Below are 126797 nucleotides of genomic sequence, written 5' to 3'. Positions count from 1 at the left end.
ATTTTTCAACCAACTATCCATCTATCTACCCGTCTAATCATCTATTCTTTGACCCTCCATCCATTCAACTTTGCAATTCAGTTCAGTACAATTCAATTCAATTCAATTCAATTCACCTTTATTCAATTCATAAGATTATTAGGCCTTGCTGTGTGCCAAGCAAGTGATAAGTGAGTCATGTCTCTGTTGTCAAGGAGCCCATGGGAAAAATCCTCCTCATCCTCTATGGCCACTTTTGAGTCTCGCTTCTGTTAACCCTTTGCCAGTGTCTCCAGCAGAAGCAGTTGACTCTAAAGGGCTGTTTCTTAGAAGATGGTTTAGTGTGGTTTTTGCATGCTTCACAGGACAGAGCTAAGACAAGAAGAGAGGCAAGGTGAGGGAAGGAGGTGAGAGTGAGGCGAGCCAGTGGGACAGGAGTTTTGGCTCCATGCAAGGTGCTCCCATTCAGTGGCGGGTGCTCGGACTGAGTGGGTGTGTACTGGGGGTGAAGATGAAGAGACAGGGGCAACGGGGTTCTGGTGGAGAAGTGCGTTAGTACAGGTGAAGATGTGAGCGCTGGAACCAATAGGCTGCCTGGCTGACCGCCCTGCTCCACCACATTCTTGCTGTGTGACCTTGACCATGTATGGTAATCTCCCTGAGCCTCATTTCCTCATTTGTAAAACGGGGATAACAATAGGATCTATCTCATAATGTTGCTGCTAGCATTAAAATGTAAAGTGCTTAACTAATGCCTGGCACAAGGGGAAGCTCAGTGGACCTTAGCTATGACCCTTGTTGTTCTCCACTGGGCTCCAGCTCCTGGAGGCTCCATGCTGGGAGCTTTCACAGCCAGCATCTCCTCAGCACCACAACCGTGAACCTCATGCAGGGGGCCATCTAGCCCATGGCACCCAGCTGGCGAAGGGTGAAGCTGGGCCTCAGACTCGGCCTCTCTAACTGCACCACCCGTGGTCTCCACCCTGCGCCGCCTGCCGCCTCCCCTAGGGCAGGTGCTCTGAGAGGTGGGGTCTGAGACCGCATCTCAGTTCCTGTCTGGTGCTCTTCCGGCCTTCCTGAGGCGTAGCTTTGAGCTGCTAACCACCATTCCATGTGTGTTTTCTCTCTTTTCCAGAGAGCGTGAGAGCCAGGACAAATTTTCTTTTCTACAGCAACTGAAGTATCGACTTCAAAGGTGCAAGCGGCAGAATTTATGATGTTTCCCTTTATGCCTTGCTTGCCAGAAAGCTTGTATTTTTTGTCATATTGCTTCCTCCTTTCCATGGCTGTGGTTTTCTACCTTTAATATTCTTTTTTATTTATGTGTCTTTTTACTGTAAGCTGTTTCACTCATAGAAAGAGCTGCATAAATAGAGGTTCACTGAATGGAAAAGGGCCAATTGCAAATCACAGGTAAATCAAATAAAACCATGAGTGTCAGGGAAGAGGCTGCCTTACTTGTGCCTGTTCCCCCACCGAGTCGAGCCCTGGCTCTGGCTTAGTGAATTTTGCGTGGAGAGCTCAGGGGTGATTTTCCCCGTCATGTCTGGGTCAGGGGGCTCTCTTGGCACTTAGAATGAAATCCAAAGGCCCGCCCCATGAGGACCCACCTCTGCCCACCTTTCTATTTCATCCTGTGCTACTCGTCCTTTGCTCACCTGGGTCATCTTTTAGATCTACTCATAGGCCAGTTCCTTTCCTGCCTCAGGAAAAGAGGCTTTGCACATGCTGTTCCCTCTGCCTGAAGCCTTGCCTTCCCTTCCATCTCATTTTTGTCTGGCTTACCCTCCTTACCCTTCGAATTGTAGCCGAAAGTCAGCATCTTCGAGAGGCCTCCAGCTGGCTGCTCTATTGCTCTAAAACAGGGGTGTCAAACTCATTTTCATCGCGGGTCACATCAGCCTCACAGTTGCCTTCAAAGGGCTAAAATAGTTTTAGGACTGTATAAATGTAACTACTTCTTAAATGTTAAGGAGTTGAAATTACATTCAGCCCTTTGAAGGCAACTGCGAGGCTGATGTGGCCCCTGGTAAAAATGAATTTGACACCCCTGCTCTAAAGGGTTGTGGTAGCTAGCCTTCAGAGATATGCCCCTGGCATTTCCTCATTGCTCACGTGTGTGCTGCTCCTCCATCAGGAGGTGTCCTCTCCCCAAACTGGCCTTGGGACTTGCTTTGGCCAACAGAATATGGTGGAGGCGACTGGCCAACACTTCCATGGCCCATTTTAAGGGCCATGACGGGTCACCCCACACTTCCTGGCTTGATGGATGGGAAGGGATGTTCTCCTCCTCCCCCTCGTGCCTGGAATTCTCGCTTGGGTTGGTCTCATGGCCGAGGCCAAAGCTAGGCCTTCGATGACCGGCAGCTTTCAGTCTGTGCCACTTGGAACCCAGCTGCTATGCTGAGAGACGCCCAAGACACACAGAGAGGCCACAGCGCGCAGAAATGAGGACGTCAGGCCAGCAGCCCCCGCTGAGCCCCCAGCCGACAGTGAGCATTGACTGCAGCATCCGAGTGAGCCAATTTGGTTGCTCCAGCCCAGCCGGGCCCAGAATGCCTGCAGCCTCAGTCACCACCATGTGGAGCAAGAGTGCCCAGCTGAGCAGATAAGAAAATGCTTTTTGTTGTTTTAAGCCACTAGGTTTTTGATAACCAAAGGAAGAAAAATCAATCTACATTTTACTTTTTCAGATGAATTTACTTCATAGCACTCGTGACAATTTGTGATTATAAAATTATTTGATTCTTAACTTGCTAATGTTCCCTCTTCCCCTCTGGAACGTGATTTATAGGAGGCTAGCGTGGTGGCTGTCTGGATAGCTGCCACTCCCAGTGCTGAGCACAGAGCAGCACGTAATGGGAGCTGGGTGGATGCACGAGTGAACGCGTGAATGAATGAGCGAAGGAAAGGCATCAGAGCTGTCTCGAGTGTTCCTGAGAACCGGGCTGGGGCAGTGCCAGGAGGGAGGTGGGTACGGCCTAAGCCTCAGCCCTCAAGGGCTTTTACAGCCCAGAAGGGTGAAGCCTCTCCCGGCACTGCCTTTGCACCCCAAGCCCCCCAGCCCCTGCCAGGGAGAATGTCCCTTCCCTTCTCCGTGCCCCTGTGTGCCCTGTGCAGCCTCCACTAGTGCCCTGGTGACCCTGCATGTGGTCGTGCAGGTAGATGACGGAGGCAGGACAGCGTGGTGGGTGTGAATGGGGACTCTGGACGCAGCTCTGCCGCATTCGGAGTGTGTCTTGGTGCCATGCCACGTTTTTGAGTGTTCGCTTATATAGCAGTTGTGGTAAACTGTTATTATATATATATCAGGCTTAATGCTGTCATATCACTCATGTACTCCACATAGCCACATAATACAGGCGAGGACACGGAGGCGTAGTAAGTGGCTAGAGCCAGGGCCGAACACTGACAACATGACTGCAGAGCCCCCCTCTCAACGCCCACATCTTTCTGCCTTTCTGAGCCTCAGTTTCCTTGTCTGAAAAGGGAGTGATAGTATCGGTTTAACGTAAATGCTCTGTGACAGTGTGTGATCTGACAGTGTCTGGCACATTGTGGGCTCTCAGTGAACCCCAGTTTGCTGTGGGAAGACAGCCAGGGCCCGGTGGGGCGGAGCAGCGAGACTTTACTGTGAGGCCCTGCGGAGCCGCTGAAGGTTCGAGTGAGAGAAATAGTGCTTTCCTTCCAGTCCCACCCATTCCCTCCCCTGGCCACCCTCTCCCTTCCCGGAGTCACCCTCTGACAGCCGATGACATCCTTTCTGATGTCGGGGTCCGAGTTTCATATCCCACAAGGTTTTGAACATTTTAAGGGCCATGACGGGTCACCCCACACTTCCTGGCTTGATGGATGGGAAGGGATGTTCTCCTCCTCCCCCTCGTGCCTGGAGTTCTCGCTTGGGTTGGTCTCATGGCCGAGGCCTGCCTCAGAGAGCCCATGCACAGCTCTCTGTCCTTCCCGGATGGCGCGCTAGCGGCTGAGAGGTGCCTGGGCTGTCTCACCCTTTACTTGCTATCCTTCCTGGAGTCCTTTGCACAGCAGTGTGGGTGAGGTGGGACTGAGCCTGGTAATGGGGGGGTGGAGGAGGAGGGAGAGGAACCAGGGGAGAAAGTGGGGAGAAGGAGAGGCAGAGGGAGAGAGGGAGGGGGAAGGGGGAGACTGAGAGAGAGGGAGGGGGAGAGAGTGGTCTCAGTGCTTCGGGCCAAGCTTGCATGCAACAAACACGGGCCATCTCCTCACGAGCAGTGTTCCTTCATTCTGACCGGCGTTCAGGGCATATATAGGTGCACAGACGTGCACAGGTGCTCGCTCCTGTGTCCGCACGGGTGTGAGCATCTTTGACATAGTACATGTACCTGCATGCTTACCTGCGCATGCAAGCGCACAAATGGGTCTGTGAGTGCATGTGATTATGTAGGGAAGTGTGCGTGGTCGGTGTGCATGACCTCACTGAAGCTTTGCCCCTCCGTGAGCCTGCCCTGTGTTAGTGCGCTCTCCTCCCCACGCCTTCGCGTGGCTTTGTCATCTTTCTCTGAAACTTTCTGTCTCCCTGCCAGCGGCTCTGTCTCTACTGAGAGCACCCTGAGGGAAAGTCCATGTGCTGGTCGTGTGCGTACACTAGGGACCAAGATCAAGGCCTGGTAGAGAGGCCGTGGTCAGCAAATGCCGGCAGACAGAATGAATACGTTGGGTGAGTGGGTCTCATTCCGGAAGTGTGTGTGTGTGTGTGTGTGTGTGTGCACACGCACAGGTGTGTGTGCACATAAGAATATGTACATGGACATGCACACATGCACCATGCTGTAGAGGTGTGTGTGCACAGGTGTGTGTGCACATAAGAATATGTACATGGACATGCACACATGCACCATGCAGTAGAGGTTATGGATGTGTCTCAGAGGTGTGCACAGGTGAACCTGTGTTACACACCATGCCTACAGATTTATGCAGTGGGATGCTGGTAAATGTTTGACAATCACAGGTGACAATCACCGTTCATTTAAAAAAAAACACCCTGATTTGTAGCATTTTTCCATTTCTGTGCTGCAGACTCTCCCACCATAGCCAGTTTCAAGGTGCCAGCATGTCCTTGCTGAATGCAGTTGCGGAGAGCTGCTTGTAGGAGGCAGCCCCAGCACACCACTGGATTTGTGTCTGCCACAGCCCACTGTGGGGCGGGAGGCCGGCAGGCAGAGCTCTTCCAGCCTGGGAGAAGTCTGCAAACGGGCTCAGCAACATTCCAGAGCCTGGGCACCAGGGGAGCAGGCGGTGGATGGCTAGCAGCCAGCTGTCTCCGTGGAAGCCAGTCCACACTGATGCTCCTTGTTAGGCAGGTCTAGACACTCACTGAGACAGTCACCCTCCTCACCCCCGCAGATCACGCTCTTGGGGCTTTTGGAGTTTGGTGAGGTCAGCGCTTCTGTGAGGGGGAAACTTTAAGCCTGGATTGTGAACAGAGGATGGAGAGAGAATGCTTCAAAGCTGTGTCAGAAGGGGTGGCTGGGGACAGTGGAGGGGTCAGGAGGCTGTGGCCTGGAGCCTTCTTGAGGCCAATTCACAGTGCAAATCTGGACACATTGCTTGTCCTCTCTGGTTCTAATCATGTCTTTTAAAAATTTTTCTGAGAAAGTATAGGTCTTCTGAGTGCTATGGCCCCCTACCTGACCTCTGAGAGTCAGAGCCCTTGGGCTGGGCCCTGAGTGTTGAAATCTGCAATCAAAAGCCAGAGAGAGGCTGTGCTGTGGACATGTGCTGCAGGGGGCCTGCCTTGGGCCTGGGGGGACCCTGCTTTGGCCCTCCTCTGACCAAGCTCCTGGTCATGGGGGAAAGAGTCCAGATGCCAACAGGGTATGGTCACCCTGAGCCCACACCCCCCTTGTCCACCTCTGTTTTGAATTTTTGCCCAAAGGGACCTGAAGCAGATCCCAGGGTTGGCTACCACCTGTCTTGAGGTTGGTCTGGCCTGAGGGAGTGGCCAAGGAGTGGCTGTTTTGGGTGGCTGCAGCTGCACATTGGATGTGTAGACTGGGATGGGCACCCCTTTGTGGGAAAGGTCCTGTGCAGGCTGAGTACAGCTGGAGGTGGGAAGTGGGGGCTGGGCTGTGTACCAGGTGTCAGGGTCAAAGGCCCAGGGCGGGCTTTCCTCATGCTGCCACATTGGGTACAGAAATCAGGGAGGCTGAGATTTCTAAACTCAAACTATCAGGATAGAATGATAGAGCATTATTTTAAAGTCTGATTTTTAGTTGTTAAATATTTAGATTTATGGTACGCGGGCCTCCATTTGTATTCTTGTCCTGGGATTATAAATATTAGGGGTGAACCTGGAGGGAGAGATGCTTGTTAGCCCCTGGGAACTGGGCTGAGCTGAGTGGGAGCTCTAAACATGGGCCAATTTAGAGCACAGGTTTCCAGGGTCCCATAGTGCAGGGCCAGCCTTCTCAATGGTCTGTGTGGCTCAGCACACGCCCCCGTCTCCTTTCTCTTGAACCCCAAGGACAGCCTGCAATGCCTAAGCTTCCTTCCGGAATCTAGGACAGTGTCGGCCCTCCCAGAGACCCTATGTCCCAGAGTGCACGAAGAAGCCTTGGTCTGTGCCAGGACTTGGGTCGTGACTTCTGGGACTCTCCCCTGTCCCTGTCACTGTGTGTGGTTATGGCTGTTTCGAAGGTGACCTGGATGGGGCCCATAGATCACCTTCTGCCTCTCCACATGAAAATATGAAAATACCTGGGCCCTGTGACTTCCAGCCACTGCAGTCTATGATGAGAGATGTCAGTAGGACAAAACGAAGCTTTTTTCCTCCTTTCAGAGCAATGTATCGTGGTAGTTTCCTTTTAAACATGCATCCGTCAGCTCTTCTTTTTCCTGCTTGTCCTGGCTTTGGTTGGGAGTTTGTACCTGCTCTCTGAGTCAAGGATAATTCAGTCAGGATGGCGACTGAAATGTGGGCACAGGAGATGTTAGGAGGAGAAGAAATATTTCACTGTTGCCAGTAGATGGATACTTTTCTGTTTGCTTTTTAAATCTTAATTTGATTTTGAAATACCTTCCTCCCATGCCATCTGGTAGGACAGTTTTTTTTTTTAAGTTAAAATGAACTAAATTAAATGTATTTAATACATTTTTGGGGGCATGTACAACCCTCCTTCAAATAGCTGACCCTGGCAGTTAGACCAGACCAGGGCTGGACATTGGGGAGCTGGCTCTTTAGCTGCCCTGAAATGGGGACTTTCGTCACTGTCCAGGGTCAGATTCTGTTAGTATCCTGGTGTGGACTGACCTTGTATGTATGTTGAAGCTCTAATGACCAGTGCAATAGCATTTGGCAGGGAGGACTCCGGGAGGCAGAGTTAACTGATGTCACAGGGGCAGGGCTCCCATGACAGGGTCAGTGTTCTTGTAAGAAGAGAGAGAAAGACCAGAACTCCTCTCCCCGAGAGAAGGCAACATCTGCAAGCCAGCAAGAATTCTCACCTGTCTTCTGGCATCTTGATCTTGGACTTCCCAGTGTCCAGAACTGCGGAAGTGAAAGTGTGTTGTCTAAGCCATCCATTCTGTGGTATTTTGTTACAGCAGCCTGAATTGACTAGAACGCATCTCGTCTTGCCTTTCCTATCTCTTCAAGTCAGGAGAGTCCAGGGCCCCTTCCCAGGTCCTCCCCATTCGATCCACCGTCCCCTCCACGGAGCAGCCCTGCACGGGGAGCCCTTGAGTGCTGGGTCCATCCCAGCCTGCCCACTTTCCTGGGGAAGGTGAAACCCTGGACTGTCGTGTTGTTGCGTGGGGCTGATTTATTTCAAGACAGGGACATCCTACTCACGATCTTCTGAGGAACTGCTGAAAAGGGAACAAATTCATTCAGTGTTACTTGATTTGAAGGAGAGTGGGTTGAAATTCTTGTGCAGAGGAGGCTTCTACCACTGAGTGCTGCCCAGTATAGGCTGGGGTGAGCCCCCTGCCACCGGAGGAGTGCAAGTCTCAGTAAGGGACATTTATGAGAGGACTCATGACCAGATACTCCAGTGGGACTCTGTCGCATGGCTTCACAAGCTCCCGTCCCTCAACTTGGAGAACCTGAGGCTTTGTGGTGGTTTTAAATGGGATGCCAGAAACTGGGAAAGCAATTAAAGAAATCCATGGAAGTGAGGACCAAGCTATAAAAAAAATCTTTATTTCATGTACCAGGATTTTTTTCTTTTTTTCTTTTTTTAGTTTTCTGCTTTTTAAAATTTTATCTGTTAACAGTCTGAAAAAAAAAAAAAAAGGACCCACCAAGAAAATAAAATGGAGGTTGGTTTCTTGAACTGGTTGGAGCTGGACATGAGCAATCGTCCATCCTGGCAAGCAGTGCCCTGGCTGCCCCAAGCCCAGCTTCTTCCTGCCGGGCCCCCAGCCCTTTCTCAGCCAAGCTGGTTTCTCCCACACCCGATAGCCTTCTTCAGGAGGACCCAGGACCCAGGCTTCATGACCTGGAAAGAAACACTGATTTCCATCCCAAACAATCTGCCAGCACTCAGAGAACTGGGGCCAGTTTTTGTCTTTGGACAGTACCTGCTGGTTGCTTTCTTGGGGCCTCACTATTCTGTCTGATCCTGGGCCCTTTCGGGTTTGGAATCTGATGCGATGGAGGGTCTGGGTGAGGAAGGGGAGGGAGAGGGCGTGACTTCTGCCCAGACTGAGAAACCCTGGGTCGTTGCCACACCTGGCGTCGGGCCCCACTGCTCTGCCCTGGGCACCTGTGGCCTGCTGTGAACTTCCTGGCTGGGCTGCCAAGTGTTCTGCCTTGTAGTTCAGGCTGAATCGAGGGTTCCAGCTGCTGCTGGCCTGGAAACAGAGCTTTCTTTCCCGAGACAAAAGATGGGAATGGCAGCTGGGAGTGTGCAAACTCCCCAAACCTTACTAGCCACTCCCCACAATTCCCCAGAGCTGAAGAAACTTCAGGCCAGGGCAGTGTCATGAAGGAGGGTGGCAAGGCGCCCCACCTTCGGCAGAGTGGCTGGCAGGTTGGGCTGAAATTCAGGCTTTGGAAAGCTTTGGGGTTTCTCTCAGCCTGAACTGGCCCTCATCCCTCTGGAGAGAAAGGGGCGCCGCATGGGGTGCCCCAGGCCTCAGTCTGTGGAGTATGTTAGACTTTTGAGGTTAGTCCTCACCCTGGGACCAGACTCCATAAAGCTCTCCTGTCATGCCCTGGCCTTGACCACTCTCAGCAAACCTCAGGATCCTCTTTGTCTTTGAACCCAAAGACAGTGGGGAAGTGTGGTAGATGATCTCTTCTATTAAGGAAGCCCCCTTCCTTCTAGGTGACGGGGTTATGGCATTAAAGAAAGGGGACACACGTGCAGAGCGGCTGTGGGGGCCTCTGGTGCCTTTTTCCTCTGTCGGAACGGCAGGATGCATTTGCTCATGTGTGTGTGATTTTTGCTTTGACATCGGATGTGGGGGCAGGGGGTTGGGAGCACAGTGAGGAGGCATATGGTGTGTGTGTGAGTGTGAGTGTGTGTCTGAACGGCTGACCAAAAATATGACAATGTTCTCAGTGTCTGGGGGCTGGATGGCAGCTATTTTGGTTGTCTCTGGCATCTTTCTCTGGGCAGGTGGCATATCTTAAAAGTCATTGGCGTCAAGAATAAGAATGGGCCTTTGGAGCTCTTCTGGGTCAATCCACATGCTTACTCAGGGGGAACAGAGGCCTAGAGAGGCCACACAGCAAGGGATTCCAGAATTCAAAGCTGGATTTCAGACTGGTGCCCTTCCCATGCATGCAAGTGGTGAGCATGTGGGCGGTGGGCGGGCACGTGAGCAGAAAAGCCAGTACGGAGCTGCTGTCGCCCATGGCTTTGTATGGGGATGGAAGGGCTCAGATGGCATGTGCGTCCCTGTGAGTGACTCTAGCTCTGGGCTTCGAGGACTCCGTGTGTGTGTGTGCGAGTGCACGTGCGCACGCACGCGTGCTATCTCCGTGAAGACTGGATCCTCCATCGCGATCCTCTCCCTCCCCGGCGTTAGCAGCTCCTTCCTGGCGTGAGGAAGGGCTTTCATCACGGGAACTCTGAGCAGCTCCCTAGGGCCTTTCGTCTCTCCCTCCTGCTTTAAACCCAGCTCTAATCTCTTACAACAGTATTTTAAAAAATGGATTTGTATATTTGTTTTCTGTTTTCTCTTTACAAGTTCCCTGCTAAATTTTAAGTCCCCCACCCCACCCTATTTTTTGTTTTCACAGTTTAAAGCTGGAAAAGAATTAAAAGAAAAATACTATTTGATTTTCTTGCGAGTAAATCCACTTATATATTTACATTTATTTATAGTTTGTGGTTTTTTTTATTAAAAAAAAATCACCACTTTTTTCCTTTTTCTTTTGTAAAAAGAAACCTTTTTGCAATGTCATTGTTGGACCCACAGAACCCCAAGGGGGCTTCAGTGAGTCCAAGGACCCCCAAAGGGTCAGTGAGCCCCCTTCCCAGGGGGCAGGGGGGCCTATGAGTCTGGGGGTCCACCATCGCCTCAGGGTCATCTAGTGGCCCTGAGGTGAGGGGTGAGGAGGGAGAGCTGCTTTATATCCCCCGGGGGGTGGGATCTCCTGCCCCCAAGGACGGGAGCTTGGGGTGGTGACCCCAAGAGGCTCACCCTGAGGATTCCGGGGTTTCTGGGCATCTCAGCAAGCCACCGGCGGCCATCCCCTCTCCTTCCTTTCCCTCAAGGCCTAGGAAGTCATCACAGTGGGTTAAGGACCATTAAGGACTGGGAACCTGGGGACTGGGCAAGCCCCAAGTGCACCCCCTCCAGGCACCTTTCGGACAGGAGGGACCAAGGACTCTTGGGTCACCTGGAGGCCTATAATTGCCCCATTGATGCTGGGTGGAGTGGGCTTGCAAGCCAGGAGCTGGCCCAGCATTCCTGGGGCACCCATCCAGAGGCTCCAGGGACCTGGCAGTGACCAAGAGGCTCACCTGGCCCCGGGGGCCTCTGAGTCTCCACCCCCCACTCACCCAGGGAGGCAGAGCCCGCTTGGGGTTAAAGGGAACAGAAAAGTAACTCTCCCGAGTTTAAAAAAACAAACAAGTAACATAAAGTCCTGATTAAATGCAAAGAACATCCCCTTTCCTTTCTGTTCCTTCTCATTTTTTTGCTTTAATGTTATCTTGGTTCCCTTTTATTTTTCATTTAAATTGGTTTTTATTAAATGTTAAAATAATGGTACATGGGAAATCATGCATTTTCTTTTAGATTTATTTTCTATTTTAAATTTTTATCCTCTCTTGCTTTTTTTTTTTTTTAAAGTTTGTTTTTCCTTTCCTCTTTTATGTGTTTTTCACGTTTTCTGTTGTTTGGCTTCTTTGTTCCTCTTATATTTTGTTCTTTTTTTTAAATTTACTTATGTTTTTCTCTTTTTTTGTTTTTTTGCTTTTGGAAGGTTTTCCCCGTGGATGGTTGTTTCCCCCACCCGCCCCCCACCCCCCCGGCCCACCCCGCGGGCTGCACCCCCACTCCGGGCTCTGCCTGGGACCCGGCAGGCGGCGCTTGCGAGGCCCCCGTAGCTTCATACGGGGGTGGTCCGGCGGTTGGCTGTGTTGGAGTGGAGAGAGTCTTTGTTCTCCTTCTGGATACAGTTGTGAACTTGGAGGAAGCTGTTATCCCTGTCGGAGTTGTAGGTGGCGGTGGGCGTGGTGGCGGCCTTCAGGGGGTCCCTGCTGAGGGTGTACATGGAGATCTCTGTGGACGGCAGGGTGTTGAAGCCCTTGAGGCCCACGGGGGAGGCGTCCCTGGAGTGTGAGGGCTCGGTGGAGCGGGAGCTGGAGCGGCTGCGGCGCTGGTAGCGGTAGCGGTAGCTGGGGATGCGGGTGATGGCGGAGGCCTGGAGGTAGTCCGTGGCGCGGGCTGTGGCCCGCAGCTGTTTGTGCCGGTCGATAAACATGTGCACGGCCAGCACGCCGACCATCTCGGCGATGATGAAGGACAGGGCCCCAAAGTAGAAGGACCAGCCGTACGAGTAACTATTCTTTTTGGAGTCACTCTTGGAGGGGTCTCCGGCATTGGCAGATATGTACACTATGATGCCAATGATGTTACTCAGACCTGTGGGGCACAGGATGGAAACGGAGGTGGGCGGGGCAGAATCAGAGAGAAGGACATTAATTTCCAAGCCAAACGCCAGGCACCGGGCAGGATTCAAGGATGGGGCAGTTGGATGGGCTGTGGTTTCCGCAGTGCATGGGTAGGTGAGTATATAGGGATGTTGGCAAGCATCACTTTAATGGTTTATGATTGTATTTGGAGAGAGTTACAAAGGGAAGAACTAAGGGAAACAGATACGGAAGAGGGGAGAGAGGCATTCATTCTACAACTGTTGCGTAACAATAATATATATTGTGTATTGGGCATATACCACCTGCCTTCACTGCTAAGTGCTTTTCAAGGGGTTTGCAGATGAGGAAGTGGATCACAGAGAGGTTAAGTAACTTGCTCAAGGCTGCACAGGGATTTGAAGCTGATGTAGTGGGGTGTTAAGATCGCCTGGATTCAAAGCCTTTGGCGAGGTAGCCTGGGTCCGAATGCCCAGAGCTGGGGAGGGGCGAGGCAGGCCTTGCTCCTGTGGGCCAGCAGAGCACTGAGCGAACGGGCACGTGTGGGCGCTGCTGGGGTCCGGGACTCGGGGACTGCCACCTGACTGTCGTCCTTACTAAATGGCTCGTGCTGCAGCCCATGTTCTTTTTCTGTATTTGGAAGCACATGTGATTTGTCATATAACTGAGCTGAGAAAGTGGTTCTGGGTCCCTGCCTGCTTCCACCTGGGTGGGGTGGTACGGGAAGAGGGCAAGTGAGGGTAGGCCCAGTACCCAGAGAGGGACCTGGCATCCGGGTCCTTTTCTAAGAGGTAGGAGGAAGGTAGGCCACTGGGCTGAGGGACAGGGTCTGGGATGTTTCTGGAGGACTCGGTGGGCAGGGGGAGGGCGCTCAGGGTTGCACAGTCTCCTTCCCCTCAATACAACCTGTTGCAAGGCCCAGAGATTCCTCTCCCCTGCCCCCCTCTCTGCCAGGTCCTCCCAGCCAGTGAGCACCCAAATGTCAGCCTTCTCCCCATTGGCGGGCCTGGGCTCTGGCCTGCCTGACTTAGTGGCCATTACCTGCAGACACGAAGAAGATGCCGGCACTCAGGATGATGTTGTGTCGAGTCTTATAGAACTCGCTGGCTGCGATGCAGAGTCCACCCATGAAAAGCAGAATCACACTCAGGATTGGGAAAATGCTCGAGGCCCTCACGGCCCCTGTGGAACATGGAGGGTCAGGGAGAGAAAGAACGTGGCTGTGAGACTGAGGTATGCAGGGGGCACAGAAGGGCAGCACACAGGTTTTCTGGACGTAGGACCAGAGCCGAGGTTGCTTAGCAATACCAGGGAGGAGGGAGAGGGAGCAAGCCACCCTCTGGCTCACAGCCCTTCAGGGGCTCATCTCTGCCTGAAGGCACAAACTTCATGCCTCCTAAGGCCTACAAGGTCCTGTGTGACTTGACTTCCCCAGCTCCAGCCTCGTACCTATGTTCCTCTTGTCCAGCCACAGCAAACTTCCCAGATCATGTCATCGCATGTTTCTGACTTTGATATACTGAGCTTTTTTACTAGAATGTTTTTTCTGCTTTTTTTCACTCAGCAAACTTCTATTCACCCATGAAAACCCCACTGGAAGTTCCCTTGTCCATGAAGCCTTCACTGACATCCTTAGGCAAAGTTTTTAGCTCTTGCTCCTGCTCTATGCAGTACTTTGGGAACGTAGAGAGGCAGTGCATTATAGTGGTTAGGGACTCACATGGCCTGGATTTGGGAGTTCAGTGTGGCTTAGGGATTTATTAGCTGTATAAGTTTGGATATATTATCTTAATTCTCCGTGCCTCAATTTCCTCATTTGTAAAGTGGGGTGGAGATGGTAACAGTGCCTGCCTCCTAAGATTGTTACGATGATTAACTGAGTTGATTTTGATCTGCACCTAGACAGGTCTGCGAGGGCACACAGTAAACTTTGAGGACCGATAGTATCTAGGTGGCATGCGTGGGGTGAACCCTAGCTGTGTGAGTGGATGAGGGCATGGGGTGGGGGGCAGTAGGGTTACTCTGCATCCTCAGCACTCCCTCCCCTCCAGGCAAGGATGGCGGTGCCCCCTCCTCAGACCTGAATGGCTGTTCTCTCCCTGTGAGTCATTTCTAAGAGAAGATGCTGTATGCCCAACCTGAGCCCTCTGCCCACACACACCTGCACACACATGCATGCCTGGATGTGCACAGTTAAAGCTATCCATGTTCTCATCTTCATGAGCATGCAGGGATGGTGAGAACTTACTGAAGAACCAGGAGAGAGGGAATATTTGTCAAGCACCCACTCTGCGTCAGGTGTTAAGTGGGTACCTAACAAACATTATATAACTTAATCCTCATAAGAGCCCTTCAGGGTGTGTTTTTTTAGCTCCAACTGACATGTGAGAAAACTAAAGTTCAGAGAGGTGAAGTAACTTGCCCAAGGCTGTCCAGCAGGTGAAGCAGAATGGGGATTTTGCAGTTAGTCTCCCCTGAGTTCAAATCCTGGCTTTGTCACTTACTCCCTCTGTGACCTTGGGCAAGAGTCTTACCTCTCTGAATCTCAGTCTCCCATCCCCTAGAGTGGGAGGGGCAGGAGTAGCACCCAGCTGACCGGAGTGGTGGGGGGTCCTGCTGCTCAAAGGGCGGTCTGAGCACCGGCAGCACAGGCATCACGGGGCAGTGGGATGGAAATGCAGGTTCCCAGGCCCCATCTGGCCCTACTTGCTGAGTCGGAACATACATGTTAACAAGAGCCTCATAATAAGATTTGTGCCCTGTCTGGTGTGGCTCAGTGGATTTGGTCGGCCTGCGAACTGAAATGTCGCTGGTTCCATTCCCAGTCAGTGCACATGGCCTGGGTTGTGGGCCAGGTCACTAGCTGTGGGCGTGTTAGAGGCAGCCAGCAGATGTTTTTCTTCCTCTCTTCTCCCTCCCTCCCCACTCTCTAAAAATAAATAAATAAATAAGCAAACTTAAAAAATGATTTGTTGGTGCCTGAAACTTTGTAAGGATTAAAGTGGATAACGTCTGAATTGTTTCTATAAGGAGTACAGTAAAAGGTACAATTTTTGTGATTTTTGATGTCCCTCTGCCTTCAGTCCAGACACAATTTCCCCTCAAATTGTCCTGACTTCCCACTGGGGCTGGTGTGGTCTTGGTGCTAAAATCTATCACAAGAAGCAGAAAATAGCTGATTTGTTTCCTGAACGAGTACTTATTGACCTATGAGTAAGCATACAGAACTACACAGTACCCACTAATACTCATGGAGCTCTTCCTGTGTGCCAGGTTCTCCTCTAAGTGCCTTCCATGGGTTAACCCATTTAGCCCTCACACCCACCCCATGACCATGGGCTTTGGCTTCCAGGAGATCACACACACCTAAAGCAGGTGTTGGCAAGCTTTTTCTATAAAGGGACAGAAGATAAGTATTTCTGGCCATACAGTCTCTGTTGCAGCTGCTTAGCTTTGCCATGATAGCACGAAAACAGCCATAGGCAATATGTAAACAAATGAGTGTGCTTGTGTTCTAATAAAACTTTCTTTGTAAAAAGTCATTGGGCCAGATTTGGCCTGCTGGTCACAGTTTGGCTGCCCCTGGCTGAGAGCATAATGCACAATACTGGGGAAAGGCCACATGGTCTGGAGCGGGGAGATACTTTGCTCCTGATAACTGGGAGTCTAGTGAATAAATACAGGCTGAGTGCCAGCCACTGTGCCAAGTCCAGGCTGGGCATGGAAGACAGTGGGAATGCAACAACAGGCCTGGTCTGTGTCTTTATAAAAAGCCTACATTCTCATGAAGAAGATAAATGTCATCAGATGATCACACAGATAAATAATTATCAACCGGGATAGTGTTATGAAAGAAAGATACCGTGAAGGAAGGTATCTTTGAGTGCTTAGTGTGTGCTGGGACCTTCTAACCACTGGACATGTTAGTACTCATTGCAACCCCAGGAAGCACTTTATTTACCCCTATTATATGCAAGCTAAAACTGGGGCACAGAAAGGTCCAGTCATTTGTCTAAGGCCACCCAGCGAAGGCAGGGCAGGGCTCAGCTTGTGAGCCCAGGTAGTTTGGCTCTATGCTCTGTGTGCCTCACTGCTGCACTGCCCTATGCTTCCTGCCGCTCAGAGGCTCTTCCAAGCTCTAGTGGGCATCAGGGAGGGCTTCCCAGAGGCAGTGCTGTTGGAGCTGACCCCCGATGGAGGAGGAGAGGCTAACTGGGCAGAATAGAGGCAGGGTGTGGAGAGTGTTCCAGGGAGAGGAAGCAGCATGAGCTGGGGCTGGAGGAAGCAGGGCTCACTCTGGGGGTTGACACAGCTGGATAGTGAGGAGATGGTGGAGGGGGCTGAGGAACACGGAGGGAGACGAGGTGGGCTGCAGCCAGGCCACGCAGGGGCCCATGGGTCACCGAGGACCTGTGGGTCATGCTCCAGAGCTTACCTTTATCCCCAGAGCAATGGGAAACATTAAAGGGCTTCAAGTGGGCAGGGCTGTCACAGTCTGCTTTGCATCTTTAAAAACACATGGATTAAGAAGGAGCCAAGGGCGGCTGCAGGAACCAGTGAGAAGGCCGGTGAAGGTGCTTGGCCCAGGGTAGGTTCAGAGGGTATGGGCAGAGGTGGTTGGGTTTGAGGGTTGCTGGAGAGGTGAATTAAGACTTGGCAATGGTGGGTAGTGGCGGAGAAGACAGTGACGTTGAAGACAACTTCTAGGTCTCAGATTTGCTGGCTGGCTGGATAAAACCTCTTGTGAGACTGAGAGGATCAAGCCTAGGGAGTGAGGGTGTGGTTTGGGACAGGCCGAGTTCAAGGTGCTTGGAATGTGCGTGTGCAGCATGGAGGGGACTTGGACGTGCAGGTCTGGGCTGGCCTGGACCTGTAAATGGGGGGTCACAGAGCTGAGCACAGAGGGGCATCCCAGTGGAGGAAGGTGTTTACTGACAGGCTTGGGAAGACTGTGGGCAAACCTCACTGTGTGCCTGGGCTTCTACGTCCTCATCTGTGAAATAGGGATGGAAATGTGAAGTCGGTCTATCTTACAGGGTCACAGCGATTCAATAGGAAAAAGACGAGTGGAAGGCTTTGTAAATGTAGAATGTTGGTAAATTATAACAATTTATTATTTTCTATGTTTGTGACAGAAATGAAAAGTGTCATAAGTACCCAGGAGGGAATGACATCTTACCTTCTGGACAGGGTGGTCTAAGCTGTAAATTCCACGCTAACCCTCTCGTTTGGCAAAATGCTGTAGACAAATCATTTCACCCTCTAGAGTCCACTGGGCCTGGCACCTGTGGCCATCCTTTTGTGAAACCCTTCTTCACAGTGGCCACAGCTGGCGGATGGGGCAGATGCCTGACTGTGAAGGCCGGACGGTTTCCTCACTCAGTCAGGCAGAGGGGGAGGGGTGCCCTGTGGGGGTGGGGTGGCGCGAGGTCAGCAGATCCCAGTCCGGTCCTCACTCTGTTCCTGGCCTTCTCAGAACCCAAGTGTGTGCTTTTACTTCTGTGGGTCCAGGTCTGCACTCTGGGGGGTTGGACTACGTGGTCTTCAAAGTCCTGTGTCCCCCACTCAGCCAGGCCAGGCTTCCATCACACCTTTTCCCCGGGCCAGTCGTGGCCTTCACTCAACTCACCGTCATTGTCAGGGTTAGGGAGGGCGGGCTCCTGATTTTCTGGCACGGAGATAAGCTCTTCAAGCCTGTTATCACATCTGGGATTTGATCCATTGGAACGGGATGGATCGGAGATGCGCTGGGTTAGGAGGAGCGTCCAGGCTCCTGGGCATCTCTCCCTCTCTCCTCCTTCCTCCACTGTGACTGTGAGGGGGATGGGCTACAGAAATGTGTTCGTGAGCATTTGTGTATGAGGGGGTGTGTGAGTGTGCGATTATGAGAATGTGTATGTGACCGAGAGTGTGAGTGTGTGAATGTGTATGTGACTGAGAGTGAGTGTGAGTGAGACTAAGTGTGTGAGTGTGTGGGAGAGATGAGAGAGGAGAGAAAAGAAGGGAGAAGGAGACGGGGGAGGGAGAGAGAGAAGGTGTGGCTGGAGGGAGAGGGACCTCAGAGAAAGCGGAGGGGAAACGATGCTGGGTGTCTGGGCTCCAGGTGTGAGCTGCTTGGGGTCCCACCCTGGCCCTCCCACTGTCTCCGTGGCCTCTGTGCCTCCTCTTTCTCATCCGTGTGATGGGGACACCAGCAGTACCTTTCTCTTAGGGGGTTGTGCGGATGAATGGAGATAATGTGTAAGGTGTCAGGCCCAGCCCAGACACAATCGGGTGTCCAGCGAACATTTGCTAGATATGATGACATGTGGAAGGGAGGTGGAAGCCCAGCGAGCATCCTCCCGGGGGCGCCATCTGTGCGGGTCCCGGGTGCATTCCCAGTTTCTGTTGTCTCTGGGGTTAGGGACCTGCTGCAGGAACTCAGGGGGCCGGGAGGCTGCCTGGAGCATCTCACTCGCTGTCCCCAGAGCCTCAGTTTCTTCTGGTGCCATAGAGAGAGGGTCAGACACCCAGCCTAGAGGGCTGCAGTGAGGAGTCATGAGCAAGCACATTTCAAACAATTAGAACAGTGCCTGGTACCCGAGAGTAGCAGGAAATGTCGCTTTTCCCCACAGCAGAGCATGCTGTTGCTGTTTCTCCCAGGCCTGTTGTTGCCTGGGTTGGTGTTGGTTAAAGCATAGGTTGTGACTCATGATTAGCTCATGAAGTCAGCATGGCGGCTGCAGCCAGCCCTTAAATGAATGAGCCAGGACAGAAGAGAAACTGCCGGCGTGCGCAGAGCTGGTGAAGGGCAGGCCGTTTTGTGAATGCCGGCTCCATTTGCTTGGATGTGAGTGGGCACCAGTTACAGCTTCCAAGGTTTCCTAACTGCAAGGCTGGGTCACAGCAGTTTTAGCCACGCTGACCATGGTGACCTCTGGTGGGAATGTCTCTCAAAACAGTTTTGCTAGAAGGGGCTGCAGGGCTGGGATAGTGGACAGATGTACTTGGCCCTGGATAACGTTCTGGGAGGCAGGTGGCATCCCAGAAGGTATACTGGGCTGGGGTAAGTCCTCAAACTTCTCTGGGCCTCTGTCCAATGGGAAGAGGGGCTGTGTGAATAGCTCCAGCATTTCAGGAGCTGGGAGGGTGTATTGCTGTGCTTCTGAAATCTAACTTGAAGGAGGGGTGGTGGACTTCTCCCATGTGTTCCCTGGGGCAGCTGGGGAGCCCTGATGAAGCACCACCCTAGCCCTTGTCTCATGGCACCTTCAGAGTCCCCCAGGGGACTGGTATTCACCTAGACTCAGAGAAGTTGTGTGACTTGCCCAAGGCCACAGAGCAGACCTGACTTTGAAATCTGGTCTTTTCACTGTAAATCCCGAGCTCAGACCTTGGCATCTGGTATTCCCCACACCTCCCACATTTGGTACATAGGGAGCCCCCCAGTGCCTGGTGGGAATGGTAGAAGGGGATGTGATGGGGGAGTGGCCAGGGGGTGTTCTCTGAGGCTGGGAAGGGTGGCTTAGGCTCGGCTTGAGACCTAGCATCCACCTCTGTCCTCATTCTGGGAAGAGGGTGAACATGCCAGGGGGCCCTGGGAAGGGTGGGTCCTCATTTATTCATTTAGCAAACATCTCCTGGGCCTGACCTGGGACAGGCCTTCTGCTGGGCTAGGTGAAGGGTGGGAGAGTTCTCTGTCTGCAGCTGCTCAGAGGATAGCTGTTCAGGGTCCAGAGGAAGGGAGAAGAGTCCACAGCAGGAATCACAACATACAGGCTAGAAAACACAGTGGTCAGCTCTGGGCGGCCCAGCCTCCTGTGGCATTCCTGGCCCCAAAGAAGGGCGGCGCTACTCACTGCCTCCCAGCCAGGAGTCCTCTCCTACTCTCACTCTTCCCACCCAGGCTGTCAGCAAATGCGCTACCTTCAGCTATACCCAGAATCAGACTCCTTCCCAATCCCCTTCCCAACTCCCACCCAGGTCTCCCCCACCTGCATTTCTAGCTGGTATGGCCATCATCTCCATCTGGTCTCCCTGCTCCTGCTCAGATGCCAGCCAGTCCTCTGGCAGAAGCAGAGTGATGCTGATGGCATGGGTGATAGTTCTCCCCTCCCCTTGCTCAGAACCTTTCCACAGCCCCATCTCAGAGTAAAACTGAGGCCTGCAAATCCTGGCCTCCCACCTGCCTGCTCACGCCTGCTGCCTAACCACGTGGCCTCCTGGCTGTCCCCAAGCCAGCCGGCCTCAGATGCCATAGTGGCTGTTCCCTCTGCCTGGGATGTTCTTCATACCTGCAGGACCAGACGAGCTCTCTCCCCTGCTTTCGGTCTCCTTCCTGGTGAGCACCTCTCTGACCAGCCCCCTGAAACCTGGAGCCCTCTTCTTGGTGCTTCCTCGCCCTTCCCTGCTCAGTCTATACCCCTTGTCCTCTCCGCAGTGTAATATATGCAGCAATAATGGCTGATGCCTACCGAGGGCTGATGTCTACTCTGATCTAGGCTGGTGTGAAGCTTTCTTATACTGACTCACTTAAGACTCATTACAGCCCTAGGAAGGTGCTGAGGACCATCATTCCCACTGAGAGAAGTCTGAGGCCCAGGGAGGTTAACCGAGTGGCAGAGCCAGATTTGAACCCAGGCAGCGTGCGCTATAGCCTGCTGTTATGTTCTCCTGCCTCCGAAGGTGGCCGTGTTCTGTAAATTCGTCCTCCACGTAACCCTGATGCCAGTCCTCCCTGCTTTGGCTGCTCTGCACCTGCCCTTGCTTACAGGTTTCGTTCCTGGTCTAGAGCTGCTTCGGGAACTTTTCTCCTGCTTGAGCGGCCGGTGACTTGGGTGGTCAGTAAATCTCTGGGAAGGTGTCAGCTCTTAGTTCAAGTGTAATCAAAAGAGATCTCTCTTGGTGGGGAGGGAGGGCTTTGGGCATGGAGACCTCACTTGGTGGGGAGCAATAGGCCCTGCCCAGAGCCTTCCCTCTCTTCCCCTTCTGTTCACTTGTGGCTCTGGAAAAAGTAAACTCTGTTGAGTGTGTGTGTGCACGTGTGACCTCTGGGTGTCATCCCCTCCACTCCCCCTGGACATAGTGTGTCAGGGACAGCAGCTGACCCTTGACCCATCGCCTCCAGCCCCAGGCTCTTCCCCCTGGAAAGCCTGATCCCACCTTGCAGTCCTGAGCTACAAGTGGCCTCAAAACAGGATTTGGAGGTCTGGCATATGGTAGCTGCTTAATGCGTGACTGGAAGGAAACTCATTTCCTCTGATCTTCTTCCCCAGCTTTAAGTCACATCGGGACAGCTGGTGAACACCACTCCCATTTCCTGGACACAACACACACACACAAACACATTTACCCTGCGGGAACCCACGTGCACACAAGCACATATGTGCAAACACATAGGCACTTACACATTCAGACAGACAGACACTCAGACTCATGGACACGTAGACACAGAAAGACACAGAACATAGCACTGACTCTTGTCTTCATGCATAAAGACAGACACGCAGGCACATCAACAGTCACAGGAAGTCACACCCCCGTCACCACCACCTCTGTTCTTCACCACGCTCCTCAAGCTTTGGTAAGGAGGGATAAGGATAGGGGCGCCACAGCAGACACATCCGACGGACCCACAGAGCTGGTTGGGAAAACAGTGCTGGTCACCGCGGGTTCCTGGGTAAGCTGGCGGTACTGAAGCTCACACATGAGCCACAGCTTTGCAGGCCCAGATGTGGGGAGGCCCAGGGTGGTAACCAGGGCCAGTGAGAGCTGTTCTTCCCTGACACGAGGGAGCCCCTGCACTCAGTGTCCAGGAGAAGCTGTGGAACTCCTCAGATATTTATGGGGACTGGGAAATAAGGGCATTTATTCATTCATTCACCCATCCTGTCACATGTTAACTGGGTACCTTCCATATGCCAGGCCCTTCAGGAGGTGCTGAACAAAGCTTGAAGCTCAGACTGCTGGCTTGAGAACCAGTGAGCCCCGCCTTCTTTGCCACCCAGGAGATGAGCTCTGCACTCCTGCCCTGTCAAGCCAGCCAGCATTCTCTCCCTTTCCTCTCTAGATCCTCACTCCAGCTGCCGGACCAAGGACGGCAGCACTTACCAGGCCACCTCACTGGCCACCCCTCCTCAGCCTCCTTGTCTTGCCGTGAAGTCCTTTCATTAGAGCACAGATTTGGTCTGTTTTGTTCACTCTTTAATCTTCAGTACCTAGAACAGTGCCTGACACCTAGTATGGGCCCCATAAATATGTGTCAAATGAATGAATGAATGAATACATGTGAATCTCCAGGGAGATACGTGTGTGTGTGTATATAATCTGCTTCTAAGTGGTCTTTCAAACTTGATATCATATGCAGAAGTAGGGGAAGAAGGGAGGCCTAGGGCAGGAGCAAGGAAAAGTAGGTATTTCAGATCCTTGGCCAACTGCATCTCCTTGTTTTCATAATGCTACTGTTTGGTGGGCGATTTCCAGTTTTTACAGATGGGGAGACTAGGGTCTTGGAGGTGAAAGCACAGGCAGAGCAAGGGCTGAGCTGTTGCTTGAATGCAGGTCTGTTGGATGCTAGGAAGGAGCTGCGCTCCTGGGAAGCCAAGGCCCAAGGAAGAGCCACTGGGAGAGCTCCTGGAGGCCATGGCTCTGCCCAGCAAGGCCTGTAGTCCCACAGCAACCACACGCTCGGGCCTCCGTCTGTTTCAGGTGTGTGGCCCTGTGCCAGGCCCCCTGCTGGGCACTGGGAGTCAGAGATGGTTCAGAACAGATCCTGCCCCCAAGGCAAGCAGAGTCCGGCGGACTCCTTTCTGGAGTCTACTCTGCTTGTGTCCTGTGCCCCCCCGAGTCTGAGGCAGGCTAAGTGTGAATGGTCAGAGCCAGAGATGCCTGGTCTCAGCACACAGGGCTCTGTGCGTCTCTCTTTGCTGAGCCCCTTTCCACCTCCCTGGATCCCCCACCTCTGAGACCCCTGTCTCTCCTCACAGTCCTCTGCTGTCCTCTGGAAACTCAGCAGTGTCCTGTCCCACTGCCCACTCATAGTCCTGCCATCTCTGCCTCCCAAACAGCACCTCACTTCTCACTGCCACAGCCACAGCTGGTCCAACCACCATTGCCCCCTGGGATCTAGCCTCCTGGCCTTGACTGTTGTCCTTTAACGATCCCCTGCCTCCCTGCAGCAGCCAGAACTGACCCTTCACATCAGTGCCCCATCTCATGGTTCCCATCATGGAGCGAGGTCCACTTTCTTCCCAGGAGGACTGGGCTCCTCTGCTCATGGATACCCTCCATTCATGCCCTGGGCTCTAATCTGCAAACACACTGCCTTCTTCCTGCCTTAACAAGGCCTTTGCTCTTGCCATTCCCTCCACAGGTACCTGCTTCCCCAAACTACTCTTAGCTCCCTTTTCATTTAGAGGAACTGTCCTAACCACCTGTCTAGGTAACACCCCTCCCTGCACTTTGCCCAACTCTCTACCTTTCATCCGAAGGGTGAAACTATCCGCTCTGAAACTATTTCACAGTGCTCTGAAACTATCCAGGGGGTGTTTATGCACTTGATTATTGCTTGTTTTACCCACTGAAATGTAACCATTCAAAGGCCCCAGCTTTCTCTGGATCCCCCATACCGAAAACAGTGCCTGGAACATAGTGAGTACTTAGTGAATGGGTCATAAGTGAATGAGTGAATGAATGAGTGAATGAATGAGTGAATGAATGAGTGCTTCTAGAGTCCAAGTCTCAGCTTTGGTGCTACCTGCTCTAGGGACTCCTTCTGGAATGACCTCCTCCATGCTGGGTGAGGAGCCATGCTCCCTTGCACCCCACACTTTCTGCTAGCCTGTGTCATGTCATACCCCTCATACTCATGGGTCTGTTTCCAGACAGCAAGCGCTTAGGGACGGGGCTGCTTCCCTGTCTCTCACGGCCTGCCATGTGGCAGCAGCATCCTGCAGATAGTTGACTCGGGCTCCACCCCCTCAGGTGCAGCCCTGCCCACCTCAGGAGAAGTCCTGTAAACCTCCTGGGGCCCCAGCTCTGCCCACCTTGTAAGGCAGAGGATCCTTCAAGAATGAGCCTTGTCTTCAAGCTTCTCTAGCCTACCAGGTTAGAGCTAACAGAGAATGATAGGAACTCACATCTTCTAGCTTTAAAAAGTTACTTTTATTGTCTAGTCCAAGATTAGCACATTCTAGATTGGGGCCAGCAAACTGTGCTAAATGTGGCCTGCTGCCTGTTTTTGTAAATAAAGTTTCGTTGGAGCACGGCCACCCTAATTGGCTTTCGTTATTTTCTGTGTCACTTTCGTGCTGCAGGGTAGCTTGGACAGACTGTACAGCCTGCAAAGCCTAAAATACTTGCTATTTGTTATTTTACAGAAAAGGTTGCTGACCTCCTATTAGAGATGCTAAAAAATATTGTTGGATTAAGTCTACTCAGACTCTTGGATCCCCCTGCACTGCTAGTATACGTTCAAGTCTTTTGTCCAGGGACCCCAGAATAACCAAACGCTCTAAGCTCTTCTCTTTAAGAATAAGGAAATGGAGGTCCAAAATAGTAGGAACAGTCACCGAAGAGGCCTCTATGCTTTCTTACTTAACAAACAGCACCTCCTGTGTTCCAGGAGCTGTTTTAGGCACAGTGAAGAATGAGGCAGGTCCTGCTGCAAGCACTTGGCATTGAGCTGACAAAGTACTAACTACACAGTTGCTATGTTCCACCAGCGTGGCTCTGGGTGTGGGGCTCAGCTCTGCGCCCCCTTCCGCCCTGATGTGCGGGCTGCATCTCTGCCATGTGGGTCTCCCAGTCCAGCAGTTTCCCTGAGGGTCCTGCCCACCAGGCTCTGCACCACGTGGTCTCCCTGGGGCCACAGCCTGTGTCTCATTCATTCATCTCTATCTCAGCTGTGAGCACAGGGTCTACCATCCAGAAGGCGCTCAATCTGCCTTCACACCACTGCCAAACTCCTCCGGGAGCCCCAGACACGGTAACAGGGAACACAACCAAACGGCCCTTTAGGAATTCCATTTAAGAGTGGCATATTGCAAGAATTGATTTAAAAAAAAAAAGGTGAGCATTGTAAGATATTTTCTCGCCTTTAAAAAGAAATCTATAAATTGCATCATGTTCCCTTCTCTTCTCTTCCCGGTTGCCTGGCTGACCTCGTGTTTTATGGGCTTTTCAGGCTGACCTGAAATTGGGTTTGATGTGAAGAATAATTATTGAAAGAGACGAGTGATCCATATAATAAAATGCCTCCTACATTTTTCATAGAAGTGATCTGAGAGTAATGCTAACCACTCTGCCGTGGGGGAGGGGAGGCTCAGAGGAGGGATGCTTCTGGGAGGAGCCGGAGGAGCGGGAGGAGCGCAGGTCTCAGGGAGAGTGGGTCTGAGAGCCTGGAGCCCAGCCCGCAGCCACTTCTGCTGGGGCGGCTTTGCTGTCCCAGGCGTCAAGGACCCTCAGCCCCTCTCCTGGAAATCCTTTCCTCGGGGAACATTTCATCATGTTAGTTTCTGTGAATTCTTGAGACATTCTCTTTGGGACTCAAATGCTTTCTCTTGAAAATATGTCTCAAGTGGGTTTAAGATAGCACCTGTTACATCAGGATTTATCTTAGACTTGACTTGTGGGGGAAGAAAAGAATCTCATTTATTGTTTCAGTAGAAGTTCTAATCTGGCACTGCCTGATGAGTTTCTTCATTCAGTTATTCAAGACATATTTACTGAGGGCACTGAGCTGAAAATACAGTGCAGCCAAGATAGGAAGAGCCCTTGGTCTGGCAGTGTGGGTGGGGCTGTGAGGGAGACAAGGATCCCACAGCACATTGAAAGTGGTGTGCACTGGGAATCTGTTCAGGAGCATGGAGGACTTCCTGGAAGAGGTGATGTTTTGGCTGAGACCTGGAGGATGAGTAGGAGTTTGCCAGACAAAGAAGAGAGGGAAAGGTGTCGGGGGCAGAGGGCACAGCACGTATGAAGGTTTGGCCCCTGGACAGAAGGAAAGGAGAGAGGCTCAGCTTTTTGCCTGCCCTCTGCTGAGACAGGGGACTCTAGAGAGTCCTGGTGCTTGGCACTCAGCACATTGGTGGGCAGGCCCATCACTGGGAAGGAGGTAAGGAACTCTGCACTCACGGAGGAAGTATTCTGCTGTGTCAGCCTCGTAATCTGCATCCTCCGGGAAGTGATCGATCTGCTTGCAGAGACCTTTGAAGTTCCCTGGAAAACAAGGGCAGAAAGGATGCATGAGATGTTATAGTTTCTGGGGTTCAGTGCCCACTGGCCTCTTCCTGACCTCTCACTCTCCTGAAGCTGGCTCAGTCCCCTTCCTCTCCCTTGACAGAAGGTCTTGCTTTGTCTGTTTGCACATCCTCCTAGTGAATCAAAACACACACCCTTCCCCCCCACCAGTGCTGAGAGGAGACTCCGAAACCCAGCCTTTAACTCCTGCACGGAAGCTTCTGAGCTGGGGACTGCCACCAAGGCTAGACTGAGGCTAGAGGCTGATGAACCATGAACCTAGGGTGTGAGGCCATCTCTGTGTCTCAGCTCAGCTGGGAGTCACTGCAGTTTGCACGAGAGAACGCTTTCCAGAGAAGGCAGGCCCCAGACTGATGCTGACAAACATTCCCGCAGCTCTTCAGACAAGCTTGCAAAGCACCTCTCCTCTGCAGTGGCATAGAGTTCACGGCCCCAGCCCCCAACAGCCCTGAAATCCAGGGTGGCGAGCCCCCACTGGGGCTGGGCCCTCTGCCAGGATCTTAGACTAGACATGTTCTGGCTCTGCCAGAGGCCTGTGAGGGGTAGTTTCTCCGTTTTACAGATGAAGAAACAGGCTCAGGGAGGCTGAATGACTGAATAAGCCCTCGTGCCAGGAAGTGATGGAATCAGGGCTTTTGACACTTAAGTATTTGCTCAGTGAGAAGGTGGGAACCGGCTCAGGTGAAAACCCCAGCTCAGTGCCACAGCAGGCCCCACCGCGGCTGCTAAGTGAATGAGTGAACTGCGCAGTGCACCCTCTGTGAACACAGACCTGCGCAGCAGAACTGAGAGCCATGTCCGCTTCATGACAGTAGGGACTTTTGTGTCCCCAGCACCAGCATAGGTGCAACAAATGTCGGCTGACTTTCCCTGAACAAATGAACCATCGGACCTGGGCTGGGTGACGGGGTGTAGAGAGTGACAGGCAGGTTTGGGAGCTGCAGGCCTCACTGAGTGCCTCAGTTTCCTCACCTGAAAGTGGAGGTCTGTGCCCAGGTTGTCGTGGGGAATAGATGAGCTGACATAGGTAAAGTGCTCAGAGCCAGGCCTTGCATGCTAGTGAGCGTGCCCGAGGGCACTGCCGTGAGGGCCAGATGGACTTGACTACATTCAGCCGCTGACGCTTGGGGTTTTTCTGTGACAGTAGCTGATATAACCTAATTAATACAGTCCTCAGTTCATGATGGCAGTTTATTTTCCTGTAGAATTCTGAGCCATATAGCCCACAGAGAGAGTTTTACTATGTACTACAGAAAGTATTTAGGAATTTTAAAAGATTATAACATAAACCTATATATATTATATACACCTGCATATATAGGGCACATGAAGATAATTACATGAAAATAAGTAATTTAGGTGTTTCTAGTTATTATTATATGCTGCATGTTACAGAAAAGATGGTTGACCCCCCCATCACCTCCCATCCACTGTCTCTGTCCCAATTTCTGCAAGAGAAATTTCCCAGAGCATTTTGGGACTTCTGGTCACTTCATGGAAGTTTTGTAGGGTCCCAAGGGCACAGTGTTTCACCAAAATGTTCCCACAGGGCCGGTCTCTTCTCTGAGTGTTCTGGACATCCCGCTTCTTGCTCCCCCATGCCCTGACCTTGTTGTCTCCCCACTTCTCTGGAGTCCCAAGCACTTTTCCCCTCTGCCCTCATTGCATCCTGGTCCATTAACGGAAGGCTGCAACCTCCCCCTAGTAGCTTCACACACCCCTCTCCCCTGACAAGTGTCTTCATACTGGCTGCTAGGAGGATATAATATCCTCCCTATTGTTAAAATGATCAATTAGTGTGTTTGGAAGTTCTTTGCAAAGCACTCTCACTTTCTCTCAATTCAATCTGACAAATGTTTGGTTGGCGCCTACCCTATCCAGGCATCTTTGTAAGGAGCCCACAGGAGGTGAGGTGAGAACAGTCCTGACGTGCCCCAAGTCCCCTGACCAATCAGGGACAGTGTTCAACCCCAAACCGAGGCCTCACAGGCAGAGCCACCGCATCCCTCTGCTCAGTGCTGCACACCAACGCCTGCTCTGCACGCGGCCTGGCTGTCCCTCTGCGCGAGCCTGTGCTTCGGACATCCTTGGGCTGACCGTTGGCTCCTAGTGCGGTGCCCAGCACAGAAGGGTGAAGAGATGCTTGTTGAGAGGCTGTGCAAAATAATCATACCTCTCCTGTGAGGCTCAACCAGGTGATCAACTGCCTATTTGACATTGCATGGTGGATATCTGAAAGGCACCATGCACTCTGCAGGTCCACCCCTGAACTCATGATCTTTCATTTCCCTCAAGACTTGTCTTCCAGAGGCAGCAGCCAGGTCAGCGAATGCCTCGCCACGGCTCCCCTGTGCCAGTCTCAGCCCGGTCATTGTCACTGACATCCCCTCCTCGGTGCAGGTCTCATCCATCGTGACATCCCACTGTATTAGTTTCTCAGTGCCCCTCAAAAGCACCTCTTCATCTCTGTTGACAGCACCACCCACTGCCAGGCCATTGTTCTTGCTTTCCTGGAAGACTGCAATAGCTTCCCCGCTGGTCATTTTACACCCACTCTTATCCCTCACTGCAGTTATCATAGTGATCCTTTGAAAATGCCAATCTGATCAAGCCGCCTCCACCTTAACACACTCACCAGCTTCCCCATGCTCTTAGGGAAAAGTTCAACATCTTTAAGAGGGCCTGACCCAGCCTCTGCCTGGCCTCACTCCCCCCCACTTCCCTCTTTGTGCATATGCCAGCTGGGCCTTCCTTCCTGCATGCTCCTTCCTACCACAGGATCTTTGCACATGCTGGGCTGGCTGTCTGAGCCCCTGCCACATCTTGGATTGTTTCCTTCCTTCTACCTCCCTCTGCTGCCCTGCGTTGTGCTAGTGGGATGTCTACCACTTTGCTGTCTACTCTGTGCTGGCGGGGGAGACGTTAAGGCATGAGTGATGCTGGTGGCATGTTCCAGTAGAAGGAAATGGACCCAGAGAAAGGAGGGAGCAATGTAGGGGCAATGTGAGGGGGGATGAGGTCCAGGACACAAGTGCAAGAGTGGCCTTTGATGAGGGGGATGATGGCACATTTACTGCACCAGGAGGGCAGGGAACACCTCTGGGTAGGCACGGTGGGAGCTTGTGACACTACTCTCCTGCTTTTTCTATTTTCTTGATGAAATGGGAAGCAGAGCCATCAACTGAGAATGAGGAGTGGGAGGCAGGGTTGGATATTCATGGAAGGAGTAAGGGAGTCAAATTTTTCTCCATGAGAGAGGGAGAGACCATGGACCAGACTTGAGACATGAAGTATGTGTGTCGATGGCTTCAAGGCCCCTCTTGAGATTCTTGGTTTTCTCAGGGCACATTTAGTGTGTTGCTGCAGTTTGTTGAGCTGGAGTGTTGCCTATGACCAGGATGGGGGTCAAGAGGAGAGCAAGAAGGTGAGGGTTATGCACACGGATGGACCCCGAACTGGGTGAAAGGTCAGTGATGGAGGGTCAGTGTGTGAGAAGCCTGGGGTGGGGGTCAGAGAATTGTTGGAGTCGGGGGCTCACAGGAGATAGCTGAACGAGTTGGGGGGGGGTGCACAGGAGTCCAGGAGTGGATGCAAAAGACTGAGATTTTAAGTGTGGTTATTGGTAATCTCAGGGTCAAGTGTAAGCCCATGAACTGGGTGGCACAGGTGGCAAGGAGGTAGGGATGACATTCAAAGTATTTAGCAACTGGAAAGGTCATCCAAATTGGTATATAAGATAAAACTAAAGTTCATTTTTATTTTCTCTATACATCAACTGTGTATTATGAAACTGCTTACTAAGTTAAAAGTTGAAGTGCAAGTGATTCATCAAATTATTCTAATGAGCCCCAAATTATCGGTTGGTTTTTAGAAATTATTGGTGTGGTCTTTCGATGATGAGGCTGTTACAAGCTAAATGACGGCCCTGTCTGGGTCCCGATTTGACACAGGGAACCCCACTGGCTGCTCTGGCCCTTCCCTCTGTCTCAGTGAATACTGAATTTTAGTGCTACATTTCCCCTCGTCCAGTCAGCCAGAGGACTTCCCCGAGAAAATAGCCCTCTGTCCTCAGCAACCCAGGGGGCAGGGCTTGACAGTGCTGAGAGTGATAGAGTTGGGGGATGGTGGTGGAGGGGGGCAGGAACCTCAGACTAGTGCTCCCCCGAACTGGTGTGAGCACAGCCTGGCCCTGCCCTCGGGCTGTAGGAAGGATTTGTTCTTCTTGGGCCCTGGAGCACCTTTGCCCAGGTGTGCTTGGGCTGAGCCTCAGGGTGTGTAGAGCTGCAGGGCTGAGGCACAGAGCTCACCCCTCCACCCACTTTGGGGTGGAGGGAGAGGAGAGGGGGCCTGAGTCCCAGACCCTCCCCTCTCTGCTTGTCAAGCCCAGGAGGCACCCCTGCCCAGCTCTCTCCCCTGGACTTACTGGTGGTGATTTGTGTGAGAGGTAGGATTTCAGTACCTAACTATTGACCAGCGAGCAGCGAGGCCGGACTAGTACCTGCTGGCTGAAGCGGGGGGCATGAGGCAGGGCAGTGCTAACTCCTCAAAGAACAAGGTGTGCCTGGGAGAGAAAAGTGGGATGACTTTCAGAGAGGCAGGGGGTTTGGAGAAGAGACTGAGCAATGGTCTAGAAACAGCAGTGAAGAGCAAGGAGGGTCCTACCACCTCCGGGCCCAGGGGTGTGGGCCATGAAAACCCCCATGTAAGGGATTGCAGGGGAGAGAGCCAGGCTTCCACCAGAGCCAGAAGGGAAGTCGAGAATGTGGGGGTTTTGCTGACAATGGGATAAAATTTCAGGGAGCCCAGGGCAAGGACTTGGGGGGCTGGGGGAGGTTGGAGATTGGGGCAGATTAGGGGATGAACAGAGCTCTGAGGGACAAATGGTTGGTAGAGAGGAGTGACCGAGGTAATCTGGGTCCCAGGCCAGAATAGGGCAGGTCTCAGAGGTCTGTGAGGCTGGCGGTGGCCACGGGGCTGTGGGCATCGGCTGGGTGTGTAAGCGACCCCCAGGAGCGCCTGGAGCTCTGTGGTCCTGGGCTCCGTCTGACTGCCATGGTGGCGTGGCTCGTGATGGGGAGGTGGTGCAGCGCACTCCTTCACCTTTGGTGGAATTTAAATTTTGCAGAACCTCCGTGTCAACAGACATCACCACAGCCAGTGAAGAGTGGTGGCATCTCATCCTGGCCTGGGGGTCAGTTGGTTAGAGTGTTGTCCCAATACGCCAAAGCTGTGGGTTTGATCCCCCCAGCAGGGCACATACAAGAATCAACAAATGAATGCACCAATAAGTAGAACAGCAAAAAGTTGATGCCCCTTCTCTCTTAAAAAAAAGAGTATTTTTCTCTTCATTTCCTGATGCCAGCCAAGAGATACCCTTGCCCCTCAGGAACACAATCGGGGGGGGGGGGAAGACAGAAGGCACAGAATGTAATGTGATTTTCTAGGACGTAACGTCTCACGTACTGTAACTGAGGGATATGTAAGTCTTATGGGAGCAGAATTGTTTAGCTAATATTTATGGAGTGCTGACTATATGCTTTGCTCTCTGTGCAACCTGCTGAATTCAGGAAAAAATATACTTTCAGTCCCTGCAGAATTTGTAGTCTCTGTGGGGGACAGAAAGCAGAAGCTGTGGTGAGGCAGGACATGTGTTGTGACAGAGCAGGGCCTGTCTGGGTGCACACAGTAGGTGTCTGTGTGTGTGAGCGTTGACGCACAGGCCTCCTGAGGGGAGGCAGCAGAGCTGCTGTGGAAGGTAGAGAAGGAGGGAGTTAGGCTTGTGTGTGTGCGTGTGTGTGTGTTAGGGTGAGATGAGGAAGTGATGTGTGTGTGTTAGGGTGAGATGAGGAAGTGGTGGAGGGCGAGAAGGGATTCTCAGAAGAGGGACCAGCAGGAGCAAAGTCAGGGAAGTGCTGGGCACACAGAAGGAACAGACTGTCTCGGGGGTCGGAGAAAGTTCCCCAGGTCAGAGAGGGGGGAGCCAGAAAGCTGAAGGTGGTAGAAGGCTGGAGCTGGCGGGCCTCAGCTTGGGGGACCTGACTGCTGGTGTCTTTTCCTAACTTACACGAGAAGCTTGAAGTCGGTCACAGTGGGGGTATTTATTTGCACCACAGAAACTGGCAACTTGTACAATTCGAGGTCCCGTTCACTGCCCAGAGAGCCGGCTGCTACACCTCCGCCAGCACACCGCTGGGTGAAGGCCATCCAGTGTAAGGGGGCCGCTGGTGGGAAACATGGCATCCTGATGGGACTGGGGATTTTAAAACATGTTGGTTCTATTTAGAGTGCAGGGTGGGCAAGGCTGCAGGAGATGGCTGGAGAGGGACGGGGCCAGAGGTCCAGGTTAAACTGCCCACTCCCCCCACTGTGCTGGCTTTGAGCTTTGGGACGATGAGGACAGACTGTAGGGGACACTGTCCCACTGTGACTTTGAGTGATTATTCTGCCCAGGAGCCCAACAACCACAAAAATCTCTGCTGAGCCCCCTCCCCAGAAGGGCAGTGATGCTGCACCCACCCCAGAGCTGGGTGACTTCAGGCCAAGTCCAGACGGAGAGGCCAAGGGCTGTGCCTAAGGCTGCCGCAGGCCTGCCTTCAGGAATTTGCCATTTCAGACTGGAAATTTTAGCTTGCAGGTATTAAGTAGTCTAAGAGGAGGTTTCATCAGCTTTGTAAAAAAGCACATTACTATCTCATAACACCAACTGCTGTCTCATATCTTCAAGATACAATAAGCTCTTCAGAAACCTGGTCATTAGGGGCTGCAGAGATGCTGTTTAATTTTCCAGGTTTCATGGGGGAGTCGTAGGAGCAGCAGGGCTACCGGGAGGGCTTGGGTGGAGGGGCTGAGCCACAGGGAGGAGGCTGGCTCAGTGATTTTTTAAGTGAAGCAAATGAAGGGTTTGGTGGGAGCTGCTCTCTCTGTGTTTTAAAGCTTTTCTGCTCCTGGCTCCTTGCTTTGCTGGCAGGGCCTGCCCTGAAGGCAGGGATTCAGGGGGCCTTGAGTGGCTGAGTGGCGCCAGACTCCTCCCTCCTGGAACACCAGCCCCAGCACTGCACTGGCACCTGCCAGTGCTGGAGGCCTTGGAACAGCAGCCTCTGTGGTTCACTTGCTGGGCTGTTGTTCACTTGTTCATTCGCTGGATTGTGCAGACACTGGGTGGGGCTGGAACGGGTGTGAGCATGTTATGTGACCTGTCTGTGCCTCATTTTCCTTATTTGTAAGAAAGAAATATCAACCTCTGTCCTGTGAGGTGATTCTCAGGACTAAGTGAGATGACAGAAGTGAAGGCCCCCTAGTGTGTTCCTAACCCAGAGCAGGCATTCGGTGAATGTCCTTCTTCCTTCTCTTTCTTCTTCAAATGACACCTCTTTCAGGAGGCCTTTCTTGGTTGCCCTCAGCTGGAAAGACTCTTTCCCTCCCACAGTGCCCATGCAGTGCTTCGGGATTTTACTGAGCATGGGAATCAGCTGGAAGGTTCGCAAAGCCCAGTTCTGCCTCAGTGGGTATGGCGGGTTATTAAGAACCACACCTAAAACACAAGTAAACTAAGAGAACAGCTAGATCAGGAGCAGAACCATAGACATGAAGATCACATGGAGGGTTAGCAACAGGGGAATGGGAGAAGGAGAAGGGTGGAGAAGGTACAGAAAATAAGTAGCATAGATGGTAGGTAGAAAATAGATAGGGGGAGGGTAAGAATAGTATGGGAAGTATAGAATCTAAAGAACTTGAGACACATGGTCATAAACTAAAGGGGGGAATGGTGGGGGGAGGGCCTGAGACTCTGCCTTCCTCACAAGCTCCCAGGTCGTGCTGGCACTGCAGGGTGCCTGGCGGACCCCACTGCGGGCTGGGTTTGAGGCTCTCTAGCCCTTTGTATCTGTTTTCATCATGTTCTGCGACCTGGCCCGATTGTTTAGGAACAAATGGCTGCAAGTCTGAAAGCTGCTAGCGGGCAACTTTCTCTGAGGGAGTTCCCCGAACATGTCACATTTCCCTTGATTCTGAGATGCTTGCATGCACATCTCAATGTTTCTAAAGTTGGGGTGCATCTTAAACTTGATGGGTTCCTTTACCACAGGTGTGTCTCTTCCCTCCTGAAAAACCATAGTTATGTTGATGGCATGTCTTCAAATCAGTGATAATGGCTACATGACAAATGTTTATTGAACAGATGGACAGATGAATGGATGCAGTGTGTGATATGTGCACATGTGCACACACGTGTGAGCAGGGGGGTGTAGTGCACATTCCATTCTCCTAAACAGATGGACATTGTACCAACTGTGGGAATCCCCAGGGCACCAGGAGACTTTTGTGCCTCTCTTATTAAAAGCCTATTTGACAATAATAAAACATGTGCGTACCCCACAACCCAGCAATTTCCCTTAGAAACTTGCCTTGGAGGAGCCCTTGCATGTGTGCACCAGGAGATGGGCACAGGAGATGCTCCATTCCTCAGCCTGATGGCGAACGCACATGCCTCACTACGGCTGAGCCTGCTGGCTCTGTCCTGGTGTCCTGTCCTCTCTGTCTCCCCACATGTTGCCTGGACATATGGCCTCCTACAGTGGAGACAGTATCTCCCAGCCTCTTTTGAAACCGCAGTGGCTCTGTGACTCAATTCTGACCAGTGGATGTAAGTGAAAGTGGTGGGAGCAGCTTCTGAGAAATGTCCTTCATGGAATGTGCCCTTCTCAGCTCTTTCCTCCTGGCACGTGGGCTGCGGAGGTCCAAGGCTGCCATCTTGGACCATGACACAGCCTCGAGTGTGGACAGCTGTGTGGTGGTGGGATTGGGTGTGGACATCCGGGCCACGGCACCGTGGAGTCACACCGGCCCTGGACATCTCATCTCTAGAGTTGTGTGCTGAGACAGAAGTGCACTGTCACTTTTATTTTAGTTTAAGGAGATGTGGCAGCTGATAATCCTAATGAACACAATCGTACATGTTAAAAATAGTTTTTTATATGTATTTAATATCAAACATATTTTTAAGAGGGCAATTTATTGAACCCTCAGTGCTGGCATATAGCAGGTGTTCATTAAATATCTATAGACTAACTGAATGAATGAATGAATTAAAAAGTGTCTCAATGTTCCTCACAACCCCTTTGTTCAGGATAAGCTTTTCTGCTGTTTAGTGCCAGCTGTGGCTGTAAATATGGAAAGAGGAAGTAGGGATATCACTGAAAATGAGCATGTGACAGGCTACGTCAGCCTTGGACTAAGGGGGCTGGAAAGGGGTGTGAGATGATGGATTGACCTCGGACAGGAAGGATGTAATAGATCTTTTTTTTTAAGATTTTATTTATTTATCTGTAGAGAGGAAGGGAAGGAGAGAGGGAGAGAAACATCAATGTATGGTTGCCTTCATGCGTCCCCCGCTGGGAACTGGCCTGCAACCCGGTATGTGCCCTGACTGGGAATTGAACCGTGATTGTCTAGTTCGCAGGCCCACGCTCAATCCACTGAGCTACACCAGCCAGGGGGATGTAATAGATCTTAATGAAGATAAGCAAGCTACAGTTGTCGGTTGCCAGTGCTCAGAGGTTGTGGAGGAGACTCCCAGAGATGGTGGTTAGGGCCCCGCTCTGGGGACTCTGGGCATTGTGGGGAGGGGCGAGTTCAAGGGCTGGTGGATTGACAGGGGCCTGACCTCAACAAGACTGGGAACTTAGCTTTCACTAACTGGACTTCTGCCAAAGTGGAGGCATAGGTGGAAGCACTGCACCCGCCTTCTCACACAACCAAGTTTAAAAACAACAAAGTTTTAGCAACAAAAATGCAGCCAAACCACAGAAAATTGAACGACATGGAAGTCTGACAACAATAAACCCTTTAGCCAAACCGGTAAGAGGGGCAGAGCCAGCGGCAGAGCCAGCAGCAGAGCGGGGTCAGGCAGGAAAGATCCACTGGACCAACCCGGGCTCGAGACCCAGGTGCACCAGCAGCCGTGGGCAGATCCCACATGTAGAGAAGCGGGCGGACCTAGTGAGGGCAGACCATGGTCACACATTCCCTCGCAGATAAACCAGTGAAGGAGCTAGCGGTGGTGAGATAGACCGAGCAGGCCCCAGCGGCGGGAAGCAGCAGAGGGAACTGCCATTGTCCCTCTCTGACCCCTCCCCCACATACAGCGTCACAAACCAGTGACCTGGGTGGCCCGACCCTGGTGAACGCCTAAGGCTCCGCTCCTTATACGTAACAGGCACAAACAGATCAAAACATGGCTCAAGAACAACTCAGAGCCCCAGAGCCAATAAATCTAAGCGATGAAGAAATAGCCAAACTTTCAGATGCACAGTTCAAAACACTGGTGATCAGGATGCTCACAGAACTGGTTGATTTTAGTCACAAATTAGAGGAACATACGGAAGCTAAACTAATTGAAATGAATGGAAATACACAGGAAACCAATAGTAATGGAAAGGAGACTGGGACTCAAATCAAAGGAGTGGACCAGAAGGAGGAAAAAAATGACCAAACAGAAAAGGATGAAGAAACAAGAATTCAAAAAAATGAGGAGAGGCTTAGGAACCTTCAGGACATCTTTAAACGCTCCAACATCTGAATTATAGGGATACCAGAAGGGGAAGAGGAACAGCTACAAGTGGAAAACTTACTTGAACAAATAATAAAGGAGAACTTCCCCATTCTGGCAAAGGAAATAGACTTCCAAGAAATCCAGGAAGCTCAGAGAGTCCCAAAGAAGTTGGACCCAAGAAGGAACACACCAAGGCACATCATCATTATATTAGCCAAGATTCAAATGAAGGAGAGAATCCTAGAAGCAGCAAGAGATAAGGGGACAGTCACCTACAAAGGAGTTTCCATCAGACTGTCAGTGGATTTCTCAAAAGAGACCTTCCAGGCAAGAAGGGGCTGGAAAGAAGTATTCCAAGTCATGAAATCCAAAGACCTAGATCCAAGATTACTCTATACAGCAAAGCTTTCATTTAGAATGGAAGGGCAGATAAAGTGCTTCTCAGATAAGGTCAAGTTCAAGGAGTTCATCATCACCAAGCCCTTATTATATGAAATGTTAAAGGGACTGACCTAAGAAAAAGAAGATAAAAACTCACAGTTATTAAGAACCACACCTAAAACACAAGTAAACTAAGAGAACAGCTAGATCAGGAGCAGAACCATAGACATGAAGATCACATGGAGGGTTAGCAACAGGGGAGTGGGAGGAGGAGAAGGGGGGAGAAGGTACAGAAAATAAGTAGCATAGATGGTAGGTAGAAAATAGATAGGGGGGAGGGTAAGAATAGTATGGGAAGTATAGAATCTAAAGAACTTGAGACACATGGTCATAAACTAAAGGGGGGAATGGTGGGGGAGGGGGTGTGCAGGGTAGAGGGGAGTGAAGGGGGGAAATAGAACAACTGTAATGGCATAATTAATAAAATATATTTTAAAAAGACTGGGAACTTAGAAGGATCTGGCTTCTGAACTTCAGGGTACCTTCATCACGGCCTTGAGCCCTCGCCCCTCAAAAGTGCTGGCACTGGAGCAGGCCCCCAGGGACAGGAAAACCCCGGATGCACTTCATACCACAGTGTGATCGGAGGCCTGTCCCTAGGAGGTTAAGGTATAGATAAGGGGAAACACACTCCATGAAGTAGACCATGAAGAAACCGTCCCCAAATACAGATCCATTAATTCAACTCTGACTACCAGAGAGGCGGCAGAGGTCAGTGGTGAGCTTCCGAGTCTGGTGGTGGGCCTCCTGGGTCGTGTCCCAGTTATAGCACCAGACTTTTCCGACCCTCAGCTGTGTCTGTATGATGGGAGGCAGGGAGACCTCTCTCACAGGGTGAGAGGGCTTAGCACAGTTCCTGGCGCTTAGTAGGGGCTCCATAACAGGTCGGTGCTATTTTCCATTGCCAGACCCCATGCTGGGGCCACTGATGGGTCACACACACAGTCCCTGCCCTCAAGAAGCTCACAGACTAGTCGCAGAGTGGTGATTACACTCCAGTGCATCAAGAGAGCTCCCTGGTGGAGACATGCCCAGGGTGTACAGGAACCTGTTACGTTTAGATCCTGCCGGCCAGCACTGCTCAAATGCCTGTGTCAGCCCCAGAGCCCCAGGAGCAGGCAGATAATGAATAAACACTGTCATCTGCCAACAGCTTCACATTCATCTTGAGGAGCCTGTGGTGGAGTGGAAAGATGGCCGTGCCACTCGGTGAGAGAGCTGGCCTCTGAGCCCTCTTCCTGCCATTTATTACCGTGCGGCCTGGACTCACCCAGTGTTTCAGCTGGTCCTGGGACTCACTGGGTGCCTGTTAGGTAGGGCGGTCAAGTAGGTGCCTGAGAGAGAGGGTGTCAATACAGCAGGACTCCCTGTCCCCAAGAACTATGAGTCTAGGAGACACCTGGACAAATGATGAACTTCAGTAACCCAGAGTGAAAATGACAGCAAGGGCGGGACTGGTGACAGCTGGCCCGGTGGAGAGGCTGCCATGAGCTACATGCTGGCTTGGGCACCTTAAGTTTCATCCTCAAAAACCTTTTATTATCTTCTCCACATTAAAGGTGTGGGAATGGGGGCACAGAGGAGTGAAGGAAAATAACTAAGGATTCACTACCAGTGTGAGTGAAGGAGCTGGGATTTGACCCCCTGAACAGTGGGCTTCTAGGTGACTGGTATGCTCTGTTGTCACGGTGGAGCTCAGTACACTGAAGGGTGGGCAGGAGGTTGTTACACGGCTTAGTCTGGGTGGTGGTGGGTTGCCAGGAACGCTTCCCGGAAGAAGCCCCACCTCAGATGAGCCATGAAAAATAAGTGGAAGCTGGCAGATGAAGGGAAGGCCTGGAGGTGCTAGGAAGTAGAGCAAAGGTTGACCAGAGAGAGGATGGGATCCTGAGGCCCAGAGTGTGGGTCTGTCTGAAAGACAGATGGTTGGTCTGGATGTAAGTGTGTGTGTGTGTGTGTAACCAGTTGGGAAAGACAGCAGCTGAGGTCTGATTATTCAGGGCCTAGTAAGCCGTTCAAAGTATGAATTTGGGAGAACAGGGAGCCCCTGAGGAGTGTTAAGCAGGAGATTAATATGACCAGGTGTGTGCTTCAGGCTGATGGCCCTGGTGGTTGACTGGGACTAGACTGGAGGGGCAGACCGGAAGCCGCAAGCCTTGTCAAAGCCACCAGGGTCTCTTGCCCGGACCGCTGTGACAGGAGCAGTCCAGGTGAGGGGTGGCGATGGTGTGGCAGGGTGCGTGCAGTGGAGGTGGACAGAAGTGGGTGGGTATGAAGTCATTCGAGATCATTTATCTGTAAAACGGGGAAATGGGCAGTGCTGCCGCTCTGATGGTGTAGCTCAACTGGTGAAATGAGAGCTACTGAACCCACTTGGTAAATCACAAAACCCTGCGCAGAGGTGCAGGCCGGTCGGCACAGACGCCCTTAGCAAATGAGTCTGTGCCAGACGGACAGCTCTCTCTCCACACACATGCCTTCTGTGTCCTGGAAAAACTGTGGCTCTAACCCTCACTAGTGGGTGACCTCGGGCAGGTCACCTTCCCTCTCTAAGCTCTGACTTCCTCCTTTGTGAAATGGGAGGAAGGGGTTTAAAAAGGAATAAGGCAATGTACAAAGAATGCTGGCCAGACACCATGCCCATCACAAAATAAATGCCAGGGAAACAAACATTTCTACAGAGGTGGCTTCCCTTCTGCTGCTCTGTGGGCAGCAATTGTGAGGCCTGGCTGCTGGGACATGTCCCACAGGTGTTGTCATGAGAGATACTCCTTCCTACTAGCGTGTCCTGAAGGTCTGCAACATGGTCCCTAGATTCCTCTGTGGAATGAAAAAAATGCCAGTGGCCTTTCCTGCTTTGCAAAATCCACCTTAAATTTCTGGCCATTGATTTTCCTCAACCCCATTTGGCTCATTTTTAAAACCTGCTGGGGCACACTCAATTTCAGGGCAGAGCTCCAGGCCAAAATGGTCGAATAACGCCTAAGCCACTGACCCACAGATGCAAATGTGTCCTACGACAAGGACCACAGGCCCGGGGCTCCATCTAACCACACTCTGGCTTCCAAGCCAAACAAACTCCTCACTCAGGCTTCTCTAAGACTCCTGTTGCCTGCAGCACAAAGAGCAGGCGTCTTAAGGCCCAGGCAGCCTCAGCTATGTCCAGCCGGGCCCAGAGCTTCCCCCTGGTATGCTCTTCTCTCCCAGCCATGCTGGTCTCGGAAAGGCATTTGCCCATTCCCCAACTCCTCACCTTCACTCACACTTTCCCTCCCGGCCAAACCAAGTTGTCTCCTCTTTTCCACCTGAAACAGTGCCCATTTTACTGAGCCACAGGTGGGACTTCTACAAGCAGGGCCAGAACAGGTGGGGTGCTTAGGCCCAAAGTTAATAAGGAGGTGCTTGTTCTCAGGGTTGTGCAGGTGCACTGGGTACCCCCATCAATTTTGCACCTCACCTTAGTCTGGCCTGTGAAGATCAGTGCCTGGGCGAGTGCTGCAGTTTTCTGAGCTGCCTCCCAAGGTAGTAAGCCTCCTGTCATGGGAAAGGTTCATGCAGAAGGTGGTTGGCTGCCTTTTAAGGATGCTGAGGAGGGCATTTCTCAGAGGCGAATAGGTGATTCTCTCATCCCCGGAAGCTAGGATTTGAAGAGCCCTCCCTGACCCCTGCTTTCAGCTCTGCCTTCTCCCCAAGACCATCCCTCTCACGATGAACCACAAGCTGCCTCATGACAGCTCTTGTATCACTGTCCTGTCTTGTTATTTCAAATTTCACCAGTTTATGTGCCATTTTCCCAACTGCTCTGTGTGATGAGGACAGGGATTGAACTGTACTTTTTCCGCTCTCTCTCAGAGGGTGTGGGACCCTCTCTGATATTTCTTAAAAGCCCTCTCAGTGCCAGCACTTTACAGCTCACCAGATTCACTTACTGCACCAGTCCCCTGTGAGCTCTGTTTGTGGCCATTCTACAGACGAGGGGCTGGAGGCTCAGAGTGCTTGATACACATCAGCCACTCTTTCCAACGGACACTCAGGACAGATGCTATCAGAATGCCTGGGCATACAGCCTTGGGGAAGGTGCTTCATTGCTTAGGGCCCCAGTTTCCTTACTGTAAGGTGGGATAAAATATTACCTATTCTCCTGGTTCTTGTGATGGTTAAGTTAGTTTATGTGTAAAGCTCTTAGAGTGCTGCATGTTGTGAGCTCTCGGGACAATTATTATTATTGTTGGTACTATCACAGGAGTGGCAGGCTGTGACATATCCAGAAAAAAGGATGATCCAAATGAGAGTCTTAGTATTTCAAGGTGTTAAAAAGATCACCCAGGGGGAAGACAGGAGACTCCCCTGCAGGGCTGTGGTTTCCTTGGAAGCCTCCCTGTCCCCAGCAGAGAGAGTCCTCCCTCAGAAACCACACGTAGAAATGGAGCCTGAGTCTCCTGTGAGTCTGATTGGCAGGACTCAGAGCCCGAGGACGTGATCGCCTTTGAGGAAAATGAAAAGAGAGTTCTTTATGGTCGCAAAACCGTAAAGCTGAGGACAAGATTTCGTCTTTAATGTTTGATTACTTGATTGATCAAAAACACATTGACAACCTTCTCTGTGCTAGGCACTCTGCTGGGGAAGCAGATAAGGATGAAAAAGTCAGAATCTTTGCTCTGAGGCCTTCCCAGTTGGGGGTGGGGGATGGGGCTTGGGGGAGGATGGAGAAATGGATACCGTGAGCCCTGGCCCCCCCAAAGCCAGCCTGTACTCAGAGAGGAGCAGATGAGGCAGCCAGGCCACCTTCTGCCTCTCCACCACAGTCCCCGGGAGAAGGGAGTTTCTGGAGGGATGAGGAAAATTACTGAGAGAAGCTGCAGCTGATCCAGACAGCTCAGAGAGGACAGAGATCGGGAGGGAGGTAGAGTTGGGTGTTCTAGTTAATGGGTGTGCCTGGAAGAGATGGGGGCAAGCTCTCAGGGGACCTCAGGGCCTCTGCCAACCACTGAAGAATGAGCAGGCTCCACAAAGACCTGCCCTGCCGGTGCCTCTGGTCCACCCTTGGCTGCTAAGAGCAGCACTTCGGTTGCTGTTGGGAAGCCAAACACTGTTTGCATTTCTGTCACTTAAAACAGTATGGTGTGGTGACACTCTGGAATCTGAAGATAAGTGTTTAATAAAAGGATTCAATTTGCTATGATGTCAGAACTTAATTAGATTCACAATGCACAGAGGGCTTTGCAGTTAGGAGCTACTTCAGAGTCATGTGTGTGTGTGTGTCCCCAGTGCTGTGGAGGGGCTTCCTGGGCTGGGATGGTGCCTCCCAGCTCTGAGGCCTGCAGGTTCTGGCTTAAGGGCATTGCTTCTGCAGCTCTGGCAGAGGTGAGGGAGGACCCCAGCTCATTCCATGCTTGGAAAGCTGCATTTTCTCAGATTGCGGCTGCAGCATGTGACTATAAAATGGTGCAAAGGAATCTAACCTGTTTGAGGCTCAAGGTCATGACCCCAGGTCAGGTGAGGACTCCTCAGAGGAGGTCAACCCTGGAGGGGTAAACTATCTTTAATGTCACTTGGTCCTCACCCAGGGACATTGAAGGTCAAGGCTGCTGGAAACGTAAACAGCTGTGTTTTCAATCCCTGCCAAGGCTGACATCCACAGGTATGTGCCGATACAGCTACACTGGCCAAGCACTCCCCCATTCCCCTCTCTCCACTGCCCAGGCCACGCTGGCACCTCCTCCAGGACCTCCTCGCTGCCTCCATTTCTCTCTTTCCAGCAACTAAAGTGTCAGGGCCATCCACATGGGTGTCCCAGGATGCTGTTCCAGCACCACGGCCAGCACCCCACTCTGCCTGGGCAGGGTCTGGGCCCCAGTGGTTGTGAGCTATGCTGGCTGTTGTTCAGTTTCAGCCTGCAGAAATGACAGCAACCTGGATGACACGAGGTTATAGCTTTAGGAGCACAGGCTTTGAAGTCAGACCCACCCACCCCCGGATTTGAGAGCCTTAGCGCGGCCCACTATAAGCTGTGTGAATACCCTGAGCCTCCGCTGTACATGGGGTTAATAACACCTAAGTCAAACCACTGCTGTGAAGATAAAAGAACATAAATAATGTGGGTGTTCCAGGGAATAATGGTTAGTATTTTAGATTCAGACTTCAGAAATGCAAGTTTAAGTATCAGCTGGATGTTTTTAAACAGTGTAGAATGTAGAGTTTAAGAGTATAATATCTGAAGCAGATTGTCTAGGTTCAAGTCCCTGCTCTGCCACCTAGAAGCCATCTCCTTGGGCAAGAAATGTCACTTCTTAGTGTCTCAGATTCCTTACCTGGTCAATGAGATCATAAATATCTTCTGAGTTGGTTGGAAGGATAAATAAGCTAATAGACTTGGGAGAGTGTTGGGTGCATAGTAGGAATTCAGTAAAAGTTAGCTGTTACTATATTATTATGTAAATTGTCTGGCGCATAGTAGGTACTTAATAAATGTCAGCAACTACACCCGCTTTGAGAATGGTCCTCATGGGTGCTCTTCATCACCCTCATCACCCAGTGTTTTCTATACTGCATTCAGTCCCCCGAACCTCATATCTCTTGGAGGAAAGAAGGCCACCTCATGGTGTGGCTTCTTTCCTCATCCCTGTCCGGCCAGCATCTGCCTGGTTATTCGGCTAGCCACATCTTCCCGGGCAGCATGCAACACATGTTCAGAGGCTGCTCTCCCTGGATCTCCTCAATGCTCATTTCTCCAAACTGCCATGTCTCCCACCTTCCAGGCTATGCTACCACTTAGTAGGTGCCCAACACATTTTAAATCAATGAGTAAATTAGGGCACCCAGACCAAGGAAGCCTTTTGTCTTAAGCTCAGAAGAGGATGCTTTTTACCAGGGATTAACTGGCTGCAGACATCCCATCAGACACACCCTTTTCCACTGATGCTGTGATTTCCAAGGCGAGTTTTGCTGACACTAGCTGGAGGAGTGCTAGGAGGGGACACACCATAACAGGGCTCCCTTGATGAAGTTGGGGAGATGTTGGGTTGGCCGCGGTTAAACAGGTCTTCTTACTGTAGGGCTTTTTAGAGCCTGTACTATGCTAATTGCATTGTCAGACTCTATGTGGGGCAATAGTGCACAACCTTTCCAGAAATTCATTTTACTACAGACTCCATGTGTGTGTTTTACCTCATGGGGCTACAGTCTTTCGATCATCCTTTGGGAAACATTGTGTTTAATGAGTCCTAGATTTCACACCTGTACGTTCATGTAGAGCAGAGGGTAATGAAAGAGAAGTGTACCAAGATTTCCAACACCTTTTTCTCTTTTGAATCCTAGTGTGGGAAGCCTTTTTGACCACATCCTTACTGTGTTCCCTGGCCTATGCCATGCCCTCTCGCCATCATTTGACCCGGCCGAGCACTCCAGTCTACTGATGCTCCCTCTTCCCTTGGAGCCTGGGATTCCTCTCCCCACCCCTGTTGCCTGGTTCGCTCCCTGCTCATTTTCAGACTACTTTGCAAGCTCCTCTCCCTCTGATGATCCTGTAAATTTGGTGTCCTGGGGGCTCTCCCCTTGATCTTCTCCTCCTTTCACTCATGCAAGTTCCTTCTGGCTTTAGTTTTCATCTACATCCTGATGACGCACGAGCCTTTGTTTCCAGTCCAGGCTGTCTTTTTCCACCTCTCTATGGATGTTCACAGATACCTGGACCTTAGCCCGAACTTACTGTCTCCTTTCCCCAGACCCTCTTCCCAGAGGGTCTCTCCTAATAAAACCGCCCTTCATCCAGCCACTTTCCCAAGGTGCATACCTGGGAGTCACTCTTACTCTACTTCTGCATCCCCACTCTGATTTCACTGCTAATTCTTTACCATGTTTTGAACCATTCATGCCTTAGTTGGCCACTGAACTTCCATGTGTTGTTATAACACCCTCCAGCCTCCAGTGGCTTCCTTGTTTCCCTCTTATCCCTTTCAAATCGACTCTGCACTGTGCAGCCACCATGATGCTCAAAAGGTGAAATCTGGGTTGCCTCTTCTCTGCTTCAAAGACCCTCGAGGTGCCCCCATTCCCAAAGGATAGGATCCATACTCTTTGGCAAGGTCTGCAGGATCCATGACAATTTGCTGCCTAGGTCCCCAGCCTCACTGATCTTCAGAAGCCACATGTCAGCCATCCTGAGCTGCTCTGACTCCTGTGCTCCACTGTGCTGGCTCCTCCTTCCAAACCTTCCATGTGCTTCCTGCCTGTACTTCCTTCCTCACTTCCCTAAAACCCTTCCTCTCTGCCTACCCCTGGATGCTCCATATTGGCGTTTCAGCCATCAGTTCATGCATAATTCCCTGTAGGAAGGCTTCCACGGAGTCCATTTCTTCCCTCACATCTCCCCAGAGAATGGGCCGGCCCCTCCTCTGTTTCTCACATGCTCACCCCTGCCCGTTTTGTAATACCTCCCACACCGCACTGAGATGGCGCACTGGGCTGTTTCCCCGCCTGTCTCTTCTGCTGGAGCGTGGGCCTCTGGTAGAGCTTCTGTGTTTACCATCATGTCCTTAGGTAAAAGGTAACCTAGCCACCTTCTTGTGTCTCTGGATGTGCCATGCACCACCTTAGCCCTTGCCAGAGAGTGGGCAAGGTGGTTGTGGCAACAGGCAGTGGGAACTGTGAGGCCACAATCAATTTTGCTGGGTTAGTGTAGCTCAGAAAAGGCTTGTGGAGGGAAACGATCGCAACTATCGACTCTGATGAGGTTGGGGGATTTTCTGTGGGTTGCAGTGATTCATTTGCCCATTACCGGCTGTGATGTGAATCGGCAGCTCTGACATATGGCCTGGACCTACTGCACGGAGAGAGGGGGCTTCAGAGCCTGGAGGCAGAGTGGAGTCCTCCTTTCCCAGGCTTTCCCAGCTACTCTGGTGCCTTCCCTCACCTCCAGAGCAGTGCCTTGCTGGCAGCACAGGCCTCTCTCATGAGGTATCATGACTTGGTTTACTGCCTGCCTCCCTCACTAGAGGATGCTTGCAGGTGGAGCAGGGACTATATATATGTTTTATTCCCAGTGTATCCTCACCACCCAGCAAGGGCCTGGGCTTACAGTAGGTGTTCAATGAATATCTGGGGAATAAATGAACTGAATGAATGCTTTCCCAGCTATATGCCCGCGCCAACATGTAAGGAAGGCCCCCTTGGATTGGTTAGGAGGGAAAGAGTGAGCACAAGCTTTGTGGTAATTGGCTGGAATCTCACACAGAGAAGACCAATGAACAAACTGCACGAGTTGTCACCCACTGTATACATTTTTGTGTATTTCATCGGTACCATGCCTACAGAGCCCTGCCTGGGTTACTCTGTGATGACTGCTACACTCAATTGTCACTCTCCCCCAGTCACTCTGCTTCACACACACAGGCTTTCTAGTCGGTCCTTAAACACACTGAGCAGGCTCCCTGCTCAAAGCTCCCTGTCCGCAGCACTCTGGCCGTGTCCGCACAGCTGTGTCTCTCACTTCATGCAGGTCTCTGACCAAAAATCATCTGACTGTTGTCTTCTGTTCCCTTAGCTGGATTTCTTTTTCTTCTCATTTAATCACTAGCTAAGGTCCAAGTGCATTTCTATTGGCTTATGTGTTTCCTCATCGTCTCCTTTGTTAGAACAGAAGATCCATAAAGGCAGGACTTGGCCATGTTCACTGTTGCAGTCCCAGAGTTTAAAACAATGTGGCACATAGCAGGTGCTCAGTACATACTTGTGGGTTATGTGAAAACATCTTTGTGTGTTCTGCTTTAGCCTTCTGCTTTCTAAAGAAGTAATGCCACAATAGGTATCAGTTAAAAAAAAAAAACAGACCTTACCGGCACACTGCATTTAAAGGTAAGATAAACATAAAGTGTATTTATATTTATCCCCATTTATTCCTCAGAGCTGCCAGGTGGTAGGTGGGATTTTCTTTTCCCATTTTCCTAACCCAGGGCTCAGAAAAATAAAGTCAGTGCCCCAAAGACTCCAAATCTGGTATCCCCTGAATGGCAGTGTTCTTGAATTACTTAATCTCTTGTTGCCTTGGTTTTCTCATCTGTGATATGAAGACAAGAAAAGTTTCTGCCTCATAGAATTGCTGTGAAGGAGTTAATTTGGTTACATGCTTCGAGATGTGACTGGCACATACTAGGAACTCTTTAAATGCAAGTGATACTTGTTGAGTAATTTTAACATTGAACTTTTATTGAAATCCTCCCTTATTAGAAGTCCATCCTTGAATTTCTTATGTTTTTTGTGCAGTTGCATTGTGGACTTAATATGGAGATAAAAGGGAAACATCTATGAAAATGCCTATCCCTGGCAGACCTAGCAGGTGTTCAATAAAACATTAGTTTCTTTTCCCATCTTAAATTCGAAGGCAATGTGGTGTGGGGGGACAAATGTGAACTTGGGGATCAGACGGTGCAAGGACAGAACTTTGTCTTCATCAGCTCTCTGTTGAACCTCTGGGAGCTGTTTGCTCACCTGTGAAACGGAATAATGGCTCCTGCTTTTGAGGATTCCGAGAAGATAGTTGAGATGATTTACATTGAACACCTGCCATATTCTAGGTGTGGTAACTCGATCTAAAACTTAGAAGCCCTACATGTTTCAGCTGCTTGTCAAGAGTAAAGCATGTCTACCTGGCCATAGCAGTTGATCAATATACATGCTGAATGACTGTCTCTGATTTTATGTGGCTAAATGGCACCCCATGCGAAGGTCGAGGGCAGAGGGGGAGGGGCAGGTAGTGAATTCTGAGTGATATCTGGAGGATTTTGGATGGTTGCAAGACTCTGGGTCTGGGACACTGCCAGCCTCTTCTCTGTGACTTTGCTCCTTTGGGTCTCGGAGGGATCGATCTCCCCTTTCTTCCCGCAGAGGAGCCTGCTGCCATATGGCTGTGTCTTCAGCTGGGCTGGAACCTGGGTGGAACCCAGAGGAAAGCAGCCAAGTGTGCCTGCAGGGGCCCCTCGGAGGCAGCTGCTCCTCTGTCACACCCTGGCTGCAGAGGCTGCCCCAGTTTGCTGCCAGGTCTGCTGACTGGCTCTCCCCTTCCTGGGGAGACAGGTGGCAGCTACGTGTGCTCGGTCTCCCTCCACCTCTCCGCCTTCCTTAGGACCACCAGGGCTTGTCCGTCCCTGGTGCAAACAGACAGAATGAAAGGGACGTGGTGGAGTGACAGCTGTCACTGACGGTGGATGAGGCGACTTTCGCCAGCCTGCCTGTCTTCCACGTGTGAAAATAGGGAAACAGCAGTGCGGTGTGCGCATGGATACAACTTGGAGGAAAGGGCAGGAAATTCACTTTGAGTGAGTGCCTGCTGCATGCCTGGCACTTTCCTCGAAACATCTCTTTAAATTCTCACTGTGATGCCAGCGTTACGGTTCCCACTCAGATGAGGAAACTGAGGCCCAGAAAGGTTAATAGGGAGTTGCCCAAGATCATGCAGCAGCTGTGTGGCGGAGTCAGGATTTGAACTTAGTTCTGTCAGCCCCTGATTCTATGCTCATTTCACTGCATTTGGGTGTCTCGAACCCGAGTAGTGTAGGGGTGCAGTAAATGTATATAGTTCTCAGGGCTCTGCAGGGATGGCGGATTTGAAAACACTCTGTTTAAAAGGTAAAAACGTGTCACTAGGTACAGATTTCTTATGCTCACAGCATAAGAGCTTATAGCACTTATATGACTGTAAAATATAAACAGAATTACCAAGGAAATACAGAGTTGCAATACTAATCGAATTCAAATTAACAACATTGATTTTATGCAATGGATGTTTTTCTGCTGGAGCCTGTCTTGAGTACATTATGCCTTGGCCAATATGTGCCAAGCGATTTCTCTGTTTGTCTACCACTGTTTTTGCTTTGAATCATCTTAAGACCCTCAGACATAAAGACCCCCGCCCTGTTAGTTGACCTCAGTTCACAGGTGTCTGCCATCCACAGTTACTCCTGTTCTCCTTAGTTTGAGACAAAGCAGTACATTTCCTGCCACTGATACTACATTTGTGATGTAAAATCCAAGTCTCAGTTTGTTAAATAATTTAAGAAGTGCAAGTGATATTCTACGAGTCTGATTCTCCATTGCTGCAGACCGCAAGACAGTTCAGTCTTTACAATGTAAAATATTTCACCATGAGGGCTGGTCGTTGTGGCTTGAAAGTTGGACATGTCTGACACTCTAGTGGCAGCTGGACATGTTTGTCAACCTGTTAAAAGTTAAATGCTCTCACTAAGGGCCACTGCTTTACGCAAACACAAAGGCAAGTTCCAGCACTGAAATGGTGTTCACAGGGTCTGTATAAGCCAGTTATGTGTAAGTGGATTTTAAAAGATTACCATCAGTGAGAATTCATGCAGAAGTGTGTGCACACATTCAAACTCACAGTGCCTGGGCTGTCAGTCTAGGAAGGGCTCCACCCTGGGGCTCCTCCCCTGCCTGCTGTGGCTTTGCTCGGGTTAGACCAGCAAAGGCAAGTAATTGGACACTCCTTTCAGCACAAATCTTCCTAATCTGTTTGAAGAGGGCAAGTGGCTCAGAGAAGTGTTCCCTTAGTGGCATGAGAACTTTAAGGCAGCTGGTCCTCTAGGAGACAATTGAATGACTCTCAACTATGTGATAGCAAAACCACTCACTTCAGAGTGGGGCTTGCAGTGTAGGGGGAGAAATGTATTCACCTAGATGCACTTGGAGAATAGGATTTTAATGTTTTTCTCCCTTTCCCTTCAAATAAATAGTCACTACCTAAAAAATCTCTTCTGATCCCTCTGTCAGTTCATTTGTTCTGTGATATGGTAGAATGTTTAAGAGCATAGACTTATAAGTGAGGCTCTCCAGATTTGAATGCCAGTAACACCAGTTACTGGCTGTGTGATCTTGAACAAGTTATTAACCTCTCTGTGCCTCTCTTTCTGTTCACCTGTAAAATGGTACTGGTGGTAGTGTGTGGCCACCTACTGGGTTTGTAATGAACTCTTGGGAGGCTTGTATATTAAACCCTTACTTGGGGCCTTGCATCATTGAGTCCACGAGCTAGTGCAAGGTCACATTGGCAGTAATCACCGACTTCTCTTTTGCATCTGGTCAGAGGCCAGTAGGAGCTCCAAAGGAAGAAATATTTGCTATGTAAGTCATTTTCCTTGGGTTGTACCTCCTCTGGGAAGCCTTGTTCACTTTCAGAAGCCCAGCTCTCTTGGTGAGACCTGCCTTCACAAAGCTTTCCCCTGGCTGCTGGATTTGCTACCCAGTCCAAGATTGTCTGTCCGGTTGCATATTTTGCCTTTAAGAATTTTACATCTTGGACTTCTGGTCAAAAAGGCAGCATGGGCACACATGGCTCACCTCTTCATACAACCACATCGAAATTACAACTAAAATATAGAACAACCATCACAAGTCGAGTTGAATGGATGTTTGAGAACTATGAAATCGAGTTGAAGGGAAGTCTGACAGCTACAGAATTAAAGAAACCACATCCACTCAGACTGGTAGGAGGGACACAGTTGAGGAATGGGCTGGTCCCTCACCCACGTGTGGTGGATAAAAATTCGGGAGTAATATCCTGGGAGTGAAGAGTCCCAGCCCCACACTAGGCCCTGCAGCCCAGTGTTCAAAACCCAGGAAGATAAGTCCCCACAACTTCTGGCTGCAAAAGCCAGCAGGGACTGAGTCAGTGAAAGAAGATTCTGGAGCCCCAAGCAGTTCCTCTTAAAGAACCCACATATGGACTCACCTAATCAGACTCACTCCCTCTGAGCTCCAGCACCAGGGTAGCAACTTGAAAGACACCAGTGGCATGCTGGGAGACACTGAAGTACGCCAAGGCTAGCAGAGGCCATTGTCTCTTTTCTAAACCTTCCCTCCATACCATATCTGGTATGGAGGGAACCATACCAGATATGAGCCGGTACCATATCTGAGACTCCATCAATCTGACTAACACTGTTTGGCCCACCTTGGAGATCCCCAGAGACTCTGCCCCACTCAACTTATGGGCCTACCCAAGATGCTTTTGCATGTGAATGGCTGGGCTTGGCTCATGCTTCCCAACTTCCTAAATCCTCTCAAACAAGCAACAGCTGGCTTCAGTGAGCCTCAGGCCCAGCACTAGCAGCAGCCAGCTTAGATTCACAGCTTGGCTTTACCTGGGACTCTCTCAGTTCAGCACAAGTAGCAGCCATCTCAGATTGCTTTATAGCTCAGGCAGGGTGCCCTGGGAAAAACATAAGTGGGGACTGACCTTGGCCTGTACCACTCAGGAAAACCCAGGGCCAGCACACTCAGTGGACAGCTACAGGCCATGTTGGAGCACCACCACCCTGTCCTGCACAACTGATCTTCCATGGAGGGTAGAGGGTGGAGGTTGGTGGTCAGTGGTCACAGCTAGTACTTACAGCTGACTGGCCTGGATAAATCCCTCCCATTGATATGCCAACAGCAGTCAAGGCTCAACTACAAGAGGAGAGTGTATTCTGCTCACATGAAGGGCATGCCTTGAGTACCCAGCTTGAGTGATAGGGGGGGCTGTGCCACTGGACCCTACAGGACACCTACTACATTAGGCCACACTACCAAGACACGGAGTCAAAGCAGCTCTACCTAATACATAGAAACAAGCACAGGGAGGCTGCCAAAATGAAGAGACAAAGAAACATGGCCCAAATGAAAGAACAGATTCAAACTCCAGAAAAAGAGCTAAAAGAAATAGAGATAAGTAAGTAATCTATCAGGTGCAGAGTTTAAAACACTGGTTATAGGGATGCTCAAGGAACTTAGTGAGGACCTCAACAGCATAAAAAAGATCCAGTCAGAAATGAAGGATACACTAATTGAAATAAGAGCAATTTATAGGGAAACAACACTAAAGTGGATGAAGCCAAGAATCGAATCGATGATTTGTAAGATAAGCAGCCAAAAAAAAAACAACCAATCAGAACAAGAAGAAGAAACAAGAATTTAAAAAATGAGGATGGTATAAGCAGCTTCTAGGACAACTTCAAGAGGTCCAACATTCACATCATAGGGGTGCCAGAAGGAGAAGAGAAAGAGCAAGAAATTAGAAATCTATTTGAAAAAATAGTGAAAGAGAATGTCCCTAATTTGGTGAAGGAAATAGACATAGACATGCAAGTCCAGGAAGCAGAGTCTCAAACCAGATGGATGCCAAGAGGCCCACTCCAAGACACATCATAATTATGCCAAAGGTTAAAGATTAAGAAAAAATCCCCAAAACAGCAAGAGAAAAGAATTAGTTACCTACAGAGGAGTTCCCATAAGACTGTCAGCTGATTTCTCATAAGAAACTTTGTAGGCTAGAAAGGTTTGGCAAGAAATATTCAAAGTCATGAAAAGCAGGGACATACAGCCAAGATTCCTCTACCCAGCAAAGGTATCATTTAGAATTGAAGGGTAGATAAAGAGATTCCAAGACATGAAGAAACTAAAGGAGCTTATCATCACCAAACCATTATATGAAATATTAAAGGGACTTATTTAAAAAAAAGAAGATGATCAAAACTATGAACAATAAAATGGCAAAAACCCCCACCCCACATATCTATCAACAATTGAATCTAAAAAACAGACTAAGCGAATAAGAAGAACAGAGAAAGGATCTTGGATACTAAAAACATTTTGATGGTTGCCAGATGGGAGCGGGGTGGGGGAGAATGGGTGAAGAGGTAAGGGGATTAAGAAGTACAAATAGGAACTGCTGCTTACTCTATTCAGGAAATAGTTACAGAATAGCCATAGGGATGTAAAGTACAATATAGGAAATGGAGTAGCCAAAGAGCATATACCCATGACCCATGGACATGAAAAATAATGGGGTGATTGACTTTGGGGGGTGCTGAGTGGAGGGAGGGAAAAGGGGAAAAATTGGGACAACTGAATAGTGTAATCAATAAAATATAATAAAAAAATCTTGCTATGAATATGTCTGTAAAAAAAAGAATTTTGCATCTTATGAGATGGGAGAGATTTGGGGGCCAAGATGACTTTTGTTTGTAGATTAAGCTTCGTGCCTGGATGAATCACTAGTAATGATATCACACAGGTATGGAGCTTATCCTTGAAACTGATAAAGAAGTCAGGAGAACAGAATAAATTCCATCCTGAGTGCCCATATGTGCTTTTTATGAAAAAGCCAAAGACTAAGTAGAGTCCCTACATGCGCATGCACATCCACAGGCTCCGGGAGCCACCCCTTCCAGCCGTCCACCCACACGCACTGTGACGCGGGCCTGCCCCTGCCCCCCCTGCAGCGCAGTTGCCTCTGGCTCCTGGGACAGTGACATACTCATTCTGGTACTGTAGAAGAGAAAAGGCACTGGCACGTAGTAGATGCTCAGTAACTGTTTCTTGAATAGAGCTGAATTAAAAAGACAACCGGAGCTCCAGCCATTTCAGACAAACTTGACTATTTATAAGGCAGTCCACACTGTTTCCCATCATGTTAAATATGCAAGTTGTTGGTTCATGTATTTGCCAATGACAACAACAATGAAACAGCAGGTGACATGTGCTGAGTGCTTGCTGTCTGCTGCTTACTCTATTCAATGCTTTATATCTATAATCTTATTTAACCTTCCAAACACAATTACAAAGCAGGCACCACTGTCATTCCTGTTTACAGACAGGAAATAGAAACAGGGACTTGTCCAGGTTTGCTGAGCCAGTTGGTGGAGGAGCAGGATTCAGACCCAGCCAGTGGGCCCAACCTACATTCCCCTAGTTCCTTCCATGCAAGGGGCATGGGTGAGGTGGGACACAAACCATGGTGTCAGTAGTTCCGAGTTGTCCGCATTTCCCAGAATGCCCTGGAGGGCTTGTTCAAATACAGGTGGCCGGACCCCGGCCCTAGAATTCCTGAGTGTGTGGGTTTGGGGTGAAGCCTGAGACTCTGCCTTTCTAACGAGTTCCCCAGGTGCTGACAGTCCAGGGCCCACTCTGAGAACTGTTGGTCTAAAACTTTTTTAGCCCTAGATCAGGAATGGTGAGTTCAGTAATGTGTGCAGACACAGCCATCTGTGGGTGGGACCTAGGGACAAAAAATGCCCAGCGAAAGCGGGAATTTAGCTCTGGAGCTCTAGGGAGGAGAACGAACAATTTTTAGGCCCCTACTATGTGCCAGCCCTGCTCTGAGACTAACTTACTTAGAAGACAAGGTAAGACATCTTTCTCACTTGTCTGCAGAATTTGGAGAAGTTACAGAAACATAACTTTGGAGAAGGTTTTGAACTGTAAAGGGTATGCATTTGACATTTCTGGGCTGGGGCCAGACTGCTCAGGAAAAAATCACAGCTCTGCTCCTTCTTGCCTGTGTGATCTCAGGCATGGGACTTAGTTGCCTTGAGCTCAGTTTGCCTCTCTGGGAAATGGATGAACAGGAGTACCTACCTTCTAACATTCACTGTGAGTGTCAGGTGACTTAGGAGAGCAGACCTTGGCCCAGAGGTTTGTCAGTGACTTTGTAAACTGTTAGTTAACACAGCGAGACTAACTCTGGAAGAATGAGGTTCAAGCCACTGAAAGGGAACTAGTCTGGGGAATTACTTAAAACCCGATGATAATAATATTGGTGATGACGGTGACAATAAGATGAATTGCTGTTAGTAGTATTCACTGAGACATTAGTGGGCCAGTCATTGTGCCAGACGCTCTGCTGCAAAGGTTCATGGACTCCTCTCAGCAATCCCAACTCTCACCTCTCCTGGTGGGTGGAGAGACCAGCCTGTACCTGGTTGGCCTGGTTAACACTGTGTCCCTGGCACGTTGCCTGATGTCTCTGGGCCTCCAAGATAGAGTTGGTCTCGATGTTTCTGCAGGGCTGCGGTGCTCCTATCTGATGGCTCCTCGTCCCACATCACTAGGACACGTCAGTTCTTGACGCCTTGGCGATCCCCAGAGTGGGAAGCTTCTCTCCCTTGAGCTTCAGGCGTTAAAGCACCAGGCTCCCTGGAATTAGTGACTGGGAATTCTAGATACTTCATGAATCATTTCCAAACGACGCGGCACCTTCGAATGTCAGGTGTCTGTGTGGGAGGTGGCAGAGTTGGCCCGAGGCGAAGCTGTGCAGCAGACGGAGGTTTCTGGGCACCTTCTCAGCCCACCCTGGTCAACGGCTCTCCTTCATGTAGCACTGACTGTGTGCCAGGCACCACACATCAGCCCCTGAGCCCCCTGAGCCCTCGTAGCAAGCCTCTGAGATGGGAAGATGCAAAGTGTCCCTTTACAGATGAGGACACAGGCCCAGCTAAGTCAGGCCGCTCACCCAAAGCCACCCAGCTGGAGGGTCAGAGCCAGGATTTGAACACAGGCCTGCCTGCCTCCCCAGCCCATCCCAGTAACCACCACCTCTAACTGTCTCCCTGTATCTCTTTCTTTCTCTTTTCCCTGGTTTCCAGTCATCCCTCCACCCTGCTGGTCCCTCTCTGAACCTGCTCCCAGTGTCCCAGGACAGGTCTGATATGCGCCATTGAGTCAGTCTTGCCCCCTCTCTCTCTTCCCCCTTCTCGGGCATGCTCTCTTTGGGGCACTCCTGTGCCTTCTCCCATCTTCTTCCCCCGGGTGCATTACCTTTGCCTGTCTTTCTTCTAAGTTCCAAGGGCCCTTCTTTGCCTCTGTAACTTGTTTCCTGTTGGGTCACCTTTTCTATCTCTGTGACTTTCTAAATAAACTTTCTCTTATAATTAAAAAACAATAGGAGAGAAGTAAAGACACTGACCCTCAGACTCTGATTTGGTAGCTCTGGGGTGATGTGTGCTCTTGACTAAGATAGGGACCCTTCTGGATCCAACATTCTTTGAAGCTGTGGTTAAAACATCTTAAAAAGGCTCTCTAGGTTTTGCACAATTGCAGGTGTGGGATTCAGCACATTAAAAAAAATTACACTATAATCTATTCTTTATACAAGGGAAAGAGCACTGGATATGGAGTCTGAGAACTCATTCTGGCTGTCCTACGAACTCACTGTGTGACCTTGGGCAAGTCCATTCACCTCTCTGTGCCTCATTTTAAATGAGGGTTGGATGAGATGGTCCTTCTTGGCTGTACAATTTGGAGATCAAATTCTGCCTTCAAAATGCTTGTGTACCCAGCCACCTGCTTGCTGAAGGTCAGGGTCCTTCAGGACAGGGCACTGGTACCCCTCATTTGCCTTGGTTGGTGTCCCCAGGGCCTAGACAGCACCTCTTGCAGAGCCTGAGTTGAGTAAATACTGCAGAAGGAATGAACACCGTTTCACAGCATCTGGCAGGCTGCTCCATTCTGCAAACTGACATGTTACGTTAGATAGTCACCAATGATAGTAGCTAATCTGGGTTCTTAGAAAGAAACTGTATTATGCTTTGTTTTATTTGATAAAAAAAAGCACAGTTCTGGAGAAATCGTGTTTATCTTTAACTACAGTTTAAATAAATACTTTTTAGTAAAACATTCTGACAGTCATTTAACTATATGAAGTTTCCTCTAGTAGTTTTCTTGGAGAAAAGCAAAAAAAAAAAAAAGTGCTCCTCAGTCACAGGCAATGCTTCTTGGAGATTTAAAGGCACTGACATGACAAATTCAGCAGAGCGAGCCAGCTGCCTGAAAACCTGCTTATAGATTGCATGGATATCTTTGAAATTAGTGTCAGTTGCAGACCAACTAAGAGCTCCAAATTCTAATCTTATTTCTGATCCTGACTTGTTTTAGCCTCAGAACAAGTCACTGAAATGCCTGCCCCAAGCTCGCTCCTGTGGCAAAGGACGACAGCATCGCTCTGCTTCAGCCTTGCCTAGTGCTTCTTCCTTTCTTTTTACATCTTTTTAAAGAAGCATTTAATCCACTCCTGTTTTTACCCTTTTCTTCCTGCTCCCTTCTCCACCTTTCCCCTCTCCTCCTCTTTCTTCTCATTTTTTAACTGGGTGAAATGTGGGATTAGGAAACAAACTACCAGGAGTCTGTTGGTCTGTCTCCTTTAGCGGTGGAGACAATATTTACGAAAGATCGTTGTATGGATTTCACAGCAAAGGCAAGCTGAGAACCTTAGCCAACCAGGAGAGAGCTTTCTGACAGTGGAGCAATATTTTGTTTCTTGTCTACTCAGTGTTTTGCTTTTCAAACTAAATCCCCAGCCCTTTGTGAGGGTTCCTGCTCTAACATGAAATGTACCCTGTTGTCCAAGGAGAAAAGTCTCAGCTGCTTAAGAATCGGTAGCTGTAGCTAAGGAAATTTTGGCCTCAGTCGTGGCGAGAGGAAGGACTGCTAGTTTTAGAGTAAAACTGAGGCCCTGAGATGGTCAGTGTTGAAGGTGAATGGTGAAGGCATTTATTTGGTGCAAACTTTTGTCAGAGAGGATTTCAATGAATCACAGTATAATCCTGCAAGCTGGTATCCCTATCCTCACTTTAAAGATGAAACTGAGGTTCAGGGAGGTTAAGTGACTTGGCCAGGGTCAACAGATAGGAAGTGACAGAGTCCTTCTGACATCATAAGCCTTTTTCCCATTAAAATTCGTCTCTATTCTGCTGAGCAATGTGGACATCTGGCATCAGACTTGAGATGGGTGGATCAGAGCCAGGCAGGAAGAGCCTGGGGAATCAGGTGAAAGCCCCTTATTCTTTCTCATCCCCGCCCACCCAGGAGCAGGGGGGAAGTATGGGCAGGAGAAAATGGGGTGTGGGAATGGACTCCTGGCCATGTGTGTGCGTGTGTGTGTGTGCACGCACACAGAGACAGAATGAGAAGGGGAGAACCAGGGTAGATATATCACTAGGTATTGATTGGTTCCAGCTTTAAAAACAAGGCATGCTTGTGGTAACAGATTTAATCTGTACAGAAATGGATACTAAAGGAAGTAAAAACAGCCCATAATCCCATAATCTAGATACAGTCAAGGCCCAAGGCTGAGCTCTGAGCTCCACATTCTCAGGTTTGCAATCTTAAATTCACCTCAGTCTTACCGTTAGTGGGTTGCCATGGAGACCACCAGAAAGCAGTTAACATGAATAACTCTGACTTTAAATTTTGGTCTCACTTGTCACTGGGGGGGTAGTAGGGAAGCTGATAACTTTTTTGAGTTTATTTGATCTAAGATGGTTGTTAAAGCTAGCAAAATGTGATTAGCTCACTCACAGTCCTGTTTTCAAAGATAAGGAATATGGGAAAGTTTTTGATAGGATGTTTAGACAAAAGAGAACATAAAATCCTATCTCATATGATGAGTCTTGATTATATATATATATATATATATATATTCACAGAAAAAAGACAAAGAAATTTAAGTATTTCTCTTAAAATGTTATCAATACTTGTTTCTGGGTGAATTATTTTAATTATCTTCTTTATATTTTTCTGCATTTACTAATGATTTTATAATGAGCATGTTTTGCTTCTAGCATCAAAGAATAATGTATGCTATTTTTTAAAAAGGACAGATGTTTGGGGACAAGATGTTTTTGAAATACGCAGTGACTAGTACGTACAGAGATACAGTGAAGCAGAGTATCAGGCAATTTCCCGTTGACCTTAATCAACATTCTAGCCTAGATGGACATTGGCGAGGGGGGCGGTAGTGACTGGCTGAGGGAATGTTCATTTGAGTTTCTGAAATATTCATTTCCTGCAAATGCCTCAACTCGGCACCATCTTATGAGTGGAAACGTCAGTTAACATGAACAAGAGAAAGTTTCTCCCTGCAGGAACCCCCCCGAGTCTGCATTTATAGTTAGGGTTTTACCTCTCCAGTGGGATCGGTGGTTTTACCAACGGATAGCTGCCAGAAATCAAACAGAAGGGACAGACAGGAGATGGCCTGTAATTTTGGCTCCGTGGATATGTGTCAGGGAGTGAATTTCCTCAGCCTGCTGTTACGGTGTGAAGCTGTCAGGAGCTCCCTTGAAAGCTCCCACTGTTTGGGTCCAATGCAGGGAGAGCGGGAGCCCAGCAGTCCCACCCGGGGGAGCTAATCAGCTTCTCCAGCCTCCTACTGCTCTGTCCTTTCCAAATGAGCAGTAAAGATCACGATAAAAACCAAGAATCCTTAAACCTCAGGGGAGAGTGGAGAAGTGAAAGAAGGTCTGCTTTATGGTACACCTTCAATAAAAAAGATTTACAAGTAAGTCATTCTCTCTTCTTTCTAGGTGTTAGATTGAGAGGCTACAGTAAACTAAGCCCCAGAGAGAGCTTGGTATAAATAAAAAATCTGACAACTGTCAAAATGAATAGCAACCAATCAGAAATACAGTGTTGAAGGAGGCTTTTGTTCCCAAATAATTCAGAGAAGTGTCAGCCGGTTACAGTAAGAGTAAAGACTTAAAGGGACATTTGGAAGGTATTTAGGATGGCCCCCACCAATTCTCAAACTGTGAGGCTGACTGAGAAAAATGTCTCATATCGGTCTAATTTTCTCTCTTAAGGAATAATCAAAGCCCTAAGATCAGAGAAGAATACATTTCTTCCTTCATTCAGTAGGTAGTCACTAAGTGCTCGCTCCAGGCAGACTGTGAGCTGGGTGATGGAGACGCAGAGTGGGAGGGCCGAGACCCGTCCCAGGGAGTCCAGACCATGGCAGAGAGTAGCTACAGCTGTAATGCAGGGTGTTATGCACAATGGGAGACATAATGCTGGTAGTTGTTGCGTAAGATAGAGCAGAGGCAACTGTGTGTTTGTGTGTGAGCTGATGATTGGCAGAGCTGAGTTTGAAGAACGCAAAGGAGTCAGACAGGTAAAGGGAGCCAGGAGAGAAGTATGTAAGCCAGACAGGTGGAATAGTCATTTGTTCATTCATTCATACAACATATAGAGGGCGGGGCAAAAGTAGGTTTACAGTTGTGAGTATGTGAAACACAGCATTTATTCTTGTATTTATTATTTATTATTTATTATTTTTTTGTATGAACAACTGTAAACCTACTTTTGCCCAACCCTGTATACTGAGCTCACACTGTATTCCAGGCACCATCCCAAGAATTGAATGAACAAGACAGACAATGTTCCTGCTTTCAGAGAGCTTCTATTCTTGAGGAACAGACAATGAACAAGCAAGCAAACACATCGACAAAGTAGAGGGTTTCAAATAGTGATGTGTGTGAAGAATATAAGAAAGCATAGTGTGATCTGAGGATGTGGTGGGCATGAAGGTGGCCAGGGAGAACTTCTCAGAGATAAGACCATCCCTGTCTGCACTGAGTCAGCAATGAAAGGGCTGGGGAAGAACATTCTAGGTGGTGGGAATGGCGAGTGTAAGGGCTTTTTGGTGGGGATAAGCTTAATATGTTTAAGAGTCAGAAGAAGGGGCAGTGAGTAAAGGGGGCAGTGGAAGATGGTGATGTGGTGGTAAGCAAGGGCCAGAACACATAATGGACCTTATGAGGACTTTAAGAATTATTTGTAAGGGGCAGGAGGGGGTAAGTAGATCAGTTGGCCAGCTCTTGTGACAGAGTTGGTGGGAAGCCATGGTGGTCAGGTTTGAGGTGGTAGTTGTGAATGTGGACAGAAGACGACAGTTTGGGATTATGTTCTGGAGGCAGAATCAACATTGTCTGTGGAAGAATTAGATGTGATGGGAGAAGGAAAGAGAGGAATCAAGGACAGCTAACTCCTAGGGTGTTTTGCCTGAGCAGCGGGTAGCTGGTGGCTATTTGTAGAGGTGAGGAAAAGGAGTTTTGTTTGCTTGTTTGAAGCAGGTGATAGCAAGCATTTGGGGACCTGTGGATGGTTCAATATGGCATAAATGTAAGTTTATGGAAAAATGTGAGAGATGGCAGGAGGAACAGGCAGAGGTCATGAAGGATCCTGTTGGCCCTGGGAGAGAGCCAGACACAATGTTGAAGCCTCAGGCAGTGAATAACAGCTTTTACAAAAGGAGTAACACTGTCAGGTGTCATCCTTTGAGAGATAACCTTCCAGTATAGATGTTTGTTTGGAAGGATGTGTCAGGAAGCAGGGAGGCCAGTAGATGTTGTAATAGTCCGGGTGGAGTTGGCTATCACCTGATGTAAGGCGGGACAGATAGAAGTGGGCAGATTCTTGAGATACTTAGTGTGTAGAAGATGCAGAACACAGTGACTCATTACACATATGAGATGAGGGAGGTGGTGAACTCTGATTTTCTAGGTTGTGTATGTTCATGGACAGTATTTACATCGACTGCAGTGCAGTGCAGAGCATGGGGAGGGTTGAGGAAGAGAGGATGCAGTTATTGACTCTGGTGTAGTGGATGCAATATGTCTCTTCCCTAATACCCATGTGGCTCTTCCTCCTCCTTCTCTGAACATTGATTTCTTCACAGTTGCCTCCCTTCCCCTCCCTCCTTTCAGCCCATGTCCTTCAGGGGAAGCGGACCTACTGCCAGTTCTGGGATGGCCCTCCTGTCTAGGTAGGTAACCCACCCCTGGCCAATGACTGAGAATGGTCATGTAGCCAACCTGGGCCAATGAGATGGGAGGAGTGCTTTTCTGGGGGCTTCTGAGAAGCAGCTTCCTTGCTTTTATCTGAGAGAGCACCTGGAAATGACACTTTCCGGTTGTCTGGGTGTTGTCTTTTGAGGATGGGTAGCCCTAAATCACTGTCGCTGTCTTGCTACCACTTTGAGGATAGTGAGATATTCAGGCCAACCGGCTGGAGCTGCTCAGTTATGTGAGCAACCCCATTTTCATAACATGAAGTCAGTTTGAGTTGCATTTTCTCGTATTTGCAGCTCAGGGCATCTAAACATACAAGGGCCAGTGGGACATCCAGGTGGAGAGTTCCAGCAGGCACATAGGCTTTCTGTCTAGGTCTGGAGCCCACGCTAGTGTCTGAGATGAAAAAAATACAAAACCTGTAATGTTCACACTCTTCTGAGAACTGGTATTAATAGGATTGTTTTCCTACTCAACTAAGATTTTTTTTCTTAAACGAGGAAGGAAGTACAGTAATAAAAGGAAGAACTTCCTTGGATAATGCACTGGTAGTGTACAGGGGTGGGTTATGGAATCTCTTTAAGAATCTGAAGGAGAGATGCATCATTAGAATGATTCAGAACGAATCTATTCAAAGCAAAACTGTATGACCTATTTTCTGAGATTTTTGAAAAGTGGGAACTCATTTTGTGTTGGTTGCCCCAGGTGACCTCTAAGAGACACGGGCTAGCTCAGAGGAGAGAGGACGGGAGCTCTGGGGTCTGGGGCACATGAAAGCCAACTCCAGCTTTCACTCTTATGAGCTGCATTATCTCCCTGAATCTCATTTGTAAAATGGAGAAAACAACTGCCCCCCAAGGTGGTCCTGTGAATTAAACTGGGAAACTCATTTAAGAATTTATACTGTGCCTTGAAAAAAGTAGGAGGGAGGAAGAGGGAGCAAGAGCAAGTGAGAGAGAGATGACTTTTTTTCTGCCATTGTCTCTCCATCTCTCTCCCATCAGGCACTAATATCCAGGATCTTCTGCACATGGTGTGGTTACCATTGACCTCTGCTTGTTCTCTGTCCTCATCTTGTTTGACTAAGCAGTGGTATTCAGACTGGTCAATCACTCCCTCCTTAAACTCCCTGCTTGCCTTTAGGCACTCCTTGTTTGGTTCTCTTCCTACCTCTTCAACTTTTCCTTCTCAGTCTCCTTGCTAGCTCCTCCTCCTCTTCCCAAACCCTGAATGGTAGTCTGCTCTGGGACTTGGTCCTTAAACCTCCTCTCTTCTCTAGCTATGCTCACCCTTCAAGGCTCCTTATCTCAGTCCAAGTAAAAAGCCCAATATCCTTATCATGGGCCACAGGCTCTACCCAACCTGTGCCCTCTCCCAGCCTTCTCTGCCACCTCTCCGACCCTTCTACCCCAGCTCAGCTGATCTCCTTTGTGCTTCTGGAGAATACCGAACGTACTCTATCTTCAAACCTCTTCACTTACTGTTCCCTCTTTAGAGGCTCACTATCTCTCTTCTTTCAGGTCTTTGTTCAAATGAATGTCACTGCATCAGAGAAACCTTCCTGGCGCCCTGTATAACCTAGCAACCCCCTGCCTCATCACTCTGCTTCTTCTCCTCTTAACCTGTTCTCACAGCACTGAGCACCACTCGATGCATTATATGTTTATTTGTCCCTAGCTCTTTCTCCCTTGAGAATGCCAGCCTCATGCGGCCAGGGATCGAGTTTTATGCATAGTTCTATCTCAAGCTTTTATAATGGTGCTTGGCACAAAGTGGGCCCTCAGCCAATATTTTTTTTGATGAATGTATTCATTGAAGGTTACTGCTATTATTATTACTAACAGCATTATTTTTCCAACTTTAAGATTCTGCGGTTTATGCTGGCAAAGCAAGAGGTAGAGCCAATGACCTCCCAAGATTCCTTTCAATTTTGCAAACCCAAGACCATAGCACAACAAATGCTCTGTAAATTGCTCACATGGGAACAGATCCAAACAGAATTACTGACCCTCAGGGGCCTCAGATCACCACACTCCTGGACGCCCCAGACTTCCTAAAAAGCTGTCCTGAGCGATATGGTTAGACAGCTATTTAAGACGTGTCTGTTTTGGAGGCAGTTTGACCTATGGTGAGAATGTCAAATGGAACAAAAACATTCTGACATTTTAAAAGCTTTAATTTACTCAACATAAAAGCCATGGCATCTGAATATGTCAAGTTTATAAGGCAGAGACTTGAGAACAGGAGTATGTGCCTACCTAATGTGAGGGCATGTCAGCGAGTTGATTGCCTTGCTGAAGGAGGACACTGGAAACAAAGCTAGAAGAAATGGAGGCTGCATCTGCAAAATACACCTGAACCTTGGTTTTAGGGTGAATCTGTCATTCTCAGTGCATTTTGAAGTTAAGATATGTGAAACCAAACGACTGTCAAGGTGATTCAAATAGGTTCATCTCAGAGGCCCCAGGAGGACAGCAACCCACTGATTGCTGTCAATTTGTAGGGTGTGGGGAGAAAGCATGGATTTGGAGTTATGCAGACTGGGGTGTGAGTCCTAGCTCTGCTGTGCATAGACCAAGTACCATTAGGAAAGTTACTTGACCTCTCTGGGCTTCTACCACCACATGGCAGAGACTGCTGCAAATCACCAAACCTGTTTTCCCCAGAGCCCAGCACTCAGCTGGACTCTGCTTCCCAGCCTTCCTCGCGGTAAGGTGTGACAGCATGGCTGAGCCCTGGCCAGTGTGACGGCATGCATGTGCTGTGTGCCACTCCCGAGTGTAGTCCAAAAGAGCCTTTCACAGGCCCGCTGTCACACTCTTTCCCCTCCGGGTTTGAGGCAGCAGAGCCCCGCACACCCAGAAGCTGTGTGCTGAAGATGCTAGAACCCCAAGATCAAAGGCCTGTCTCCCCAGATCAGTGCTTAGAGGAGAGCTGCCTGTTTTGAACTTCCCCTGAGTGCGAAACAGATGCGAGTGGGAAATCAACTTCTGTGTGTTAAGCCCCTGGGATCTGGGGGTTTACTTTTTATATCAGTTACTATTACTTAATGTCTTTGTAGAATGAGGATAAAATAGACTTTTTGGAGGGTTGGAATATACATATTATGTTTAAAGCTCCAAGAACAGGTATTGGTATGTAGCAGGGGTTTAATTAATATAGTTCTTAGTGTTCTCTTGCCCAGTTGGTTTATTTACAATACTCATTCACATGGACCCTGTGCAGTTTTATTGTGCTAGGCCCCAAGGGGAAGTCAAGAAGTGCAAAGCAGTTCCATCTCTCAAGTTCTACATATATACTAGAATAACAAGAATGGAGTGAGTGTCTCTAGAATTAACCACTAGAATTCAGAGGAAGAAGGTCCCTTTGGTTGGGTTAGTTAGAGAAGACAATAAGTCACCAGATATTGAAACAGAGCTGTACATAGGCCACCACAAATAATGGTCTATCAAAAAAGAATTTCTGTTTTATTTTGGATCCATGATATAGTCATTCTCTTATCACTTATCCTTTATTAACCATGTTAGAAAGGCAGACTATTTAGAAAATTAACCTAGAAATATGGTTAAAGCTATAAATTAGGACCAGGATATTAATTACTGGGATGTTTATAATGCCAAAAGATCAGAAAGAACTCAAATTCCAATAGCATTAGAATGCTTAAGTAAATCAAGGTGCATCCCTTTGATGCATGTCCCCGGGAAATCCCATCCATGCCCACAGCTTACATTACCACCTGGTCATCAGTGACTTCTGCATGTATGTTTCTGCCCCTGACTTCTCCAAACTCTACTCCTATATCTCCAGTTGCCAGCAGGATGTCTCCAGGACATCTCAAACTCAGTGTTCCCAAACTCGAGCTTATGATTCATACCTTTCCCCATCCCTCCGATGTGTCCCTCTTTCAGCATCTTCTCCTCACCATCTCCGGTTGTGAGAGTCAGGATTCTTGGAATCTTCCTTGATGTTCCTTCTCCCTCATCCCCATGTACAGTCATGGTGTCTATTCCATTAGGTCCTCAATCTTATTAAAATCCATTCTCTTCTATTCACCCCTGTGGCTACCTCCTTGGTCTAACCCCCCATTTTCTTCCATCTGGATTGTGGCTTAGCTTTCGAATTGGCCTTCCTGCATGCAGCCTAGGCCCCTGTCCAAGACCACATCTGATCATCTTCCTCCTGCCTTTCCTCACCCCCAGAACTCTCCACTGACTTCTTAATCAAGACCAAAATTCTTAACTTGGCCTCTGAGTATGTCATTGTCTGAGCCTTGCCCATCTGTCCATCCTCATCTCATTCTATTCTCCCCCTTTCTCTGCATCCCAGCCATAGGACATCGCACCGCTCTTCTCTGCTCAGAGCGCGCTTTCCAAACTTACGCCCCCTACTCCAAATGCACCATTGCCAGGTTCTCATCTGCCAGGTTCTCCTCTGGATCACAACTGAGTCACTTCAAGGAATCCCTGCATGGTCCTGCATCTGTTAGGTTCCTTTGGGACCTGTTTCTGTGGCATACACACAGACGGGATGAAGGAAGAAGTGGTTCAGGGGCATTCTGGATGATGAAGAGCCAGGTATTTAAAAAAATTGTCATTGATAACGCAGAGTGGATTGTCTATCTTTATACTACCAACTGTCAAACCATATAATTCAGATACTGAACTTGAACAGGGCTAGTCATTCATGCCAAAAATAGTTACTGTGTGTCAGACACTGAGGTCGTTCCCCTGTTCTTGTGGAGCTTATTGTTTATTTAACACATTTCAAAAACCTGGGTATCAGGAAAGCAAATTTGTATTCAGGGAGCTCCCATGAATGTATTTTATTTCCTTGAGTGAGACGTTTAATTTTCTGGGTCTTAGTTGCCACAACAGTCCTTGCTGACTGCTCTGTGGTGCTGGGGCTGCCATTCACACTGCTGAAATACTTGGATATCTTCAGTCCCTGAATGCGTTGCAGAGAAGTTGGGCTTGGAATCTGAGCTGTTGAGAGTGTGGCTTTCCCAAGACCCTTCCTTGGTCCCCCAGAGGACTTGTGTTATTAAACCAGAGAGCAGAGCAGATCCTGGCTGGCAAGGACCCAGGGATTAATGTCCAGGCGGTAACATCATAATTGGGCCCGCATTGAAGGCTGCCACATCTGTTGTGTGAGGCTTTGATGCAGAGCCCACATCGCACCTCTCTGCTGGCTAGGACCTCAGTCTGGGGAGCCAGCCTGGGTGGCCTTAAGGCTGTACTTAGCACATGCTCAATAGCTACTGTCAGGTGTCGAAAAGCTCTTATGAGGGCCGAGAAATTGACTTGTGCCCTGGGCTTCTCAGGAAAACAATGGGGGGCCGTGGGAGAAGTTTTGTGCCTGAAGGTGCCCAGGGACTAGTAACTGAGTTACTGCTAAAGCAATGAGAGGCTGTGGTCAGTGACAAGTGTTGCTGGCATGAGGCTGGCAGGCGGTTGTAAGGCCATCCTGCATGTTCTCTTTAGCCTGGAGCATTCGGGCATTAATTCCTTAAAAATGATTACTAGGGGGCAGTTCACCAGTCAGACTGCTGCTGCCTGGGGGTGGCGAAGGGATGCTCACCTGTCGGGGGAAGGTCACTACACTGCACACTGTTCCATGTATTATCTCATTCAATGACAACTTTCCTGCAAGGAGGGCTTTCTTATCCTCATTTTCCAGATGAAGAAACTGGGATCCAGGAGTTTCAGAGGCCGTCCTACAGCTATGTAGCCATAAAAGATGGGTTGTGGATTGGAATCTCATCTGCTTCCAAGCCCACATTGCCTTTAGTACATCGCGGGTCCATTTGTGGACGTAACCAAGCTACGTCAATATCGTCTTCTGTGTGCAGTGTCTTACTTCTGGAAGGGGTCTTAAATCCATCTATTTCTTTTCACCTCCCCTGACCTGAATGGCTTTTATCTGCCTGATGACAGTACCTACTAACCTGTCTCTCTGCTTCCTTCTCTGCTTCCCATAGCCCATGAGGTATGAACAGATTGAAGGGGGGCACTTCCTTGCTTCAAAACCCTCAGAGGGTTCCCATTGCCAGTAGGCTAGAATCCAAAATATTTAACGAGGCCCATGAGGCTCTGCATGTGGCCCGTGCTCCATCTCCTATCTCCCCCACTCTTGGCTCTGTCCACACTAATCTTCCTGTACTTTCTGGAAGGCTCTAAGCTCTTCATCCTGCCTCGGGGCCTTCACATATGCCATTCCTTCTGCCTGAAATACTTTCCCCCCAATTTTTCCTGGCTGACTTCTATTCAACCTTAAATATTTCTTGCTCAGAGAACATTCCTGCCTTAACCACAGCCCTCTTCTTAGTATCTTGCACTCTCTCTTCATCATCCTTAATAATTTGCAAATATCTTTTCCTGTGTGACACTACTATTTGCTTATTTTTGTTTTCTCTCCCCACTCAATTTTATGAGCTCCTCAAAGTTAGGGACCAAGATGGTCTGTTCCCGTAATTTCCCCAGCATCTTACACACTGCCTGACACTCAGTGGATTTCCAATAAGCGCTTTAAATTTTTTTTTTTTTGTCAAATGGATAAATGGTTCTGAAAAACTGTTGGCATTGTCCCTGACAATGTGAGTTCATGTGAGCATATTTATAGAAGCCAGTTCATTGTAACTCTATTTCCATCCATTTATTCACCCGTGCATCATTCCCATCAATATTTACTAAGTACCAATGGGTGCTGAGGATGCAAAAGTGAAAGAGTAAAAGTGCTAGCCCTCCAGTCACTCAGTGAGGGTAGGGTGGGGGGGGGATGTGGAAACATGTGAGGAAAAGGCCTGCGTTTCCAAGTCAGGTGGGTCCAGGTTTGGATCCCTGATCTTCCAGTTACCCAACTGTGTGGCTCTGGGCACTTCTCTGAGCTCTGGGCACTTTATCTGTAAAATGGAGATAACCATATGCATCTTGTAGGGCTGTTCTGATGCTAAATTAAAGGAGATAAGGTATGTAAAAGCAAAGCTCAATAAAGAGAAGATTTGTTGTTGTTATTATTATTGTTTATTACGTGAGTGGGGCATAAGGGGGAGTTAGATGAATTCTACCTAGCAGGATGGAATTAGGGAAGCTCTTATAAATGAGCAAGTGCCTTAGAGGCAAGGTGGATAAAGAGGGGAAGGCTTTTGGGTAAAGGGTGGATAAAGGGGGAGGGTGAGAGCAAGGAGGGACTTCGGGGGAGACTGTAGATTGTGGTACTCTGAGAATGAACATTCCTCCATTTCTCTCTCTCCCTGAGGGGTACACACCACCCTCTGTTCTTCCCAGAGTAGCTCAGCCTGTCCTTTGGGAATCCACCCTCCCCCATTCATTCCTCTTCCCCTGCTCTTACTCCTGTTCCCATCTTTGGCCTCCCCATATACACTTATACTTCCAGTTCCCCTTTCCTCTTAAAACTGGGAAGAATGAAGGATTGGAAACATCTCTGTCATCCATCAAATAAAACTGGGAGGTGGCAGTCATGGTTTTGTTAATGACCACTCAGCTTTTCTTTCCCAGTATCTGGAAGACTTGTGCCCCAAGATGGACAAGCCAGTGATATACAGGGACAGACTTATCAACAACTTGTAGATGGATGGGGACCCTGAGGCCATCTCATCCGGCTTCCATCCTGAGCAGGAAGTCCCTGGCAGCACCCTTGAGGAGAGGCCATTTATCCCTGCCTTGCCAGTCTCCAATGTCCCCCTCATTCACGTCAATGGAAGTCAGTTTACATGTGTATCAGTAGTGAGAACTTCAGTCTCCAAGCCCAAATTCCAGCATCGAATTACTGAAAAGTAAACAACTCTTCAAGAAAGAAATAGCATGACATTCAAGAGTTGGGCCTCTGGGAACCAGACTGCCAGGCTCACATCCCAGCTTTATCACCTTGGACCAGTGACTACAGCTAAACCTCAGTTTCCTCATCCGTGAAGTGGGCATGATAACCGTGATCCCTTCGTGGGAGCTATTGTGAGGGATAGCTCCCTCACAACAGGGAAGCACCCAGAAACTGCTGAGTCTGCAGCAGTAGCTTGAAAGGTGTTGACTATTATTAACTCTTGGTGGAACCCATTCAAAGCAAGGGCTGGAGTGAGATTCCAAGGACCCAGAAAAATCATCAGCCTCCCCCATTCCCTCTGTTCCTGCTCTCTGAGGGGTAGAATTCCTCCACTAGGAAATAGTGCCTTTCATCCTGTGTTAACAGAGAAACTGGTGGCCAAGCAAAGAGGGCCAAGCCTCTGCAGTTGGGCAGCCGGTAGGCCTCAGTCTGGCTGCTTTCTAACGCACTAACCTTGGGCAATTACCTGCCCTCTCTGCACCCGGGCTTGCTCTCCAGCACATCGGGGACTATAACCCCACCTCAGAGGGTGGGGTCTGCCTATTTAGCATCATTTCCCCTGGTTCACTCCTGTCCAGCCCACCTCCATTGCTTGCCTTGGTTTTTGCAATTATCTCCTGACGGGCCTCTTTGTCCTCGCACTCATTCCCATCTCGGCAGTGCTCCACCCAGCAGAGCAGGCTTCTAGAACCCAAGTCCCCGAGTGCTGCCCTTTCCTTAGACCCTCCAAGGGTTCTGGTGTCCCTCAGGGTAAACTCCTCATCCTAGCCCACAAGCACTCCCGTGTCCAGCTCCCACTTCCTCTCTGTTCCTCTCTTCTCCATTTCAGCCCCTCATTCACTCTGCTGTCCCCCACTTGCCTCCTTCTTGGAACACGCTGAGTACTCTCAGGGCCTTTGCACTTGCCGGTCCCTCAACCCAGACTGTGTTTCCCCAGAAACCAACATGGCTTCTTCATTTTCGTTCAACTGTCCCTTCCCCTGAGAAGCTTTCCATGGCTGTCCTATCTTATATAACATTCCCTTTCTGTCATTCCCTGTCCCTCACCTGGCTTTATTTATTTATTTATTTTGGCATAGCACTTATCACCGCCTGACAAATATTTAGGTATTTTTTTAGTTTCTTGCTTCTTTCTTCCCAATAGGCTGCAGAGCCCATGAGGGGAGGATGTGACCTTTTTTTATCTCTGTTGGATCTTCAGTACCCAGCACAGTGCCTGGCTCAACGTAGATAGTCAACAAGTATTTTTTGAATGAACAAGTATGTAGTATGCAACAAAGATTAACCTTGTTTATGAAATGTGCTTGGTCCATTGTAGGTGTTTGATAAATGTAAATTTTTAATCCCCTCATTATCAAACTAGAAAGAACATTTGAAAGGCAAATACCCTTGGGAGGGATAACATGTTGATTTAAATTCACATGGGATTCCTGTAAAAGGGAGGACTGAGTTGGGAGGGCAGAAAAGGCAAGCCAGGGGCCCTGTAGACAAACTTCACTCACTAAGCAATTTTGCCTCTGGCCAGCTCTGTTTATGTCTCTGTGTATGACGATTCTCCAGGCAATTGAATTGCATTACCCTTTTCATTCCAATAATAAGGACAGAATTCGGATGTGGTATTTGATGGTGTCTTGTCTATTGAATGACTTCAGGCCTGCCTGGCACGCTGCAGCAAATTACTGTCAACTTGAGGGCTTCCGTGCCCCCACCAGAGTGCCAGTATTTCTGTGGAAAATCCCGGTCATTTACAGTTTATGTCTCAAAAATGAATTTTTATTTCATTGGCTTAATCTTTAGAGTTATCAGAAACGTGTGTTTATTCCCAGTGAGACTTCAAATGCAAGATTCTTGTAACGAGACCAGAGCTGGAAGATTTCCTGAAGGGAGAGAAAGAAAAGCATTCCCCTCCTGCTTAGAATGGCTGTGTGTACGCTCCCTGCTGAGAGAGAGAAGAGGGTAGACTGGATTCTGTCCAAAAATCGGAAGGGAGGCTGATTCCAGCCAGGGAGGGCGTTCAAGCCTTTAAGACCAAGGCAGACCAAGGGATGGGAGGAAATGGAGGAGAGAGGAAACGTGTGACCATCTTGTCCAGCTCTGTTTTCCTAAAACCAAATACCTGGAAACCTGCTGCCCACAGCTGTCTCCTGGCCCCAGCACACAGTAAGCACTCAAGAAGCAGACGCTGAATTGGAGTTAAGTTACCTGGGGAGGGTTTGGGGATGTGGCAGCTGCTGTGATCTGGATGGGGAGTCGACCACATCTCCCCCCACAGCCCTCCAGTTCACTCATGTGGCCTAATAATCTATCACAAGTGGCAACAGCAGCAAAGAAGCCTTTGGCTGTGTCACAGGACCCAGCCCTCCCTAGGGGAATCCTCCTGTCACAGACAGGGCACAGCTTCACCCACACACTGGGTCCCTGAGTCAGAAGGGCATGGTTTTTCACTATGGTGCTTTCTATCAGATTGGTAAAACCCTGTTAGCTTTTTAGGGGAGGGGCCCATACCAGCCAACATCTTGAGGTTAGTAATCTTGATAAAGAGGAATTTTCCCAGCGAGCCTCCTACCCTGCTTCCTTGTTTTTTTGTCCTTAGAAAACAGCAGAAATACAGATTGCACTGTGAACAGTCTTGACACAGAAACTTCTGCAGCTCTTCCACCTGTCCGCGACTGGTGGAATCATGGGTAATTGGTGAGGTTGTAGCAGCTAGCTAACTCAGCCCCAGTGCAAAATGATTGTATTGAACCCTAGTGGAGTGATTGGTCTGAGCAGCAGCACAAGAAGATGCCCTTGCCTTTTCCCATTCCAGTCTTTTGGTCATATACCTACAAACAGAACAAGCAAAACTCCACTCACTTGGGGCTTATATTCTAATGATCCACAGCTATCTAGCCATCTCATGCAGTGATTTGAAATGACACAGACAATAAAATCACAGAAAGAATAAGGCTCGAAGAGTATGTAATCAGAAGGGAAGGTGAGCACCAGAGGAGAAGAAAAAAAATACCAATGAGCAAGTCATAGGGTCCTCCTATAGAGCTGACAATGCTAAGTGGGAATTTCAGCCCAAAGATCCCTGACAACTGAGGCAAAGAGGGAAAGTATATCAGTCACAAGAATCTCATTGTTCAGAAAGGGACATTACTACTTTCCCTATTTCTTATCATAGTCAAATTTGTTATTTAGTCATATTACCTTATTTAACCCTTAGAACAATCTTATGAACATGATGATGATGATATTGTGGTCAGTATTAGTCCCATTTTATAGATGGGAAAAAACCCTAGGGCTTAAAAAGTTAAGTACCTTGCCCAAGGTCACATCTGGAAAGTGGCAGAGCAAAGAACTCTCAGGCAGTCTGAATGCGCAGCCTGTGCACCTCACCATAAACCTCACTGCCTTTGCTGCAGGGCAAACTGAAAAAGCACACCAACAGTCCTGGGGCAGAAGCCTAACTGCCCTGGAAGGCATCTCCTGCCAGGGATCTGGGAGGGAGGAAAAGAGGAAATTGGATGATAAATAGGAAACTCATCAGCTTTTAGGCCCAAGACATTCCAGTAGCATAAGATGGGAAAACCAGAGCTGTTAGGTCCTAGGTTCAAGATGACCCGGGTTAAACTGGTCTGGCATATTGCAGCCACTTTCTTATGTCATAAAGGTATGATCTTTGTAAAAGAAAGAAGTTTAAAAATTCCCCTTCAGCGTGGCTCTTGCCTGTACTGGGCCTCACCCTGTTATCATAGAACCTCATTAGGATCCCCTCCCCCCATAGGTGTAAGGCCAGGAGGAAAAAAAAACCCCTTTGCTGGGAGGCACTTTCCAAGGTGCTGAAGCAAGAGGAGCTTGTTTTTCTTCTTTCAGATTAGCTTTTTATCTGAGTCACTACTGGTAAGCACATGAATGAAAAATGATACAATCTGCATGACCAAGCTGAGAAAACATGCCAACATATAGCATTCAAGTTTATTTACAGGAGATGCCAACCCTGAAATGCAGCATAGGGTGAAGGATGTAGTATGCACTTGGAACTGGACTGTGCCGGCTCAGCTGCTCAGGAGCTGAGTAAACTTGGGCACATTTCTTAAAACTTCTATGCCTCAGTTTTCTCACTTATCAAATAGTAATAATAATAATAATAATACTGACTCCAAAAAGAGTTGCTATGAGTATCGAATGTGTTAAAAGTTTCTAAACACCTAAACAGTGTGTGGCAAGTGATAGGCCCCATATATGTGTTTCTCAGGAAAGTTACTTACATTTCTTAGGGCAAAGCAGCTTGGTAATGAGGTCATCTCTGGAGTGATGAACCTGGCCAAGTTACTTCTGCCCCGGGGTATGTCTGCCCTTAGGGGTTGCAGTAATGGCAGACGACATAGAAAACAGTGTCTTGCTCTCACTCCTCTCTATCACATTTACACGACAGGACAAAAAGCCTGCATGCACCCAATCCAGTTTTTTTACTGCATCTTGGAATACTAAGTCCAGCAACTTTCTGAAATGTTGAATTCTGTTTGCTATTCCATTTTTAAACAACAGCTGTTCATCCACCCCAGAGGTAACAGTAAGTCAGTGCTGGGGTTGTTCAATGCACACCCACATCGCTGGTTTCGCTCACGGGGATGTTAGGGGCTCTGATTAATTACTGTTTGCAAAGTACTGGGAAATTCTCTAGTGAAAGTTGCTATAGAAATGCAAGCTGCTGTATTATTACACGTGCTTGTCCTTGTTTTCAAAGTTTATTTATGTAGGCAAAGACGGAGGACATTTTTTTCTTTGATAGCACTGGATTAATGCCTCACAAGCTGGCATTTATGGATGTTAAGTCGCTTTATAGAGACATTGTATCTCTAGAGCTACAGGGATCTCATATGGGAAATGTTTATAAAGTATTGCCTCTTTCAGTTTTGAATCTTCCCTCTCAGTCAACTCCTGTTTCCACTGTTGAACAACTGTGAAAATGAAAAGAAGCCACTGTGTGTACCCCAACTTAAAAGGTCAAGTCCATATTTCTATACAAAATTTCCTTTCAAGGCATTTTTTTTGTACAGAACACTTCTCCCATTAATGTATGATAAAATTTGGGCAACATTAGGTTGAAATAGAAATTTGAAGTAGAAACAGCAGAACCTAGGGACAGACATAAACCCCAGCAATTAAAATGTGTTGGCCACCTCTACCCAAAAAGTTATCAAAAATTTTGGCGTGGTTTGATTTTATTTTGAAAACATGTATGAAATAACTAGCAGCAAGCTCACAGCTCAGAAATGTTATTCCGTACTTATACATGCATTTCTTTTTTTCTTCACTCTCCATTTGCCCTTTTTAACAGGGAAATGCCTGTTTTGTAGGTATGTTTAACCACTCCTAATGAAACCTGCCCACTTTCCTTTAATGTTTCTGTTTCCTAACTCGAGTTTAAGATAATAACATCAGCCCTGGCATACTGAAAAGAAAATGCCCAAGTTCACTGGAATTAAAATTCCATGTCACACAGAGGCAGAATACGAGACCTTGTCTGCCAGCCGCACGAGTGGCGATGAAATCCGAGTCAGGAGAAAGGCCGTCCTTGCTGCTCTGCACTGCTCCTCAGCCATGTTTCATGTCTGGCCTCACAAAGATTGATTTGCAAACAAGTATACTTGTTTTTTAAAATCTCACAAAATCTAAGAAGTCTATTTAGTTCGTAAAACAAGAGCAAATAATTGCCTCTTTTACGTGAATAAAAATGTAAAACCCATACCGGGAATAGTGGCCGTTTTCTTACCCCCCGACAAGCACCCTGAGCTCCAGTCACACCACACACCGCCTCCAGGTCCTAGTGTTAGGCTCTTACATTCAGTGTGGGGTTCTCTTCAGCTCTCCCTGCCTTTTTCTTCCCCCGGCCCAGTCTTTCCCAGCTGCAGACGTTGTGGTCTCCTCTGGGCTCCCAAGCTATTTTGTATGTTAGGAGATTTCTCACATTGTAACCAATGAAGGAAAGAATGAATGAATGAATGAGGAGAGTCTTACTTCATGAGGGTAGGGAGTGGATTTATACTTTTATACTTTTTATACTTGTTTTATACTTTTTAAGAGCCTTTGGTATGGTGGTCTGATCACAGGGGGCAGACAGTGACACTGTGTATTCTAGTCACCTAGTCCCTGTCCCAACAGCTCTGGATGGCTTTTGCTCCCCGTGGATTAGCTGTATTGCCAGTGGTCAGCAAGTCAAAGGATTCTGGCATATCTTCACTTAAAATTCACAGGGATGCTGTCGCTTCCTTACCGCATTCAGTCCTATTGATTTACCCATCAAATCCTTCCGCTCTCCTCCCTCTCCACTCACCATCCTGGTCCAGGCCACCGTCCCCTCTCATCTGGGCAGCTGCAGTGGCCTCCTCACAGCTCTGCCCTCAGTCACTGTTGCTCACTCCCATCCCCTTATCTGCACGGTAGCCAGAGGGGTGATTTAAAATGCAAATCTTAGGGAAAGACATCAGGGGCACTCAGGCCTGGCGGGACAACTGTGTGCGTTCACAGAAAGAAAGCAACCCCGTGCAAGCTAAGGAAAGGGGCCTCAGGAGAAACCAAACTTGCCAGCACCTTGATCTTGGACTTTGAGCCTCTGGAACTGAAAAATAAGTGTCCCTTGTTTAAGCTGCCAAGGCTATGGCAGTTCGTTATGGCAGCTCGGACAAACTGTTAGAAACGCTCAGTCAGAATGATTCCCATGTCATGAGAACACCGGCTCCATAGAGTAGCCCTGCTTCCTTGAACCTTCTGTAGAAAGCACCTAAGAACACAAGCAAAATCCTGCATCGGAGTCCTCGAAGTGCCCTCTTACTGAGACGCTCCGCAGTTCCCGAGGAGCAGCGGCCTCAGTGTCGCGGCTGTAGGTCTGGCTCGTTCTTTCTGCGAGGTGCGATGCACTGCCAGCACCCCCAGCTGCTCTGCAGTGACCCCCGTCTGGTCCCCGAGGCCCCACCAGCCTTTGGAATGCTGCCCTGGCATCTATATGGCAACTGATACTTTTATGACAGAAGGGGAAGCTTCACTGTTGCTGCTTCCTTCATGCTTTGCCAGAGATCTGCAGTTTTCCAGCCTAGCAGGCTCTTGTCACTCCACAAATGGCCATGAGTATGGGGCTCGGCCTCACAAACTGGTATTAATAGTCTCTGTAAGGGAGAATCTCTGCCCAATTCCCACCCACCTGCAGGCCACAAGCCATCCCGGCTGGCGGGGGGTCTGAGATCTGCTTTCCTTCTTCCTAAAGCAACTGTGGAACTTCCTAGTGGGCCCAGAGTCCCAGCCCAAGCAGCGGCCTCTCCCGGGTGTGCACAGGCACCCTAACCTGGGGGATAGCTCAGCGTCTGCAGAGAAGAAGGTGTTTCACAGTCTCCCAGAAATGAGGCATCAGGAAAATGATTCCCCCAGTTGGTTCTTGTACACATACATGTACAACTTTTGAAAATACATTTCAAGCTTCATACTTGATATTTTTCTATAAAATAACTGCCATGGATATGCCAGTTGCTCAGTGTCCCCATCTATCAAGAGTCACCCTGCCCTTGTTAGGGGAGCAGAGCTAGCCTTGGGAGTTGGGGTCACTCGCCCATCTAGCAGGTGCTGGATTCAAACCCACACACTCCAGGATCTGGTCAAGGTGGTGAAGTAGGTGGACACCGCACTCACCTCCTCCCATGACCACATGGAAGTTCCGACTAAATTACAGAACAGTCAGCCTGGGTAGCCATTGGAAACCTAGCTGAACAGAAGTCCTATAACTAAGAATGTAAAGAGGAAGCCATGTGAGGCCGGGTACATCTCATTTTCATTATGAATAACATTAATGAACACTCTTCAATGCGACACTGTACCATATTTCATTATATCCTTCAGATACATTCCTAGGAATAGTCTTGAATGAAAGAATATTAAAAATAAAATAAAATGTAAATTTCATCACATCAGCTTCTGGTTTCTTAAGATCCATCAGTGGTTCCCATTGTTTTAAGGAAAAAAGCAAACATCTGCCTTGCTTTCGCCCCCCACAAGTCTTGCTTCATTTCTGTGCTCTAGTCACTCCACCTTCCCTCCTGGCCCTTAATAACCTCAGTCTGCTCTCCCACCACAGGACCTTTGCACATGCCAATACCTCTGCCTACAACACTCTTTTCTTCCTCACCTTTCACCTAATTACCAGGCGACCTAAACCTCTGGTTATATGCTCTCCTAACTCCCCATGCTTTCTCCTCACACGCAGCACTCTGTGTGCGTCTTGGTCTGTCGTTTGCTTTCCACTTGACCCCCAGAGCTTAGGCTCCCCTGGAACAAAGTAATAACTTAAACAACTCTGTTGAATAACGAATGAATGACTAACTCTGGGATAAATTTAAGATATTTTTCTAATAAAGCAGGAGCTAGAGGAGAAATCTGTATGCTCAAACATTTATTTTCCAACTACCGGGAAGGTGTGCATCCGCCAGGTAATAGCATTGCCCAGCTCTGCCATCAGCAAGTCCTTGGCATCAACCTGAGAAATGATGCATCGCCCTCCCCCCCCCCCCCCGCCCCAGTATAAGTTAAGCTCTGCCCTGACTGGTGTGGCTCAATTGGAGCGTTGTCCACAAAGGGAAGAGTCACCGGTTTGATTTCGGTCAGGGCACACGCCTGGGTTGTGGGTTTGGTTCCTGGTAGGGGTTTGTATAAGAGGCAGCCAGTTGATGTTTCTCTCTCACATGGATGTTTCTCTCCCTTCTTTCCCTTCTCTAAAGATAAATAAATAAAATCTTTAAAAAATAAGTTAAGCACTTTATGAATTGATTCCATCAAGTCGTGGCAGGTGTCCAAGAGGCTCATAATGAAATGCAAATAAAAATGTAAAAAGAGCACATGATTTGCAAATCAAGCAATGGAAAAAATTACCATGCAAGTGTTCAATGACAGTTCTTTACCAGTGAAATAAAAAACCCAGAAGCCATCGATGTGGGATGTCCTAGACACCCACTGCTCTTGGTAACATGAAACAAATGGCCCTTCCTCACGAGGTTCCTGCTGGAAGTTCCACCTTGTTTTGCCGTCACTGTTTGCACATTCTGTTCCAGGACAGCCTTACTCAGAGTGCCCCAAGCAAGTCCACACCGGGGGTGCATGCTTCCCTTTGCCTTGAACTATCTACCCTTATGCCCTTCTCCCTCTTTGCCCCTCCATTTCCAGGAGCCCTGGAGAACATTCATTATCATTTCCCTGCCCAAGGAACACCTTACTCAACTACATTTCCTAATCCTAAACGGCCCCTCCACACCCTTTGTTTTCTCAAGACAAAGTCCTGGGGACCCTCTCTACTTCTTTCTTCTCTCTCCCATATGAGTCATATCGCATCCATCAGCAAGTCTTGTCCCAAATCTCTTCCTTTTCTCCAACTCCAACATCCTAATCTTTTAATGAAATTTTAATTTAATTTTTTATTGTTGTTCCACTACAGTTGTCCCCATTCTTCCCCATTACTCTCCCCTGCCCTACTAACTTACATTCAGTCCCTCCCCATTGTCCTTGTCCATGGGTCCTTCATACATGTTCCTTGACTCGACCCTTTCCCTTCTTTCCCCCGCTATCCCTCTCCCCCCTCCCCTCTGGTCACTGTCAGTTTGTTCTTTATTTCCATGTCTTTGATTCTATTTTGCTTGCTTGTTTTGATGATTAGGTTCCATTTATAGGTGAGATCATATGGTATTTGGCTTTCATCACCTGGCTTATTTCACTTAGCATAATGCTCTCCAGATCCATCCACACTGTCGCAAAGGGTAGGAGCTCCTTCTTTCTTTCTGCTGTGTAGTATTCCACTGTGTAAATGTACCAGTTTTTTGATGCACTCACCAACATCCTAATCTTAGCCATCATTTTTTTGTGAAAAGGTTTCCCAATAGGCCTTCTCCCCTCCACCCCTTCCTCCCATTCTTCCCTCAGTTGTCTGTATAATCTTCTGGAAGTCAATTAGATCGTACTTAAAAGTATTCTGTGATTTCCCACTTTACCAAGAAAATACCCAAGCTCCCTTTCATGACCTACAAAACCCTATGTGGGTTGGTTCTTGCCTTTTTCAGTTTCATACTGAGTCCACCGCAGAGCCTTCTTGACTCGGTATCCCCATTTCAGGCATCTTCAACCCAACATGTTCTCATCGGAGCTCCTGACCTCCTCCAGCCCCAGCCTGCCCCTCCCCTCAGCTTCCGCCCCTCAGGAAATGCCATCCCCTCAGCTGTGCAGGCCAGAAAACTCAGAGTCACCCTGGACACCCCTGCAGTCCACACCGCATTTCCGGTCAGCCAGCAAATCTGGTCGGGTCTCCTTTCCGGACGTGCCCCAGATCTGGCCACTTCTCACAGCCCCTCCTCTGACTGCTCTGGGCCAAGCTGCCACCAGCTCCTGCCTGGACCAGGGAGAGAGCCTTGTACCTCATCTTTCTGTTTCTGTGCTTGTCCTCTCTCCATCGCCACTCTTCTCCCACAATTAAACTCCCAAGTCAGCATCTGGAGTTGTCTGGGTTAGGTTAGGTAACTCTTCCACTCAAACCCTCCCGTGGCTTTGAGGAAGGTGGGCCGGGACGTGGCACCTCAAACCAGGACCAGAACCAAGGTCAGGGCGGATTCCTCTCATGACACTGAGGGAGCATGCCGCCCTTGTCGGGGGGGCGGGGGGGAAGAGCGTGGTGGGCGCCTTTGGACAGACCGCTGGAGACTGTATGGGATCGGGGCAGGGAGGGCGAGCAGAGAGGGGCGCTCGCTGCGTACGGGGCATTTCACATGTGAGAGCACCTTAGAAATTCCTGAAATGGTTGTCACTCTCCCGTGTTACAGAGGAGGACAATGAGGCTCAGAAGCTAGGCAACTTATCAGCGTCTCATGGCTTCTAAGTGTCGGGCTGGGACGCAGACCTGAGCCCCTCTTCCTCTTCCCTCTCCTCTTCAGTCCCTTCCTTAACATATGTGCATCTGGTGCCCGCCACGTGCCAGGCCCTGCTCAGGTGCTGGTGGCCTGTGGTGGCCAAACGAGAATGTTCCTGCCCTCCAGTCCAAGGGGGGATGTCGGCAGCGAGCAAAGTCACAAACCGATGGAACACTCGCAGGTCACCATGGTGTCCCGCAGGAAAGGGGCGGTGGCAGTGCTGGGGGAGGCGTGTGGGGCGGGGTCTCCTCTGGTCGGGCGGTCAGGACCCGCTTCCTTCGGTGACTGAGATGGAGCCCAGCGTGAGGGGGGCTGGGTGGGGGGTGGGGCGAGGGCAGCCACCAGGGGCCGGGGTTTGTGTGTCACAGGAGCTGAGGGGACACCTGCGAGGCTGCAAGGGAGCTAGAGAGTCTCAAGCTGTTTCTCCGAGGTGTCCGCCCTTTTCTCTCTGGCACGTGGCTTCTTTGCAGGGGGGCACCCCTGTCAGAAGAGGAGACGCCACCTCATACAGTGGGTGGGGGCTTATGGACGTGTAAGAGGTGAAGGGGGTGGAACGTACAACACCAACCGCTTCCCCACAGGGGTAGACACAGTCCCGCTGAGAGGTTCCCACTGCATTATTAAGGTGAATGTGAAGGCGGGGCTCCATCCTTCTGGGGGCGAGCAACCTGTCTTCCTGCAGCACAAGCTCTGTGCCCAAATCAGGAAAGAGATTTGGACGGAGCCGTGTGGGAGCGAGAAGTAGTGTGGGGGCCCCGGTGGAAGCCGGCCCCCCATAGAGATGCTGATGGCATTTCTCACCGAGGAGGAAAGGACAGGACGGGAGGAGGTGACGCTGGTCAGATGCCTGCTCTGCCACACGCACTGTGTTAACTGTTTCACACGCCTCACTTCCCAGAGGCCTCTCTCATCTGCATCATACAGATGGGGAAACCGAGGCTCAGAGAGGTAAAGTAACTTGCCTATGGTTGGTCAGCAAGTAAGGGTGTGCTGTGTTTTCCCAACTCCAGAACCCCCGTGTTCTTTCCTATGGACCAGGCTGAGTGGAGGCGGATCAGCCCGGAAGGGTCAAAGCCGCAGCAGGAGGGGTGATGGGGGTGGGGGTGGGGGGTGGTTGGGGTGGTGGTTCTGGAGGAGGGGCGACAACAGGAGCGGGATGGTGAGGCGACAGAGGGAACTTGTGTCCTGGGGTGGGTGTTGCTTCCTGGACCAGACAGACCTGCTTTTAAATCCCAGCTGTGCCCACTGCTGGAGTCTAGCAGGTAGAGGGAAGGCCTCGAGTCTCCCCACTCCCATGCAGCCCCTCCCCCAGCGGCCACCCTGAGAGAAGGCCCCCACAGTGCCTCCTGCCTCTGGCTGCCCAAGTGAGCCGTCCCCCAGAAGAGGCTGACTCATTCGCCTTGGCTCCCTGCCACCAACGCTGCAGGGACGACAGTGGCCTAGTAGCCCCATACCTCTCTGCCTGGTCTGACTGCCTGGTCTCCTCTGGGGGACAGACTGGGGCAGTCCCCTCATGACTCTGCTCCTGGCACCTGCAGAAGCCCGAGCCTCTCAGAGCAGCCGAACATTCCTGTGCAGCGTTACCGGTGTTGCTGTATGTTAATATGTCACCGTCCCTCTCTAGGCTGTGAGCTCTCGCACAGCGGGGATGTGCCTGAGTCATCTCCGGTCCCCAGTGCCCATGCAGGACCTGGCACAACAAATATTTGTTGCTCAGCAAATATTTGTTGAATTCCCTCTGAATCCAACAGGAAATCCCCCACCCTTGCCTGGGACCAGAACCCGTGGAGACAGTTTCCTGACAGAGCAGCCCCCAGGAATCGGCCCCCCAGAGGCAAAGTATAAGCGGGCATCTGCCACATTTCAGCATTGTTTTCCTTCTGATGCTTTCGATTGCTGGTTTTATTCCAGCCCATTCTCACTTTCTGTCTTGGAAAATCACAAGGAAACTCCACGCTGCTCCTGAAATCCTTGCCAACGTGATTCAAGCAGAATTGAGCACATTGCACTGAATTGCCACACAAACAAAGCCGTTGCCACTTTCAGCACGGTGTCCTCCTTCCTGCTGCCAGCCTGGCCCCTCCCCCAACCGTGCCCGGGTGAGAGGGGCCGCCCGCGTGCCTGGCTGGCTCTCCCAGTTCTCGTCCACAAGAGGCGCCAGGGGTTGGGTGGTATGGGAGATAGATGTGGGGTGAGGTCGCCCAGCGGGAATGACCCAGACACCCACCCCACCCTAACGCCCACTCATGCCCCACTCACCCACGATTTTCCGAAACCGGCCCCTTTCTGGTTTGTTACTAGCCGTGTAACTTGGAGTAAATCACTTACTCTCTCTGCACCTGTTTCCTCACCTGGAAAACGGAGCTGGTCACAGAGCACAATGGTGCTGAGGGTTAAGTGAGATGTAGATAAAGCCCGGCGCCGGGCAAGGTGTGTGGGCGCTGTCCGTATCAGTCTGTGCGCACCACATTCTCTGAGCGCGGGCCTCTGTAGGTCAGGGTGCTCCTTGGCCGGGAGCCCCGTGACTGGGGAATCAGTGACCTTTGTGCTCAGACCCTCCCGGGTGTGCTGTTTGAGAGCAGGCTCGGATCGAGTCTCTGCCCAAACCCGGTGTTGAGGAATGGAGCAGGGAGATGGGCTGACAGGGCATTTGGACACATGCCGGCCCCGCTGTGGCTCTGTCCAGCCCCTTGCGCAGGGCAGTGGGAAGATTTTACATGCTGGCTTCCTGAGGACACATTTTAGACAGAAACATGTTGCCTGTAGTTGGAGATTATGTGATGAAGAGGGAAAGTGTGGCACTGGCATTCAGTTCTGCCCCTTCTGAGCACTGGGACCTGGGGCAGGTCCCTCAGCTCCGCTGATGCCTGCATCCTCGTCTGAACGAGGCTGGTACTGCACCTGCTCGGAGGGGTGTCAGGGTGATTCTGTGTGGTCGGCAGTTTAGGGGGCTCAGCACAGGGCCCGAGGTGTGAAATGTAAACCGAGTTCAGTTCCTGAGAGCAGCTACCTTAACAGGGACGCTGTCGTCCTGAAGTTCCTAACGTCCAGCCAGAGTGCTCCTCTGTAGAGGGCTGTGGCGTCTCTGGGAAGGTAGGAGCTGTTTCTGGAACCAGCCCTACTGCATGCCAGAACCCAAACTGATGGGGCCTGGGTAAGGAACCCAGCCCAGAACTTGAAACGTCTTGGCCCAAGTGGCCCAATGAGCTTGGGACTAACTGGATTTGAACAGTGTTTCCACCTCCACTTCCGGTGGGACCTTGGACAAGTTCCTTAACTTTTCTGAGCCTGTATTTCTTTCCCTGGAAAATGGGGACAGCAATGTCTCTCTTGCAAGTACCTTTGTGAGACTAGAGCATTTTATTAATGCTTCTACTTCTGCTTCTTGGGGAACAGGCACTATTCTAAGCCACCCTGTGTTGTAATTACAACAATTACATCCTTACTTGACAGGTAGGGAAACTGAGGCACAGAGGTTCGTAGCTTGCCCAAGGTCCCTCGTACACCCCGTTTCCTGTTGCGGGCTGCGCCCCGTCTCTTTAGCCATCCCCTGCCCACCTGCAGACCGGAACGGGCCAAACTGCACGCTCATCTCCTCCACTCACCAGGCCTGACCCACATCTCTCTCTGCCTTTGTGTTCTTTTCCGCCTGGATCATCTGTCTCCTCATTTCTGCCTGACTCAGTAATGTGTGCCCTTCAAGGCTCAGTGCAGGTGTCACCTCCTCCAGGAAGCCTTCCTTCCTGAGTGGGCAGTGGAGGCAGGCATCCCTTTAGCCTAGGCTCCCCTCTACCCGGGCATGCAGCCCCTGCACACGTGGCAGTGCATTCGGTTTCCTCGGCACTTCCCACAGCCACAGTGTTTACGAGGCTCTCTAAACACGCACTGCTCTCTCTTGTTGTGCGCTCCACTCTACAGCACAATCCTCCTTGTCTCCGTTTCAAGGTTGAGGAGCCAAGACTTGAACTTAAGTTAGTCTGCCGTAGGGTACCTAGTTACACTCTCCTTTTTACTTGTCTCTTTACTTGTCTTGGCTTACTTATTTATCAGGGCCCTAGGCCACATAAGGATTCAATCAATAGTTGTTGAATGGATCCTGAGCATGCGTAATGTGTTTCTAGAATAATAACAGTTTATTGTATTTATTTTTAGAGAGGGGGGAGGGAGGGAGAGAAACATCAATGTGTGCTTGCCTTTTGCATACCTCCTACTGGGGATCTGGCTTGCAACCCAGGCATGTGGCCTGACTGGCGGTTGAACCTGCAACCCTTTGGTTTGCAGGCTGGCACTCAGTCAACTGAGCCACACCAGCCAGGGCCTAATAATAGTTTTTTTTTTTTTAAAGAACAGATCTCAATCAAGCATCGCAGGTTCCCATCCTCCTCACTGGTCTAGGACAAGCGTGAGCCCTGTGAGAGGAGACACTGGCCTGAGTGTGCCAATGCATGTCTCTCCTCGGACCTGGCACAGAGGGAGGGTGTTTCATCCTCGTGTGCTAAATCTCACCTCTGCCTCCCGTGGGGCCCCAGCTGCAAGGCCTTTAGTTTATGCTGAGGGGTTCTTAGAGGGAAGAGTGGTACCCACCCTCCCCCAAAACAGGGAAATTGGATGTCTGATGACTGCTGCCCACACAAGCAGGAAACAAGATGACGAAGCAGTATGCGTGTTTGAGTGCACAGAAGGCCCGTCTTCTCCAGGCATCCTGCGTCTTTTCAGAGCAAAACCCTGTCATGTTAATAGACGATAGAGAGAAGGATGGAAAATGAGTCTTTTCCTTTGACATGGCGAAGATCACAGGGACTAGAGAGAACTTTAATCTTTATTAATGCATCGCAAGGGGGCCTCTCCACAAGCTGCGGGAAGCAGACATCCAAGGAGTTTGCATCCCTTGCAGCCCTCAGCATCCCCGGCACCTCAGATGCCTGCCTGATACTGTTCAGAGTCTAGCAGGGCCACGTCACGGGGACCCGCTGCGTCCTGGGCAAGAACAAGGCAGTGCTAACCTAGCTCCCATCTGTGGGGGGCTGGAAGACAAGAAGAATTCAGGACACAGGCCTCAGTCACGTGGGCCCACTTTTAACCAAGGACACTGATGCCCTGAAGAAACTCAGAAGGAACCAGGCTGTGGGTTGCGGGGACAGGCACAAGTTGTGCCTCAGAGGGGGCGCACTGAGTTCGTTAAGGAGAGCATCCGGTGACACCCACCCTCATTTGCATTAGTCACTCCCCTCCACTGCCTGGCTGGGTACTCCTCCCCACTCCTCCTTCCTTATGGCTGGGCATTGTATGAAGGTGATCAAAAAAAACCTGGGACTCGATATCATGCAGCCCCAATCCCACCACGTTAGTAACTCAGGAGTTGCCAGGTAGGTTCAGGAGAGTGCAGAAGACCTGACAAGGATTTGAGAGCCCAGGAAGTTGCAGGGGCATGTGCGTGTGCACACACACACACAGAGGCTGAGAAATGGGGAGGCATATTTTGACATTCATTTATTCAAAAGTACTTATCGATCACCTGCTCAGTGCTAAGCACTGTTCTAGGTGCTGGGGATCCAGTGGACCGCCGAGGTTCCTCCCAGTGTTGTACTAGGAGAGTTCCTCCAGGAGCCAGGATGCCACAGGGTTAATCTCACTAAAGCCACATTATAATGCAAAGGGGGTGGGCACCTCCTGATCCCCCACCCTCAGGGAGGTCAGCCTGTCCAAGGCCACACACTAGGTTATGGACGCAGGATCTGATCCTAGATTCCAGCCCCTTCTCTTCCTACTTACTGCTTGGAGGTGGCTAAGAAACCCGGGGTGGGAGGGATGGTACAACCCAGGGAAGAATTGGTTGGAGTGTGCTCAAGTAAGGTGTTGCCTAATTCAATTTTGTCTGCTAGACTGCAATGTAATAAAACAGAGTTCTCTCATAAGCATCATATCCTAGTGTTTACAAAACAAGAAAACACAATTAAGATAGGAACTTCCAGGGAGAAAGAGCGTGTGTTTCAGGCTGAAATGTAAAGAGAGTAGATCTGGAGAAAGTGATTCCTGATTTTACAACTCAGCTCGGCTGAGGGGATGCCTGGTGCACGGGGAGCCCTGAAGCCTCGAAAGGTCAGGGTGGTGCCCAGACGGGGCTAATGAGAGTGGGAGGTCCCACTGGAAGGGCACGGGATGGGGCAGAGAGGCTGATGGGAAGGAACTTGTTAGAAGGAAAGGGAGTAGTGGAAGCGAGTGACAGTGAAGACTTGGGGGACCTGTTTATTTCAAAGACCTCCTTGCTGCTCTCCAGTGTTCACCTTCATGTGCAGACGGAGTGATGTTTTTCTAGCAACAGTAGAGCCTGGTGACCAGCGTGTAGACCCTGGCACCAAGCTGCCTAGGTTTGAAGCCTGGCGTACCCTTCCTTTGCCGTGTGGCCCTGGGCAGATTATGTGCCCATTTTGGACATCCATTTTCTCATCTCTAAGTGAGGGTTGAAGTATATTCAGACTCATGGTTGTCATGAAGATTGAATGAGCCAATATGCATGAAGCACTTGGAAGAGCGCCTGGCCTGTCAGATTCTGTCATTATTTTAAATCTGTGTACACCATGGGCCCTTTAAAACCCAGGAGTGCAGGCTCTCTGCCGCCCTCAGAGGAAAGCCACACTTCCTGGCTGGCATTCAAGGCTTTTGCAGTCCAGCCTTTGCTGGTTCTAGTTTTCTGTATTCCCTCTGTCCATCTCTGTGTCCCCACTGGACCTAGTGACCAGCAGCCCCAGCCAGCATCTTGCTCTTTCATCCCTTTGGGCCTTGCTGGTCCTCCTTCCTCTTTGCAGTATGATGCCCAACCACCTAAGCCACACCAGTCAGGGAGGGCGCTCCTCCTTCCTCTTTAGGAATCCCACCCCGCCCATGTACAACCTGGAATCAGCTTCAAGACTCAGCTCCCACCTTGGACAGAACTCTCTGACCCCTTGTCCACCCTGGAAGTCACTGCTGCTGCTTCCGGGCCTCTAGGTTCTGGCCCTGTCGCCTCATGATTTCATTGTTCTGGGTTGTTCACTGACTGTTGGCCCCACTCAACAGGTAGGGCCCAAGCCCCATCGTTTCCAAACCCCCCGTCCTGCCCAGTACTGGCTGCACACCTCAGTCAGGGACTGCCAAATGGATCTGGCCACTAGAAAGGGAGAATGCTGGCCGGAAGGGACACTCACGGCCTGTTATTATAAAGTAAGCACAACCCTAGAGATGGGGAAATGTTAAGAGCCTTGAAAGTCTGTGTAGTTTATTTTCTTGGTTAAAAACCCTTCGGGACAAAGACCTGGAGAGGGAGTGCTGCATTTTCCCACCACATCGCCTCTGGAACAGGGAGGAATAAAACCAGGGTTCGCGTTTCTCCTTTGAGAAACTAGGTCACTGGGTGTTGTTAAGTGTGCCTTACAGAGCTATGCTAATCAGTTTTCTTCTGGCCTAAATATCTGGTAATTATCTTGGGTTTTTTGCTTTGCCAGACTTGGCTTCCTAAAACAGTTCATCCACACCATTACTTCTCAAGATCTTCAAGGATAATGTTAACTACCGCCGCCTTATAGCAGGCGCGCCCAGCTCCTGCCCCAGGCCCGGGGCTCTTCTGACCTTTTTAGGTACACGGACTCCTTGGATCTCTGCACAGTCTAGGAGGCAGGTGACACTATTGTTCCCAGTTTAGGGGCGTGGGGACTGAGGCTCCCTGTTTTGGGGCTGTTTCCCCCTCTGCCAGGCTCTCAGTCCCCGTCTTCTTCCTCATCCTCATTTCCCCTCTGCACTCTTACTCCTCATTTTGGTCATGCAGAGCACGCGGCCACCCAGGCTCAAGCCAGAGCTCCAGGGTGATCCAGATTCCCTGTCTTCCCTGTGCCCACCCATCCCCGAACGCCCGCCAGCCTCTGGTCTGTAGCCCCCATGCACCTCCAAAGCATGGCTTTGTCTAGACTCTTCCAGAAAGTTCTCTCTGAGCTTCTATTGCAATAAGTATCCAAACTACCCACTTTAATGTTTGGCAGTGCAGTGGTTGAGTGTGCGTGCATGTGTACATGTGCGTGCATGTGTGCATGTGCGTGCATGTGCGCGAGTGCTCGAGTGATGGAGGTCTTGAGTGATGGATTACAACTACTGGAATGCAGGGATCAAGTCTTCCTCTCTGTCTCTTCACTCTCCAAGAGCACTGATCCACTAAGATTCTTCTTACAAACCTCACTGTTCAAAAAAGCAACAGCAAACCTTTATTAAACACCTATTGTGTATAGCAGATACTGTGACCAGCACTGAGGTACTGGACTAGGCCCTGACTGACAGCTGTTGGGAGGGCAAAGGAAAATGCAGGGAAAAAGTGGCAGAGCAGGTCCGGTCCATACTGTGAAACACAGAGCTCCGAACCCCAGCTTTTGACCTGCCGTACCAAATTATACTGTCCATCACAAATAAAATTCAATGACATGGCCTAGCATCTTCTGACTAAGTTAGTTGGCTTATTTGGAGGGATCTTTTTTAAGTTTGTGTCTTTATAACCTGACAATCTTGCTGAGCTATTATGAAAGGAATGATTATCATAATAGCCAAGTAACTGAGCTTTTGTAATAGATTTTGCTTATAATGTGTTTCATGTCCAGACTACTCTCTCAGAGCAGGACTCCTTACACCTATTTCTCTGGAGGGGAAACTGAGGCTCAGCAAATTTAAATCATTTGCCCAAAGGGAAGGGCAGCTGGAATTTCAGGCCAGGTCAATGTTTATATTCTTTACTCTGCTTTTCTCTAATTCTCTTCTTCTGAAGTTCTAAAATCATAGAGAAAGAGAAAGATGTTTTGACCTTGTGGTAATGCATTTTCTATAAGGTCAGAAATAAATAAGTGAAAATTAATCTGACAGTCTCCAAGCCAGTTGTCAAATACCAATCTGTGTTCCCCTTGGATTTGACCCCCATAATTGCTCCACTCATTGACAGCCGATCGGCTTAAATAATTCATATCCTTTCCTGAGGCCTAACGCTTGGTGTTGGCGTTTGCTTGATGAGGGCTCTGACTGATGGGCTATTACAGGCTGACATGTCCCAGAGAGAGGCTCAAAACTGTCACCTCCCCCGGTGTCTAAGGTGAATCTGTATGTTAGGATCTCACTCGTCTGTAAAGCTCTGCATTGTCAACATGTAGCTTTTGGGATATTCTCAACATATGTACATTTCCAGGCTTCCTGGGGGGCCAAGGGTGAGGGTTGATGGTGTCTTCCAGGACATGGGAGGCTCCTGCGCTCTAAGTCACAGGCCCGGCTGGAGCTGCATGCCCCAAGGGTCTGCATGGGGGCCCACCTCCTCTCCTCTAGAACAAAGCTTCCGTCAGCTTTCCAGGCCCAGGGGTTACCTAGATCTTTTGCTGTTAAGGACAGACTCCATTTTCTCCCAGCCTCTTGCCCAGGAAAGAAAATTCTGCTGGTGGGCAAAGTGGCCAGCCTTTTTTTAAGAGAAAAGGAAGGAAGTATATTCTTGGAGATAAGAGGCTAGGGATGGGGAGCAGGCTAGGAGGGGCTAAAATGGTGGTAACCTTGGCAAAAGGAGATAAAGAAGAGCAATAAGGAGTGATGAGAAGAAAGGAACAGATGAAATTCTCAGAAAGGGTAAAGAGTGTTTCCTTAAGCCCAGGGTAAGAGAGTGAAGGTGACCAGAGACCTTGAAGCTACACCTATTGGGAAAGTATAGAAGGGAAGCCAGGAAGGGGCAAGGGTGGGGCTACCTTTTGAGAAGGGGGAGGGAAGGGAAGGGGAGGGCAGAGGAGACTGAGAAACCACAGCATCCGGGTACCTTCCACCAGGCCGGCTTCAGTGCAGAAGCAACTATTCTAATTAGCTGGGTCTTAGGATGTCCCATTCCCCAGCTTGTTGCGATGACCTTGATCCTGGGAGCAGTTTCTGTCTAGTTTTCAGTTCATGTGGTCAGTCCTCCATCCTCATGCTCCCAGCAAGCCCTCTGCTTCCTATATCATCGCTGTTATCGTACTTCACTGGACTCCCTCTTACGTGTGGGTTCTCCACAGCAGGGCCCCACCCCAGACCTCCTGAATGCAAATCTGCATCTTCACCAGACCCCAGGCGATTTGTGTGTATGAAGGTCTAAGATGCAGGCTTGGGGACTGACTGACTATAGGCTTCATTGTCTAAGGATGGCCCCTACCTTGCTGACTGTTTTGAACCCTAAGCACAGAGCTGTACCTATAATGGGATATTAATTGGTGTGGATTGAAGGAGAGAGCTAATGAGTCGCTACAGAAACAAAGACGATGGAGGTGGGGTGGGGGTCCAGTGAGAGGAAAGATGGTGATCCAATCTGAGCAAACAGCAGGGACGAGAAGAAGATAGAAAAGCTTGGAAGTTGAATTCTCAGAAGTCCAACAATGTCCAGAAGTATTGGTAAAACTTTTGTGTGGACAGCAGCCTACCTGTAAAAACCACCCTACAGAGGACACACTGACCCTCGTATGCATTCTCGAATGCTGTCGGAAGGACATCCCCTTGGAGGGTCCATTCCAGGGGCAGGGCCATTACGGCACTGTGAGCAGCTGGAGAGGCAGGAGAGAAGGGAGGGAGGAGGTTTGGGCCCCAGGTGCTGGGAGAATGCAAAGCGCTGGCCACCCTTCTCCCTCACCATCGCTGAAAAGAACTGGAGGTAGGAGAGCACGGGCAGGGAAGAAGGGTGCTGGGCTCTGTGCGTAGGTTCCAGCCCCCATACCAAGTCCTCACACTGGCACACTTGACATCTTATGAAGGACTAGAGGTTTTGCATGTGTTGCGTCCACTTGTCATTTCCTGGAAATGAAAATACTCAGGCAAGCAGGAGAGGTGACAGTGTGCGTCTGGAAGGGGAGAGCCCGTCAGTGAGGGGACAGGGGGATCTGGTAACGGGCCCATGTGAGTCTCTCATGAAGGTGGCCCATGGGGGGGCTGGTGGCCATCACTCCTTCATGATCAAATAAGAAAGAGGTCTGGTGGTGCCCATGCCTGGCCGGGTCGGCCCTGGTGAGTGAAGAGACTGCCTGGTTGGGCCCCGAACTGCAGCTGAGAGCTGCAGGCGGATGTTGGTCCTGGTCGATGGTGCCGTGTGGTAGGATCCACCCAGGCTGCCGCCTTGGGTCTACCCTCTCTGAGCAAGGGCGCGGCCGACCATGGGGAAGCCACCTCACCTCTTCCTCAGCAGGGACCCCTGCTCTAAACTCTCCTCGTTCTCGTTGGATTCTTAAACTGTGACTGTGATAGGGGCCCTTTTCACTCCCTGTCTTACAGATGAGGAATCCAAAGCCTAGTGCAGGCCACTGAGAAAGCTGGATTGAACACAGGCAGTTCTGTTTGGTCCCTGTTGTGCTGCTGTGCTGCAGGGGGGTGGGGCGTGACCGTGAGCCTCAGTTTCCTTACATGTAGAACAAGTTTAATTATGATAACTCTCTCAAGGAGTTGTAGTGAGGATTAAAGTGAGATCATACAAGTAAATCATTTAGAGCAGCGCTGGGCATATAGGAAGTGCTCAGTGAATTCTCACTCTTATTACTCAGAGTTGGTGGGAGATTGGGCAAGGTGATTTATGAGAAAGTGATAAAAAAAAATAACAGTCCTTTCCCCACTTCTCCTCTCTAACCCCACAGGTAAGCTCAGATCAGTTTCCAAAGCCAGGTGGGAGTGAGTTCCATTCCAGGACACGCATTCTCCTTTTTATTTTGCCTTTTTTCAAAGACGTGGGAGTACTTCCAAGAGGGTGAGTTTCATCATCAGGATAACGGCCCTCGGATTACGTCCCATCAAACAATCACAGGGCCTGCTGCGCTGTGTTAAAGTCCCGCTGTCACCCTGCCAGCTGAAGGCGTGGCTGTCGTAGCAGAGTCAGGGTGCCAAAGTGCCCAGCTCACAGCTTCCTCGCTGTTTTGCCTCTCTCCTGCCTTCAGCTTGTTCCTTTGTTACCGTAGCATCCCGTCCCACCTCTCCACTCTCTGAAGGGCAGTATTTGAGAGAGAGAGAGAGGGAGGGAAAGAGAGGCAGGTTTTAACTCCTGTTCCTGCCAGTATCAAGAGTGAGGATCAACAATACTGACGAGGTGATAGCAGCCCCCACTGTTCTTACACAGTGTGTGACTTGTGCCGTGGAGCCAGACCCTCACAGCGACCCAAGGAGGCTGGTGTGGCCCCTTCCCTAATATTAGGGAGCCCAAAGAGATGAAGTAGGTTTGTGTCTACATGGCTGGGAAGCACCTGGCTGCTGGGATACCACTGTGTGGGCCCACCCCAGCCGTCATGGAGTGGCCCCCCCCACCCCACACACTGTATCTTGGGAAGGCCAGACACAGAGTAGCTGCTGCCTCACATGAATTTTCACATAGTTGACACTGCCCTCCATGTGGCTGTAATCTTGCACCGGTAGTCTGCACTTTGACCTTTCTTTAATGTCTTGAAAATCCCTCCAAACATGAATCTTTGTTGGCAGCAGCAGATCTCTGTTTGGGACCATGGCCCTGTCTTTAGGAGAACAGTATCTGTCACTGGCACCTAATGCAAACTGCTACCATTTGTGTCTTACCTACCACGTGTCATGCATACATCCCAGTTCAGGAGCTCATTGAAACAGCAGCATCACTCATTTCGCAACTGAGAAATACGAGGCTCAGAGAGGCCAAACAATAGCCCTGAGGTCGCCAGTGGACCCACACTCGTTTTCACTCGTTTGATTCTCAGATCCCAGGTCCCTGTGAAGCCCAGGCCTTAGAGCTTAATGTGAGGTGCTGTGGGGAAGGGGCTTTGTAGGCTGGTGTCATCTGCCCCTCTGTTTTACAGAGGGGAACACGGAGGCTCGCTGAGGTGAAGAGCCTCGATCAAGGTCGCACGCTCAGAGGCGGGAGGCACGGACCGCCTCTCGCCCCGATTCCCTGCCTCTGCACCTGACGTCGTTTCCTCTGCCTCACTCCCTGGGAGCATCTGCTGGGCCAGCCCCAGAGAGTGCCCTGGAAAAATGGCAGGGACCTCATTTCCCTTCACTGCCTGTGGAAGACTTGTCTCTCTGTTTTCTTGTAACATGAAGTGTGTGTGAGTGTGTGTGCGTATGTGGGTGTGTATTTTAAAAAATCTTTTGTCAGCACCAAATTCATCTGAAATTGCAGCAGGAATAATACTTCAGTGTCCTCTTCACTCTCTTTGGTTCTAACAATCTTACAGCCTCAGCCTCCGCTTCAGAGGAAAATCATAATGAATGACTTAAAATAACTCTGTGGGAGAAAATAAGGTTTGATTTGAATTGCAGAGAGAACGACTCCCTTTTAGTCCCCCTCTCTCCTCATTTCCTGGTGAAAGCTTTCAGAGTCTACACAGTCCTTCGACATTCAAAGATCCAAGAGTCAAGAAAAACCGGTCAAATTATTTGATCTAAAAGGACATTTGTCAGGTATCTATCTCCATAATTCCAAAATTCCACCAAATGTCACCTTAAGAATAGGAAGCTTTGACATCTTGGCCAGTCTCTCCTTTTAAGCATGTTCTGGCTCACGGGATGTCACGTGGTTTCCCCACCATGGTACTGCGTGCACGAGCATCTTTCTCTGGGAGGCTCAGAGTGGTCCACTCACCACAGAGCCTATTACAAGCTGATCTCATTAATCACTGTGATCTGCATCAATAGAAAGGAATTCTCAGAAAAGGGCAAAATGCAGATTTAACCAACGTGGCCTTATCTGGGCAGGTTCATTATAACTCCAACACAGGTCCCAAGAGGACACCGCAGGTCATAGATGTACTGTACGCGTCGGTTGAAGCCCTACTTAACTCACATGAGCATAAATGAAGCTGGAATTAGCAGAGAAATATACACGGATTCTGTGACCCTGTTCAATCATAATAAAGTTCTGCAGATTTCATACAGTTTCTCGGTAGAGTGTCTGTCACAGCAGACAGAGTTGTGAATTGCACATTCTGTTTCTGCCTTGAGAATAGTTGTATTCAGCCAAGTAGCCAATGGGAGCTCAGTAAATTAATAAAAATAAATTCCTTGTAGCTACAATTCTGAGAACTGTTGTTGTTTGCCCCATGATTTCGTGGATTTGAACAAAGCCAGTTTGGAGGCTGATAAAATGAACTTATTAGTCAGCCTTTATTTACAGGATGTATTTTGAGGCTCCAAGGCATGCAGCGGTCATGCAGCAATGCCAGGGGTTGGGCAGAAGAGAGAATGGGTGTGGGATTTGTTGACGTGCTGAGACTCTAAGGGAGGGCGGCTGCTCATCAGGCTTCTGTCCCAGGTCAAATGAGGCCACATCAACCTACGGAATTTTTACCTCTCCAAATGCCAGTTCGGTTGGCTTGCAAAGTGCTGAAGAATGAATTACACCCTGTCCTGGTGGAGATTTATGACATACAGTGTGGGGTAGGAAAAAGAAAGCCTTATTTGTCTAACGTGTACGTGAGGGGAGCCAGCAAGTCAGAGGAAATGACTGTGATGCAGAAGCTCAACTTTTAACCCCTATTCGATCAAAGCAGCTTCCTCTTCCCCTTCCTCTCTGATCTTCAGAGAGCCAGCCCACTCTATCGCCGTCTACTACCCTCCTTCCACACACGTTCACGTTTGACCCAATTCCCCCTTCTATCCAAAGACTCGACCCACTTCTTGAGCCTTCTCCCCCACAGTTCTGACCCAATTCTCTCATCATTTCCACAAAGACGTGACCCAATTTGCCTCCACCCTTCCCCATGCACATGCAGTAACATTCCCCCTCCACCTCCCCACGCTACAGATCTGAGCTCGTTTTCACCTCCCTGCTAGTCATTCACACCTGTGCCCCTCCACCACTCCAGTGGACCAGAGCCGGAGCAAGTTGCCTTCTCTCCCTGCAGCCACAGTACCAGCCCCTTCTCTAAACAGCCTGAAGACACAGCGTCACTTGTGCACCTCAGCCTCTACCTCCCCAGGGACATTCACGGGAATCTGACCCAACCGTCTCACCCTCAAACCCTACTGGGGTCATCATCGGTCTCATCGCAACCCGCCCTTCCAAGGACACGTGCTTTGTGTCACTGCTGGGATGTCCAGCCCTCTGACAGAGCCCACACCCCCCATTCAAGTTCATGGTGCACCTCAGAGCAGACAGTTACTGCAGGACCCGTCTGGACCCAGGGAAGACGCACAGCTGCTCAGGCCTTGATCTGATATGCGGTTATTAGGTTATTGCTAAAGAAACCATTCTGTGGGCAGCAGATTTGTCAGCATTTTGACTTTTCTTTAAAAAAAAATGAGGTGTGAATAGTTCTGGTGAAGTGTGGCAGATTGACAGAGGATAAAGTTGTTTGTTAACAAAGGAAGAAAAGAGCAAACGCACTGGCCACTGGCCACGCCCCGGCTGTGTCAGACTCTTTAAGAGGTTAGAGGAGATTACTCTCCACGGACGACTCATTCTGGGATGCTACCTAATTAAAAAGTAAATAAGTGTCCATTAGCACAAATGATTCTTATTCATCACTCAGAGCCAGACTCCAATCACTTACACTTTTTATGAAAGCTACTAATCAGCTATGAGGTGTCAACATTATATAGTATCAATTCTGGGGGCTGATTTGAGTGAGCAACTTGGGGTGGGAGGAATGGTTGAGGGAAGACTGGAGAGGGCTTTTGTCACCCTCCCCTGCCTCCTAAATGACCAGCCACCCCTTTCTACCTGTCCCCCTCCATTTGACGGAGAAAGGGCCCGTGGCAGTCCTTCGTCTTCTCCGAACCTGGCTGAAATGGGTGACACTGGGAAGGAACGAGGAGTAGAAACAGTTGTTGTTTTGAAAAATCCAGCACATTGCTCTGAACGTTTTTTTCTCCTAAAAGGAAGTAATGCAAGTTCAAAGGCTTTAGACACTGCGAAGAATACTCCACGTGCTGGTTATTATGGTGGCAACCCCTGTTGTCCCAGTTGCCACTCTCCACCACTGCACCTTCATCCCCACCTCCTCTTCACCAACAAGATCGACATCGTCACGCTAGCTCCAGCACAGTCACAGTCACCCTCAATGTCACCGCCACCACCACCCCGACCCCACCACCACCTCCTTCACCTCGACTTTCATCATCAACACCATCTCACCACCACTGCATCTGGGTGAGTCTGATCCTGACCTTCACCTCCTCAGATCTTATACTGTCAGCCCCTTCACTAATACATTTACCCTTGTTATAAGGAACAAGAATGAAAATAGAAAATCATTGCCTGTTTTTTATTTTACTATAAGAGCTTTTATCTGTTTTCTTCATAAGTTAGAAGTTCAAGATCTCTATTTCTATCCATCTATCTTATCTTTATGTCTCTCTCTATCATTTTCTTTGTATTTTTGGTTGTTTCTGTGACTCTTCCCATTTTCCATTTCTTTACCCCTCCACCCCACTTGCAGCTGGTTTTGTGCTCAGAGCCTAAACGTAACCGGTAGCACCTTAAAATATAGGGGCTACTTCCAAATGCCCCAACAGAAAGACCAGACCTTCCTATTTGGAAACATCATGGTGAAGAGCAACTAAATTATTTTGTCCCTTTTGTGGGAAAAAGAGTACTTTTTTTATATCCAGAGTCAAAAATTTTTGAAGTGGAAGAAAGGCAGTGATCAGAGCCCTTGGCCAGCACCCGCACTTCAGCCCCGTGCAGTGCGTCCCACGGGTGCTCATCGGATTCGAGCGTCGGCTCCGGGGCGGGAGAGGGGTTACACCCATAGCTCTCGGGCAGCCCCACTTACTCTCACTGTCTTTTTGGGTCACATCCTAATTTCTCCCACTGCTTCCTTTTGTGTTTTGTCTAAGTTTATGACTCCGACACTGACATAAAATTGACTGTTAATGTTTGGAGTTCATTGGGTGGACTAGGGTTTAAATCCAACTCCACCAGTGACTAACCTGAAAAAATCATTTAACTTTTCTTGGCCTTAGTTCTCTCAGCTGTGCAATGGGAATCACTGCTACCCTATCCGGGGAACGCTACGGGAACTGCATAGAACGAGGCGTATATCGTAGCTCCCAGAGCATCTAGCCATGGAAGATGTGGGCCCGGTACATGTGTGTTTCCTGTTCAGTATCACTTCCTCCTCTCTCTACCATGTCCATTTCTGATACAGGCAAAGGATGCCTGGGCTGCATGCTCTTGGGGACCAACTCTTGCCCTACCATTAGCTTATATTTACAAAGCTCAGTCACTAGGAGAATCTGATAATTTAATTAGGGAAGTGTGACATAGGCAGACCAGGAGGCAGAATTCCCATGTGAATTTGCTGGCCCTCATTCACAGCTGGATCGCTCTGAGACAGCTCATCTCCACGGACGGGGATGGTGCCCACAGCTTGGAGATACTTGGAGGAGGGCTGGCAGGGCTGGCAGGGCTGGCAGCCCCAGCTGGAGGGAGGAGGGAGCCTCAAGCCTGATTCCCACCTTCGCAGCTGTTAGCTGTGTGACTTCGGGCAAGTCGCGTCGTCCCTCAGCTCCTCGCTTTCCTCACCTGCAATCGGGGGATCCTGACACAGAGTCCGCGTCTTCTTCTGGGGTAACAGTGGACATGATTGGCACAGGGAAGGGTGTGCAATAGATGTTGTCTTTCTTCTCTTCTTTCCCTCTCTATCTTCTTTCTTTCTGACAGTCTCCCTTTCTTTGTATTCCGTCCTCTTCCCGGGTTTTGCGGTACAGATTTTGAGAGATGCCGGCTGCTCACGACTGGCTTGTGTGGAACCTGCATTTGTTAGGCGGATGCCACTGAAACATCCAGTAAACGATGAATGTTTGATTGCACAGATCAAACACCACCACGATCATTTGGGATTATTATTAAATTGTGGAACCAAATGAAGCCAAAATAATAATAATTGCACTGAAAGTCAGTGATAGCTACACCCTCTAATTGATCTGAAAATACTACCCTAGTTTATTATTGATACTCAATTAGGCAATTATTAAAAAGAAGACCTCCAAACTGACAATACTAATAATGGTGATAAATCTTCCCGACACCGAGGGCTCTCACTTTGTTTTAATTGCAGGGAAGCTATGGAAGTGTTTTCCCTCGTTTGGAAAAAAAGTCTTCCTTTTTTCTCAGGCCATCTGTCTGGCTATTAAAATCCCATCAGCTTCATTGCGAGATCGCTTACTTCCCCCATGCCTGCCGCCCCGAAGGGGGCTCTGAGAGCCAACTAGTTTGAGACAGCTCCGGCCCCGCCAAAGGGGCAGCATGCGCTCTTTCCTCCTCCTTTGGGCGTCCTGTCTTTCTCTCCCGGCCCCTCCGTTCACAGCTGTGATTTATTTCCAGGCTTCCGCATTGATGCCCAGAAATTAGTTTATATCTTTAATAATGTGTTGATTTGTTTAACTTTTAAGAAATAACTGCCTCCTCTCAGTGATGTAGGTTCTAACAAGACAGTGCTGGATCTTCAGGATAAACACACTTGGGGTGAAGTTCAACACTTCAAGTTCAATTCGTGCTCTACAGACGAGGGAGCAGGTGGTGAAGCCCATGGAGCAAAGTGGTGGAGTCAGGAAGTCAGGACCAGAGCTCCAGAAGGGAAACCCTTGTGTTCCTTTGCTCTGACCGGACACCTGGATTTCTAGCCCTCAAGTTTCTCAGGCTTGGGTGTCACATTGTTCCAAACCTTGTTCCCCAGATCCTTTCTCTTGTTACTGCCGTGGGAGACAGTCACTACTATTATTACAAGCCCTCTTTCCTCTACTTCCCCCACCCCTCCCTGGCACAGTCGTTACTGAGAAATCTCATAGCTTCATCCAAGTAGTATCATTTCACACTAAGGCAACTTCTCCTAGGTTAGAAAGACTATAGGGTGGAGAAGGAAAGCCCCTACCCTCTGGTAAGTGTGGAGGAGAGAGTTAATTCCTTTTATTCAGGTTGCTCTGGGAGGGAGGGCATCTGAAGACCCCATAGAAAAAGAAAGGGAACATTCTCTAGCTCAGCCCAGCGTGTCATCAAGGGAGGCAGGCTCATGACCTCTCTCTCCCTGGGCTGCCATGCACACTGCTGTCCTTTCTCGCTGGAAGAATGGGTCAAACTGTAGTGAAGAGCCTGGTGCTCCCAATACCACAGAGAGGCTCTTGGAGTCCGAGGGATTTCTGTGGATTGGCCTTTGACCTTCTCTTCAGTTTCCACCCCAGGACCCCTTTACCACCTAAAGAAAAAAGCTGGTGAGTAATGGGCGTGGAGGGACACCGTCTCTCCATCTCTTTCAACCCCGATGGATGGTTTATGAGTCAGAGTGGTGCTTTTGCAAAGCGAGTGGAGGACCGTGGGTATCTGAGATGAATCTAGATGGTATAGGGATGAATATGTAAAAGATTTAAGCTGAGTATTTTTAATGTGTGTTAACATTGTAACTAATAGATTAAACTTGAAGATAGATCCCTTGAATGTCATTGCTTAGGATGCGGTTAAAATGGGATCAATTTCAAGACACATGTTTGATTAATAGCAATATAGGTGGGCCCTGGGTGTGACCAAAATAAAGAAGGTGGCAGCCCAGTGACTGAAGGGTGGGAAAGCTCCCTTCAGTCAACATCGCTTTAAAACAGCATTGACCATCTTTTGAGCTCCTACTCTGGGTGCATATCCTTTACACAGATTATTTAATTTTTATAACATACTGCTTAATAAGCATTATTATTCCTGTTTCTGTGGCAAACAAGGAACCGCAGTTCGGTTGCAGAGCTAGTTGGGATGTGAACCCAGGCCCGCCTGGTGCTCAAACAGGGCTCTTTGTGCTGGGTCGTGCTACCCAGTCCACCTGGGAAGAAACCAGGGCAGGAAGTGGTTGGGTCCCAGGGAAAAATCTATGGTCCTGGCTGCTGGGGTGTGGTCTCATCACCTAGCCTGTAATTTTAGCCCGAGTCCCAGCCGCAGGCTTTGTGGTCTCATCGCTCAGTCTGCAACATTTACCCCCCTGCCTGGTAGGTCTCGGTGAGTCCTCCTTCGGCAGCGTTTCGTGGATGGAAGGGGGTGTCTGTCCCCTCTCCACATTCTGCTGTGGCTTCTCTTTGCTCTGACCAACTGTCACGAGCCCTCGGGCTCCTGTGTTCCATCTGCTCTGAGAGGGGATGGCTCCCGTGCCCAGGCATCTGCCCTCTCTCCCGGCAGCCTCTGCCCATCCTCCCTGTGCTCTTGTCCCTCCCCCACCCCAACCTCCTTATGCTGAGCATCTGCCTCCTGTCATCCTTTCCTACCCCTGTCGCCAGCTCTCCCACAGCTTGAACAGCCAATGACTTAGACATGCCTTACTCTTTCTCCCCCATCAGCCACCCCACCTGTTCTGCCTGGGGCCACGTCCTTGTACTGGGTACTGTGGCCGCTGAGGCCCCTTGGGAAGCTGGAAAGGCACAGCGTTCTCAAGCTGGAGGGGAGACCCTTTGAAACCAACCTCCCTGGCCAGGGGCCCCTGTTCTCCTGCCAACTCGGTCTTCGGGGGAGGGGGTCCCTCCTTCTCTAAGCTGTTGCTTCCAGGCAACCTAGCATTAAACCAATCTTTCTCTCCCCTTCCTCTGTCCGTCCTTATTCTTCCTTCTTTCATGAGAAGATTTCACGGAGAGCCTACTATGTGCCAGATATTGCTGTAGTTATTTCCTCCCCATGAATTGGCAAATCTCGTGTTTTTTTGTTTGTTTTTAAGATTTTATTTATTTATCTTTAGAGGGGAAGGGAAGGAGAGAGGGAGAGAAACATCAATGTATGGTTGCCTCTCGTGCATCCCCTGCTGGGAGCTGGCTTGCAACCCAGGCATGTGCCCTGACTGGGAATCAAACTGGGATCCTTTGGTTCGCAGGCCTGCACTCAATCCACTGAGCTACACCAGCCAGGGCAGCAAATCCCATGTTTATTCACCAAGTACCTGTGGTGAGTCAGACAGTGGGGCACAGAGGCAAATCTCATTCCGTCCTGTCTCAGGGGCCTTACTGTCTACTTGAGGAGACAAAGACTTGACACCAAGAAGTACAAGAATGTACCCATCTCTCCACACACCTGCACCATCTGGGGCAGTGGGCACCCCAGGGCAGAGCTCTTTGGTTTTTGCAGCCTGTGGGAAAAAGCAAGAGTTGCCACGTGGCTTTTGGCTTTGCCAGCCCCGTCCTTCCCTTCACCAGGTCTGAATGAACACTCTATGGATACCAAGACAACAGATACTATTTCCTGCCACAACCATCCGAGATATAAAGCCCCATGTCTAAAGTAGATGCCTTGGCATAGGGCAAATCTGGAAAACAGAAATAGCTCCGTTTTTCACTGCCTTTTGAGGGTTCCCTTTCACCAAATCCTACTGCCTTTTTGGGTGAGTGCGTAGGACAGATAGAGAGGCACGGAGCTCACCCGGGGCATCAGCAGAAATGTAAACCAGGAGCAAGGGGCTTAAAGAGACCCAGGAGAGCAGTCAGCCCTGTGCAGAGGTGGGATCTGATCCGCCCCAGAGGCAGCTGCAGTGCATGTGGTCCAGAGGGAAATGTTTGGTGGTCTGGATGGCACAGCCCCCTAAGTTCCACAGGCTCCTGCTCTGTGAGCTCCTACTGTGCGCCAGGCACAGTGCTGGGGCCGGACTGGGACACGGGCATTGGGTTCTAGTCCAGCACTGGTGCCAGCTGGCTCCATGGCACCTGCAAGTCCTTTCCCTTCAGTCCTCAGGTGAGGGCCTGGGGTAGCTGAGCTCCCTGGATACAGTGTCACCTAAAGTCATCAATAGGTTCTTGGAAACTGACTTTATGTGAAGCGACATATAATGAAACCAGTTTGACCATAGACTAGTTAATAATAAAAGTTACATTCCTACAGCATATTTCAGGTCACAAAAATATCACCAGCCTTCTTAATAAAGATCCAAAACACTTCTAATATTAAACATTGAAATACAGGTAAACCATACATATACATTTACGAGAGATGAATAAAAACAAATAAGAGAATTATTTTCCAACCCACTCATTCCAGTTCAGGCTTATGGGTGGTGGGAGCGTCTCTCAGTTCGCAGCGCCAGACAGGAAACTTCCCTGGACAGGACACCCTTCAGCCCTGGGCCGCTCACAGCCACAGTCACGCTCCCTCAGTTTGGGACAGTAGACATGCCAGCACCCAACATTTACATCTTTGGCATGCAGGAGGAGACCAGAGCACCCAGAGAAAACCCACGCAAACATGGGGAGAACGTGCTACTCATAGGTTTTAGGGGGTCCTCCCCACAGGGAGCGGCCCCTATGGAGAATCGGTTTTTTTTCCTCACCAATGTTATAACGAAACAACTTTGAATGAAATAATGTTATTAGAGGACCCTGCTGTAAACAACTAGTTGCCTTCTCTCTTTCCTTCTCCTGTGGCAACAGAACCTCTGATTTTCCAATGGGCATGTGGCCATCTGGAATAAAGATTATACTTTTTAGATTTTTTTATAGTTGACATATTGTCACATGACAACCTCAGGCCAATAAAACCAAAGCAAAACTATGTGATATCTTTCACAAAGCCTCCTTAAGGGCCAAGTGTCAGGTGCACTTTGCCTTTCTCTCTCTGTGCCGTCTCCACCTTGGTGCCTGGAATGTGAAGGCAGTAGCTGGAGCTCTGGCAGCCATACTGGACTGTGAGGTCAAAGGCCACACTGCAGGGAGGGTGGAGCAGGGAGCTGGGAGGACCCTGTACCACTAGCCAGTTTGTGGAGCCTCCAGACAAGATTGTACTTCATGTCTCCAGATTGCTTTACTTGAGAGAGAGGAACTTTTTCTCTTATTTAAGCCACCTTTAATTTTCTTTTTCTGTTACTTAGAGTCAAATCCAATCCTCCCTGATACAAGCTCTAAATTCCCTTATTGGCGAACCATCCTGAGATTGTGACATTAGGGGAGTTCTCTAAGCACTCACTTCCTGTGCTAGGCAGAATAATACCTGCCAAAGATGTCCCCATCCCACTTTCTACAGCCTGCACTGCGGAAGGCAGTTAAGGCTGCGGATGGAAGCAAGGCTGCTAATCCGCAGGCCTTGGATGGGAGATTGGCCTGGATTATCCAGATGGGCCCACTGTATTCGCAAGCATCCTTGAAAATGGAGGAGCGAGGTAGAAGAGTGAGTGTCAGAGGGTTGCAGCATGCTGCTGGCTTTGCAGATGGAGGAAGGGGCCCTCGGTTAAGGAATGCGGGCAAGCCGTTTCCGGAAGCTGGAAAAGGTGAGGAAACAAATTCTCCCCTAGAGCCTCTAGGAGGAACTCAGTCCTGAAAACACCTCAATTCCAGCCCAGCGAGACCCACTCAGACTTCTGCCCTACAGAACCGTAAGGCAGTAGGTTCGAGTTGCTTTAAGCCATTAGGTTTGTGGTAGTTCGTTACAGCAGCAGTAGGAAACTAATCTACTCCCTCTGTTTCTTTTCTCCTATGAGAACCTTGGGAACACCCATGTTATAGTGCACTGTGTGGCTGAAGGAAGGCGACATTGCTGGGCCCCTGGACAGGGCCCAGTGCACAGGAGACCCTCACATCGTAGCTCTCAGGGAAAACCACCCCATCCTCATACCTCTAGTCACCGCCTTTAGCCATGAGTAACAGTAGTAGCTGCAATGTACTGTGTGAAGTGCTCGGGACCGGACTAGTGGCTCCACCAAATTCCTGTGCTCTGAATTTATTCAGTACCTTGGAGGAAGGTCGTCATCCTCATTTTAGAGGTGAGGAGATAGGCCCAGAGGCAGGATTCAATGCACATCCACCAGAGCCCCACTGGCCACGCTCCAAAGCCTTGTTTCTCCGGGTGTGGCCTGCAGGCCTGTGGCATCAGCCTCGCCTGGAAGCTTCAGACAGGCTCAGCCCCAGCCTGGACCTCTGTGTCAGCAGTTCGACAAGACCCCCAGGTGACTAGCATACATGTTCAAGTTTGAGAAGTGCACTCCAGTCCTGTAGTGCTCTGCTCTCCCCTTGACGTCACCCTTTGGGGGGCGGCCTCAGGTGATTTCACTTCCTCTGTCTGCTTCCCGCTTTTTTCCTCTGTTCTACTTGGCAAACTCCTGTTCATTCTCCAAAGTGCATAGGAGTCTACCCAGTACAGGTGGACCCCATTCCTGACCTCCCCAAATAGAGGAGCTCTTTTGTCTGAGCCTGGCATGTGCCTCCATCAGAGCCTGAACTCACTGGTGATGGTCTCAGCCCACGCCTGTCTCCTCTTCCAGGCCCTGACCTCACTCAGAGTGGGACCACACCTTCACCGTCCCACCAGCATTTACCGAGCACCTGCCCTGTGCCGGTGCTGGTCTCATCCTGGGGCCATGGCAGTAAACATGACAGACAAAGACCTCGGTCTCACAGAGCTCACATTCTGGTTGGGAGAGAACAGTATGCACTGTAGACAGGCAAGTTCAGAGGGGCCTGGGACGAAGAAGACACTAACTGGGCAAGAGGATGGGTGATGTTGGCTGGGGGGTCAGGGCAGCCCACACTTCTCTCTGTGCCCCGTGAATTAGCACAGAACCTGACATCTCAAACCGTCAAAAGTTGTCGCATTGGATTAGATCCAACCATTCTCCCCGATCAAACTGCATGTTTTTGTAAGTTCACATCCTTTCTGAGCAATTGCTGGCCGATTGTTTTCCTACCAAGAAAGAAAATTTCCTCCCTCTCTACCATCTCTTCCGAGGTGAAAGTTCAAAGTAGAGAATCCCCCATTTTCCAGCCATGCCCCCACCCCTGTTCCCTTCAGCTGACACTGACCACATGGACTGCCTCCCTGTGCCTGCCATTTAGCTATTGAATACAGAGCACCACGTGGTCTGCACAACAGGGTGCACTTCCCAAACTGGGGTCAAGGGCAGGTAATGTCAGCCTCCGAAAGAGAAGCTGTGAGCACAAATGGGTGAGAGGCGCTCTCTCTGAAAGCAACAGCTCATCCGGGAGATGCTCAGTGAAAGGGAGTGTGCAGCTAGCCCTCCACCAGATTCTCATCAGCAGGCACTGCTCCGGAATGGGAATGTGGGCTGTTTATGCATTTATTTACACATGCAAGGACTGAGTCACTCCTAGCTGCTACACCCAGCCTGGGCTGGTGTTGTTTTGCTAACGTTTTCAGCCCTGGGAAGACAATGACTGCCTGTAATTTGTCATTGGCAGAGAGGAGCTTTGCAAACTCGGAGGCTTACAGGGGCCAGAGGAAGGCCAAGGGAGAAAACAGCCACGTGAGACACTCGGGAGCAGTGGGGACTTTGGGGAACTGCAGAGCACCTGCCACACCTGAAGGGACATCTGCTGCCCAGCTCCTGCTGATCATTGCCAAGCAGGAATGGGGCTCAGGGTGACAGAAATCTGAGGGGTTTTTTTCCCAAGGAGAGCTCAAAATAGGGATTTAAAATATAAATATATATATGAAAGTTCTCAATTTGTAGAATATTTGCAGGCCAAACGCAGCTCGCTCACAGGTCACCATTTGCAGCTGGTAATATAATAGTAATGAGCACACTAGTGGCCCTACCAGCACCTGGGGCTTACCAAGTGCTTATTCTGGACCGCCGTCTTACTAAGCACTTTGTGAGGAGCATCTTACTGAAACCTCACAACCAGCTCATTTGTGAGATGTAATTTTCCTCATTTACACATGAGAAAATCAACTAGAATCGTGAAATTTCTTGTCCAGGGTCACACAGCTGGTAACCGATAGGGCTGAGATTTGAACCTAGGCTGTCGGATACCAGAGCTGCCATGAGCTCCAGGCCTGGCTGGAACATAGTGTATACTTTCACCACGATGTTGCTGAGAAGCATCTGAGGTTAAATATACATCCTAATCTTAGGTGCAAAGCTTTCTTTCTGTATTCATTCATTCATTCATTCATTCATTCATTCAGCAAATCCCAACTGAGCACCTACCACGTGCCAGGCACTGGGCGAGGCCTTGGGAACTCAGGTGTGCAGTCATTCTGTTCAACACTAAATTTCTCCTCTTTGCCCTGGCTCCTTGAAGTTCCCAGGTCCTGTGGGTCCTCTGGTGTCAGTCCCCTGCCCTGGGTCATCTGTCTTCTCACTCACTGGACGGTGCAACCTTCTCCTTACCTGACTCCCTACTCTGTTCCCCTCTTCCTCCCATCTCTCCTTCACACGTCCTCCATCTTTCTAAAATGCAAGTCTGACCATATCATCTCCTTCTCCACCTCCTCCTCTCTGGCCTCTTTACACAGAATAACTCTCTGTGACTTGGTCTTCATGTACGTCTAATCTTCCTTGTCTGTCTAATCTCATCCCTCGGGTCTAATACCTTCCTCTACCTTCCCTCCCACTGCCAGCCCTCCAGCAACACTGGAAACCCTGTGTGGTTTCCTAAGCACCCCACCCTCTCTCACACCTCTTCCTGGAACGGCCTCTGCCCCCTGTGTGTGCTTGCTGCGTCCCTACATCCCCCACCAGAGCATCAGCTCCTTGAGGGCAGAGGCCGTGTCTTCTCACCCTTGTAAACCCAGAGCCTAGGACGGTAGCCGGCACAGCAGTACCTGAGTACATTCTGTTGCAGCAGCAGACAAGAGAACTCATGGTCTGGAGGTGGAGAGAGAGAGATGAAAACAAGCAACAGGGAAGATGGAAGATGCCGTTGGAGGCATGTGCGGGTGGACGTCGAGGAAGGAAAGAGGGAGGGAACGTAACCGGGTGGGAGCTGGGTGGGAGGTGGCACAGGTGCAGGGAGAAGCGACAATGTTGCGAGTCCTGAAGAACGTGGTGGGAGTGAGCCCTCCAGGCAGAGGCCAGGGGAGAGGGAATGTATGTACCACTCCCTCTCCGCTAGCTTCAGGGACAGGGACAGCCATGCATTTCAGGCATCCTTTCGTTTTCACAGCAAAATTTATCAGCCTTAGGGAAAATTCAAGAAGGATAAAAGATATGTGCAGACAGATCCAGGTGGAGGGAAATGTGACAGGAGAAAAACAGTGACTCTTTATGCAGAGAAAGTGAGAAGAAATGGCAGTGGGGCAGAACTGGAATAAAGAAAGGTCTCAGGGTCAGCCACAGCCGGTGACCAGGGAGTTTTGCCTGAAGGCAAGGCTGGGGTGAGGCCGGCACTAGGGCATTTAAATCGCAGAGTCCCGATTCCCCATACAATGAGGCCACCAGGACTGTGCACTTGGGATCTGGTACCTAATCTGTGGCATCTTTGTTAGCATCTGGAATACTACCCAAGGTCTGGGAAGTTCAGGGGGGAGTGAATAAATATAGTGTCAATAAGGAAAAGGCGTGGCAGCGCCTCAGAGGCAGACTCAAGACTGCTAAGTCAGTACCTCTGGGCCAGGGGATGACTAACAAGGACTTGGATTGAGAGGAAAGGTGAGTGCTGCCCAGGAGGGAGCAGGCTTGCAGTGGCTGATGGCTTTCCAAAGCATTATGGCAAAGCTTTGGAAAGCCCCCCCCCCACCCACCAGAGGGCCTCCCAGGTTAGAGTACAAGGGATACTCCTGCCTGTTATCAGGGATGCGGCCCCAGCCAAGCCCAGGAGAAAAGACTAGTCAACAGGATGCTTGCAGCTTCTGTTTAAAGGCCCATCTCCCTTGCCCTGGTGGGTGTGGCTCAGTTGGTTGGAGCATCACCCCATAGCCAAAGGGTCGTGGGTTCGATTCCTAGTCAGGGCACATGCCTGGACTATAGGTTCGATCCCCAGTCAGAGCATGTATGGGAGGCAGTCAACTGATGCTTCTCTCTCACATCAATGTTTCTCTCTCCCCCGTCCTCTCTTTCTAAAAAAAGCAATGAAAAAAAATGCCTGTGGGTAAGGATAAAAAACAAAATAATAAAAGCCTATCTCCTTCCTTAGGTGGGAGCTCCTGGAGGGCAGGCACCACTTTTTTAGTCATTCCTTCAGCGTGTGGCTCCTCAGTCTTCTCTGCGCCAAGGCAGACTCGGCCCTGCCCCACGGGGCTTGCAGTCTTACAGGGGGACACAGCTCATAAACCCGCCAATGCCAAATAGAAAAAAGTCAATGTTACAGTGTTAAAGAAGGGAATAAAACAGAGCAATGGGACCGGGGTCTACTTTACATTAGGGTGGTCAGGAGGACTCTTGGGAAGTGACCTGTGGGCAGGGACTTCTGTGGGTCTGAACCCCAGGGCCTCGCACCAGGGTGCGTTTCAGTTGAGGCTACTCACACTGGGCAGGGAGAAGAGAAGAGAGGAGCTCGATGTGCCTCTGCTGTATGTCGCTTGTAAGCTTCTCCCTCCTTCCCTTTACTCTCCATTTTCTGTGGCTGACTTAGTGGAAGTCATCCAGCCACTGCAACAACCCCCTCGTGGTGCCTCTCCCCGTCCCTGTGGGTCTCACCAGCCCTCACCCTGATCCCCTCCCTTCAGGCCTCAGTGTCCAGTGATCTCGCTGACGGGCAAAGCCATCTGTGACCCTCCCTTGCTCACCAGCTTCCTGGCCCTCCCTCCCACACTGAAACACATACTGCTCCGTGAGCCACTTATGACCCTCCTGGGTCCCGTCTCTGCCACCTCCCAGCCTTGCCTCTCCTTGCTCCCAGCCATGCCGGACTGCTTGGGTGTCCGTGTTTCTGCACATGCCATTCCTTCTGTCTGAGGTGCCCTTCCTGTCCTTGGCTAGCTCACCCCTATGATGCATCCTCCAGAACTCCGTCTTCCCTGACACCCCTCCCCACTCCGTCTCACTGCTCCCAGAATCCCCTGTGCTTGCACCTCACTCAGCGCCATCATCATCATCTGTTCACTGGCACATCTTCTCTACTAGACGAGAGTTCCTCGAGGGCAGAGACTGAGCCCTTGACTCTGCCCTAGACTCTCACGGAGTCCCTGGCAAGTGCTCAGGGAACAGCTGTTCAACAGAAGTCAACTATTGCCCTTTTCCTTGTCAAGCAAGGTGCTGGTAAGACCACGTTCTTCCCTTCTCTGCTGCTTCCCGAGTCACGGGGCAGGCGCCAGCAGCACACTGCAGAAACCCCTCGGGCTCTCTCAGCACCCTGCCCGCGTTGCCCTCCACCAGCCAGAGAGCTACCATCTCCCTTTGATTCTAAGGCACATAGTTTAAGTTTCCAAGTTTCTGAAATTAGAGTGTGTTTTACCATTACATTAAATCGAATGTCTTTCCCCCTCTCCTGAAAGCTTTTTAAGTAGATAGTTCATTTTGTAACTGATGGTGTCTTAGAACTCAGGGAAGTTGGAACTGGATGAATAAAGGCCTTTGTACACTGAGGGGAAGGGACCAGGGGGCTAGGCTAGAGTAGCTTATCAATAATCCTGCAAAAACGGATGTGCAGTTTTTGGCATAGGGAATACAGTTAACATCTCTTTACTCTCATTCTCATTTTTTGAAAGGTCTGGAGATATAACAGCCTCATTCACATTCCAGCCCAAATCCTCAATGCTCCTAACTGATTGTAAAAGATGCCAGGAACCCCTCTGAGTTTGGGGGGGGTGGCAGCGGGCTCTGTCAGATGTCTCATGTGAAGAGGAGCTGTTCCATGAGACGCCCCTGCTTTGGGATCCCCCACTGGCAGGATGGGGCTCGCTCACCACTTCCTCCTTATTTTTTTAAATTCTCACCCAAGAATATGTTTATTGATTTTAGAGAGAGAGGGAAAGAAAGAAAGGAGGAGGGGGAGAGAGAAAGAAATATCAGTGTGGCAGAGGAACATTGATCTGCTACCGGCTGTATGTGCCCTGACTGGGAATCGAACCTGCAACCTTTTGGTGTATGAAACAATGCTCCAATCAACTGGGCCACCCAGCCAGGGTACCACTGCCTCCCTATTTTTAGCACGGGGTTGGCTAAACACCTCCACTGAGTACATTTTGAATTTTTTTGGTGGAGTTGAATCAATCTATTTCCTCCTTTTTCTGTGCTGTTATGGGAAGCTTTGAGGCCAGAGACCACAGTAATCAGATGGGGTGGAAGCGGAATGAGCAGAGCGTGGGAGAGAAAGGAGCAGCTCTAAGCCTCACCACAACCTCAGGCACAGGCATTATCATTTCCATTAAGCAGAAGTTGCAAACGAGGTGCAGAGACAGAATGAACTAGCTCAAGGTCACAGAGCTCATAAGCAAGAAGCCAGAAGTCGAAGAGCAAAACTCTTTAACCAGACTAACAAGTCCCCACCTTTGGGTCTTAACCACACCATCCTACCCCCGCCCCCTCACTCCTGCCCCCTCCGCCTCGATTCTCCAGCCGCCCTGGCCTTCTCCCCTATCGTCTCATCCTCTTCACTGATCTCTGCACCTGCTGCCCTCCCGCCTGAATGTCCTCTCCTACTCCAGTTAACTCCTACTTGTCCTCCAGGTGTCCATTCACACTTGGAGATCTGGGGGCACCTTCTCTGATTGGACACGATCTTAACAGCATGGACGCTCAGTCCCACGTGACTCCCGTGTGAGGGCACTCCTTGTAGTTGTTATCTGTGTACACGTCGGCGAGTTTACCTGAAGCAGGGTCTGTCTCTCCCTTTTGGTCCTCAGAACTGTGAGGACAGTGACCCTGAAGGGTGAGACTTCCCAGTATGACCCCGAGCTCTGGCCCAGTGTCTGGCACTTGGCAGGGATTTATCAAAGATTTAATAAGTAAAATAAATGAGTGAAGAAATTGATCTGTGGATGTAAATTAACCTGGAAACTCTAAGTGCCTATTTCATTTGAATATGGGTTTTTGGCTGAAATGTGTCTATCCAGTCAGGACTAAAAGGAGCCATTGAATTTTGAAAGAAAATTAAAAATCTCCTGCATTATCAGTCTGGATGTGTATCTTCTCCTCCTGACCTGGAAGCAAGCACTCATGGGGAGCCACCCCCAAGGATTTCGGTGACTGATGCTCCAGGTGATGTGGAGGCAGAAAAACATGGCTGGGATCTGCCTACCAGGTGTGTACCCCCCGCACTTCCTTCTCAGGCATTTACCTTCTCTCTACTTTCTATCATCATCATCATCGTTGTCTTCATCATTGTCATCGTCATCTTTCTTTATTACTATTCCTATGTGGTGAGTTCCCCTCTCTGCCTGTCTCCCTCCATCTTCCCTCTTTTCCCCTTTGTCTGTGTTGGGCTCATTATTTTTCAGAATGTCGAAACCATGATGCCTTTGCCCCCACTGCTGATTATGTAATTTAAAGAACAGTCCTTTGACCACATGAGGGAACCACCATTTCTGAATGTCCACCCTGTGGCAGGCAGTGGCCATTTGTTCATTCAATGGCAAAGGTGGGTTGACTCTTACACTGTCATAGTTGCTGTGGCCACAACAATGAGCAGGACAGAAAAAACCCTGCCCTTGTGGAGTGGACAGTCTGGTGGTGCAGGTGGACACAGTATTGTGAGTTAATGTGCAGTGTGCCAAGGGGATGTGTGCGGGAAAAGGGCTGGGGGTTGTCGATTGCAATTTCCAACAAGGTTTTCAGCAGAACGCTGACAAACACCCATTCATTTAGTTCCTAAACTACCAACTCCGCCCCCCAGCCCCTGGTCCCATGAGAAGGCTCTTACACTTCCTTTGCACAGAAAGGGCAACGGAGGCTGGGGGAGGTGAAATGACTTGCCCCTAATCACACGGCTCAGAAGGCTGAAGGGCCTGAAATGCGCCCAGGTCCGTGTGGCTGCAGGATTCTTCCAGCCTCACCACGACCCATGAAGCTTCATCTGAACACTGACTGCCATGACTGACGGGACATGGGCTTGCTGTTTTCTGAAAAGTGCCTGCAAACGTAAAACCAATGGATGGTTTACATTGAGGACACTTCCAGGACGAGAAGATGAAACCAAAGAGGGGCTTCGGGGGTCTGACCTGAAGTTCGGTGTTTCATTCTCTCAGCCCCCTGGGAGTGAGCGACTGGGGACAGAACTGTCATCCTGCATGGTGCAGGGCTTCTGGATGTCAGGGAGTCGGGTGGGTCAGAACTCAGGTTTCCTGACATGCTCAGGTGGGCTCTAGGTGGGGACGCTCAATGGGGTGCAGACTAGAGTCCAATGGTAGTCATGGAGGTAAGTACAGATCGGTCTGGGCTGTGCACAGGGCCCGTGCAGGCTCGAGGGTGGGCACCAGAGGCCTGGACTCAAGTTCCGGCCCTGCTGCTTGCAGCCCGTGGACCCCGGCGTGTGTGTCACATGTGCTCCTCATTCTGATCACCTGTTAAGGGAGGAAGGGTCAGGGAGGGCAGTGCGAACCCTGGGACTTGCGGATCTTGTCCTTCACTCCAAGGTGAGAGTGGCTGGTGTGCCCGGGCCTGGCTCTACAGAGAACTGCCGAGCAGAGCTCAGGACCGTGGGAAGCATGCTCAGGGTCCTGGGAACCGGAGAGAAGTTTGGGAAAGGATAGAACGTTCTGGGGAGGCTAAATAGAGATGGTCCCGAAAACCTGCTCTCTGCCCAAAGTGTCTATTCTGGTGAGTATGAAGATCAAAGTGGCCTTTGATATACTTTAAAAGCAGAAAAGGGAAGAAAATCAATGGGTTATTTTTTCCTTCCCTGTAGAGGCAGAATGTACTGATAATTTTTCTTTAGCCAATTAGGAGCTGTGCAACCCCAATGACTGACTTCTTTGGAATGCTCTTATTTTCTAATAATGAATTTATGACTCATTATTATTCTTTTTATAAAAAAAGTTCCAGGAAGAACAAACAAACCAGCCTGATTTCCCTGTCCTTCCCCACCTTCTCTCTCTCCATCTCAATTGTCACAGTCACAGGCCCTTATGATGTTTGAATTAATTTCAATAATTCAAAAAACTTCTAAGTCAGTCTACTGATACATACTTTTATGCACCTACTGTGTGCAAAGTACCAAAAGATAGTCACATTTAATGCACAAATGCCCTATGTACACAGTATGAAGGCCCATGAATAACTTCCATACTCAGCTCATCACACTCAAAGGCAAGGGTGTCTGGGAAAGGCAGTTGGTTGGCTTTCCTAAAATACAGGAAATATGCTTTCCCTTCTTTAGGACAAGAGAGCTGCGGCTGAACCCAGTGTGGAGACTCACCTCCTCATAGGCGTAGCAAAGGTCATGCAGTTGCAAACTTGGAAAAGACGATGTAGGCAAATTGAGACATGACTTGCTCAAAGAGAGCCAGGGATGTGGAAGGACAGTAGAGCCTCCGTGAGAAGGAGCTTGTGGAGGGAAGATAGGAGAAGCCACGGAAGGAAGAGGAGCTCAGAAATTCAGCAGAGGGAATTGAACATTCTGAACGCAGAGCGATTTTGGCTCTGCCTCCCAGCAAGGAAAGGAGGGAGAGAGTGAGAGAAAGCAGGGTGCGTTTCTGCTACAGACCAGTTGTACCCTGGGGCCCCCCGCTGGGGCAGCCGTGCAGCTGGGACAATGCGGGAAGGGGAAGGAGAGTAACACGAGGAGGGAATTTCTTGCTGGCCCTGAAGGCAATGATTCCTTTTGGTGACAACCCAGGTTAATGTCTTAGGCAGCAAGCCACCTCGCCTGGCACAGGCTGTTTTAGTGTCCTGCTGTAGGTTTCATGGAAACGGCCAATTCAGCTCTCCATTCGGAGACTCTTTACACAGCTTTTGTGAAAAGTTCAAGAACTTCTATCACTCTCCACCTACCTGTATCCGTGTGTAAACTGTCCTCAATCCCATCCATCCCAATAAGGACCTCCGCCTGCTAGGGGTTTCAAGTTCACCCACAGAGACGCTGCTGTTACTGACTCCGCAGAGGGAAAAAAAATAGAGGTTGTGGTTTCTGCTGGATTCCGCTCCCTTCCCGCTGGGCCTACCCCTAATAAGGGTCCTGACCCCTTCCCATTCTCCAGCGGACTAATTCATTTCAAAAGCGACAAGAGAGGCAAGGAAATATTTTTCGATTCTTGTTTTCATCAAGAAGTGAACGAAAACGAAATCACCTCAAGAGAAAAAGGCCTGGTGTAAGCAGGGGAGATCAGGGGCGGACAGGGTTGGTTTTCGTCTGGAGTCATTAGCAGCCTCTGGGAGAGAAGATTTGAAATCTGTTCACAACCGCTTAGGGATGGGCAGGAGGTGCAATGAAGAGGTGATGGGTTAAGCCCAATTTCTCACTGAAGATACACACAGGCTCAGGGAAACTGAAGCTCTGATGACTTGATTTCTGTAAAGGGTGGACCCTACTGTAAGCACTCGGAAGAGCAAGCACACGAGAGCCCCCCACAGCCGTCTCTGCCAACCTTCAGAAATAAGTGCACTTACGATCTTTGGAAATCGGCACAGTCTTGGAAAACAAGTGGCTTAAAATCTCCAAACCACTGCCTAAGTGGACAGGGCCCAACTTCCTAGGGGGCTCGTGGGCCTCCAAAGCCCTAGATGGACAGAGGCTTTGGAAATTAAAAGCCAGGTTGAATGGGGGCCCTGAGCACTCACCCTTCCTCCCTGGGCCTTGGCTGCAAGTGAAAAGGGAATTCTGGTCCTGAAGGGAACCTGGCTCAGCTCTCCCCTCACTGCCTGGAGGCCCCATGCCCAGGGAGGGGAGCTAAACCCACAACTCCTGTGGGCATCACACAGTCCTTGGGAAGTGTTGCAATTCTAACCTTTTGGGGGATGATTCAGGGAGAGAGAGGGTGTATGGTTTGGAGAGAAAGTTAAAGGGGTTGGGCAGTATGTTTGGGAATGTAGACACCAAACAGATGGAATTTTAATCAAAATACTTAAGCCTTTTAATGCACAAATGATCCAAATCTCCCTCTAGTCCTCTTGCCTTCTGGGAATTATTAAATATTTAAGAGATCATAGTATTAAGAATCTGCAATGTATAACCCTCATGAGAAAGTGTATGTATACCAAGTCACCAGTTTCTAGGTACCCTTCTCCTAAAAGAATGTCCTGCCCTTCCTGTAATCTCTTGGCTGCATATCTCCATCCATCTAACTAAAATCCAAGGGAAGCAAATTGCTACTATGATCATTTCCCCAAAGCAGCTCTCATTCACTTTGCTTTTCTTTTGGAATAAAAGTCTGCCATAAATGTTTAATTAAATGGAAGTCTTTCTGCTGCTAATGACTAGCTGCATGAAAGGCTCTTCATTTTTTTTTAAGGAGGGGTGTGTTTAAAACAGTCCCTATTAATTTCCTGATATTGATTCTCTGGCCAGGGAAGAGCATATAGTATTCAGCATAGAGCTGCTATGCAGACTATGTTTGAGGCAGCAGTTTGGATTGAGAAAGGGCACCAAATGCAGTATGCGTCAAATAGACCATCGCTCAATGAAGTCACTTAGCTATTCAAAACATGTTCAGCCATCACTCAACCGTTTGCCTCAAGAATGTTGGGAGAGGGGCACAGAATTGAAGCTCTTTCCCAGACACAACCATTTCCCAAAGAGTGGCTTTTGCCCAGTTTGGCTTGGACCCTGGGGTCACATCAGTTTCCCCCTCTCTGGTCTGTTTCCCTCTTTTTTCCCCCATCTCCTGGCTTCCACTCCCTGCATCACCATCCCATGTTGAGCTTAACAAACAATCCTGCAGTCCCTGCTTCCCGATGCTGCCTCCAACAGCCTCCGGTATTGGTTCAAATCAGAAGCAAAGCACATAAGCCTTCTCTTCACACGGAAACACGTATCTCTCTGTGCATGTCTTTCTATGAGTGGCTGTATCTTGTACACATAGACATATGTGACCATTCAAATGCAGTCTTTCCCGTTAAAGTCTGTTGCTAAATGCAGGTTGTATGACCTGCAGGAGTTTTTTTTTTTCAGTGCTTATTAGCGTGTCTCACAAGCCCATGCCTTCATCCGCACTCTGATCACCCAGGCTTTATCCTGACCCCTTTGCCCACAGCACATGCATTGGCACACATGTCCTGATGACCCTGCAAGATCAAGGCGAACAGCTGACACCCCTGCCCCACTGCTCTCCTGTCCACCCCTCTTCAACCTCCCCGCGCCCTCGCCTTCTTCCTGGCCTCCCTGCATAACGTCTGATTCTCCAGCTGGCTGCAATGCTGACTCTACTCACTTTTGGGTAACAGACATGTCACTCTGCATGGAAGTGAACTGGTTTTCAGTCTAACCTGCAAGTGAATTGCTGTTTATTAGAACTTGTGCTTGTTTCCTGTGAGAGACGTACGTATTTTTAGACTTCGTAAATGTTAAAACACACATACACACACAGTCACCTCCAACGATATGTGTGGCTCATAGACATTACGAAATGCTCTTGAACTCAGCTTGAGATCCTGGAATAATTAGGATTTACCAAATAAGGATTCTTAGAAACAACAATTTTTTTTTTAAAAAAAGGAGACTTGCAGATGATAATATGTTTGGGACTTTGGGGGAGTAAGGGGGAGCAGGAGGGGGAAAGGGAGAACATTTTGAATTCCTCATTATGAAAAGAGGAGCAGCGTTGACAGAGGCAGTTATCCTCCCCACCCCAGAAATGGCAAGACTACATCAAATGGCAAATCCTAATGATTCCAAAGTAGGCTGAGCACATTTGACTTTTAAAAACAGTCTCGTGTTGTTTTAATTACATCACAGATTATTCCAATGAAGAGGTTTGGGGAAAGGGAGGGAGGTGGTGAAGGCTTGAGAGTTGAGAATGGTTCTTGCTTATTGATTTCCTTTTCTCCGAAACTAACCCAAGCAACCTTAATCTGCGGTGGAAGGAGTGAAGTAAGAAAATGGTGGAATGTAAAGGGGACTTCTCTGGAGGAGGGTGGGGAGGGGGAGTGGGGAGGGGAGGGGTGGAGAGGGGGAGGAGATGGGAAATCACATACCTTCTAGGCAGCAGGTTCTCCATAATCCGGAGTGGGTCATAACTTCCTCGTTCTTTTTGCTGGTTTCATTCTCACTGACACTTTTGGTCTTGCAAACCCCTCTGGAGTAGAGCCAATAGTCAGTTCCCACAGCTATGGTCATCAGACTGAAGGCAGCGAAAGCACCAACGGTGGTTAAAAGCATTTGAACACCTCGGTCAAACAGCCCCATAATTCTTCATTATATAAACACCCAACCGACTTCTGGTTCTCGGGAGAGTGTGTGTGAGGGTGCAAGTGCTACAGCAAAAAATAAAATAAAAATAATTCCACTACTAATATAATGGATATATGTGTGAATAGAGACTGTGGAGAGATATAAAAAAAGGGAGGTAAGAAAGCTCACGGAAAAGAGTATAAATTATAAAGATCACACGGGAAGAGAGGCTTGCCTTTTGAGATCAGAAACTGTTCCAGTTGCAGTGATTTTCTTTTTAAAAAAGGAAAAAAAAATAAAAAGACACCCCCCACCCCCCCAAGTGAGATGCCTTAATCTCTTTTCCTAAAATTCTGGTCTCCAGTTTCCATATGTGACAGCTAATTTGGAGATGGCTTCCACAGTGAACCAGGGGACCGCCGTATTCTCAACACAATCTCTCATGGTCGGGACCTGGACAGTTAGAGATTGCAAAAGCCGAGATGCAACCTTCCGTCTCTGCGGCCTGCGCCATGAAAATCCTTCGCTTCGCCAGTTCTCTTCCTTGGGGGGTCTCGGGCGCTTTCGTTTCAGACCAGACTTCCCAGTATTCTGTAAGCCCTTGATCTCAGCTGAACAGGTGCGGGGGTCTCGCCTTCCATGGTTTTGCCCCGGCAGCGGCAGCGGCGGCAGCAGCAGGGCGGGCAGGCGCAGCGGCGGCAGGACGAGCAGCGGCGGCGGTTATTGTTGTTGGTGGCGGGGTAGTGTTGGCGAAGTGGGGGAGGGAAGGGGTTTCTCCCGGAGAATCGAGGCGGGTTTCCCTCCCCCTATCTGCAAAGCTCCTGGAAACAAGGGAGCCGGCGTCTTGCTGCAGGATGGGCCGCCCGCCCGCCCCCCCACGCTCCCTGCCGGCCGGCCCCCGGCGGAGGCGCTCCCACCTACTGCATTACCGGGTGGTGCTGAACTGGACAGCTCCCCCGCGCCTCCCGCTCCGCGCGCGCCCGGGCAGGCAGGGCGGCCCGCCAGGAGGGGGGCGCGGGCCAGAGTCCTCCCTCCCCTCGCGGGCAGCGAGGCCAGGACAGAGCGGAGGCTGCCTTTCCTTTTTTTTTTTTACCCCTCTCCCAAATCCTAAAATGTGCGCTCTCCTGGGCTCCCAGAGCTCAGAGGAAGGCGTAGCTAGAGATAGCTCGCTCTCTCCCCCCCCACCCCACTCTCTCTTCCCTTCCCTCCCTTTCCCCTTGGTATTTCTTCCTGCTCAGCCTCTTTCTCATTCCATCTCTACGTGCCCAGAGCTTCAAATTCAACCCTCCCATCGCAATCAGATGGGCACAAAACTTCAACCAGCCGTTTCTCTGCCTGGAAGCAGTGGAAACATAACATGGATGGGTAATTACAGACACGGTCTTTATGTATTTTTTAAATCAGCGTTTCGACTTTACTGTTCTGGGGTTTATTTTATTGGCACGTTCGCTGCGTCTCCTTTTCGGTTGCTCTCTCTCGTCTCTTTGTCTCTCTCTGGCTAACTGGCGGTGTGCAGTGCACAGTGTCTCTCTGTGGTTTTCCGTGAAATCCCGAATCTTGCTCCTACAAGCAGACATTTTGGAAAGATTATTCGTGGAAAAGGTGCGGAACGGTGACTGGTGGCTGGGGCTTGGGCAATAATTTTCATTTTAAGGATAAATATGTTTGTAGGGGAAGTTGGTGAAGTGTGGATCCTTCTTAAGTTTCCCTTGCCATTCATAAACTGGACTGGAAGAGCTAAAAATCTCCCTGCTGTGAACATTGAAACACATTATAACACATATCCTCCTCTGCAGAATCCTTATCCTGGGTTAATTACAGTGTCACTTCTTGCTTCTACATGGGAAGCTTTTCCTTAATGTGAACCCTGAAAAAAAGAAGCACATCAAATTCCTGCTGCTACTGATTCCATTTTTCTCTGATCGGCTTCACAGTGAAGTGAGTTTAGCACATGAGGCATGATGGGGGATGCACTGTTTTTAATTTTGTTGGTGAGGGAGGAGCCTGGAGAGAACTGTGAGTCTGATGGGTCGGTTGGGGGTTAGAGTTGTTGTAATTTCATGATGTAATTATTCCATACTTTCTTCTGTCTCACTCCATTTTTGTCTTACTTGACAATTTCTCAGGGATCTGGTGATTTCCAAAGAGCATGCAATAGATGACTGAGTTAAAATGAGACTCTCTTTGGTGTTGTCTAACTTCAAACCCTCAGCTCAGAGTTGGTCTTCAGGAACAACCAGTGCATTTGTTTGTGTGTATGTGTGTGTGGAAAACCTACCTGTTTCTCCACCCTGCGTAAAACTTTCTTCTCTCCCTTTCAGCTCTCGTCTCAGAAGTAAAGCACTCCTGTGAGGGGCGAATGCTGTGCTCCTGGCACCTGCACGGGGTCCCGGTGCCTGGAGAACAGAACCGAGGCCTCTGCAGCCCCCGCTGAGGTGCCTTTAGGGTGTAGAAAGAGTTCCGTGTGCAGACTGAAGATCTCCCCAGGTTGGTTTCTTATCCTGTGAGCATGGGGTGGGAGAGGGGCAGATCCATGGATCCCACTAGGTGGGGAACCTAGCAAGTTCAGTCAGTGTTCATTCAGGTGGTTTTGGCTCCTCTCCTGGAGGGGAAAGTGAGGAGCAAGCAGGAACTTCTCTTAGATTGGTTGGGCCTTTTAGGGACAGTGGAGAGAGGCTCGGGTATATTCACATAAGCTTTACACGCTTGCTTTACACGCTTGCCCTCACTAACTCTTGTCCCCTTGGTTGCCTTTGACCTGTCCCATAAGTCCCTTCAGACTGGAGATAGAGGCCTCCTCATCTCCCCACCCCTTTCACACCAACCCCTGAATCTTTTGCTCCAAGGAAATCGGTAACAGAGGCTCAGAAGCTTCTGTTTTGTCCACAGAAGCTGCTAACATCTTAGCCACTGACAGCAGCCCCTGCTGTAGCAGCATTTGATTGATCTTCTGGCCAGATAATCATTGAGAAAAGGAAATGGGGATGGAGAGGAAGGGAAAAGCTTTCAGGCTGCCAATACGGAGAGAAAGAGACTTCTGGAGACAGAACAGACCTGAGGGTGTAGCTGGACTCTGCTACTTGGTAACTGCATTAACTCAAAACAAGTCCACTTTCTAGTGCCTCAGTTTCACAGTATGTAAAATGGGCACATTAGTACCTGCCTCCTTTTTCCCTCCTTTTCCCCCAGAAGTTATTCCCAGCTACTCTTTGCTTTTCACTGCCGCCGTCCTGCTCAGGCCTCTACGATCCCATTTGCAGCACTTTAGTGTGTATGTGTCATCTCTTCTGCTGACTTTTGATTGCCCTTTGAAGTCAATAGCTGTGTCTCATTCAGCATCATGTCTTTGGGACCTGGCCCAGGGCTTGGTACATAGTAGATGCTTGATAAACAATGGCTGGGTGGTCATAATGAAGTTGAATGGTGTGGGATAGGTGAAGTTCCTGGTACATAGTAGGACTCAATAAATGTGGGTTTCCTCTCATTTCTCCTCCCCCCATTTACATCCAGGTTGGTCCCCAGCTTCTTCCCCTGCCTAACTCACATACTGCTCTTCTTGCCCCTTCCCAACCTAGCTCTACTCCTTAGGTCTCTTCTGCAGACTAGGCAAGGCCTCCTGGGAAGAGCTGGCTTGGTGCAAGTCTTGTTAGATGGTTTGGACTCACCAGGCACACACACTTAGCAGTGCAGAATGGATGCTTCTAGGGGAGCAGCTTTGTGTGCCTGCAGTTGGTTACTTGGTAAGGGCTTACAGGAAATTAGCTGAAATGCCAGAGGCCTATTTTGAGCTTCTTTTTGATGGAGTGGAAATAACTTGGGATTTGGGAGCAGCAGTCCTGGCCTTGGAGCACAAGGTTGACATTTCCTCATTGTTTGACCTTGTGCAGTTGCTTAACTTCTCTGAAAATCTCTCTTCATTGGTCAAGGAGCACCACCGGGAAGAGCCTTGTATGGTGCGGTTGTCTGTCTTGTATGTTAAAAACAATGATAACAACTCATGTGCCAGGCACTGATCTAAGCTGGATTCCATCATTATTCCCATTTTACAGATGAGGAAACTGAGTCATATAATGGTGTTTTTTTTTTCAAGTGTCTGGCCTAAGGTTGTCCAGTTAGTGAGTGGCAGAGCTGGGAGTCCAATGGAGCTGTGCAGGTTAAGAGCCTATGTCCTTAGCACTGCCTTGACACAAGATATGGGCATTTTGAATCAGGGTGTTACACCAAGTCTATTTCCTTCTCATCCACGGATGTGGCAAGCTTTTAGGGAGTAACTCCCGGGTGCCAGGAGTTTTCACACAGATTCTCACACTTACCTTTCTAAGAACCCTGCAAATGCCTATTACTATCTTATCTTATAGGTGAATGAAGAGAGGCTCAGAGATGTCTTGTATCACATCTCAAGGTCATATATCAAGTTATGTGAAACAGCAGTGATCTGCACATTTGCACAGCTTCAGATTCTACAAGCTCCAAGTCCCATAGTTTATTCATTTGGTCATTCCTTTGTTCAACAAATTGAGCAACTACTATGTGTCAGGTACCATCTGAATTCCTGAGGATGTTGAGCAGGAATGGTCACTTCCTCCATGGACCTGAAGACAAGCAGGAGGAACAGACAAGTAAGGAATAGCGGCAGTTAGGTGAGGGATGCTGTGGGGACAGACAAGAAGGCTGAGGCTAAATCAGGGAGACTGCTGTGCCCGGGACGACAGGCCGTCCATTGGCATTGCCGTCCTTGTGGCCCTTTCCCAGGCAGGAGCCACAGGGTGGGATGAGAACAGGCTGTGGAGTCAGATGGGCCTGGGCTTTTGACCCCAGCTCTGCTGCTTCCTCTCTGCGTGACCTTTGACTGTGACTTATCCCCTCCTAGCCTCAGCTTCCTCATCAGGAAATGGGGTACGAGATGCCTGGTTTGTTCCTACCTTAAGTCATTCGCACTTGGTGTTCCCTCTGTCAGAACGTTTTCCTCCCTCAGCGCTGGACCCCCAGCTCATCACTCAGCTCTGAGCTGAAATATCACATCCAATGAAGCATTGCTGGTCATACAACTTAGCCTGTCACTCTGTATGACATTAGACTGTTTTGTTTTTATCACAGTGCTTGTTTCAACTTGACGTGCTCTTGTTTATTATCTGAAATTGCTCCTCACCCACCTGCCTCCCCCAGGATGTCAGACCGCATCTGTCTCATCCACTGCAGTGTCTCCAATGCCTAGAAAGTGCCTGGAATGTTGTAGGTGCTCAGTGAATTGTTTTTTGTTTTTTTGTGTGAATGAATAAGGTTACGGTTGTGGGGATTGAGCAAAGGGAACCAGATACGAGGATTAGAAAAATCGCATGAGCAGGTCTCTAGAAGCCCCTGATGCTTGGCAGGTGAAGGGCTGGGGTAAGGAAAGTGAAGGTGGCCCCGAGGCGCTGCAGGAGGACTGGGAGATGACAGGGAGTGAGGCAGGACCAGAGACAGACATGGGAAGGTCGGTGCTGGCCTAGCTTCCCACGCTGCTGCTCCTGGGCCTGCTGTGCTCCCTGGACCCCACGCCCAGTCCGCTGCAGGTGACCAGAGGTTTCCAGACCGCATGGCTGTTTGGCTCCATGCTGGGGCATCCCTCCCATGAGGCCTGGGCTGGGAAGTAGGGAGACGCCGGGAGAAATGGCAGGTTTTACTCCTTGCTGAGAGTTACTGAGGAAGAAGCTTCAGGGAACCCCAACCCTCTACTGCCGGAGGGGGCTCAGAGGGTGGGGGCAGGGCCGGTCCTGCTTCTCACAGGGGTGTGTGGTTAATTAGTTCTGAGCTTGGCGGGAACTGGGAACTACATTTCCATGTGCAGAGGTTCCACGACAAGGATTCCCACAGAGATCTTTCCCAGCCGGGATTTCCACCCCCAGTCTGAGCTCTGAAACACCGAGAAATATGCTGTCCCCTTCCCTCCATCCCCCGGCTGGTATGGAATTTCAACAGGAGCTGAGTGATGGCCAAGACAATTATGATATAAAAGTAGTAACAGTCAAGTTACAGAGTAAAAAAAAAGTAAAGAGGACACACAAACGTGCAGAGGAGGAGCGAGAAACAGAATATTCAAGGGCAGAATGGCAGGAGAAAAGGCAGTTTCCAGAGACTTTTGCAGGAGAAGCGATCTAGTGGGTGGAGAAAATGAGACAAAGGGGTGTGTGTGACCAGCCAGCTTGGGAGAGGAAAGAGCGTGGGTCCTGAATGTCCCACAGGGCCTGGCTCAGCTGCAGCTACCTCCTGGCCCCTCCTCTTCCACTGTCTGCCCCCTCCACCCCGCCCCCTGCCTCCCTCTCCTCCGTACAAGCCAGACTCCTATTCCTAGAGCCCATGGCCTGGCGCCCTCCTCAGGGCCTCTGCGTGAGAGTTCCTGTCTGGGATGCCCACCTTCCAGCCTCCTTTTCAACCTGTCATTCCCACAGCTGTCTGCTCAGAAGAGCCCAGCCGACCTGGTTTAACAGCCCACCCATTCCTTCTCCATCATCACTCATCCTTTACCTGCTTGCTTTCCCTCCATAACTCTTACTAGCACCTCCCATCTCACGTACGTGTTTACCTTTTGATTTATAGTGTGAGGGTGGAGGCCTGGTACTGTTACTATTATATTCCCCGTTTGGCACACAGTGGGTACTCACAGGTATGTGTGGACTACACAGTAAAACCCCTGGGTCAGCAGGGAGGGAAGCAGATGCTGAAGGGGGCGTGGAGAGGAAGGGAATGGCCGGAATATCATCCCTCAAGGGCTGGTCTGGAGCTCTGCACGGGGAGGCCAACACTATCTTGTGGAGGAGATGTCGTGGGGCTCTGAGTGGAGTGGGGGTGGGGGACTTCCACGGTTCTGGGACCAAGGGGAACCTGGAGAGGTGACAAGTAGGGAAGGAAAAGCACAGTCTTTTCCTTGTGGATTTCAGGTGGATCGAGAAGGAGGGATTGCTGGGGTGGCGGGGCTGGACCATACGTAGGGACCCCGGGATCAGGTCCCTGTTTTGATGCTGCCTAGCAGTGTGGCCTCGGGCTGTGGCCTCATATTCCCAAGTCTCAGGTGGCCTGTCTGGAAGACGGGGCAGCATTGCCTGCCTGGAGGTGCTGTTCTGATAATTAAACAAAATTTAAGAAGTACTTCTAGTATGTCCCCCATAGTAAGCCCTAAATAAATATTAGCTACGTGTTGAGTTCCTATTGGGTGTTATGTATCCTATTAGGAATAGAGCACAAAAATGAAAAAGTTATGGTCCCTACTCAGAAGTGACAGGTTGGATTGAGAGAGACATGTATGTGAAGCTCAATATAGTGGATGGAGGGCGGCAGGATGCACATGGGACACCCAGCGGAAAGGGCAGGTAACACCACCTGGGTATTCGGCAAGGGCTCCCAGGAGATGATGACGGCTGAGCTGGGTCTTGAAGGATAAGTGGAAGACAAGGATCAGAGGAGGCCAGAGGGCACAGTAGGTCCAAAGATAGGGGGTGTGAAACATTCACTCGACAAAAGTTTGTTGAACACCTACTAGGTGCTCAAAACAGAATAGTGAAGATGACTGGGACCCTACATGCCCAGGAAGCAGACACTAAGTAATTGATCACACAATTGGCTATTGAACTGCAATCACAGCGTGTTTATGGAAGCTACAGGTAATTCTGGTTTGCCAAAGTGCCAGGTGGAGCTGGTGGAGATCAGCCTGGAAGGCAGGTGGGCCAGGTTGGGGAGGACCTTGAGTCAAGCATAGTGCCTACTGTGTGCCAAACTCTGTCTGATGGATAAAAAGATGAACAAAACCCAGTCTGTCATTGGCAGGAGCCAACGATTGAATGCGCAGTGATGGAGGGAGGTCTGTGTTATGACAGGAGCACAGCATGGAAAGTCACAGGCAGGGAATGCTTCATGGGGGAGGTGACCTTTGCTTTTTCCTCCAGTTGTATAACAGTCTCAAAGCCCACAGTCCTGCCCTTCAGGAGCAGGGCTTTCTCTTGATAAGTGTTCATTCCAAGTGATTTGTTATTATGTTCTGCACGTTCTTTAAATGCAGCTGACCTGGCTTCTTACAGAAACGGTCAGAATAGCTAAGGGTCCTCCGTGGTGGGTGGGGAGGGTAGCCAGGTGCTGAGGGCCCTGGGAGATGTGGCCAGCACCATGCCCTGCTCTGATCAGGCCTGACTGGGGACACACCATGGGTGGATAAGGACCCCATCTCTTGGCCCTGATGGGTTTTGCAGGGTGTTAGGTTCCTCTCTCCTGAGAAAACCTTGCTCTTCAACAACCAACCCTGTGCCTATCAGCCCCTATCAGGGTCGGTGGGGACCCTGTATGCCGAGGGCCACCTGTCATCCGAGCCCAGCAGCTCACTAAACACTAACACACCAAACCGATCCAAGGCCTGCTTGGAATTCAGGACTCACTGTTTCCCAGGGAAAATAGGGGTTCCATAGGCCATTGTGGAGTCCCCCAGACTGGGCCAGGCTTGGTGCCTTACCTGGGCTCCCCCGGACTCCTTCCTGTGGGCCTCGCCTCCTTGTACTGCAAATGCTGTCCCATGGTCTTCCCTGACAAGCCCTGAGTTCTGTGAGGCTGGGTCCTCCGCATCCCTCCTGCTCGCTGTCCTTATGGCCCTGCATCTTGCATGGAGTTTGGCACAGAACAGGCCCTCAGTGCACACTCGCTGAGAAGCGGAGTGGGGTGGGTGGAAGGACAGAGGAGAGGAGCACCTGTCTTTGATGACTGGGGAATCCTGTTGACCAATCAGCTCCTGCTGTGGGAGCATCGCCTGTGTACCACGTCACATTGGGTGACCTCGGTTAATCCTCACAGCAAGCCCTTTTACAGATGGGGAACCCGAGGCTCAGAGAGGCTGAGCCGTCTGCCCAAGGTTGCATAGCTAATAGTTAAGCCAAAATTACAGCACTGAGGCTCTCACACTGCAGAGCCCCACATTTATGAACAGCCGTTCGTGCCGCAGAACCCTTGGGGGTGCTAGGGTTCAGTGGGGTGCACATGCCAAGGCAGCCAGCCTTCTGCTGGCAGATTCATGGTTTGCACGCAGCTCTGCCTATCTGCAAAGTCCCACCCGTACATGATCAGGGTGGGGGGAGGCCCTGCTGGTCGACTGCCTCCTCCCCCACCACTGGACTCAGCAACAGGTAGGTAACTACCGAGCTCTGGTCTGCTCTCCTGCACCAAAGGGCTTTGGGGCTCCAGCCTGGGACTGCCCCTGCAGCTAATGGGATTGCAGGAGCGGTGGAGGCAAATGGGCCAGACTGAATGGGGCAGCGGAAAGAATTTGGAGCCGGTGGTTAGAAGACTAGGTTAGAGTCCCAAGGACCTTGGGGATGGTGCTTCTCCTCTGAGCACTCACTCCTGGGAAATGGGACAGATGGTGATGATTCCCTCAGATTAATTTACACCCAGCACCTAGGATGATGTGGTCCACACCGTACCCAGGAAAGGGTGGTAGCATCTCTAAACCCATTTGTGAGACCTGGCCCATCTCCTCCAGTCTCATTCATATTTTCAC

At 49.7% G+C, this 126797-nt stretch overlaps 1 protein-coding gene across 1 annotated transcript; it reads right to left on the bottom strand.

Moving 5' to 3' along the window:
* Positions 1-11476: 11476 nt before the first annotated feature.
* Positions 11477-117331, bottom strand: CACNG2 (calcium voltage-gated channel auxiliary subunit gamma 2). The gene is made up of 4 exons (XM_037160472.2): positions 117088-117331; positions 26178-26261; positions 13107-13247; positions 11477-12057 (listed from the first exon to the last, which is right to left on the bottom strand). Exons 1-4 carry the CDS (start codon positions 117296-117298, stop codon positions 11522-11524), a joined length of 972 nt encoding a protein of 323 aa, XP_037016367.1. The 5' UTR covers positions 117299-117331; the 3' UTR covers positions 11477-11521.
* Positions 117332-126797: the final 9466 nt, after the last annotated feature.

The sequence above is a fragment of the Artibeus jamaicensis genome, unplaced genomic scaffold (genome assembly GCF_021234435.1).
Source record: "Artibeus jamaicensis isolate MK-2021 breed Jamaican fruit bat unplaced genomic scaffold, CSHL_Jam_final contig_233, whole genome shotgun sequence".
In the NCBI taxonomy this organism is placed as follows: domain Eukaryota; kingdom Metazoa; phylum Chordata; class Mammalia; order Chiroptera; family Phyllostomidae; genus Artibeus; species Artibeus jamaicensis.
Note: the sequence above shows the minus strand (reverse complement) of the source record. Positions and strands in the feature narration are given on the sequence as shown.

What these genes read in the sequence shown, in the direction of transcription:
- CACNG2 (XM_037160472.2), bottom strand. Translation starts at nt 117,298, where the DNA reads ATGGGGCTGTTTGACCGAGGTGTTCAAATGCTTTTAACCACCGTTGGT. An exon ending in CACAGCAGAATACTTCCTCC is followed by an intron (nt 13,248 to 26,177) that starts GTGAGTGCAGAG and finishes CATGTTCCACAG; the next exon opens with GGGCCGTGAGGGCCTCGAGC. An exon ending in CATCTTCTTCGTGTCTGCAG is followed by an intron (nt 12,058 to 13,106) that starts GTAATGGCCACT and finishes TGTGCCCCACAG; the next exon opens with GTCTGAGTAACATCATTGGC.